This window comes from Pollicipes pollicipes, unplaced genomic scaffold, assembly GCF_011947565.3.
Source record: "Pollicipes pollicipes isolate AB1234 unplaced genomic scaffold, Ppol_2.1 Scaffold_3087;HRSCAF=3621_pilon_pilon_pilon, whole genome shotgun sequence".
NCBI classification, from domain to species: domain Eukaryota; kingdom Metazoa; phylum Arthropoda; class Thecostraca; order Pollicipedomorpha; family Pollicipedidae; genus Pollicipes; species Pollicipes pollicipes.
The window spans coordinates 42,831,336-42,971,662 of NW_023596225.1; the positions used below are offsets into that span (position 1 = coordinate 42,831,336).

Consider the following 140,327-nt stretch of genomic DNA (forward strand, 5'->3'; position numbering starts at 1 on the left):
GCCTTCCTGGGGCACATTAATGAGCTTGAAGCAGATCACCCGGCGCCAGGACTACCAAATTACGTAAGCTTAACTGTTTCATATTTATCTTGTTCGTTACGAAGCAAACCCGCGTGCAATAAAGAGGAATTATGCATTTGGATTGGTCCTTTACATAGCTTTAGTAAGCGTGTGCTCCCTATTTTAGGCATGGTTTCCTACTTGTGCTTTTCGGTAGTAAGAAGTACAATGCATGTACATTTCGGTAATGAAGGAAGAAGTACAATGAAGTGAAGCAATGCTCACCAAACGCGCACCAGGTTGATTTACATAAAACAACACATTCATCTGCCACTGAGGAAATGAACAGGCGGTTGGGGTCTGAATTACCAAGCTCCGAATTCGTTCGAGGTTAAGTTCGTTCGAAGGTCAGTTTGTTCGAGGTTAAGTTCGTTCGAGGGTCAGTTTGTTCGAGGGTCAGCATCGGTCTCCTGGTGGTCGAGGTGGCATTGGACTCTGGCGGAATTTTTAAAGGCCAACGGGGCAGAATTAAGTGTCGCAGATGATTGCATAAGCGAAAGCTGTTTTTTTTCATTGGTGTTTTCGGGCGAAAGCTGTGACATCTCTTACTGGCAAGCATGATATCATTCGTTTTCGGCAAGATTCACAGTTTTCGCTGCAGCAATTACGCAAGTTTGTGCTTCAGTATGCCTACAGTATTTAAATGAAATTTACAATTAAGCATTTCAAATAAAATAGAATATGGCATATGCTTTGACAGTCCTAGGTAATAATGTTACGGTAATTTCTACCAAACTATCTGCTGTGTGTGGTTTGGGTGTAACAAATTCAACTGAGAGCAACGCCTTTAGCAGGCATATTCCTCAATAGATCCTGACTGGGCAGAGATGGGAATCATGACGGCGGAGGCATCAGGTCAGGAGTCAGCAGCAGGTCTCCGACAAGACCAGCAACCCTTGACGCCGTAATCGGCAATCAGAACACCACCAGGGATGACGCTTTGGCACGTGGCTCCAGCACATGGCTCCGGCACATGGCTCCGGCACATGGCCCTGGCACATAGCTTTGGTACATGGCTCCGGCACATAGCTTTGGCACATGGCTCCGGCACATGACTCCGGCTCATGGCTTCGGCACATGGCTCGGCATATATCTTTGGCACATGGCTCCGGCACATGGCTCTGGCACATAGCTTTGGCACATGGCTCCAGCACATAGCTCCGGCGCATACCTCCGGCACACAGCTTTGGCACACGGCTCCAACACATGGTTCCGGCACATGGCTCGGCAGAAAGCCTTGGCACATGGCCCCGGCACATGGCCCACTTCATACGCGCGAAGCACGCCAATGTTTGTCCGGTTAATAAACTACAATGCGCGATCCGTCAGCAGCCGCAGGAAGCCACGCTTCCTAAGGACGGCTTTCACTTACCAGACAGCTGAGAGGACAGGCAGCAACAGATGGTTGCGGCTGGACGCGAGTGCGACCGGCGCTTTCGCCGACTCAGCGTTGTTAGCTCAGTGGTGTTGTATAATCCACAACAGCTTTCGCCTTTCCTGCTCTGTGTAACATCATGTCGTACAGGGACAGGGACAGGGACAGGCTGGGACTTCGTACAGGGACCCGCTGGACGTGCGATCTGAGCCGAAGGGTTTTCCGAGCGTCACACTGAGGTGTGGGTTTGACCGAAAGGCACTTAGGTTCAGCCTAAGCACTCCATCGGGACAATATTTATGAGCTGCGGACAAAAATACAGATAGAAAAGTTTGCGTGGCAATTTTCCTACGATAAGGTTGCCACTAGAGACGCAACTTTCTCCAAAATATCAGCCCGCAGCCCAGCCCGCCCGCTTAGCTAGTGATCCAGTCCGCAAAAGCCCGCTATGCTATAAGGTTGATCCACCAATAACCCGCAAGCACCAATGTGTGAAAATGAGCGTTTTATTATTTTACCTCAGTTTTAGACCTAAGCATTTAAGCATGCAAAAATGGCATGTAAGTGTCATGTTAAGTATAACATGGTTTGGCTAACACCAGTGATGCTGCTCAGGGGGCAACCTGCGTAATGGAATTTATAATGCACCGAAGCAAATATTAAACTCTTTGATAACATTTTTCCGGTCTTCCACCAAAACGCTCCAAGGATTTTACCCTTCTACCTCATCTCAATAGACCAAAGGCGATCTCTTCTAAAACTGCATGCTTCAGCTGATCACTTTGCACTGACAGAGTACAAAATTCCGGATGTCTCCAGTCGTTAGAAGTGTCAAGTCATTACAATGTACGGGAGATCAGTCATCATTTGACGGTACCACAATTGCCACAATGCCAGATATATCAGTGAAGAAGCCTTCTATATGTTGTTTGCTATTCTTAAATGGATACATCATGCGACCACACTACATTAAAACCCTATGGTAGCTTTGAAACGACCCACATTTTTCTCTCATCACTGTCCACGCTCCATCCCACAACGATCGCTGCACGGTTTGTGCAATGCAGCGTGAAAGGCCCGTGAAAGCAAGCATGGCAACGATAATTTATTCACAAAAATTGGTGTCTTCAGTGATATTTTTGACCTTAAGCTATATCAACTAAAACTGTTACATGTTGTTGCATGTTATTGTTGCAGTGGACAGCCGCAATTGCACTGGTCAGGCCAAATGTAATGACTGGCCAAGTCTTCATGACATCAGCTTAAACGCTTCACCAGCCAGCGAATGCCAGCAAATAATCCTGAATCGATGCGAGAAGTAGAAATGATCCCCGGATGGAAGAGACCAGATGTTGAAACAGCATATCAAAAACACGATCACTGCAGGTCACTCGCCGTATTTTTATTGTTACCCGTTTATTCCTCAACATGACAGCGTCCCCACTGACGGCTCCCCTGAAGCCCGCTGGGGAGCCACCGACGCCCCCCTGAAGCCCACTGGGGCGCCACTGACGCCTCCCCTGAAGCCCGCTGGGGCGCCACTGACGCCTCCCCTGAAGCCCGCTGGGGAGCCACCGACGCCTCCCCTGAAGCCCGCTGGGGCGCCACTGACGCCTCCCCTGAAGCCCGCTGGGGAGCCACCGACGCCTCCCCTGAAGCCCGCTGGGGCGCCACTGACGCCTCCCCTGAAGCCCGCTGGGGCGCCACTGACGCCTCCCCTGAAGCCCGCTGGGGAGCCACCGACGCCTCCCCTGAAGCCCGCTGGGGCGCCACTGACGCCTCCCCTGAAGCCCGCTGGGGCGCCACTGACGCCTCCCCTGAAGCCCGCTGGGGCGCCACCGACGCCTCCCCTGAAGCCCGCTGGGGAGCCACTGACGCCTCCCCTGAAGCCCGCTGGGGCGCCACTGACGCCAGCTGACGGCAGCGGCGGGAGCCACTGACGCCTCCCCTGAAGCCCGCTGGGGCGCCACTGATGCCTCCCCTGAAGCCCACTGGGGAGCCACCGACGCCTCCCCTGAAGCCCGCTGGGGCGCCACTGACGCCAGCTGACGGCAGCGGCGGGAGCCAGCTCGCCTGTGAAACACGGCGGCAGAGGCGTAAAGACCAGACTCCAGAGAGAAGAATGTACACGTCGCACACCAGGCTTGGTGGACCAGCTTTCATTAAGACCCTGCTTGCACCTTTCTCAACATTACCCGAGCCTGTCACCTTTAAATTTTACTCAAAAACAGCTAGAAATTACACAGACGAGTCTATGTCCTAGACCTTATCCCTCGACGCTTCAGCGAAATCTGAGGGCTGAGGTGTGCCATTTGGTACTCGGGTGGTCGATCTGTATGGAAACGTTCCCCATAGCATCATTACCCATACAAATTTGCTACCGTATGATCAATGCACACGAACTTTTGCGGTTCCTTTTGTTGTTCGTACTTTTGTAAACTAACTTCATACGTTACGGGCCTTCGCCTACATACAATTGCTTCCGAATATTTACGTATATTTTTATGCATGCTATCTTTCCCAAACAAAATTTCGTCCTGACAACTTATTTCAACGCAAATATTTTACATGCGTTCTTTATGCCCCCATGCAAGCACTTCCTTACCAGCCTCTGCATACGAATTTTTGCCTATGTACTTCTGGCATACGGATTTCATGCATCGCCTACATTTGCTTACGAACTTGTAGGCACGTACTTCATGCATGCGTACTTTTCCATGGCAGCTTTTGCCCTAAGACCAATATTTAAGGTCCAATCTAGCCAAGAGGTACGGGAATGTATGCCTGTTTATGATGCCTTCTATATGTTTGTGTCTGGGATGAATGTGATGACCAGGTGTTAACGCTATAACCTCATTTTGTTTCGTCTTTTATTCATCGATTAAAAGTTCATTCCGCGCTAATCAGCGGCCTGTCAGGCAATGGCTGCTATGGACATGCTGCTGTCAAAGTTTGGTTATATATTTCAGGTATCGGTCCTCCTTGCAGGCTCTTTTCGAAGCTAACAAAATTAATGGTCTTCTGGACGTCACGAGGGAGGAAATCGCTGTCTGTCCACCGCCAATCAATATTTCATAGCCTCACTGCCGGTAAAAGCTGATTAACTTGAACGGAATCCCTGAGGGTCTAAAGTGGGCCAAATCATTTATCAGCGCAACGGCGCGAGTTTCAGATGACACTTTGATAGCCCAGGTCCCGTGCCGAAAGCGACGAAGATGGCTGAGAGGAGTCGCTGAATGGGCGAATAGAGACACAAGGAAGATAAAGATACCGGTGAATGACACAAGCGTTTTACCATTGGGCAGAAGAATGGAAGTATGACAACAGCGTCGCCTGTATTGCGGCGTAGTGTTCGCCAATCACACCAGAACGCTGCGGGTCTGTGAAGCTCAATCCTTGTAACGCAGACAAGCGGACACTGGACACACAGGAGCACGAGATAGGCGTGGGAATCGGGGGACGGGAATACAGATGAACCATGAGCTTGCGTCTTTTAAGAGTGTTTATCATTCGCCCTATGGAGATGCACGGAAAGAGTCAACTTAAAAATTGCATCCCAGCTTCCACTGTCTTTCTGAGATCTTTCTACGTTTGGGGAACACAGTCCAGTTTTTAAAAAGCACAGTGATGGTCTTGTGCCAGCATGCAAAACTGCACAGCTTTGTAATTCATGGCAATTTAGTTGCCTTTGCCTGGCCTTCCCTCTCCAGATTGTTCACCCTTTACCTTGCAAAATTCTGGTTTAAATGTGCAGTTGGTTAAAAGAAGCCAGTAATTTCCTAAGCAGTGATCTCGGTAATAGCGTTAAGACGTAGGAAGTTATACCCCCACGGGACAACAGATATATCAACATTCCCGTGCGATGTCTGTGGTACGCAAGCCTGCCGGTTTGTTTTCGCCCCCGTCTAGAAACTGTGAAGTGAGACGGCTTCATGTTCTGAAGATCAAAGCCTTTGAAGCTGAGCCGTGACCATGCCAGATGAATTGCAGTGGTTTGTGGGCGGGGCCTAATGGGAATAACACGAACTGTGTGTGGAGCGAAGCCACCCGCCCAGGCAGCTCCTGTATCGCAACAGGAGTGGAGACGCTGTGACGTCATCGATACCCGTCCTCAGCCCGGGTCACAGGACCGGGCGCGTTGGGGCTCGGCGAGCTCGCCGGATGAACCTTGTGTTACTGACGTGGACAAACTATTATGGCAGTCTCGCTGTTCCATTTTTCTGTGGTTCGCGCCGCTCAGTACCCAATTTTCGTCTCCGCCCGCAGGAAACGCGTAAAGCTTAACGGGGTAAAGCCTGAACCCAGGACTTACGACCCAATAAAGGGGTGCGATGATGCCATGGCACCGTCCAAACCGATGGGGCTTGCTTGGTCGCGTACATTCAAGAAATGCACGATGAGGATGTCATGATACAAGCTACAAAATGGCATGCACATGCCCACAACTATTTAAGGTAGGCTTAACAGTGTAAACAAGCAAGCAAGGAAGCAACAAGTAAAAACGGGAAGTATGTCTTCGAAAAGTAAGCATCTAACATATTTCTGGTAAGCCTTCCACCATGATATTCTTGAGTGGACACATAAAAAATTATCCTAACGCTGATGAGGGTTAATCTATGCAAACACCCAGTTCATCAACGCTTCGGTAGATGCCCCAACCCTTAACCAACTTTGCAAGCATCTCTTAGAAGATGCCAGCGGGCAATTCCTATATAAAACAACGTTGTTGCACTTTCATCAGTGTCTGAATCAACCCTGCTGATTGGCCGAAGCTCTGAACTGCTCGGCGCAAGAGCTTATACGAGCTTCAGCCGCGGCAAGTCTCTGACTCACCGCTCTGCCCAGCGCCGCAGACTGTCGCGACCTGCACCTGGCAGACTGCGAGGTCCGATTACCTATCAGCAGCTCTTACCTATCATCAGCTCTCGTCGACAGACTACAGACCGCGCGCACGCCGGTCGACGACGTGCGCGTGACCGGACAGTGGCCATGACTGGAGCCGCCCGCCCGATGGGTGAGTGTCTGGTGTTCCAGCACCGGCAGAGTGACACCGATGGGTGAGCGTCTGGTGTCCCAGCGCTGGCAGGGTGGCACCGATGGGTGAGTGTCTGGCATCCCAGAGCCGACAGGGTGGCACCGATGGGTGAGCGTCTGGTGTCCCAGCACCGGTGGAGTGGCACCGATGGGTGAACGTCTGGTGCCCCAGCACCGGCAGAGTGGCACCAATGGGTGAGCGTCTGGTATCCCAGCACCGGCAGAGTGGCACCGATGGGTGAGCGTATGGTGTCCCAGCACCGGCAGAGTGGCACCGATGGGTGAGTGGCTGATGTCCCAGCACCGGCAGAGTGGCACCAATGGGTGAGCGCCTGGTGTCCCAGCACCGGCAAAGTGGCACCAATGGGTGAGCGCCTGGTGTCCCAGCACCGGCAAAGTGGCGCCAATGGGTGAGCGTCTGGTGTCCCAGCGCCGGCAGAATGGCACCGATGGGTGAACGTCTGGTGTCCCAGCACCGGCAGAGTGGCACCAATGGGTGAGCGTCCTGGTGTCCCAGCGCCGGCAGAGCGGCACCGATGGGTGAGTGGGCTGGTGTTCCAGCGCCGGCAGAGCAGGCAGCGATGGGTGAGCGTCTGGTGTCCCAGCGCCGGCAGAGCGGCAGCGATGGGTGAGTGTCTGGTGTCCCCAGCGCCGGCAGAGCCTCCGCTTGTCACGTCGCCGCGGGCTTTCGGCGCTGCGGTCCTGGCACCTTCCACATTCGTGGATGACACCGCCACCGACGGCCGGATATTACTTCCGAAACGAGGCCGACGGCGGCGGGGCGCTGGCTGGGCCGACGTCTCCATCCTGAGCTCTCTCATACGTGGGCACGGGCCCTATCACAGATATGTCCCAGACCCAGACCCAGACCCAGACCCAAACCCAGACCTGCTCCCGCTCCTGGGCCCACATTCCAGGCCCGCTCACATTTTGACTTGGTGAACCTTCAGTGTCTAAGTTTTATTGCAACCAGGCTCTGGACTCTCTCGCAGGACGGAGTAGATCCTCTTTTTAAATTGCCGTCCTGCCTGACATGCACACACTTGGCGCGGATAAGCTTCGGCGCATTGCATGAGCCAAGAGTGAATGCATCGAAAATGCAGGCTGACGTTTTGGCCAACATTCGACAATCTAGCGTGTTTTTTTCTCAACCAGTCTAGTGTTTTCGTGAACCAGTCTAGTGTTTTTCCCAAAGCTAATAAAGTTTTTTTCTTCTAAACCAGTCTAGTGTCTTTGTAGTGTAACACTGGGCCATAAGGCACCCACACCTCAGGGTGCGTGAAGACGGATGACGTTTCAAGCCTCGCATTTGCGATACAACGCAGCGACGTTTCGGTTAACGCAGATATTTGGAGCGACTAAGGATTGGTTGGCACCGCGTGCCGCGGCTAAGTTTGCTTGATCCATGTACATTTGACGTGGCGATTGTCTACCAGGGCTACCTATTTGCTACATCCAATCCTGCATATGCTTGACCTACTCACGAAGGTGAGTCTCCTCTGCAGCACTTCGTAATGTTTATGATGTCCTGTACCCACGACACATTTACAATACGTCCTACAACAAAACCACCGATTCGCGAATGAATTTCGTCTGTCGGCTGCATCGCTGCAGGCACTGAATGGTGTCATTCACCGCTGGGCCGAGTGAGCTCAGCCTCATCGATTCATCTCGGACGGAGCATGAAGGTGGCCTCCATCGGTCTCCGACGATCCCGTGACCTGTCAGCCGTGACAGGAAACGGGGTGGATGGGTCTTGGAGCACGGGAGGCAGCTCCTCTCGGCCGCTTTTGTGCCTGGTTCCGAAGCGAATAGCAGCGGTGTATGTTCACTGATGAGAGGAAACATTGGAAACATTGGAGGAGAGAGAAGAGCAGACATGCAGGGACGGTGAAGTGACCATAATTTCTGAGCTGTGAAACGCTGTAGAGGAGACCAGGAACAAATGCACCATTGTTTTGCCTTTGGGGGCGTAGTACCGAGGTTTTCAGAAATTGAGAAGAAGAATGTGTCAAAACAACGAAGATAAAAAATTAGAAGGTTAATGTGTTGAGGTAAACTGTAATCCATTTTCTAAATTCTGGCATCACTCATTTTCATTAACCTCCTCATCGCTTGCTGCACTTCGCGAATAAAAATATATCCCAATGTTGCAAAATGCCACGTTTGCGGAGGAAGTTGAACCAACCCATGTGGTGTATTGCACCAAGACAGGTAGGGCTAAGTGATTTGCAAGACATTTGGAAACAGTGAACAACCAGAAGCCTCAAAACAGGCCACTTAAGTTATCGGAATCATTCGAGTCATGATGTTGGCACAAGAGGTAGGGCTCATCGGAAGCACACTCCGCGAGATCCCACCACTGGCGCCGAACCCCAGGGGCAATCACAGGACACCAAGGCGGCCACAGGGCTCCGGGGGGGGCTACTGGGCCCCGTGACGGCCACAGGGCTCCGGGGCGGCTACAGGGCCCCGTGACGGCCACAGGGCCCCGTGACGGCCACAGGGCCCCGGACGGTCACAGGGCCCCGGGGCAGCGACAGGGCCCGGAACAGCGGCAGGGCCCCGGACGGTCACAGGGCCCGGGACTGCCACAGGATCCCGGGACGGCTACTAGGCCCCGGGATGGCTACAGGGCCCCAGGATAGCTACAGGGCCCCGGAGCAATCACACGTCTCCGAGGCAATCGCAGGACCCTGACCTACAGAACCCGACACAGCCGCACGGCTTAATGTGCATGTGCATGACGTCATGCATGGCTCCGCCACGACCAAAGGGTTTTGAGACAGCCGTAAAATCTATCGACGTTCTAATGAGTTGTTGTGTGTGCCCTTCCCCCCCCCCCCCCTCTCCAAATTGCTGACGCCCGAAAAATTGCTGTGACGCGTCGCTCGGGGCGTTGCACCGCTCGCCGTTTTGCGCTATCACGATGGCGCGAACCGGCCGGCCGGCAGCACAGCTTGTCGGTGGCTTGGAATACTGTGACAGTCACATAGCTTCGGGCGCGTTCCACCGCAACCATGTTTTCCGCCGTCGGCCTCTAGTGAGCTAGGTGTGGCACAATTATTATAACGACATCCGCCATCAGCGTTTTGCGATCTGTCAGATGAGCATACAAATGAAAAATCGGTTGCAACCATGTTGTGACAGAGAAGCCTAAAGCATATATTTCTATGTTTTACAAAATATCACAAGCGAAAACTGAGTGTCAACCTGAAGGGGCTTTTCAAATCCAAGTTCACATGGTGCCTGTCTTCTCCCCCCCCCTGGCTCCGCCCCTGACCCAGCGCCTTCGTTAAGATGTTTGACGGGTCAGAAGCTGAGCATGTTGCGCCGCGCATGGCAAGACGCATCGCTCGGTCTTCCTTGCTCGGCCGGATTGATGCATGCGCCACACACACAAACACAATGCTCTTCGAGTCACCTGTGCTCCCGCGGGACTCCAACAAGCCGTTACAAGATGCCCGTTCTCAACCACGTGGGTAAACAACGGATTAGGCTTGAGGATTACCATAACATGTAACTCAATTTAACTGTGCAGTTCTGGCCGCAGAAAACTGGCTGTGTGGAGGAGCCGGAAATAATAGCAATATACGATTCGCAAGTGCCTAACGGGCTCGCGGACTACCTGCTGGTTTTCGAGCCTATCGAAAGTAAAGCATTTAACGCGTGATGCATTTATCACCAGTCGCTTCTATCCATGTTATGCTCAGTGATAAATAATCATTAAAATGAATCACATTTTCTCACGTCTATATTTGATACCTGACATGCACCTCACGGCGCACTCATATCAAGGCACGGGAACAGGGAGAGAGGTGTCTTGCTGGCCCTCCGGCCAGCGATCAGAATAGCTTTTAGACTGAATGCACCCTTCCTCTTTTTTGACAGGGCTTTAATCTAAAGGATTTACATCAAAGTCCAGCTTTTTATCACGGAAGTCTTAGAAATCCAAGTGAGTTGGGGTTCCTTCACAAAATTTACAACAAATTTAAGCTATGTTTTGTTTGCCTTCATTTCACTTCCTTTCCGCTAAGTTTATCTTGTTTTGTCAGTTTGAGACCGAACCTCATTTTCGTAAAGTTTGCTTCTTTGTGAGTCTCCATCAACATTATCGTAACATTTAAATTGTCAAGTATTGCCTTTTGGACCCAGCTGGTCTACTACATTGATGAACAGTGTGCTTGAAGTGAATCTGAATGCGAGAAGCGAAAATGGTGCAGTCACCGCAGTAATAACGCAGAGTAGTCGCAAAAGCTGGCTCCAGATGCGGCATACCGTGGACGGAAGTATTTCATGACCGTCAGCTCATGACCAACTTCGGTGTAACGAAACTGCAGCCGCTTCAAGATTTCGAGCATTTTCGGCATCGCTCTTCTCTGCTATTTTTTGTGATCGCTAAGGCTGATGATATTGGGTGGGCGATACGGATGCTATAGTATGATAGCTAAATGTACGCAGGTGTAAATGAAAAAGCGATATGATGCAATATATATGTAAACGATAATAATGATACCATGAATGCGAAATGCTATTAAAACAAAGGGAAATAGAGAGGCTACCTCTTAGCATATCCGAGTCTTGCACCAAAATAGATGGTGTTGTGAACATTTCTTATTTCTATGACAAATAAACCTTCCACCTGATTTGAATATGAAGTGTCTAAGTCTAGGGAGAAATCGAAAAAGTCATCTTAGCTTTGCTTGCCCCTCCTCAAATTCCTGCTCGAGAGCATTCCCTCGCCCCTGCTTCAAGTCTTCCCGTCTTCTGCTTAAGATCAAAGTGCAGTTAGCTGATGAGCGTCTTTGAATCCCCTGACGGATCCTGCTTGCAGTTGCCACGCCCCGTCCACATTTTTTTTTGAAGCAAGCAGATGTTTAAAGTAATCTCGGTGTTTACTGGCATGCGCCAAATTCAATGTCTGGCAGTGAATGCCTGTCTGATGAGTGTCCGCTATCTGCAGTACGAAGAATAGTTCAGGGAAGTCTGGGATCGCTAGGGAGGCATAGGTAGCGCCACCGGTGTTCTTCCTGCACAGCTTTGCTTCATTTGTGACCGTCAGGTGGCCACAAAATGGTCCGCCGGCTTCCGTGGACATGCAAGAGCTTCTCTTAGAGGTGTTTGTGTACGTTTGGGTCCCCCGTGCACCCCAATGACTTCAGGTTTCAATAGCGAACTTAAGGCAATGTTTGAAAGAAGGGTAAGACCTGGAGGCTTGGACAGAATGCAAGATGAACCATGCTGCACAGCTGTCTTTTCTGGAAGTTGTAAGTCGCTGCAGGGGCGGATCTAGCCTGGAGTCAATTTTTTTTTGGGGGGGGGGGGGCAACCGTTCATCGCCAGCTGGCTGGTGTGGGATCCAAGGTCCGGTGCATGATGCCTCTCGCGAGTACAGTGGTGCATGGCGCAAGCATGCGTTTTGTTTTGATATTCAAATCGCTGCCAACTTTTCTTAATGAGTTCTTTTTCCGAAACGGAAAGAAATGCTTGATACCGCACCATCAAAGTTAAAACGGACGGTAAGTAGACGAAACTTTTATAAAGTTCTGGGAGTGTTTTTGGGGGGGGGCAGAGCATACTCTCAGAGCTTTTTGGGGGGGCCATGGCCTCGTGCCGCCCCCCCCCCCCCCAGGATCCGCCCATGCCTCGCTGTAGCGACAGGCAACTCTTCATTTAATCTGCTCCGTTGTTTTGAATGCTACATCGGATCTTAAAATCACGAAATCTAAGGCTGCGTAGCATTTCCGACACAACGTGTTTCTTAGCTTTTTCCCGGTGATTGAGGTGACCTTGAGCCTCAGTCCGTCCCCGCCCACGTGATCTGGGACCGCCCGCGGCAGCTGGCGGGGGCGGTCCCATGGGATTTTGAATTGAATTGAATTTTCCATTGAATTTTGAATTTGAATTCATTGTCCCATTGAATTTTCACATCTGCTAAAAAAGGCATTCGTATGAGCAGAAGACAAGGATCATATTTTGGTAAAGTCCACGAGGGCGCAAAGGGAACCCAAAAATGCCTGTTTCTGGAGACCCCGAGCCTCTTATTTGCAGTCCTTTTTGGATAATTTTCCGTTGATCGACTTCTTTTACGAGAAGGGGACTCAGTCAGGCGTTGGGACTCAAGGCTGCTGCAAAGAGACACCTACAAATGTCAACCTTTGTTGGGAACCAATGAGTTTGGGAATATATTCTGATGTTCCGCTTTACATAAGATAATATGAAAAGATGCAATGCGGTATTTTTGTCTCGCATACCAAACCTTTCACACCATTTTGTCCTCTTTCGCTTCTGCATTGCGACCTCCCTCTGTGGTTTACAGAAAGAACAGCGGAAGCAGAGGGGATGCAAGCATACTTATGGCACGTTTTGTAAAGTGTCGAGACCTGCCAAAATCTAGTGCGCATGGATGAAAAACGTATGCTCATATGGCTCCCATCCGTTAACTTGTGTGGATTGCTGTATGTCAATAAATTGTCAAATGTCAAATGTCAAAAAAAGCTTACCGAAGTACCCGTCTTGCCCTGTCGCCAGCCTTTTGAGCGGCCCCTGATGACTCCGGTTGTTTGTGCCGGAAAAAGGTTCCTTCGAAGTCGGCCTCACGCTTTTGCCTTTGTTCAGGTGATTGTTAGTGAGATTGCCAGCCTGGCACCGAGCCATCGTGTGTTTTTGCTCGCTGTGTCCAACTAGTCAGCAACGGTCGGGGACTTCCGGCGAAGGCGACCGTCAACATTCAACGGCATTGGATACGGCCATAACAAATGTGTCATCCACTGTATTCCCAGCGCAGAAGAAACGATACTAGAGCCATCTCGTGGCAAGTGACATTGACAACGGTCTTCGATCGGTGTTATGTTCCTAAGGGCATTGGTACCCGTGTCTCTCCAAACAGCGATCATTGCCCAAGGATTGAACTTTCACAAATGTAGAGGGGCTGTCGCCCCAAGCGCCAGTCTCATGCGCTAACAGAAAATTAGACGATTTTTTTAGAAGCAAGCTTCATTTGCGCCCGCTCATTGAAAGCTAAGCTTGCAAAAAGTTTGCCCACGGCTGATTGTGAGAGCAAATGTTTTCGTCCCTTCTCAATGTTTCCAGCAGCGTCTTTGCTCGCGCTGCACGCAAGTTCCCCTCACGCCATCAGCGTGATCGTGCGCGGCTCTGCGGGCCACCACCTGTCACCAAACGGAGCAGTCTTCCGCATCGGCCGCCGGCCGCCGCCGCCTGACCCGAGCCCGCAAGACCGCCGCCTGGGAAGGCCGCAGGGTCACGTTTCCCGCGGCGGCCGACACCGGGGGCGTCTATTTCTGTCGTGGCCCGGTCCGGCCGCCCCTGGGGCCATTTGGACGGCCGGACGACGGCAGACGCCACGCACCGTCGCCGTCGCCGTCGCCCCCGGCCGCTCAGGTCACCGGTCACCCCGGCCAGTGAGGTCACCGGTCAGCCGCCGAGCACGTGGACATGGCCGACTGCGAGACCATCCTCTGTGATAACTGGTGAGTCGATGGGGAGCGATTCGGTTTGGGTTGTGGTGGGTTTGGATCGACAATTGAGATGGGTTGGCTGACAGTGTCCTCTGGCGGCAAAAACGTCCAGGATACGTAATCTCAGAAGACACGGCAAAATGCTTGTCCTATCCATCATGCTCAGACAGATCTTATGTCGGGGTCGTTTGTCCTCTATCTGGCTGGCAGCTTGCACCTCGAAATGTTTTGTGGGTTTCCTATTGGAGAGGCCTTAACAGCTGGCATGAAGCATCAGCCTAAGTCCAGGGTATCAGCAGGAAGTCAGCTGCTGACGCCGACGCCAGCCGCTGACTTCGACAGGCCTGAGCACAAAGCCTGGTTGACACGCTGGCTCGGCGACGCGGGGGCGTTGTGCGTGTGCCAGCTCGGAAGATGGCCGGCGGCCAATGAGCGGCACGCGGAGCCAGAGTCGCCCGCCGCGCTCACCGCCGGTCCCATTAGTCGTGCTCCGCTGCACTGGTTCCGTCTCTTTGCGCGTGCCTGCCGTCGGCAATCGTTCACCTTCCCTCAGCAATTGGCGCCCCTTCCAGTGAGGAAGGTGCGCCAAACAACATCCGGTTAGAAAAGCCAGTTGTGCCCGTTTGTGCGTGTGATCGTTAGCTGGCTCATGTTTGGTGGGGATCTCATGTCGTTTCACATCTTCCCGGTGGATGTGTCGGGATATGGAAAACTAATTCTTCATTTACAAATTCTTACGACTTTGTCAATTTGTTGATACATCTATTCTGGCATTACCGTTGCGATGAAACTAACATGTGTCTTCGAAAAGAAGCGGATATTGTGCTTTTTTATCCATGCATAACTGTCTGCGATAAAACATTTACACCCAAATGACAGGTGTGTCAATTGCGATGCCATTTTATGTTGATTGTATGCTGACATTTCAGGCATAGATTATGAGTGCCATGTTCCCCGGTACAGCGCTGTCTACGCTATTATCATCGGAGCTATAGTAGACTTATGTGGTCTGTGCCAGCCAAACAGCAGGAGCATGCCTGCCCGTTTGCCACCCAGTCTTAGGCACAATCGTACTCGCAAACTTTATCAGCTTTCCTGCGATTTTTTTTCGGAGTTTTCATTCGTTTCCCGCCTTCCAGCCATGTGCATACACCAAAGCCTTCAATAGTGGCCAGAACTTGCTGGCGTACCTTAGTTCGCAATACGAGCATCGCGGGCACATGCAGCACCATAGCGTTTGCGCAATCGCTATCTCCTCACTACCAAGGTCGCTGCTCCCAAAAAGACCAAGTCTTCACTGTTTGCGACGGCTTGAGTGCTCTTATGATGCCATATTTTTCTGACATGGTAGTGTTCAATGTAGCTCCTCACATTAAATGAACACATCTTCTCGCATATATTAATGGTCATGGCATTGCTGGACACGACGCAAGCCCGGCTAGCTCCAGCACTGGACTAAGCCATCTAAACAGCCATTATCCATCACAAGCACAGCAGGATCTGTCCAGTTCAGGATAGACTTTAATATCCAGCAGAAAGTTTGCTGCGGACGCAAGCGTAAGTCGTTGAGCGCAGGAGGGCCGAGAAAACCGCTCGTTACTTGTGCAGTAAATCTTTGTTGTGAACAGTGCAACCGATGGTGGGAGTTGTAAGTGTTAGGTAACTTGTCATTTCTCCCTTTTCCCTGTTTTCCTCGCGATTCCTTGAATACTTTAATGTAGCCTGAATGACAACGTTTTCGGGATGTCCTGACAAGTCAGCGGGAATTTCGCGAGTACAGGAGTCTGATGATTCGATTGTTTAACACATGTGCCGCTTACATCAGCCGCTGTGGCTCGCAGCGGACTTTGACCTTCCCTGACCAGAGCGACTTTTTGACCGACGACATCAGGTCACGTAGTGGCGTAACTGTGGTGCGGTCACCAGACTTGGGCGGTGCCGGGGACCTGGTCCGCCCGCGCCTGTAACACCCGCCACAGACCCGAAAAACCCGGCCCGCCGGCCCTGTCTGCCCTCTGACCTGTCTCACCGGTCCCGGCCCAGCCGCTCACTCCCACGCCCGGTACTCCGGCCATCGCAGCCCACCATACCCGACCGCGGCTCGCTCGCCAGCACGCTCCGGCGAACGGGCCGCACTCAGTCCGGACGCGGCCCGCTGACGCCGCGCGCTGCTGATCCCGTTCGGCGGCGCTCAGGCTGCCGATAGAGGTCGGCAATTTCGCCCGGCAGAAGCGCTGAATGGCGACGGCGGCGGCGGCGACGGGCCGAAAATACCGTCCGCAGCCGCGGGGCATCGGTCGGTGCAGTCTCGTCGCTGCCGGGCCGGGCCGGGCCGCTGCCAACTGAGCTTACGCCGCCGCGTGGAGAGCCACGCCCTCCCAAGCCTCCCGGGCGCTGCCCGCCCGTGGTGGCGAGCCACGCCCTCCCAGGGGCACTGCCCGGCCGCCGTATCGGCAGTGGCGGACTTGATCGCATCGCGGTGAGATCCGAGCCGCCTGCCGCCAGGTGCGCTCCTCTGGCCACTGTTGCTAGCAGGAACAGGTGGCGCCAGTGTTGACTCTGAGGTCTCGCAGACGGCCGCTACACGGCGGGAAAAGCGGCCGGAGATGCGCCGCTGCAGGATGGGGATTCGCGATACTGATCACTCGAACGTTTGAAATTGTGGATGACTTCAAAACATCGCCTGGTCTGATATAAGATGACAGCCGTGCTGCGCTCACTCAAGTGTGGGCTATCAATGGAATATTTACTAATTGAAATGTGTAATGAGAAAGTAGCACACTTTCCCTCACCCGCATACTAGCAAATGACGTTGGCGCTGAACAAGAGCATGAGGTCATCCTTTGCGTTGTCATCGGCGAGCACTATGCCTAAGCCAGGGCGCCAGTGAGAAGTCGGCGCGGCCGTAACGCGCTCGTGGTCAGCACTGTGGCCGGTGCGTCATTGCGTGCCCTGCCAACGGCGTCACCCGAGGATTGTCGTCTGTCCGAGGGCGACTATTTCGCCTTGGCCTCAGCACGCGTCATCGCACTGACCCCGAACAGAGGCGCTGCGCAGGCCGTGACGTCGTCGCGAGGTCCCGGAGTGCCCCAGCTGACAGGCTGTGCGTGAGAACCGCAGGGAGAGATGTCCTGTTGGTTGCGGTCCCAAGCCACAGCCGCCGCCGGTCACGCCCTAAGCCACAGCCACCCGAACAGCTGACTCGCTGGCGCAGCGCCCGGGGCGATGGCGGAGGGGGCGGGGGAGGGGGCCGCCCGTCAGCCGAGTGGAGCAGGTCGTCTGGGTCGGAGACGCGCCCCTCACCCCATCCAACCGTCAAGGTCCGACGGGGCCCGGACGCGGCCACTGCCGACCTGGGGTCGTCCATCTCCAGCTGGCGTTTCTGGGTCAGGCCGGGTCATGTCATGGTCTTCTCAGCGACCGTGATAGGCACCCTGGCAGAAAGTGAAGGCGAATGCCTGTGTTGGCCAAGACGCCAATAGCCTGTTGACGCTGTAGGTGCTCTGAAATGCTCGTGGCTTGTTCCATGATCAACTGATGTTGAATCATACCTTGCTGACTCGGTTACCTACGCTGGGTGCAGACCGCCATGAATCATCGTCTAAAACCGAATGTTCGGCGGCACCAGCAGTCAATATTTCGTCGATATCCACCGTCTGTGGCATCACATTACCGGGCGAGACGGTATCCACCGCCCATACAAATGCCCCACATACTGAGCATCGTTCCTCACAGATGACCCTCTCTCTCTCTCTCAGCCCGCCTGGCCGTCCTCTGTCTCAGCCAAACGAGCAACATCCGCGCCGCATCGCCTCCGAACTGTGCGATCGTTAACCCAGCAGCAGAGGCCAGGCCCTAATTTCGACGCCGTGCGACTTTATGTTGGGCCTCGTCCAGCCGCGTAGGCCACGTCCTTTGTCACCCGTTGTCACCCTTTGCAGCGCGAGGCCGGGGCCGCCACCCCGTGCCGACCCCCGCCTCCGTCGGAGCGTGCCGGCCATGAGGTCCTTCTGGGGACCTCTTTGTCCACAACACATGCCGATTTACAGCGCTCGTTCACCACCCCGCCGAGCCTCCCGAGCGTCAGCCGAGCCTCCCGCCCGCTAGCAATTCCGCGGACGCGACGCAAAACCGGCGCAGCGGCGGCCCGTGGGCAGGCGTCTTTGGCAGCGCGCGCCGGCTGCGCAGGCTCGGCCGCCGGCTGCGCAGGCTCGGCTGACGTGCCGCGCCGTTGCAGCGGCCGCGAGATCGGCGCTGCCAACCACACCGTGCACGTCAGCCACTGCCGGCGCCACCTCGGCGTCTGCCCCGAGTGCGGCGAGACGGTGCCGCGCGCCCGCATGGACGAGCACCGCGCCAGCGAGCACCGCCGCGTCGACTGCCGCCTCTGCGGCCAGCAGGTGTTCTCCGGGCTGATGGACGTGCATCAGGTGGGTCGGGAGGCGTCAGCCGCTGCCGAGGGGAACGGGGATGCACGTTATGGTGCTGTGCGGATGCTGGTGCGAGTTGTGGCAACGAAGATGATAGCCTTTGTCGTCGCTGGGTTCGGGGTTCGAAAGCTACGCTACGCAGTGAGTGGGTAGCGCAGAATGTATCCGCGAAACCGACCAAAAACCAAGAATACCGAAACCAACGTTTTCATTTCGCATCCTACTTTTCCATGCGTCATGGTCGTACCACCCACAAGGGAACATATCAGCATCGGTCGTCTGCGTGTACGGCGAAGGAGGGTAACGTGTCGTGCGCTGCTGGTGGCTGGTGACCTATGGTAATTCTGATAACCTATGATGACTTATGGTGACCTTTGGTGATCTGACGGTTGTGACCCGGCTTCTGTCGTCTGCGACAGGAGGAGTCGTGCTCAGGCCGGGCCGTCACCTGTCCCTACTGCGAGCTGAGCATGCCGTTCTCGTCGCTGGAGGAGCACGAGAGCTACTGTGGCGCGCGCACCGAACCCTGCCCCACCTGCGACGCGCGCGTCATGTACAAACACTGGCCGCTGCACGTGCAGTCGGGTCACACGCTGACCCGACCTGAGCGGCCGCGCACTCCGCCCAAAGGTACGGCCGCGCGCGCCGCCCGCCGCGGCGGCGCGCTCCGTTTGGTGTAACGCTTCCGCCAGTTATGCGCTAGGTCGGGTGCGCTAGACGCCTGGTCTTCTGCGCTCTGTTTGTGGAAGTGTGTGAAGTTGATCAGCTTCGCGGGGCGGGGCGGGGAGGGGGTGGTCGGGCTGGGAGTGTTGCAAAGTTGATGCGGTGTTGCATGGCTTGCAGCCGGGGGTGACAAGTGGGCCGGCACTCGGCGAGCGAGTCTGCGCCAGGAGACGACGCCCGGCAAGTCCTTCGGAGATCACGTCTCACTCGACGACAAAATCGCTTCATACGTCAGAAAGCCCGTCGATGAAATAGTAGAAGATACGATGGAAAGCTGGAGAAAGCGGAAAGAGCTCAGGAAATTCGAGGGTCAGCGACTTTCCGTGCCTTCTACGCACTGATGCATTGTGCTTTGCTCGGTGGGAGCTCGCCAATTGTAGCGCTGCCCTCGTCAGCTTCTTTCCGAATGCGTTCTGACATAGAACTCGGAACGTGTTCATGTGGCACTCAGGTGTTTGTGGGACACTGAGGAATGCTAAGATTATAGCAAACGACGCCAGTAATTTCAACGTCACTTTGCAGTGTCTTGACAATCGGCAAAAAAACGAACAACCGAAACATAAGAAGGCGTACTTGACTTTCGACGAACCATGAGATGAGTTTGCGCAAAAAATATTACATAGCCTATGACGGCTGATTTCTCCATGTCAAAAAAGTGAAACTGCTGGAAAAATATATACCATGCAGGGATAAAGTAGCGTTAAAAAACATCGCGACACGTCAATATGTTTGTCGCATTGCGTTCTGGCCTCGAATCCGTTGGTAATGCCCGATTAAAGCTGCTGCATAACCGAACCACATTTCTGCAGAATGCCCGGCTGGATCGAGCTTGTGTGTGAAGAACAGTTTAACGTCGGTCCATGTAGCCTTGGCTCATTTCAGTCACTACAGTCAACCCTCCCTGCATGCACGCCCGCACCCACACCCTCCCTGTATGGACGCCCGCGCCTGCACCCTCACTGCGCTCGCGCGCCTGCGCCTGCACTGCACGCACGAATAAAACGTGCGCACGCTAATGTTGGCTGTCGGAGCTCTTTGATCTATTCGCCCTTGGTTGCTGTGATTGCATGCTGGGATCTAGGTCGCAGCGCTCACCATCTATGAGGCCGCATCAACCGGGTTGGCTGCATTTGCATTGAGAACCCACTGAGTCATCCAAACACCTTTGGAGCGCCCTCCTGCCTTTCCCTGGATCTGACAGTGCAGTGCCATCTGTAATTTCGAGCCCATGCACATTGCCTGTTACTCCATGGTCTTAATGGAGGAGTACCAGGCGCCCAATGCTAAGACTTTACGATGCTGACGACACAATTCCTTTAGTATGTTGGTTGAGGATCTCCGTGACTCGCAAACTCCAGTTATGAACAGTGTCGTATAAGCGTAACTCGGGCAAACGATAAACTGCAGTTGTCACTTTCCCATACTTCCGTCGGTTGCTGTCAAGCTCCACACCTGCTCCCGATCGACCAACTGCTGGGCACGCTCAACTGGTCGGGATAGCGGACCAGTGACAAGTTTTTGTCAGGACTAGTGCCATGACATGGAAAGTGGACTGCCCTGAATCAATAATCTAGACAGTACTTTTCATCACACCGAAGCTATGCCCAAACGGCAAAAACACGCGCCTGCTGTCCGCTTACTACATATCTGACATGCCGATGGCTCCCATGGATGCCGTAACTATTGTATTATTTGTTTGAATTTGTATGCTGATACCACGGGTAGCATTACTTAATACTTATGTAATCCATGTATCATTATTTAATGACTTGAATACTGACTGACGTACCGCAACATAACTTCCAACTGTTCGACGGGTGTGATCGTGTCCATTGGCCCTGATTTGGACCGCCCACTGCACGTAGAGCTGTCCGTGGTGGAGCACCCAGCCCGCTCGAGCGCTGAAAAGCGACCTGGTTCCAAAAGGGATGCCCTCTTCTCGAACCCTCTTACCTCGCTTCTCATATTGCCCGGCAATGTACCGCTTCGCAATGTACCCTCGTCGCTGCCCACGATATAGTCAGGTGCGTGCGGTTCAAAAATCCGTCCGTGGAACCGTCCAGTTCCGTCCGCCCGTCCAGCTCTCGACATGACGTCATGACGACGTGACGTCACGTTACAGATGATTGCTTCGAGCAAGCCATGCTGATGGCCATTGAGCTATCCAAGGCCTCGGCGGAGGACGAGCCAGGCAAGCCCGTGCCTTGCCGGCGCTGCGGACGCCGATTCCCGGCGGAGGAGGTCACGCGGCACCAGGTCAGTCGCAGCAGGTCAACCGTGACTTTGGAGGTCACGCGCTACCAGGCCAGCCGCGGCGGGTCACCCGGGACTCTCGAGGCCACGCGTCACCAGGTCAGTAGCGGCGGGTCACCTGTGACTCTCGAGGCCATGCGTCACCAGGCCAGTCGCGGCGGGTCAACCGGGACTCTCGAGGTCATGCGCCACCAGGTCAGTCACAGCGGGCTAACCGTGACCAGCTCCGGCTCCGGCGGTCATGCTTCACCCACGCGCCGTCGCCGTCGAGCACGGCTGATTGCATGCGAAGTGCGTCGTCTCGCGCCGTTGTATCGGTGCGCGGTGGCGGTACATAATCGCGCCACACGAAGAGACCTTGAACTCGGGCCAAACGTCCGAACGAGATTGGGCAGCTGAGGCCAGATTGTGCCAGATCGGAACGGTAAAAAGCTCGCATCTCAGCCCGCGGCTGAAAGGGGACAGCTTATGCGCCATCTGCTCGATCAAGTGGCGACAGTGATTAGCCCAAACATGTTTGCAACCACACCGAATCATAAGCTATGAAAACCTCACATAATACAGTCTGGTGTATCCTCAGAAAGCCATCATGCCTTGTTGGTAAATTGCGGATTCGTTCTGTGAACTCTAGAAACTCTGCCAACATCGTCGGATGCCTCTGTTAGACAATCGACACCCGTTCTCCGTCGCCACCTCCCACTGTTTGACCCCGCACGTGTCCGGCGCAGGACTCGTGCAGCGACGAGCGGCGGGGTTGCTGGCCGGAGGGCCGGCTGCCGGCGGCGCCGGCCAAGTCGGCGCTGCGCCGCCCGTCAGCTGAGGGCCTCCGCAGCCCGTCGCCGCCGCGCTGGGTGGCCCGGCCGGTGGAGGCCGACCGGCCGCCAGACGACGACGCCGTCACGCTGCCCTGCGAGTTCTGCGAGAGCGCCTTCCTGGACGCCGACCTGCTACGACACCAGGTTAGATCGCAACGAGCTCAGGGTTGGCGTGAGGAGAACCTGGAGTTGACGTAGTGGGGACGGGGCGGTAAAAATAAGGCAGGTCGTGGTCAGCGTGGCGCTCAACTCAAGGTCAGGGGTCGGCATTGGAAGGTCAGGGTGGTTAGTGTGCGCTCGGGTGAAGGTCAGGAGTCAGGATGTCAGGATGTCAGAATGCGTTTGGCCGAGGAGCAGATATGTTAGGGGTTATCATGGAGGGTAACGTTGCGTGGTGAGGGAGGTCATGGAAAGGAAAGATCAGTGACCGAAAGGTCAGTATGAAGAAATCAAAGGAGAAGTCGCTAGACAGGTCAGGATGAAAAGGTCAGGTTTGCCACGGGGTCAGAGTTACGCGCAGTTCAGCGGCGGGGGACAGAGAAGGAGTTAATTGGACGCCCACCGGAGGGTCAGAGGTTGTGGCGGAGACATGAAGAAGCTGGTTTGTGTGGCTGGGCGGCCCGAAGCGGCCTGGGACATAGAACGCGCTGGCTGGCTGTGGCCGCGCACCGGCTCGTTCATCACACAGCGCGGTCCCCGCCTCAGCCCGCGATGTCGTTAACTGGCAAGAACCGCTCGGCGGTCCATACGCGTCACCAGCGTCAGCTGCATTCCTCTCTGAAAAGTTGTTTCCAGCGAACTTGTTACCGTTGTTTATGTTTCTGTTCGTACCTGCCTTATATATAAGCCATACATATATAGTTTCGTTACGGAATAGCAGTGACGATAAATTGTCTCGGGCCACGCTAACGCCACTGAATCTCAGCACGGAATAGCTGTTGGTCTAACCACAGCAATTTCCCAACTCATGCGCATATGGCTTCTGGCTCCAAGCGAGTTTCACGTCTCGGTGAGAGACTGGCACTCAATTCGCTCCGCTGGGAACGGAAACGCCCGGCCGGCAGCCAAGCTAAAACGGGCCGATGACGTGACGCCTTTGCCCAAACAAAATTGTTAAATATAGCGCAGACCTACAGCCGAGGCCGTCGCGTCTCCAAGAGACGTCGAGGGAACTTGGGCAACGGTGCGAGACGTCTGAGCTGATATTGTCAACACCGTTCAAACTTTCCTCAACCCCCTGTTCGATTCTGCCTTCTTCGCTGCGGCATGACTCACAATCCAAGCGAGATGAATGAAAGCTTACTGCGTTGCGTCGACCAGGTTTTTATTCAAGAAGATTAATCGCATGAGAGCTCAAAATGATTGCCGCCGTAAGGGGATGTTTGTTTCATCACAAAGCTCCCAAGATAAACAAACTCGAGTGCTCGCGGGAGGGCAAAACTCTGATAAACGGTCGATGTGTTCGCGCTCAATGGGCCTGTTGCCAAGTGCCAGGACCGCGACTAGGCCAAGTCTCGGTTGAGCGATCGCTTTAGGTCCCTCAACGGCTGCTGTTCAAGCGTCATGGTCTTGTCGGCTTGGGCTTGCAGCTCCAAGCTCAAAATCGAGCCGGTTTCGCTCCTCCGCACTTCCGTTCATCACCCGGGCGTGCTTCAGCTGCGCTGCGAGAAGAACCCGCACCGGCTGGACCTGCCGGCGTCGCGGGCACCCCTGCCGCGCCTCCGCCGCCCCTCCCCCCTGGATGGCGGGGACGGCGGCCGAGTCAGCCCGCCTCCCGGGCGGCGCCAGTCGGAGGCGGACGGCCTGACCTCGAGCTGGCGCGGCCGGACGGCCGGCGACCTGGACGCCAGCGACAGGGTGCCGCGCCGCTGGTCCCTGCTCGACGACAGCGACGCGCCGCCCAAGACGCCGCATCGCAAGTCCAAGCACAAGAAGAAGGTCAACTTTCTCGGCCAGGACGAATTCATTCACCCTGAGCCAGGTGGGCTTCGCCGGGAGCGTCAGGGATTTTGATGGCCCGCGTTGGTCGCGTCTTGGTCGATGGATGCGACCGCTTCTGTCATCCATGCGTCTTTGAATACTCGTTGACGTGCCGGCGTCGATGACCTGTACTTACTTGATTAACCGAAGGGCGACCAATGGTAGCTACGCTCCGGCTGTTCGAACATTTGATCAAATTCATACGCTTGGTTGAATGAACACAAGGACATGTGGACGCCCGTAGTATATCCTGTACACGTACGTGCGTGCCGCACAGTGCACGTGCGGCAAAATAGACTACCAAGGCTGATTCAGCACCATGATCTTTCCAATGGTTATATCGATAGATTGAAGAATTTAATTGTTGTCAAGCTGTTTTCCCCGTCCACGATAAGAGTTTTGCATTGGCTGAAATTCACACGTTGTGGTTTGTTTCAGAGTACGTTGGCGAAGTCGTGGAAGGCGAGAAGAAGAAGAAGAAACACAAGGTGCGATGCTTGAATTCGATAACCCTTGCAGAGAGGAACTTGCAACGTTGGCAGCAGAGCTTCGTAAAATTCCTTCAGAGGCCGACCGAATTTTTTTTTTGCAGCGTTTCTTCACCAGCGAAAGCACGTGGGAATGACTTCGGATCTCTGTAGTTTGTTTGTTGTTGTTTTAGCTATTTTCGTTGGCAGAACATCTGAATCCGACCCCCTTCCTGGGGCCGAATAAACTTGAAGCTGTGGAGCCTTCAAAGACATAACGAACTAACTGCATAACACGCTAAAAGCTGACCAACTAGGTCTTGGTTATGGTTTCGCAATCAGGGGGCGCCAAGTCGTAGTTAAGTTTGCACAGGGTTTGCTTTCGCTGCCAGCTAATTTCACTGCCGTGCAGCACGCCCATACCTGCTAGCCATGTGTCCTGGCTTTACTATTTTGCTATTTTTTGACAGTTTTATTGAGGTATCCGTCTTTGGCGACTTCACCGCTGAGTAACACGCCTGAAACGTCAAATGTCTTGGACATGCCTCCTTGGACAAATCGCCGGCAAATCGCATATTCTTTTACACTAATCTATGGCGTCTTTGTGGAAATCACTTTATGAGGTTTTCAGAAGATTCTAATTCACCATTAAGATTTAAATCAAGCGTGACTGAGGTGACGCTTCAGGAGCCAGTCTCCCTCAAGTGGAAGCACGGCTCATGGCCAGGGGTTTTCGCTTAGCTGTTCTAAGCAAATAGAATTGTCGCACAACGAAACGCAAGTAGGCCTGTCGCTGCAAGTCAGCAACTTCATGATCGGGAGCCGTCATAGTGTCGATTTCCTAGCCTCTCCAAATGGCTTAATATCGGTTTGCGGTCGATGAACAGGCACAAATACCGGCAGCGGTCAAAAGAAGTGGCCATGTTGACGTATCGTGCGGTCACTGGGGGCTGCTCGCTGACCATGTGGGTGGGATTCAGTTAGGTATAGGGCCATGCGTCGGACATGGTTTGCCATGCCGGCGTTCTGTGCAGCGTCCTATATCCGAGAAATGGACTCGAGTATAAATATATATATATATATATATATATATATATATATATATATATATATATATGCATATATTCGAAAAATGAGGGCGTTGCTCTGTTTGCGGCCGGTTACTGACGAACAGGTAGGCGGGACAGATGTGAGACCTGTTAGCGAGCTGTGGCCAGTATGTTCGTCCGCACCGTGCTGTCTGTTCCACGTCTTCCTTCGCTCTGGTCCCTGAGGCCTTACTTCAGTCCTAACTAACGCCTGAAATCGGGCGGATCCGAGATGTGTGCACGTGGGCGCGTGACCGTGTGCACAAATCGACAGCATTTGTCTACGCGCTCGCCCGTTTTGCCTTCCGCCAGAACATGTTGACCTCGTCTGGCTGCGACGTCGTGTCACTGGATACCGATCCCGAGTTTGACCTTGGTCCTTCAGCATTTTCGTGGATGGAAAATTTTCTGTTTCCTGTCTTAGTTGAACGGTCATGTGAAATAGTGCCTAGCCTGCGACGTTGCAGGAGTCCGCTGCCTGGTTTAACGGTTTTACTTTATGTGGTTTAAGGCTATGTCGTACGTTTAAAAAATTGCGCTACTTGTTAATGACAAATTCATGACGATGTGACCGGTGAGTGACAAGATATAATGAAGACAACGACGCTGAACGCCAGGTCGGGCCTGACTATTCAGACTACAAAACGTCTGGGCGGTAGCCTGGGCTGCCGTCTGGGCTGGTCCCCTTCACACCCTCCAGGCTCGATGCAGAATCCGTCGCGGATTTCGCGCTCTTCAGCTGATGCAGACTCCAGATACCACTTTTAAACTATTTTTACCCGCGCTCTGCGAGTCCGCGGGCTTCAAAGTGGTGCCCCTGGTCTACAGCAGCTGACGGTTGCAGGGTCGGTTGTGAACTCTGAAGCCAGTCCACCAGCGTTGCCTGCAATAACACCTCTCGTGTCAGGGGATTATGTTCACCCGTGAGGTACTTTCGGTGTAAAAATTATGACGTTTTTAACGATGATTGTTAAAGCCGTGGCTTCCAATCACAGCAAAGTTTGCCACGATGGAAAAATGTGTGCCGGAGCGGGCGGGAATGAACGGGAGTCTCCGTACCAGCACGCTACGCTGTTTCGGCTGAACTGGACAGAGGCTATACTGACGCGTGATCTTACGTAACGGCAAGGCTTCTTGCAATTTGCCGCATTTCTGCTGAGTGATATCTTTGATCCAGCTCAAACTCGCAGGAGTTCAGTCGTTTGGGGAAGCCTTTGGGCCAGACACGGTGTCATATTTGAGCCATCCTCTTTCCTGGCTTTGCCTTCTGACAACACATTCCTAGTTTTGTGATATCCACGAATCATCCCTCCCCGCATCTGCCCGCCGCACGTGCCGTCAACACCGCCCGCGGCCCCTGCGGATCAAGTCATGACCATGGCGGTGCGTATTCACCAAGGTATCAGCCCTACCCGGCTCGCCGGGCCGGGCCGCCGCGGTGTGTATCCACCGAACTATCGGACGTGCGCCGCACTCACAGCAGCGGCTAAAAACGTTAGCCTGGAGGGCATTTGCCGAACTTCGCCTTCAAAAACTGAAGCGAGTTTCTCTATGCTTTACTCTTTTGAATATATCGAAGGCAAAATAAGGCTTCAAAGCTGATTTTTAGAGAAATGGAAAAATAAGGATTTTACGCTGATGGCACTGGCACACGTCACGGCCATCACTTTTGGGGCGTGAATTGCGTTACTTCCAGATGACCGGACGTTACTGTATGTCACGTGACTGGCAGTTACTTAACGTCAATAAATTATGTCGTCAAAATGGAACGAACTGAAAGATTGCGTCTCAGTCGCATCTAATTGAGATCTGTGAGTCCAAAAGCGCATGGCTTCTTGTATTATTCGTTGTCGTATTGGCTTAGTTCCATATCATTTCCGAAAGATCATCTTTTCACAGAGATCATCTTTTCATTAACTGCTGAACCATAACTTCATTCGAAATCGTATTTTCAGAAGCGATCACGGTGCCCTTGATAACATAACTAGCTGGTTCCCGTCTAAACATGCTAAATGATAGGGAACAATATGCATTTTAGCCCAAATATTTTCAAAACACAAACCAATCCTCATGCAACTGGAGTTTAATTCTAACGCACTGCAGTTTTATAGTCGCCACTAAGGTCACTCAAAATGACCCACACAATCATTCAACAAATGTCAAGACAAAAAACATCACTCAAAATCGAAATACATCTCAAAATTTCTCTTAAAACATGCATTGCTTGGCGCTGACACCGTCGGCACATGGGGGGGGGGGGGGGGGGGGGGGTAAGGGTGCGTTGGTTGCAACTTCTTCTAAAATTATGATATTCCACAAACCTAATGTGCACCATCTTCATCACCACGGCACCGGTTAACCTTTCGTCTTTGCCTTGCAGAAGCGATCGTCGAAGAAGCACCGCGCCCCGGAGCCACCCGGCGAGCCGGCCAGCCCTCTGCTCACGTACGACTACTGACCTGACCTGCCTGCCGCGCCGGCGCCTGTGTCCCTGCGTCTCGAAGGCGTGCTGGTGGATAGGAGGCGTGCTGGTCGACCGGAGGTGTGCTGACGGACCGGAGGCGTGCCTGGCGGACCGGAGGCGTGTTGGTAGACCTGAGGCGTGCTGACGGACCAGAGGCGTGCTGACGGACCGGAGGCGTGCTGGAGGCGTGCTGGTGACCCGAGGACGTACCGATGCCCCCGCGCGCCCCGCCTCGTCCCAGCGGGGTCCCAGACTCCGAGCGTCCCACCCGAAGACTTTGGATTGTTTGAACTCGTGGCTAGATCTCGAAGGTTGTCTGGTAATGTCCGTAGGTGTGCTTCTGCGTCATTTGGGACGTTCGTGCAGTGTTTAGCTTGTAAAATTCGGCTAAAACGTGGGCGTGATAATTGTAAGTTGGATCGGCTGGTTGCTTTTTTACTGATGTGCCACGTGTGTTGGTGTAAAAACAATTGTCACTAGTCGAGACCATGAACGCCACTTTTAACAGCTTGACAATATAGCGTGTTTTTGTGACGTACTTGCGTTATCCGACCTCTATCAGCAGTATATTTTGCTTTGTTTGGTGGCAAAAGATCTTAACTTGCCATCCCAACCTCTGAGCCCATATCTGTTTGATCTCCCTTCGCATTGCATCCAAAAATAGCTAGCTCTCTTTGTCTGTTGACTGATCATTAGTTGCCACCTAGGTCTAGGTAGCGTACTAACGAAATATGTATGGAAGCGTCAGGGGCTGCCAGAGAGATGGGTTTTTACAGAATGAACTTCCGGGTAACACTTAATCTATCACCTGTTCTAGCCTCTTCTCTGCCATTAAATTCTCATATGAGTGGCATCCCTGCTCCTGATCGCTCATTTTTCCCAGGCAAGTTTTTTACGTCCGTTACATGGTATGATATCGTCAGCGAACGTCGCTGTGGCAGAAGCGACACATGTCGTTCGGCATTCAAGTGCGTGTTGATGTGAATACTGTCACTTCCCGGACCTGCAGAAGGCTGTGTGCCTTCACTTCATAGCCTGTATTGCTGAATGGGATGACGTATCAAATTTGTGCGATGACTGGAGCACAAACAATTAAAGTATCATAACTTCAGGCATTATGTCTTGTTGTTTGTATTAATACAGTGTACCCTGGAATGTGTGCAGGATACTATCGATTGGTATGGACACATGGATGTATCAATATGAACATAAGAGCAAGAGATGGCGTTCGTAGCAGTGATAGTTCAAATCTTGCTTTGAATCCGGTTCGACGGAACAAAGACCATTGCTTTTGTAGCTGATGCCGTTGTGTTGTTTGATTCTTGATTGTGTGATGTGGAGACCTCTGATATCCGCTTTTATTTACCGAATGCCTTTCTACTTATCCGTTGTGTGAGAGCTCTATTCTGCTCGTGACGCGACATTAGTAGCCCAGGCGCACAGGCAGATCGGGTAGATGGTACGCTCAGAAGCGGATTCTCCCATTTTGTAAACATCTGCCTTTTCCACCTAGTGCACCGCTTTTGCGACTGCCCAGGTTTATTCGTTCAATCTTTGGACCGACTCCTGCGAGGCATCGACCCCCGCGAGCCGGCCATCTGCCTGCTAACGGGTCCTGCGCGCCGATCAGCTGACAGCGTGATGACGTCATGACCGGGCCCCCAGATGACCGGACACGCACCGCTTGCCCCCGTGGTCTGATTGGAGGAGTAAGCGAGCTGCTCATCGACAGTTCATTGACTGATCGTCGATCTGATCTGGTGGCCAGCGTCGCTCGATACAAGCGTCGCATCGGCTGGTTGTGCTGCCGACTCGCTCGAGGGTTGGGTCTCAGACCAGTTGCGTCATTTTATTAAGAGACGCCGGACGGGTTTGCTGCCTCCGTCGGAGCTTTCGACCTTCGTCACTGCCGAGAAGTCGTGTATGTGTTGTCCATTGTCTCCCTTTTCAGCATGGCCCTAGTCGCAATACAACTATTTGTCCGTGATGCTTATTTCTGCTGGTGTTCTCACCTGACGCATGATAGGCGGCCAGACGTGAGTCGCACCCTGACAATATATCGGCGAAAAATCTCATCAAATCACGTGTGCATCCACCGTCACCATTTTGCACGAAATGATTCAAATGTTCATTCAAAGCTGTTTCATTTCAAGGTTCTTTAGTTCCAAACGTGCGTCTGATTGAAAGCGTAATATTGATACTTCTGATCGCAATGCGCACTTGGGTCCTTTCGCAAACAGAAGCAAGGGTGACAAACTGTCTACCACACGTGCTACCCATCAGCGCGACGAAACTTGACGCTCCGCTTGGACCACCAAGCCAACCCCATGCAATCCATCTTGGAACGTAGCCCACCTTTCTGTGTGGTCGGTCCAGACGGCAGGTGGTAAAGGAAGGCGCGGCGCCTCCGATTCGCCGTCTGAGCATGAAACGCGGCGCCTTCCGCATCATCATATTCATGATGATGATCAGCTTGGTGATCACCGACACCCCAGCTTTCGGCAGCACTCCTCGTTACCACACGGGCGATAGCAGATAGGGCATCTGAACGGCAGGGTGCGCGCTATGGTGAAATTTCTGTCGACTCTCTGCACAGGCTGCTGGAAATCGAAGCAGCGTCGGCCGACGCGCAGGCAGATGCAAAAGCCCCGCTTCAGGTGCCACAGGTGGCAGCACCGGCGGCGCATGCAGGCGCTCCTCACGATCAGCACTCCGACCGGATCAGAAGAGGGGCGGACGGCTGAGGACCCCGAGGGGTTAACGCCTTTGACTGAGGTCGAGCCGGAGAACTCAGTGGTTGCCGTGGAGTTGGACGGGCCCGCAACGGCGGTGGAGCACGAGAAGTTGGTAGCTGCGGCGGATCCTGAGGGCGTGGCGGCGGTGACTGACGTGGAGCGGGCAGCGATAGGGTAAGATCTCGGAGGGGGAGAGAGCAGCGGCGGAGTCGGAACCCGAGTGACGAGAGGCGGCGGCGGTGGGCACGGAGGAGACTTTATTTTTTATTGATGCGGAGGGGGCAGCAAAATTGTAGAATCTTGGAGGTGGGAGAGCAGCGGCGGAGTCGGAACCCGAGTGACGAGAGGCGGCGGCGGTGGGCACGGATGGGACTTTCCCTTCTTGGCTTGTGGCTTGGCTGCAGGGAGAATGGACAACTTGTATCGCCTCCTTCACGACCTGAAACCAGTCCATGTTGTAGGAAGGAAGTCAAGGTCCCCCACAGCTTTTTGTTTAGCATGCAGAGTATGACAAATGAAGTGCAATCAAGGACGCGGGAAGTAAGAGGTCCAGGCGGGTTGGCTTCCGACTTTTTGGGAAATCAACATGGGCTCTATGGATTTTGACTAGAAACAAATAATCAAAAATGGCCATCCTCACACCTGCCCAGCTTGAGCTGACTTCAACTGACCCCGAGTATGATATCGTCTCAATATGTATTCGTGTGCTTAGCCGGTCTGCTGTCATTAATGCAAGCTTTGTAATATACAAACGCGAATAAACATTTAATCAGTTTCTGGTGCGCTTGCTCGGTTGCTCGCATTGCATCCTTTTTGGTTTTCCATCAGTCATAAATCAGTTTACCTTTGGTCATTTGCATCAGTTTAAGCTAGCCGGCGTTTTAATGACATTCGTTGCCCAATCTCAAAGCAATGAAAGAATTGGGCGGCAAATATTCGAATGTGGTGAGATAGGGGCACACTCCACGAGATGCAACCAAGGATGAACCATCAATTAACAAATTATCCATTCCAATATCAGGTCAAATTACAGCACGCATGCAAACACACGCACATCACTTTTGCAGCCAGGTTAACATTATGGCAAGTTTAAGACATCGAATCGCCCTGCTGGCATTGGGTGACTGAACAGGTCCAAGCATGACTTAAGCTGTTTGTTTAAGTCAGATATTCTTTCTCTGATGAGGATGGTTTCGAGAACTTATAAGCAGCGTTTGTTTGGACATGATTGGGTCAGTGTCTTTTCAGCGAGGTCAGAGTGTAGTAGTTTTTTGTCGTGGGTTTTGTTCATATGCGGGCTTGGCGCTCCCTCCTGCAGGTGCATAGTTGTGCGCCGTAATAGAGTCGTCGTAGTCATTCCAGAATAGGTCGAGTTGTGGAGCCGGCAGCCTCCGTATGGATGCGCTATATTGGTGCGTTTTATTTGGTTTTTGTCTGCTGTCAGGCTGTTTATCATACCGCGGCTATTAGTTGTCCAATTGTGGTAGATGGTGTCTTATTCCAATGTATTCATCAGTGGGCATGATATTGTCCGGGTGATGCACTGCAAAACGTTTTCGTCCACCGTATATGACGGGGTATTTCATTTCGATAAAAAATTTGATGGGTCCGTTTCTTGTCGGGCGGTTTCTGTTTTTTTCATTCAAGGCGGATTTAATATCTTGGTCAACTCATATCATAATCTCTTGGTTAACTCGAACGGTACAAGCGATGGCTTGTGAATAACGGCCATTCGAACAGCGCAGTCGACCATGAGACTAGACCCACTTTTAATCGACGAAACTTGAAGCCACTGGACGAGAAACCGGCCAATCAACTTGTTGAAATCAAATGCCCCCGTCACATAAGGCGGACGGAAAAGTGTTGTGGAATATCGTCCGGACAACTATGGCACCGGCTGATGAAGATGGTGAGAAAGACTCACCATATGTTACAGCTATGGCACCGACTGACGAAGATGGTGTGAAAAACTCACCATCTGTTACAACTATAGAGCCGACTGACGAAGATGGTGAGAAAAACTCACCATCTGTTACAACTAAAGCACCGACCGACGAAGATGGTGAAAAGGACCCACCATCTGTTACAACTATAGCACCGACTGCCGAAGATGTTGAGAAAGACTCACCATCTTTTACAACTGTAGCACCGACTGACGAAGGTGTTGAGAAAGACTCACCATCTTCCACAACTGTAGCACCGACTGACGAAGATGGCGAGAAAGACTCACATGAAGATTAACAGTCTTGCCATAAACAACAGCCTGACAGCAAAATAAACCAACTGAAACGAATTGATACAGCGCATGAATTTAAATGTCTGTATGAAGGCTACCGATCCCGCAACTCGGCCCATATCAGGATGACCACGGCATCTCTGTTTCGACGCGTGACAATACACCCGCGGGAGGGAGCGCCAGACCATCATATGCCCAAAGCCCACAACAAAAAACTTCTACGCGCTGACCTACCTGAAAGCACATCGACCCTAAAATCACATCCAAAAGACACCGTTTCCAGGTAACAAATTATTTCACCACCACAAGTTCGGATTATGGAAATATAACGTCACTATGGCAGCTTGAAGGTTTGCATGGACCGGTACACCACAGAGGCTATTCCATTGATACAGAATCAGATAAGGCCAACGAGTGTCAGTGAACTTAAGATGTTGAATCTTCCTTGAATGACTCCAATTGCCCATTTGTGACGAATCTGTCCGCACCAATCACTTACATGTTTGCGACCTATCAAAGGGAGTGTCCCACTTTTGGTACTTCGAAAACATATTCTTGTGAAACCTTAAGACTAGTTACGTCCTATAATAGCACTGGGTAGTAGCACTTGAGCGCTGTCAATACGTACCGAGGATATCAATTCTAATGATTTCCCAGTCCAAATTATGATGTCCACACTTTGTAACACCACGTCACTTCTTGCCTGCAGTCGCGACCACTGTCGTCATGGCAATTGCCGTGCGCACCTTTGCTGATGCAAATGAATCACTTGAAACTCACTGGGTTTTTTGAACTCGCACAAATCACTCGAAAACTATGCAAAAAATATGATGCATGCCAAGGACAGCTATGACTACCAATGCATCCGATGAACTACTAGGGAACTCGGGTGAGAACGTTCTTGTGCCATCATGAAATAAAAATTCCTGCGACTTAATCCTTGCTTGCAGTATATCTTGCCGAATGAAAATAAGCTAGATTACCTTGACATGGATATTACCCGTCCCACACACTGTACACTGGAGACCGTAAGCCAGTTGAACATAATCCTTTGCTTGGCTTTAACCCAGAAGTAAGCGCCAGCCCATATGTGCCTCTCGGCTCTGTGAGATGTTCGTCAAGCTAGCATCGTATTCGTATTCGAATTCAGCGTCAAATTCAGATTTCCAACGTAACTCTCGTCAGGTCAAACCCGTTGAGTTATTCACGATTCTGCGATCCTCCTTTCTCTATGTCACTTATTGGGCCTCCGGTTGTTGGAGGCATTCGATTTTCATCAAAATGTAAGATGAATAAAAAACATTCATTTCGTTCTTTAACGTGTTTCCACGGGCAGGTTGACAGGCACAAAGCTGTCCCTCAAGCAATCACCAGCTGTTTTTTTTCAACGTTTTTTCCATTACGGGATGGAATTGGACAGTGGTATCTTTCACCTTGCCATTCACGCGTAATATAAATTCGTTTGGGGGCGCCGCCTGGTTGAAAAATCGCTGTGCTGTGTTAACCGTTAGCAGAATACCATCGGTTTACACTTTTTCTGTGCGCTTTTTCGCTTGCTTTGAGCATTCTTGTGATAAAAACTCTATAGGGCCTCAAGTTCAGTTCCTGCTTTAGGGTATCGTGCAGATGTGGCGAGGCGTGCCCAGGTCTTGGCTTTTCCATCTCACCGATTTTTTTCAAACTTTGCCGATCTGCTTCCCTGATTTTCTCCATCTGCTCAGCATGCCGCTCTGTTCGCTTTTGTTTGCCTCTCTGTTTGCTTCTGGTTGCCGCTCGCTTCTTCCGTTTCACCGCACTTGTTACACGCGGGTTTTGACACCAGCTATACATACGTTGACAAGGGGAAACACTTCCCCAAACTTGCGACGAAATCATCTCTGAGCGATTGGGAAAGATTGGCAATGATCGTGCCAAAAGGGACAATGCTATGTTAACTCGTCAGTTATTCCATGCATGATGAAGAATCAGGGCTCCTCTTCAGGAGCTGATCTGGATAAAAGTAAAATACCCAATTTTACGCGTCACAAAATTGTTTGCCTTTATACCTTTGTTATGCGCCCCACTTAAATATCTATGATGTTGCATTTCCAACTAAAGCCATGTTAACGTTGCTTCAGCATGTATGGACGTATTTATGCCTGACTGTTGCATCAAATATCACGGTTCAAACACGTACATTTATCCACATCGGCGACATCTTCTGCCAAAGCTGTTAGCAAACCCAAAAATATCATACCTGGAACACACCGTGCACAGGAACAGTAAGGCGAGCTGTGAAAGTCTTCCGAAAGAGAAACACGTGACCTCGATCATAGTCCTTCCGACCTTCCTATTTGACGCTTTGCTCCCGCCTGACAGCGGTGTCCCGAACGCATTACACACTCACCTCAGCGCGTGGCGCGGTCGGCTCACCCGCGCCAGACCGATGCAGCCCCACACTGTGACCTGCGGCGATCAGAGGCAGCGCCAGCTCCAGCGCCAGCACCAGCAGCACTCGACCAGCACCAGGCGCCATGTCGCAGCCCCAGACGGAAGCCGACGCGGCGGCTGTGTCGTCCCGCGGACTGTTACTGCGAGCGTCGCTGCTGATTGAACTTTTGGCCGCTGCTGCTCCATGACATTTGTGTGTTCCTGTGCCCATGTCAGGTGAACGCCAACGTTAGTGACGGACGGACTTCCCGGCGCTGACTGTCACATGTGGCACGTGTCAGGGACGGCATTACCGCTCCCACGCAAGGGAAAACGCTGTGATCGCCTGTCAACAGAGGCAACATCGGTTCCAGCGGCAGCACCAGATCCGGAGGCAATACCAGATCCGGCGGCGGCACCAGAGCCAGAGGCAGCACTGGATCCACCGGCACCATCGGCTCCAGCGGCAGAACCAGATTCAGTGGCAGCATCAGGCTCCAGCGGCAGCACCAGATCTAGTGGCAGCACCAGATCCAGGAGCAGCACCAGAGCCAGCGGCAGCACTGGATCCAGCGGCAGCACCACTCGGCCGGCACCAGGCACCATCCCGCAGCGGACCGTCGGTTGGAGACGCCTTCTGTTCCGTCATGTGCACGAGTACAGCTTACTGTCATGAGGTTAGGTTACCCAATGGCAGTCACAATGCATTTCGTTAAGACGCCGTACAGTTTTTGTTTGGTAAGCAGGACGAACGCGACACATGTCAGCTACCTAGACATTTGTTTGTAGCTGACAGGTGTATTTGTGTGAGAAGGTGCTTGTGTGACAACCTGTTTGCGTGATTTCATCCTCATGTATATACATTCAGCAATTTCACAGCTTTAAGTGTTGCCCGTGACCATGGAAACCGCCTATTTGGCTTGTCTTTCTCAATAAATGGACAGACGGAAGCATGCCGTACCTCTCTGCTGATCCCTTGGCATATTCAGACTCACCATGCGTTCGTCGTTTTCATTCGTAGTGAATTGGTAACCTGAAGCATGGCTCTTTCATTACGCAAGAAATACATTCATGCTGTTCGCTTTCATGGCTTTTGAGGTGCGTTTTTGCAAACACTACCAATGGCCCAAATTTGTTAGCACCAATCGTTCCCAACAAGCTCGAACTGGTACGATGGTACGATCTTGGGTACTCTCTTATAGGGCTGAACGGGAAAATAACTACACCCACCGTGGTAATACACCAAAATGGTTGTCTAGATAAGACAGCAGTGAAGGTCTCATTCCTCAGAAGAAAAAACAGGAAAATGGAGACAGAGACAAGTTTCATGATCCTCCTGGTTTTTCTAAGAGTAATGATGCTATTACTACTGTGTTATGCTTGTTTATAATGATTCCCACAAATCCATTTAAAAACTTGCGTGCAGATGGTTATCTCCCAATTTTCATTCTTTTTTCTCAAAGTTGGGAGCTGCAGAACCCAAGATTGAATAGAAAGCTATGCTCCTCGATTTAATGTTGTTTACCATGCACATAGTATTCTACGATGTTAAAGGTTTCAGTTTGTGAACGGATCGTTACGAACAGAGCCTCATGAAATTCATGGCGTGCTGGAAAAAATACACTTTGAAAAAACACAGCTGCTTCACTGTTTAAAGCAAATTGCGCTTGAATCTGAGTGGTGTATGACTTGACTCTGCAGCCATCCAAATTTATGGCTGTGTCAGGGTGAACTCGAGTCTTTGAAACTTATCTGTGGTTGTAAACGTGGTGGAAATTGAATTAACCGAATGGCCGACGGGTTGACTCAGAAAAGACTGCAGCTGGAATGTTATAGTCTAGTATTACAGGGTTATTTTTCAGTGATCAGTGCAAATTGACTTTGCATAGCATTCCTTGCTGGCTTATCTATATGCACCTTGATAGCAAGCATATGCATGCACTTGCTAGTTTATGTATATGCACATATATGTCTCGACGTCTCGAGGTGTGTATGTGCACCAAAATGAGGACGGACAAGTAAAGCTGTACTCTTGTTAGGGCGCAAAAGCCCTATTTAGGCTTTTATGAAGGCTCGAGAAAGGAAATCTCCGAAATGTTCTCACGGGGATCAATTCGATCGGTTCGGTTTTAAAATAGTCGCAACTATATCTCTTTAAAGTTGGAGTCAACTTAAGCTTTCGCTGAACTGTTTGGAGTTGTTAGAGTTATTATCAACCCCGTGTGTTGTGAGCCAGGTTGGGAATCGATTCCGATGAATAGAAATCTGATATACCTTTGGTCAAGTATTCCTAGCAATTTTTCAATTACTTGGGCCTCATGAGGTGGTGGGGACGGGGACAGGAGGCCACAGACATGGTGTGATCGAGGCTTCAAAGAGGTGTAAAGCTTCACCCATACTTGTTCTACCTAAAAGTGAGAAGCTGCACGTCCCTGGAGCATCCAGAGCTAACCAACATGCTGTGTGCACGCCCCGGGGTGCAAAGCAGGTCCTACAACCACGCCTCCTTTACCTCTTCTACCCATAGCAAGCACTACGTGTCCTTTCCTCCCAAAGCATCTCGTAATCTATGCACCTTCTTGCCATGGAGCCTCAATGGACTGCTAGGAACTAGGTCAAAAACAGTTCCTGGGTCTCAGGCGTCTTCATTGTGTCAGGTCGAGTATCTTTGGCACGCTGCCAGCTGATCAGCTAATATCTTGTGGCAGTCGGGCCACACACTGTGCTAGGTCGAGTCTCTGGCACGCTGCCAGCTGACCTCTCGTGACAGTCGGGTCACCACCGTGCACGTTCAATGACTTACAACCGGTACTACTGGATTGGCGATTCGTCGCTCATTTGCTCTCGACACTCAACTGTGTTTGTCCCACATAAGGGATAGTTTATTCACAGCGGCTTGCGTCGTAGCGATACAGAGAGAGATTACACCAAATCCAACCTCATATTTCCCCTCTGCATTATAAACCGTAGCTCAAAGGCAAACAGAACATATACACTTATAGGGCTATCGCCATCGTTTAAGAAACTTCTTAGTCACAACAAATAAGTGCTTGGAACTTAAATACCTGCTCATATGCCGCTCAAAAACTAATAAGCGCGTTCTATGGCAAATATACTAACATGACACTTATAGAGTAGAAGTAAAAGCAGCGATCAAATACCTTTATTTGATCTTAACGTCAGTCAAAGACGCAATAAATTGCTTCTTCAAGACCTTGTGACGTTGATGTTTGTTGGTTGCGACTCACGCGGTTGTGAATGGGCGCGGGATTGCGCTTTGTATCCACAAACACCCAGTATTCCTATTTATTAACAAGCCGTGCTTAGAACTAACAAACATGCCAGCTTGCCTTGGCAAACATGAATAACGTATTTAAGTAACATCACTAGCGATTACTAGCCATCCAGTGTTAGTCCTGTCTTTCACAATATACCTATCCCAGGGATGTGAGCAAATATAAATAAGAAATAAAAATGGTTCGTGCTGCGCAATAGCACATAATGATATTCACATCTGAACCATGAACGTGATGACGTTTTACGCGTCGTCTGCACGCCAGGATTTCGAGAGCAGGTCGAAAGCTACTTTTCACAGTCTGTCACACTATTCTGTAGACAATTAGCCATCCACTGGAATGAGTTCTGCTCGTTATGAAATGAAACGTCATTTTACCCTTTGAAGAATGCGAGCAATTCATCAACGCAGGCAGCAAAGGGCTGAGCACTGGCAACACTTGAGCGGGCTTCGGCTTGTGGGCAAAGCGTGGTCCAACAATGCCTCAGTGGAGGTTGCCAACTGTGCGTTGGCCCATTCCCTTAACAACAACCGCAACAGCCGACTCAGTATCAGTGGCTGTTTGGTACTTCCGAAGTAGACCAGTGCAAAAACATTAAACATGTACTTACGACGCAGTCGTGTTGCCATGACGCTGCACACACTACACTCCCGACAGGATCACCCGGGCCAGCGATGTGTGCTTTCCTGAGATACACCACGGCGCAGGCTATCACGTAGGTGCCTTAAGGAGGCGGTGGTGAACCATCAGTAATATGAGTTACGATAACCATACACAGAATCCAGAAAACTATGTTCGCTATGTGCGCTTCCATGCCCCAAGGCGGTTGCTGCTTGATCGCCGTGCCCTACCTCCTCAACACCTCCTGCGTCAGCTGAAACCTGGAGGAGGTGCTCGACGTGATCACCCGCCGCGTGAACTGCACTCTCCACCTCCTGAACACCTCCTGCGTCTGCCGAACCCCGGAGCATGTGTTCCACGTGGTCACCCGCCGCGTGAACTGTACTCTCCACCTCCTGAACACCTCCGGCGTTTACCGAAGCCTGGAGCATGTGTTCCACGTGGCCACCCGCCGCGTGAACTGCACTCTCCACCTCCTGAACACCTCCGGCGTTTACCGAAGCCTGGAGCATGTGTTCCACGTGGCCACCCGCCGCGTGAACTGCACTCTCCACCTCCAGACTTCCATCTAGCCCGTCGGCCCGCAGCAGTCCCTCGAGCTGCTCGGCGTCGGCGTCGGCATCGCTGAGCAGCCCGTGCGAGACATTCAGGCCGGCGCCGTCTGGGCCCAGACCAAGAGCCTCCAGACCCTGCAGCAGCGCCTCCTCATCGCCAAACGTGTACGCCTCCCCGTCCCCGTGGTGCACCACGTGGTCCTCCACGTGGTCGGCGTGCAGCGTGAAGTCGTAGAGCTTGCCGCCGTGCACGTGCAGCGCGTGTCGCTCCACGTAGGCCGCCGGGTCCACACCCATGTGTACGGCGTGCCAGTACGCCTTGATCAGGTCGGCCGCCTTCTCGGCGATCATGATGGTCGGCGCGTTGGTGTTGCCCGAGGTGATGGTGGGCATGACGGAGGCGTCCACCACGCGGAGGCCGGCAATGCCGTACACCCTGCCGGAGAGGAGGGTGGTCGGCGGCGGGCCGCGGTGCTGGCCGGGGGCAGGGGAAAGGCCAACTAAAGCGAGGAGCTGTCACTGTTACCGGACAGTCACGAAGCTGCGTTTTTATCAATGTGCTGGGTGAGAGTTAAACCTGGTGACTTATGGGCGCCGAGACGACGCATGCACTCGCAGGTTTTTAGACGCAGCCTATCGTCTAATGACAACTCAGTGATTGCCGAATGACCACGGTATCATGCAAGGCATAACTCATGAGCATGCGGCAGCGAACGACTGTTCTTGTGAGACAACACGACCCACGGTGTCACTCTAACTCACGAAGCATCGGCGATTCGAGTGACTAGACTAGCGCGCTGTGGCCGTACCTATGCGCGATAATCGAACACGACAACGGTGTGGATGCCCGCAGGTGTTATCACCCGGAGTTGGACGATCAGACCCCAAAAGGCTGGGCGCGCGGGATGGCAAAACTAATTTTGACCAGCTCGTGGCCATGCAGTATTACAAAGCTAAAACTTGTTTTCCAATCATGGGACGGGCTGGCTCCGTTTTTTCTGTATCTAATTTTTCTTCCTATCTATTTTCTATTTCTTTCTATTCCCTTTCCCTCACATTGTCCGTCCCGGTGGCTCAGTTGGTTAGAGCGCCTGCCTCCCGATTCACCCACCCGTGGCGGGGTGGGTTCGAGTCGCTTTATGCGCTCGTTATTTGCCCTTGACAGATATGGCCTGCGGCTGGTGGCACCGGTCGCGCTAAAGGTCAGTTGACGTCAGAGGGCAGGACGGACCGTGCTGAGCATTGCGGCACGTTAAGCTCTCCCCACTAAATTCTGCCGTTGCCTGGAATTGCGCGATCGGATGGTAGGGGTCAGTGCTCACACAACAAGCACTGCTTAGCGTGAGCGCTGATCCCAGAAATCCATCCATTCAAAGGGTTGGGATCAAATTTTAAAAAAATATATCTAAGGTTGTCGCAGAAGCCGTCAGCACTGTATGCAGCTAGCTACCCCTGTGAGTCCGCCGTCGTTGAAAAGAACAACACCCAACTCGCCACTTCCCCGACCTTCTCCTTCCCTACCTGCTCCACTGCCCACCTGGCGGACCATGCACCTGAGACAGATATCCACCAAGACGCAGCGATCCGGCCCCTACCCCACGTCACTCACCGCCCAACGCGCCACGCACCTGAGCTGGTTATCCACCACGGCGTAGTGGTCGTCCGGCGGACCCATGGCGCACGTGCTCGTCTCGTGGTAGATGGTCTCGGTGAAGACGCGCGCGCGACAGTCCCACCACTCGGGGCCGCCGGCCGGGTGGCGGTGGCAGAACGGGTTCGGCTGGGTGTTGGGGCGCGCGCCGATGCGCAGGAACGGCGGCGTCGTGCCGATCCTCTCTGCCAGGCGGCCGCCCTCGCGCAGCACCGCCAGGTCGTGTGGGTCGTCGAACAGGTTGAGGAAAATGTCCGGGTGCTGGAACGGGTTGCGCGAGCGCAGGAGGACGCGACCGCGGCTGCGCGGCCGCAGGTTGATGGGCACGATACGGAAGCCCGACTCGAACTTGTTCGGCTTGAAGCGCTTCCACAGCTGGGGGCGGCGGGTGAGACGTGACGGCGGACGCCGCGGGGCCAGGTGGGATGATCGGGGCGAACGTACGGACACCGGCAGGCCAGCACGCGCGCGGCGAAGGGCTATCACCGTCGTGGTCGGCCGGCGGGCGAGGGTGGTCGTGAGGCTCCATAGGAAAATGAATCATCGGTAATCAAATAAGCAGCCTGTCGAGCGTGTTAGCGGTAGCACTACCGATAACTCGCCTGCATGTATCCAAATCAAGCTCTGAAACCTCCACAACGTGAGACTTTAACTTAAAGCTCCAGTACGATCGCTATAGCAGGTGGCGTTGAGCCCAAGATCCCAAATCGCTCTATTTTTTGGTAAGTGAGTGGATTAGTTTGATACCTTCCTTCTCAGTCCGCTTGCTTGTATTGCTGCTGCGGTACGTCTAGTCGCCCTCACCTTGTCGGAGATGCCCAGGATGTGGCGGTAGAAGCCCCCGCCGTCAGTAGCCACGTTGACGGGGTAAAAGTGAAATTGCACGTCAGGCCAGTCGACGCCGTAGCTGATGTTGTTATAGCGTGTGCTGACGAACCCGGTGCCTTCGATCAACAAGATCGTCGTCAGTGGGCCTGAGGGCACACACACAGCTCATGCCAGCAGCGAACATGATGGCTGGTAGGCGTTCGTGAAAGCACGCGGCATTCTCCGTAGATTTACCATGCAATGCGGTACAAACCACGCTGGCAGATTGTTCTGAGATGCCGTGGTGTGACAAATAGGATAGAAGCAGAAGCATGTACAACGACAGATAAGAAGCTGGATATGTTGTATTACAGGTTGTATTTTCCGATGTCTCTCTTGACCTTAGTGCGATTGCCATGATTTAAAGACCGTCGCCGAGTTCAATACACAACAATAAACAAAAGTAGGTAAATTGAATGCGTCTTCCACTATGCTTTGAGCACAGTTTTGCATATAAAATGACAACGCTCAAAAAATATGACGGCCTTCTTGGTAATCACAATAGAGCGAAGTGTTTCTTTCAATTGCATTTACATCGGGTTTGCCCACCAGCGGCCAACGTATCACCTTCGTGACTAAATCGCAGTGGGTAAAACTCGCGTGACAGCTCCGAATGACGTGTTTCAATAAGAATACGTTGTTGGCCGGAGCACGACAACAAAAAACTTTGCCTCAAACGTGACGACTCACAGTGAAGCTTGTCTGAGTGTTTCCTTGGCTTGGCGCGAGCTTCCCCCATCCAGGGTTGGAGAGGTAAATAAGTGTCAAAACATAAGCGTTGTATTGGCTTAACGCGTGGGACGAGGCACTTTTTGGTCACTGTTGATATCTAACATCGCCATTACAACCCGTAGAGGTCAGTAAGTCATCGGTGAGTTCAGCAGAGCATCGGCTGCAGACTAGCCTGTTTGTGTGGCTGCCATGGGACATACGCTAAGGTAGGCGAAAGAGGCGGCCATGCTTCAAACACCGTGGTCCGCAGTGATGTAACACGTAGTAGCAGTGCTAACAGTGGCAACGCTCACAGTAACAGTCATGTAACACCAAGCGTAAAACCGTATTTTTGCGCGGGTCGAGTTTAGCAGTTAAAAAAGCAACAGTGTTGGCCCTCCCATATCCTGAGTATCAGCCAAAGTCGTGCTCCGTGTTTTTTTTTTTAAACAAACGTTAGAACTCTCAGGTCGGGTCAGTCACCAGCAAGTCTCAAGTTATCAAGATTTATATGATCATGGTATGGGGCTGATCATGGTATGGGGCTTTGAGCACAGTTTTGCATATAAAATGACAACGCTCAAAAAATATGACGGCCTTCTTGGTCAAACGATGTTATCTGTTCGTAAAACGATGTTATCAAACGATGTTAAGTCAAACGATGTTATCTGCTCGTAACTGTTGCACGTAAGCGCTACAACCATACACCCTTTCGATTGCTAGCGCTCCTCAAAAGAAGAAAATGGCTGTTGATGAAACCAATATGCTCGGGCACAAAGAACTTTATTGGCTCGGTTTCTTGAATCACCCGCATGATAAAAGACGCACCTGATATCTCCTGGCTTGCCTTCCACCATACACGGCGTTCCCTTGTGAATGTTTAATGGCGGCTATCGAAAGTGGATTTACTGTGGCAGATTACTGCACACAAAACAAAAGCGGATCAAGCTGGCGCCGTAAACGTCTTCCGTGAGAGCGCACGGTGCCGTTCTGTTGATGAGCTCAGCAGTCCACAATGTGCGACCAGGTGCAGAGACTGCTGGTAGAAAAGTGTGCTTCGATCACTGAAGATTGGATAACCATTAGGGTAACCAATAAAGGGTAACCGAGGTTTCAGGCTAGCCGCGGCAGCAGCGGAACGGAAGAGTAATCCATGTGGGCGAAAAACCCAGGTACCAGCGCAGTGGCACACCAGACGTACCCGTCCGAGCACAACAGCCTACCTGTTCTGTATTTTATGTAGTCCTTGATTGCCTGAACGTTGATAAGGGTTTCCAATGTGAGGCCACGTTTTTTCTCTGTTATGAAATCCAGTCCGCCAAGGCCGAAGTGACTTTGCATGTTTTCTCCCACGCCCCGCAGTTCATGGATGCAGGGGATCTGTCAGCGAATGATTGTGTATGTCATTTCATTGCTGCGCACAACACAAATCACAGAGCTAACAACAAACGATCCATAAAACATGCCTCAGAAAACGTAAGGGTTATCATGATTTTGCAACAAAACAAGGGGCTAGACGGAACACAATAACACGGTATGTGCAGACAAATAAAAAAAAGATGAGTGAGCGAAATAAGATGGAAGAAAGGCATACCGAACAAAACAGCAGAGAAAAGGAAAGGGAGAGAGAAGTGGGGTGAGAGAAAACGGAAGAAAGGGGAGGCAAAAAAGATGGAGGAAGCAGACAGAGAGGAAGGTAAACAGAGGGGAGAGGGGAATGATCAATGAATGGAAAGAGGAGAAGAGAGGGAGAAAGGAAAAGAGGGGAAAAGAGAGCGAGGGATGGGAGACATGCATGATATATGACGAAGGAAAAACAATGGAATCCCTCAGGATATTTAGCACGAACAAACATATGATCCACAGCAGCTCTTACCCCAAACTTCTTGAGCTCGTCACAAGGTCCTATCCCAGATAGCTTCAGTAGTTGGGGCGACTGGAAGGCGCCAGCACTCAGTATCACCTCCTTTCTGGCCCACACCACGTGACGCTTCTTCTTCTTGAAGAACACCACGCCCTTGGCGCGCTTGGTGTGTGGGTCGATGATAATACGCGTCACGTGCGCGTGCACCAAGATGTTGAAGTTGTGTCGGTGTGAGGCGGGGTGCAGGAAGGCACGAGACGTCGACCACCGTTCGCCGTACTTAGCCGTCGTCTGATGATACATGAACCCTGTCGACACAGACGTGAGGCGGTGGTCGTGTGGTGGCGAAACGCTTGGAGCATGAACTTGACGGAGACAGGCTCGTGGATCTGTGAGTGAGCGTGTCACTGATTACTCCTACAGGCAGGGGCCATTCATGCGTCGTATTGTGTGCGCTCATGCCAGTCACGTTCTTCACTTCCGAATCGGTTGTAGCAGGCATAGCAAGGTGCCAGTAAGAGATGCTGGCGGATTAAAGGGGTGTCAGAACCCTGTTCAGGACGGCAAAAAGTGGGACTTCCACCTTGTATGTATAGTTTTGGATCATTGACCATATCTTGAGAAGTCCTTGCTCCTCTTCCAATATTTGGTGATGTACTCGCCCTCGCCAAAAGCGCGAATCTTGCTCACAGTCTGCACAACTCACGAAAGCAAGACTGGCGACGCCAGAAAAGGCCACACAGAGGCACCCCACTCACGGGTCTGCCGGAGACAACCCCACACAGAGGCGCCCCACTCACGGGTCTGCCGGAGGCAAGGCCACACAAAGGCGCAGCACCCACGGGTCTGCCGGAGACAAGGCTACACAGAGGCGCAGCACTCACGGGTCTGCCGGAGACAAAGCTACACAGAGGCACAGCACTCGCGGGTCTGCCGGAGACAAGGCCACACAGAGGCGCAGCACTCACGGGTCTGCCGGAGACAAAACCACACGGAGGCGCAGCACTCACGGGTCTGCCGGAGACAAGGCCACACAGAGGCGCAGCACTCACGGGTCTGCCAGAGACAAGGCCACACAGAGACGCCCCACTCACGGGTCTGCCGGAGACAAGGCCACACAGAGACGCCCCACTCACGGGTCTGCCAGAGACAAGGCCACACAGAGGCGCAGCACTCACGGGTCTGCCGGTCGCCGTTGACGTCTCCGACCTCGAGGCCGAGGTACTTGGCCGCCCGTATCCAGAGTGGCCCCAGATCGGAGACGTACCGGGGTGAGGAAACCGGCAGGTAGCCGCCCTTGCCATGGTAAGCTGAGGCAGACAGTACCTCGCTGACGCCCCTGATGCACGTTCAAGCCTAGCACGCTGTCTGGCGGCTTCCTCCGTGTGTTGCACCTCTGAGCGGTGTGATTGAAAACGTTTGACTTATGCAGATCTGGCTGAGTTGTGCACCGAGATCAAACCGATCAAAGACCAGACGTGAAATCGATATCATGAGTGAAACGCAGAAAACGCAAACAGAAAATGTCATGAATTAAACGAGAGAAACCGCCAAGGCTTTCTCGAATCAATGGAATGGACAACATCCGAAGTCACAGTAAGCTTTTTCGCTCTCTCGGACACACATGCCTGGTACGCTGTCTGGCGGCTTCCTCCGTGTTGTCGCACCTGCCGTACACCGACCTGCATACCGACATCCGCTGGCTTAATGAAAAGCATAGCGAAAAGTAAGCGCCATAGTAACCCGTGCAGTAATCAGCACTGCCGTCTGCACTGCGTCTGCGGACTGCCGGTGCCTGACGACCTGCCGGACCGCTGGAGGGTGACCTGACCTCGTGCAGCATCGGTGCCACTCACGGCTCCGACTGATCTCGGGGTCGCTGTTGTCCTCGGAGCGGATGAAGTAGGGCAGCACGTCCCGGAACCCCCAGCCCGGATTTCCCAGCCGCTCCCACAGGTCGAAGTCGTTCCGGTTGCCCCGAACGTACACCATGCCGTTGATGGCCGAGGATCCTCCGAGCATCTTGCCGCGGGTCAGCAAGCACTTCTGCGAAACGGCCCGACAGGCGCTGGTCACACGATCTCAGTCGCGCGTCGGATATGGGTGCATACATACACACACACACACACACACACACACACACACCACACACACACACACACACACACACACACACACACACACACACACACACACACACACACACACACAACACACACACACACACACACACACACACACACACACACACACACACACACACACACACACACACACACACACACACACACACACACACACACACACACACACACACACACACACACACACACACACATGTACATATATATATATATATATATATATATATATATATCTATATATGCACACATGCATACATAAATATTTACATGCATCATACATGAGTGCATTCATCGCCTAGGGAGCAGGCAGAGGCGCACGCAACATTCGCGGTTGGGGATAGCGAGTTAAATGACATCTGCAGATTCAGGGGATTTATGCTTAACGCGAAACACTCGTTGGCTTGAGTGTTGAGGCCGGGGACGTTCGTCAGGACCCCGTGTGATCTCAGCTTTGAGGCAGGAGTGGAACATTGAAACTGAAGCCGGCGACCAGGCCTTTCAAATATGAGATGCTTGTGTTTTGTGTTTGCCGATTTCGGACTCATTTGTGACCGTAAACAGGTAGAAGCGTCCAGCATCTTTAATGTGCAAGCGAGTCGATTCCGGTGGATCGGATCTAGCTCGTCCATGATATCTTCGTCTTGCCAGTGCCCGCTGTTAAATTGACGGTTGGTTATTTCCGGCACAAAAACTGGCAACACAGCCAGGAGTCTGCGACTTACCCCATCTGCATCAACTTTGCAAACTGAGTTTTAATGTTTATTATACGTAGACTAAAGCTGCCAAGTTCTTACACAATGGTCCGTGTCCAGAGTCGCAACATTTGATTCACATGCTACTTATTTCGGCTGTTTGGCGGCCACCTCAACCCATGCAATTGGCAAGTGACGTTAGTGCCTCCTTCTATGATGTGGACCAATGTCCAGTGGGGCGATTTATCACAGCATTGCTCTTCCCAAAACCGCAGTGAGCCGTAAGCTTGTCTGCCTAAGAGGAGGTGGGTTCAAGGATCGGGCAGAAGATCAGTTGCCGATGGTAGCGTTTAGTACTTAACAGCCTTATGGTGCTACGTGGAAAGAACCGACTTAACAATCAACTTAGCACCCTCACGCACCAACTAGGCAGACGTTTTGTCGCCACTGCGCCTTCGATTGAGTTTTTCAGGGCCTTAAAAATGGCCAGTCGTTGCCACCTAACTCTTAGCATGATCACCTTGTGTGAATCTCACCGTCGCCTCAAACAGTCCGCAACCCTCACCCCAGTCACGTGAGCCGACGCACACGAGCGCACCTGGTCCTCCATCCCCACACAGTATCCGTCGTCGCGGACGTTCTTGAAGCGCCAGTCGTAGCGCTTGTCGTTGATGACCAGGGTGGTAAGGACAGGCCACTCGGTGTAGGCCGTGCCGGCGCCGCCGGCCTCGAGCAACAGCACAGAGCTGTGGGGCTCCTCCGAGAGCCGAGAGGCTACCACGGAGCCCGCCGAGCCGCCGCCGACTGCCGAGGCCGCACCACGGTTAACAGAGGTCATGCGTGGAGGGCGGCAGGCTGCCAATGCCCGAGGGCGTGGCCAGGTCAGCCGAGGCCGTCGTCTGCCCAGCAGAGGTCACCGACGGGAATGCAGAAAGGTCACCGACTCTCGATGTTATGTCTGGGTCAGTGGAAGTCATGGACTAGCCCAACAGAGGTCATTGACTGACTATGCGAGCCAGGTGCAGGCAGAGTTCTCGACGCATTTGGAATGAATACAGGCCGTCATAGCAGTACTTGACGTTCAGTCTCAGATGGACATCATCTAGGAGGCCGAACCCCACCAGATGTCACTGTCACTCAAAGGTCAACAAAGCCGTTCCACGGGCAGATACTCTTACAGGTGTTACAGTGAGCACCACAGTTACGTCAGTCCTTGGCCAACTAGGGGCGAAGAACGCTATTTCTGTGTCAAGCGATGATGGTTCGGCAACGCCGAAGCAACCAGGATATGCTCATAGAGCCGTTGCGACCGGCGTTCAGCACACGAGATAGGCCGCACTGAGTTTCGGTAAAACGCAGAGGAGGTGAGTGCGCAATGTCAACTCATGGAAGCGATATCTGTAAGTGAGCAGTCACCGTACAGTTGCCATGGTTACAATTTCACAATTGGCGAGGCATCAACCATTGCGTTCATGTTGTTTGTTATTGATAGCAATGCCAATGCGATTTTTCCGCGGTGTGTAACAATCAAACAAAAACACTTACTGACAATGAAGTCGTACTGATCATGCAGTGGTTTGTCATACACAATCAAGTTGGGGTTGTCAATAGGGGCGAACATGGCCGACATCACGAACATCTTGATGATGGCTCGAACTTTTTTGTTCAAATAGACATTGAGTCCACCCATTTTGCTTGATCTCTATGTCGCAGAGTGACGCTCAGTCGATGTTCGCGCCTCACACCGGGACGTCAGTCTTCGTGCACCGAGTCCTCGTGCCCCTCTGGGGTTGTACCCGCGCACGATGGTCGTTGTCTCCACTTGGCTACATCACGCGAACGCAGCCAAGAAAGTCCAGCTGAAAAAATAGGGTGAGTTTGACATCGGTTTTAAGCAATTAATTTGTTGTGTTGAACAAGACGCAGTCAGTCAAACGTACCCTGATGTCTGCTGTGACGTTGCAAAAACTTTGTTTTTGCTTCCTCATAACACATATACTTTTCCTTTGCAATGTGCGCAAGGTTAAGAATACACTGTTCAGTGGACTTAAACTTTTAAAGTCGTTAATGCGTTTATGGATCCGTCAAAGTTGAGGAGACATGACGTGCTAAAATGAACTTAACATTAATTTTTTTCCATTAAGCACAACTCATTGATCCCAAGAGATGTGCATGGCCGTTTCTACAGGATGTCTTACGACGCAATGAGTTGGACCCATTCAGAGCAGCTTGGGCCGCAAACAGACGGAGCAGATGGACTGCAACGTTGTCGACGCCAGCCAGGCCTAGCGAGTGCGAAGCTTTATCTGCCACGTGAAACGCTTCTCTCAAAGTTCCAGCCCTTAATGACTGCCGCCAAACTGTCATTGCACCGACACCCGGGCTCCAAAGTTTCTGACATGTTCGACGGTGGTGTGCGGGAATGGCATTGGCGTCGGTGGTAGACTTTTAGGCGCCCAATTGGACTGTTTGGCGCTGTATGAGGAAAAAAGCCCTCGGACGAAAGTTCACCCTGATGTGGTGCCGGTTTTGGCGTCATACGGGGCGGAATCGTAAAAATATGCGTTGTATCCCAAAGAACCACTGTTTTGAATGACAGCAACCGTCTATAGCACGCGCCCGGGTGGCCGGCTAGATACCCTTCGCTCGGGTGGGGGGGGGGGGGGGCAATTTGACCCCCTGAGATCTCGGAAACCAAGAAAGCTAGAGACACTAAATTTACAGGGTGTGTTGACGTGTACGTGAACTGACTTAGGTTAAAGTTTGAACTTCTTAGGCCATGACCTTCAGGTTAAACAAGGTCAAGAAATGTCAACTTCCAGGTTGGTAGCCAAAGTGCCCCCAGAACCTAAGCACCCGTTTCTAAGCAAAAGGTCACAAGCCCATTCGAAGTCAGTGACCTTGTTGGACATTTTCAAGGTTATGGTGGTCAAGGTTTTCAAGGCAGTATGTTCCTAAAACAAAATGTCGACCCGGGTCACCTTAGATCAATGACCTGTTTTGACCTCTAAGAAGTCAGTGGAAGATGTATAATGCCGTTCCTGCTGTCAATAAATCTGAAATGGATACCAGAAATGATCCCACAAAGCAACCCCTAGAGTAACAAATCAGGCTGGTTTTGACCTTGATCTGACCTTCATTCCTGACCTAAGGTCAACATGATTTGCTCATTCAATATTTGCGGTGCCCAATAAAACATCTTAGAGATGCATGGCTTTGTCAAACACTCCGTTGTTGTATCAGATTGAACGATCCCCTGGAAATTGCCCTAGCTAAAACCATGGCCTGACTTGACCTGCCATAGGTCAGCCACCATACAAGGTAAATCTCAATTTTTATGTCAAAAGATATGCTATTTAATTGTCTAAAGCTATGCAAAATTTGCCGCGGCTACGCCACGCCGTTCGGAAAGCATTCTGGAAAAACCTTCGGGGGCCAATTTGACCCCCCTCCAACCAAGCGCGCGTTAAAGTACCGTACACAGCACCACTTTAACACATACCTGTTGCATTTGTCACATTCGTCTGGGTTATGAGATAAGAAAGACATTTGTCGGCGCTCACCTTGGACTTTGGCGCCGTAAACGTCCAGAATACCTTTATGCTTGCATTAAAACAAATTTTATTTTCGCTTCGGGTACAAATTAGTTGGCATTAGCTTGCCTAAAGTATATCGACTCATGCTGTCCTTATGCTAGATACCTTGAACTATTACGACGCATTCATATGCTCTCATACTTTTGTAGCACGGCATTTTCAGTTTTCGAATTCCACGTTTTGCGAAAAGACCCATCAGGATCATACGACTTTCACTTGCCCTTACAAAACACCTTCAGTTTTAGGTTTCGGTACCAAAGAGCGCACGGACAACCATGAATCTTTCAACAAGTGAAAGAGGAGTTTGACAGCATATCAGTTCAGGGCAGTTACGTGCACTTTGTGATGAGAATAGACCAGAATTTGATATTTTCCATTTCATGAAAGAGATTCGTCCAGTCTGAGCGCCAATCGTTCTTCTCGTCATCGTAAGGCGCCATTGAGGTGGGTCAAGGTGCCATTATGCTATCTGATGCTGATCGTCCGCTGACAGCGCCTTCAAAGAGCTACACGCCGTCTGTGGATAGCATCCGAAGGTATGCTGTTAGAGTAAATAAACGCACCTCAAACAGCACGCGGATACCCATGAAAGCTTAGCATTAAAAATAGGATACCAAGAGCATGCCAAGACGGGCTTTCGATTGTCGAAATGTGTCAGAAATGGGTTTTTGCATTTGCAGGAGCGCGTTAAGCGCCAATATGAGCGCCATTGAGGGGATTTACTCTATGCGTCTCACAATGCCATTACGTAGTCTTAGGCGCCGTCCTGTTGGCTGCGCACTCTCAGAGTATTCAGAAGACATAAGGCTGGTATTGCATGGGGAGAAATCGTGATTGCGGCTTCTTTATACTTTTTTGGACATTCTGGGCTCAGATCTTCTTTCAAATACATTCTCTTTGGGCATTCCAGACTAAGATCTTCTCTCATATTTATTCATTGCGGACATTCTAACCACTGTAATGGTTTATTGATTCTAGATTGTTCCAATAAGAGTTGTTTTTTTCATAAAAGTACAGGTTGCAGCATCGTTTCACCCGCCCATGCACCACATATGCTGCTGTGATATTAGCGTAAGAACAGGGGTGTCATTTCCTTTTCAAGGGGGCTCCAACCCCGCCCCAAGCCTTGAGCGGAAAGTGTGTGTGTGGGGGGGGGGGGGGAATCCGGGGTTATCCTGAAACTCTTACCTCCAAAAGGACCCTCTCTTACGTCCAAATATCCACTGTTTGCGAAATATTGGGTCTAAAAACAGGGTTGCGGGGTCTTGACTTTGAATGAGGGCCCTCCCGTGCCCAGAGGCTATTTACGCCTCTTCAGTGGCGTAACCAGGATTAGGCCCAAGGGAGGGGGCCATATCGGGTCACCAGGGGTCCTCCAGTCAAGAGACTCCTTATCACTTCGTCGCTGCGTTTCTCTGTCAAGTGTGTTTCTCCGAGAGTCTTGACATCCGAACAACTCTTTCCCAAGGTCCTGAGGTCTTAAGACACCTCCGGTGGAAAATATGCAATAGAAATGAGGCCATTATTTGTGTATCCGGGGGAACGCTTTTGCCTCGGGATTCTATTTTGGTGGCTCGGGCCGTTTTTATGTTTCAGAAGCCCAGTGCGCGTCTTAAATTGACAAAATTTAGCGGGGGGGGGGGGGGGGGGGGGGTCCCGCGACCTCCAGGAAGGGGAAGCGGGGAGGCATGGCTTCACCCTCCCCCCCCTCACTGGCCACGCCATTGTGCCTCTTCAAGTTTAAACCCCAAAAATCACTTGAAGGCCTCTCCGGAGTCAACACGAGCATGAGTAGCCGTGAAATAGGGGGGATGCAGGAATTATTCAAAAATGGAGATGATAAAATATGAGTGCTTGCGGGGAGCTCAGTCTCATGGACGGGACAATCCAAGACATCGGGCCATATGGAAGACTTTCAGGCTGTGCGCCTGCTCCGAGCATGGAAAACTTGATGTATTCTCTTTACTGGTTTGCCTATCTGTCAAACATCTGAGAAACGGTGCCGGAGGGTCGGTAGACCACCTGAAAATGATTGCATTGGAACAAATCCCATTACAAGAAGAATGATCTGCCTTTGTCGGGGCATGTTGAACTACGTTGCCACATACAGCGCCAAAGCAAGGTGCCAAAGCTTTCAGGACTCCTTAAATTAACTTAACAGCGCCATTGCAAGGTATGAGGAATTTCCAGTTTCGGTAGATGTCCATCTACGACGCCAAAAAGTGACACATCAAGTTTCTGGGGATGGGATTTTTTTTTCTTCGGAGCAGCTTGCAGGCCATAGTCTTGCTTAGATTTCAAATAAATCAACATGACGGTAATTCTGTATACGTGTCTCACCAAATCCATACATATCGTTTGCAAGAATATGCTGCCTTCATTTAGAAAAAAGCACAAATTGCCGATGCCAATATTGCCGTCTGGGGAGCCAACGTCCAGTTCATTTAACTTGTTATCACTCCGTTGATCTTTTCTGGCGCACAATGGTAAAATCCCCGTTCCAAGCAGGACTTCCCGAGCTTCCGGCTCAAAGCTGTCATGAACGGAGACAGAAGGAGAGACGGAAACAGAGACAGACGGAGACGGAGGCAGTGGTGAATAGACATCGGAGGTGGAGGCGTTGGGAGCCTGGAAGAGATTGGGGAAGCGAGGAGACTGGGAGAGAAAGAGAGAGAGAGAGAGAGAGAGAGAGAGAGAGAGAGAGAGAGAGAGAGATAGAGAGAGAGAGAGAGAGAGAGGAGAGAGAGAGAGAGAGAGAGAGAGAGAGAGAAGAGAGAGAGAGAGAGAGAGAGAGAGAGAGAGAGAGAGAGAGAGAGGAGAGAGAGGAGAGAGAGAGAGAGAGGAGAGAGAGAGAGAGAGGAGAGAGAAGAGAGAGAGAGAGAGAGATAGAGAGAGAGGAGTAGAGAGAGAGAGAGAAGAGAGAGAGAGAGGAGATAGAGAGAGAGAGCGAGAGAGAGAGAGAGAGGAGAGAGAGATAACGAGAGAGAGAGAGAGAGAGAGAGAGAGAGAGAGAGAGAGAGAGAGAGAGAAGAGAGAGAGAGAGAGAGAGGAGAGAGAGAGATAGAGAGAGAGAGAAGAGAGAGAAGAGAGAGAGAGAGAGAGAGAGAGAGAAGAGAGAGAGAGAAGAGAGAGAGAAGATAGAGAGAGAGAGGAGAGAGAGAGAAGAGAGAGAGAGAGAGAATAGAATAGAGAGAGAGAGAGAGAGAGAGAAGAGAAGAGAGAGAAGAAGAGAGAGAGAGAGAGCGGGAACCAAGTTCGATGAAATCAGAAATGTCGCAGAGCATACGACACCTTTCAGGTTTTGCAACACATGAATTTATCTTTCAAAGAACCACGATTACTCGTCGTTCATCTTTTGAACAATAGACATTGCGGCATCTAGCACATTGCTTCATCAATGTTTAGCAAATTGACAAACGAGCCCATGTTGCGCCAATCCTCACTGTTTACAGCCTTCGGTGAGAGGGCATGAGCAAAACACGGCCATAATAGATGCTACGCTGCTTGCGATAGTCTCTCACATATTGGGTCACATAGAAATTTATACAGGGTGACCAAATCGCGGTGTAGGAGGCTGTTTCAGGTAATGAGGCGCCGCCTCATTGCTGTAGAGACTCTGTTGTTTATTGGGGTTGTCATATTGTGCCTCGAGCTCTCATTTCCATGCCTCGAGAGCCTGCTGTGATGTTCTAGAGACTTTACAGACATCTTAAACTGCCAAAAAAAGAAGTGTGACCCTGGGCCTCAAGGGAACCCGCGGGGGAGAACCCCCGTGCTCTTCCCCGCCACCTCCAGCGGGGGAGAGTATGGCTCCCTCACCCTGGTTACGCCACTGATTTACATATAGTGTGTAATGGAACGCTGTTATGTCGGCTAGGCAGATAAATAACATCATTTGCAGTCACTTGGCGGCGTGGGCCAAGTTAGCTGAACTTGATCAACCAAAAGTAGACCCTTACTCCCCCTAGCTGTCATCCTGCGTCTACCAGTGGCACAAAGAACGCTTACATTTATTGCGTGAAATTCTGTTTGGGTGCCGGAGTCCATGCTTATTTTTGAACGTTGTTAAGTTTCACGAGGTTTAAAAAATGAAATATTTCATTTTCATGACGCTTCCCGACCCCGAGCTCACCATTGCCAACATGTTCAAAAGTACCCGTGGGAAGAAACTGTTCATGTTTCGGCGGTTATCTCCATGCCCATGAAAAGCAAAGCCAGTTGCTATATTTTAAAATATAAGTGAAACTGTCCCGCAAAGATCTTAAGCTGGATTCACTACGTGATAACACAGCCCAATGCAAAGAAGGCTTTTTGCTTCCAGACCTTTACAGCCAGGCCACTCAATTGAATCAAGGAATAACAAATTCAGCACGGCCAACATTCAGCGAGCTAAAAGTGGTCGGGCACTGTCAGGTCCAGGGTAGTGTATTTTGTCAAAAATTGCTGCATGATCACTCCAAAATGACGCAAAGCTGTTCATTCTCTTAGTATGACGGCATCATGACGGGATATCGCCCGGACTACATTGCTTTGAAATGCCACCAAAGCTCGCTGTGGCGAGCGAGGTCAAGGCGAACTTAGTTTTACTTAAATTCTGATGAAATTTTCACACTGGGTGACCTGGCTAGATCCGGCTAAGCTGTCACGCTTTCTAGAACTAATATATTTTCAACCGCTGAATGGGAGTTCACACAGTTCGCACTGACGAGCTCGACTCCTTAGAAATTATGTTGTGTGAAATTTTAGGTAAACTGTCTAATCTGTCAGGGCTTACCTGCAGCGTTGCCGTGACACTGCGATTTCGCCTTCTCCAATCGATTAACATGGAACGTATGAATTTTCCGCTTGCATTAAAGCAGAAGAACACAGACTGTGACCTTGTCCACATTTCAACGAGCACGCATAGCAGCAACGCAAAGCAAACATCTGCTGATGAGAAAAGGAACCACCGCATACAAAAAAGTGTGCAGCGGTGTGTGCAGATATCAACACAGACGCTCTCGTACGCAAACTATCGACCCAAACTTTCGGGGCGTTGTTAAAGGGAGTGTTCCACATTTATATGGGATTTTCAACTGAAACAGCCATCTTGAAGACCCTTCGGTCCGTTCACAATCCTGCCCTTCTTTAGGCATAAGCCACTTCAGTTTCTGAGCTATCCGCCGCGAATATGGGGAAAGCTATAAACGGAAGGGTATTTCAAAGTTACCTTAACATTATGACGTCATAATAACGCCATCCAAACTCTGCCATTCCATGAGCCATGCTGCGATTAAGGCCAATACAAATAACATTGTTGGGGCATTTATGTCTGGCGTTTGTGAGCGCGGTTTCCATATATAACGGCCGTCAACCGGCTCTCAACCATTGTTGTGCAAGGTACGATGACGAAATGAAATCGTGACGCATTGAGAAGCATATTAACTAAACCGTGAAATGTGCTGTCTGGAACAGTCTTTTCCACTTGAAAAGTATACCAATAGTTATAAGTGAGTTTGTTTCATCACCTTTGAGTTTTGCTGCAACGTCTTCAAATGTGAAATATTCCCTTTAAAGAAACAACCTTTACATTCCATGCGTTCGGCTAACAAGGATCATCTAGTCGCTCGAACCTCGCACTCACTTCCGTCGTTGTAACTGTATTGGCGTTGGGCTTCATTAAAGTACAGCCTGATTCTAACATGCGATATGGCGAGCAACGGTTCCGTGTTACACAGTTTCTCAGCAGCTCAGGGCATTGCGCTGTCTAGAGCAGTCGTTTTCACTTCAAAAAGCGTACCAATAGTTATAAGTGCGCTTGTTTCATGATATCTGATGCTTGCTTCAATATTCTCAGCTATAAAACATTTCCTTTAAGGATGGGTGTCAGATATCAGCAGCCAGAGCATGTGAGCACGGGAAACAAATGCACGGTGTATGCTAGCGTACCGGCCACATCTTGACGGAATTCAGAACTGCCCGGCCCGTAGATTTGCCCATGATCGACCGAGAAGCAACCAATGTCAGCTTTTTGAAACCGGTCTTATACACGAGACACGGAGTCTTAAAACAAAAAAAGATTGGACCCTGAAAAATAGACAGGCGTGTTGTGGACTGTCACCCTTGTTGACCGGACCAATATCCCCCCGAAAAATGTACTTTAGTTTGCGACTTGTGGACATGATTGCAAACATCTTAAAGCATCGCAAATACATCGATGACCCCGACTTAAGTTGCCGCATCTGAGCCCGTATATAGCCAAGCCTATGCCGTATAGCCAAGGCTGCATACATCCGAAGCATTGAGTTGCCTCGGCAGGACCTGGTCGGCATCATAGTTAGCCATTATTTCAAGCACGTAATTTGTGGATAGACGTGCGAGTTCTGCATCAGTAGACATCCAGTCTTAAATTTTCATGACAAACCGATTTTCCACGGCGTTGACGAAAACTGTTGAAAATGATAGTCCAATGTGTCTTGGTTTTCTAGCTTTGTTTGCGACGTCACGTACACAGCAATTTACGACTTCCACAAAAATTACCGTTACCGTCTAGCTTTTCCTATGACGCAGAATGCTTCTTTCCGCTTCTACGCTGCTTGAAGAATTATGGAAGACAAAAAGAACGTTATGGCCGGTCAGCTTCGGCTTAGTCAGTTGTTTATGATAACCTGCCATTTCAAATTTGTCGACAAAATACCAATAGTAACAGCATTCAACTTGGATAAGTCAGTTTTTAGCCTTATTGCTCGAAAAAAACAGGAGAATGATGTGTAGAGATCTCATGTGATGTTCTCATGTGATGATCTCATATCTCATAATAATGTGTAGATATAAATAGATGGGTTGATATCTCAGCAGCCTTCCTTTATCGAAACAATAGCAGAAGAAAATAAATAACAATAGCAAACTTCTGCCATTGTTTTGATAAGGGCGTGTTGCCGAAATATCGACCGATCTATTGCTCAGTTCTCCTGTATTTTGCCGAGGAATAAGGCTATTGCTCCCGTCTTATAGATGTGAATAATGTTTCTCGCAAATGCATTGAACAGCTTACGTAACATGCAACTTGACGAAAGCGATCGGAGTTATATATTCCAAACGTTAAGCCGTTGGCAAGCGTTCATGTATGAAGAACTTTGCTGGCCTTTAGACCTGGCCTTAAGCCGGCGGGTCGTTAAATCTGAAGACACGCCCGGAAACCATTCCATGGTTACACCGATGGCGACGAGTGTTTGAAATAATGGACATTGCACATAAGAGCTTTTCTCTAGAGGAAATCGTTTTCAGGAATAAAGGTGTTCGAAGGGTAGGACTATTCTGTTCATGAGCTTGCTTACGGCTTGAAATGTTTCATAGCTATTCATTTAATAGTGATCAATTGTCAGATTTCCTAACGACAGAAGGGCGGCATAATCAATGTAAGTAAGTAAAACTTGAGCGTTATGCCCGAAGAGCATAGCGTCGTTTTAAAGCTGATTGATACAGCCCAGCTCCTGTTGTGTTTACCGCAACAAGTTGTGTTTTTATATTGGGTTTTGATTGATATTTTCAAGCGCAGGAGTGCATCTGTCACCAACTATGCAGCCTAAGAAATATGAGGCCTATGAATAAACGAATCATTGCTGCATAATCTTCAGCCGGTGTGCCTATACAAACTGGCAAAATGTATTTTTTTTAATTTGAACTGTTGTGCACAGCCAAAACATGCCATGGCTTTTGCAGCATCCAACGAGCGAGGTGATAGCACGCGTTAAGAGCACATAACGCCGATGCCGTGACCGCTATCAGCAGTTTGATGATACCATAATGTCAACCGAGTAGAACACGTTGCCTTTTGAGACCCAAACGAATAGGGCCTACCGGTGCGTTTGAGAAGCCTCCCCCATGTGTTGAGCGCGCAGAGGGCATGTCATGCTAAGCGGTCTCTCTCAAATTCACGAATGCTTTAGCTGGTATACTGGCTGGGTTTGGACCGGTTGACCTTAATCAACGAGATGGAGGGCCTAACAGCACTTGCCTTTTTGGTAGCTGTGGCAAAAATATTTGGAATTTCTTAACATTTCGGTTAAATATCGGTCTAGATATGCTGGGCCATGTGCGCAAATAACGTGCACGGTCATTGTCTCTTTGTTTATCATATAGCGTGATGCAGGCTTCGGAAAAGACAGCTTCAGTTGTGTCCCAGTCCATAATTGACGTACTTATGTCAGACAGCGATGAGATCGCTTAATGACCTGTGGGTGGCACACTCACCGCCACGACTTTAGGGTCACCTGCAAGGCGCTACGTTCATTTCTGTCACACAGTTAGTTCTATGCCTCAGCCTGCCCTGGTTTCCACCATCTATTATAAGTCTTCCTCAGCCCCCGTCCTCAACAGCGTCCAAAAATGGACGGATCCACGGCGTGCCCACTGTGGCGCATGACAGCCTTCACACACTGGCCGACACTTTGCCGATACGCTTGGTCATGTTCGCCCTCTTCATTATTAGTAAGTCCCATGTCGTCACGACACCTGATCGTCGAGATCTGGACCCGATTCTCCCCCCGTTCTTCAGACTTTCCGATTGAGAGCTATCACGATCCCAATGTTGCGTGGTGTAGTGAGATCACGCTGGGTCATTTGCAGAAATGCGTAGCGTGATTGAACAATTTGCATTTAGATGTCTTCAAGCCTGTTACAACTCAGCTTTCAAAAAGTTGTGCTACTTGCCGCTGAAAGCTCAACGACGCTGTGACTGAAGTTTTCATGGCTTGCCCAACTGTGTTCGAGAGCCGATGACGTCCACTTTACTTGGAAATGGAGCTCACGGAGGTTAGATGTGAATAGCTCGACGATGACATTCCTCCTGGTACTGAACATTGTGGCCCGTGACGCGGCATGATTTCAATGTTACTCTGGCGTCATGCATGCCTGAATTCGTTGAAATAGCCTGCCCGGAAAAGTTTGCACGTCTTTCCGGTCATGTAGCTTAGAAACTAGAGTTTTAGGCCTCAAGAGGGGCGGGGCAGTGAAGTGCACCCAATGATCTCCGAAATGGCCGGTTCAGTTGAAAACCCCATCGAAATGTGGAACACTCCCTTTGGAATAAATGGTTGAAAGATAATCATTCCCTGAAAAGCGTAGATAGCCAGGCTGGGCCGGTGAAGCTATAGCACTTTTGGCTGGTTGCCGTTAAGACTCGCCACAACCTCACTCGTGGCAAGTATTAGCGCTAATCTTAGGTGTCTAAATGCACTGATGGGTTGGTTTTGGCAGTGTCGAGCCGCACCGTTCTCACGTTGCGCATGCATTTTCATGCGAGCCTTTTCGATGGCCAACAGCAGCGGGCGCTGTGACTTACCTTAGAAACCGGGGGCGTTCATCCCTGCCCAGACCGCCCCCCGTTCCAGACAGCCGGCCACTACCCAATCGTCACACTCCCTTCACAGCTTCGTGCAATTCGCGGTGTTTACCCCGACCGAATCCAAGCTTCCAGTCCACTAGTACAGTAGCTTGCTCACGACACAAGGCGTCTTGCAGCACGTGCGTTGGCCAACCTTTCGCTGTCATGTGACCAGGACTGGGCGCTCTAGCCTTCCCTGAGGCCTTTTATTGCTTACGGGGCAGTGGCCGGCCGGGCTGGTGAAAGGGTCTCCTGGCAACGGCACATTTGCGCTGCTGTCCGCCATGGCTGTTAATTACCAGATGCCTGACCATTGCATGCTATTTATTACGCATAATCCGTTTTCATCATGACGTTTTCGCATTATAATGTGTTTGCATTATAACGTTTTAAGGGTATAACTTTTTTTAACTTTTCAATACATTACGCGTAACGTTCAATCTCTCAAGAAGTTGGGTTGGCTTGTACCCCCCCCCCCCCCCCCCGGTTGCAGGGCCCATACTCTCACGTATGATGTCTGCATCATAACCTGCCTTGTAAGGTACTACCAATCTGTTAACGCATATGATATCGCATTGTAGTCCGCACCCTGCGGCGTAATGCCTCTGGGTGCGGACAGGGTACCGTACCGCGGGGTACCGTGGTCGCAGTAGTGCTGCACTGTTCGAATCATTGCGTCTATGAACCTTTTTAAAAGAATAGGGTACCTTTGGGCTTTTAAAGAAAATGTATATGCATATACTCCAATATCTTTTACAAAGCAGAAACCAACGAATCCCAAATCGAACCCACAAATCCACAACTTGAAGCAAACAAATGCAAAATTCATGAACAATTAGTCAAAAAATATGTGTTGCTTTATTTCAGAACTGCAAGCATATTCAGGAATCCCACAAGCATGGCTTACGATGTGGCAGAGCCGTTTTAATGGGCTTTGCTGATGAGCATGTTTTAAGGTTTGATCGCCTACATTTTTACGTTGTCCAATCCCAATGATAAATACGTAGCAGGTATTTTCTATTCCTCTGCACTGAAGAACTGGATGTATCCCAAGCTGACGACGAAGCCGCTCGCTCTTTTTTGTAAATATCGCATGGAGCACACAAGTATGTACCTACGCATGGAAGATCTGAATACACATATACGTCTAGATCTAGTGCCACAACCATATGTAGATCTAATACCACAATAATAGTTGGGTCTCCGGTGAGTAATGCGAAGCCTCTGGGCAAAATGGCACTGATCGCCGACTTGTCGGCTAAAACAATGTGCCATGTCGTAATAAAAAGTTCGTCTTGCCCTCCACAACCTCGCTCGAGCGACGGTGCCCGCCCTTCCTGATTGGGCGACAGGCAGGCGACGCCATGTAGCATTAACAGCTGAGCGTATCGCCAACCCCAACAATAACAAAGACAGCTGCAGCGACCCATCTGTGCTCCGGAGCTTCTTGCGCTGAGAGCGCACCCGGCGCTCCGTCCATTCGCCAATCGCTTTCGGCGGTGCACTGAAGCATTGCCACCGATGTTTGGCATCCGGTAGCGCGGCGTGCCGCGCCGCTCGGCGACCCGTCCTCGGCCATCCGTGAGGACCCGTCGACGATGGCCGGGATGCCGCCCGTCGCGACGTCTGCGTTGGCGCATGACGAGTGCCGCGTGACGTCATGGTGCACTCCACCAACCGGGCGCCATGCCATGATCGTGAGCGTCTTGGAGTGGATGCTTTCAGAATGTGGTCGACAATGACGTAAAAAGCGGAGGAGAAATGATCGATGCATAAGTAGTAGCCTGCAGTCATGGCGCCTTCCCTGAAACAGAATAAAATAGGACAGAATGCAGCTGCCGAAAGGAGAAACTTCATAAAGGGAGCTTCAACCAAAGCAGCAGTCGCCACCACCGCCACCGCCTGGCAACGAAGTTTAGCCTTTAAGATGTAGTTACGGAAGCAGCCCTATGCCTATGCCCTGCTCCTTTGGTGTATTGTATGATGTCGGAACTATGGACAGTGGCGAAATGGTGCCGCCGAGTACATAGATATGAGCTAAGGTTAATCTAAGGTTTTCCTGGCCAGGACGGATAATGGGTTCTGCTTTTCTTTAAACATCAACCTGCTTGACCTTATTAGAAATTTTTTATCTCGAAAATTTCAGCACCACACGACAAAAGGGACTCATCCGTTTTTAACTGCATCAGTGAAAGGCAGATTGGAATTGGCATCTGCCCACCAGGCTCCCGCGTGGCTGAACCCCGTTCATCAAGCGTCGCGGCACATGCAAGTCGGTAAAGCGAATTGCCCGTAAGTGTTTGCAATCAGCTCTTGATAGAGCTATCAGGAGCTCTCGGATCGGGCTTTCAATGGCCTCCAGTCGTGAACCGTTTGCTGTTACTCCATACAGAGAACGCACAAAACTAAGCGGATGTGCCCCAACGTCGCCGGGGTCCATACTGCGCCAAGGCCGTCGGTGGCTGCTGTGCCTCTCGTTTGTCGCTCGTTGTCCCTCGTTTGTCGTTTTCCGAGTTTTACCTTGCAACGTGGATGTAATATGACTTGAATCGCACGAGAATCGATGCACATAGATTGCTTTAAAAATATTGGTTATGAAATTGAACTCATTTGAACTCTTTCTGTCAGAACATTTCGCATGATATCTGCTGGTACTCGGTCATCTCGCCCGGTCCCTTCGTGATGATTCCCACTTCAGTATTGATGTGCGCACTCGCGTGTTCTGCTACTCAGCTATCGTTCTTAGAGAAATTGCCATTGAACGGCACGTGCTTAGTTGCATCACACCCTTCTAAGCATTCTAGTCTGGCATACGCCGGACTTGTAGCATGGCAGCACCCGTTAACCCAGTGCTTCACAACAAGCGCCTTAGATTCGTGGTGACGAACACGAATTAACCCGCTTTGACCGTTGTCTTGCCCAGCAGGGTTATTTATTGATTGCAAATGCATGACACGACACTGCCAATCAATGGAGCTGTATAACGATGGTGCGAAAATTATTGTTTCTCTCCAGGGTGATTCCGTTTCAGCCGCTATGATGGAGATCCCTCGAAATTTTGGACGGAATTCAAATTGACGCCTACAGCGTTGCGTGGGAAGCTGCGTCTCGAACTCTGACCACATTCTCCAGCTCAAAACTCATGACGGGCTGGTCGCCTGCATGAGCCCCATTGATATAAACAATGCATCGCCCGGTCATTATAATCGCAAGCATGCCAATCAGCGAGCGCTCCGTGAAACGGGCGGTCACCGCGCTAGCAGCGTAGCTGCCGCGGACACTAAAGCAGCATCCAATTCCTGATTGGCCGCTGCGTTCTGCTGCGCGCGTCACGGTGTGACTGTCTGCTTGGCCCGGGGAGTGCCACCGGCGTACTCTGAGAGCGTGCCTGTAACACTGGCTGCAGCTCGTGACGTGACGTGACGGCCACCTCCCGATGCGCCAGCTGGATGACGACACACCGAGGGACCGCGGCGCGAAGCTCCGCTGCTTTGCATGCACAGACACTGACGAGGCACGCTCACAGTGATAACGGCGTCCAGAGCTAGCTAAAGGCATCATCACCATGCTGATCGTTACGTGAGGTGCGTAGCGTCTACCACATCAGCGACTGCGTCATGTGTGGGAATCAAATCCGTGGCATGGTTGTCGACACTGAGACTTCTTGTCTGGCTGAATGCCTGGCTGTGACTGTCACTGCCACGACGACCGCGATTGCGCCAGCTGGCTTTCACTGGTGGCGCTCCTGCCATGCGCGCTTGCGATAGTTTCGGAGAGAAATGATGATAAAGTTAAGAGCGCCGATACATCGATCTTGGGAACGGCGTGAAGCTGGGGACAAGCTCACCAACCTTCTAGAAATTGCACATGACTGGAAGAAAGCACCACAAAGTGCTATCGAAGCCCAAGTTTGGGAGCACTTTGGATGTCCCGTACCAACAGCACATTAAGTGTACTTCGACATGTGTTGCATTGCCAGAGCAATGGTCTTGTGATTGGCTTCAAAAAGTAAGCAGCGAGGCGACAGAAAACTTGCTTAATCTGAGCAAAAACAACAGAACTGTGAACATCAGCAGTAAGAACGCTTTGAGCGCACAGCTTTAACCCGTTCGTTCTTTCCGTTCATCCATTCGCTAAGACCAAATGAGCTGCATTTGAAGCTTGCGAAAGTCTGTTTTCTTCATCGTGAAATAAGGACTCTTCTAAGAATCTCAAATACTTTCCACCAAAGTGATGGTTGAACGAGAGCACCCATGCAGACAACAGACTGGCAGTTTTTGTTCTTCGGCCGTCCTCGGATCGTGGTGTTAGAGTATGCATTAAAGATGAGGGCATAATTTTTTCCTTGTTATTTCTCAACCGCAGTGCTTTTGGCCGTATTTGAATCTAGCAATTGCTCCTCACTTCAGCTTTCCAAAATGCAACCAAAAAGGTCTTCTGCAAATAAAAACTGGTTGCATATTTTTGGGAGTAAAATTGGAATAAACTTACGCATAAGAATCTTCGTTTGAATGGCGTGTTTCCAGCAGCTGCCGTCTCTTATAAAGCAGCATCCATGTAATATATAATGGCAAGTTCCACAACGCGACCGGCTGCCCGTATTTAAATGGCTGGCAGTCTGCTCGTTGTCCTCTCGAGTCTGGGCATGGGAGGCATCATGTCTTCCCGTTTCGCAGCAGGCTGTCAGCGCGCCACCGTCCACAGGACTGTGAGCATGCCGTCGCTCACGGAACCGTCGACATTCCGCCGCCCACAGGGCTGTGAGCATGCCGTCGCTCACGGAACCGTCGACATTCCGCCGCCCACAGGGCTGTGAGCATGCCGTCGCTCACGGAACCGTCGACATTCCGCCGCCCACAGGGCTGTCAGCGTGCCACCGTCCACAGGACTGTGAGCACGCCGTCGCTCACGGAACCGTCGACATTCCGCCGCCCACAGGGCTGTCAACGTGCCACCGTCCACAGGACTGTGAGCATGCCGTCGCTCACGGAACCGTCGACATTCCGCCGCCCACAGGGCTGTCAGCGTGCCACCGTCCACAGGACTGTGAGCATGCCGTCGCTCACGGAACCGTCGACATTCCGCCGCCCACAGGGCTGTCAGCGTGCCACTGTTCACAGGACTGTCAGCATGCCGCCGCTCACAGATTTCGGGATGCTACCGCCCACAGGACCGCCCGCCTGCAGCGCGGCGCCGGTGCCACCCAAACCGCGTGTCAAGGCCCAAAAAGCTGCCCCGCTCCCGCATGTCCACACCGACGAACAGTACAGGGAGACCCGTCTAAAAACTCGCCCCAGTAACGGCCACGTGACCTCCCGTGGCACGCGGTCCTCGCCTGCTCGGTCGGACGCAAGTAAGCTCAGCGGACAAGCTCACCCGTCGATATGGGAAAGTATTAGAGACGTGTTCATGATCTGCATACCCAGCGGACGACATTGCTCGCGTGCCTCCCCGCCGAGTTACCTTCCGGTTGCGCACACACACTTGCAACAATGACATTGCGTAATTACCAACAGGAAAGAAGTGAGTGGCCCTTATAGCCTCCGCTTTTTGCCGGGATTTCTTTATCGAGTGGCGCCGGCGGTTGCCTCTGGCGCCCGTGCTGGTATCGATATCGCCATACACAGACAGTCTAGCACTCCGTTTGGGTGGTCGCGCTTACATGCTGATGGGAAGGGTGGAACAAAAAGGCAATATCAGCTTTTTAGATCTCAAAATGTCTTGCACGCTCATGTTAAACGTAAAAACCACGTCCAGAATGTTATTAAACATATTCTGAATAGATTGCTCAGAGCATTTTCTAATAAGAAAAAAACAGATCACTAACCTTTGAAATCAGGCGCCTTTGCGCTGAAGAGCCTATCGAGTAATATCACTGCGTTGTCTCGTCCCGCAATGAGCAGCATCATCGCACGCTGTCGTCGCCTTCAACAGATGAATCAAGCGGCGCAGGATTTCGACAATCGCTGATGCGTGGGCGCACTCTGTGCCTGAACCAGCCAGGGCCGTGCTGATTAAGGGGGAATGCGAATGGGAATGAAGAATGCCATTCGCGCTAGCGCTGGCATCGGCGCCTCAGCCAGTACGTACAGGCGCAGCATTCTGCTCGCAAGTGTTGCACACCGTGCTCGACGGATAGCCCCAGGCTCCGTGGTAAACAACCGCCACGTGTCATCAACGGATCCTGCCTGGACTTCCCTGCACATGGCAAACGTGAGCTGCTGATCTTTGCTCGCCCTTTTTGAACTTGTTTCGGAACTGGAGGCACTTACTAGTCCCGACGCCAGTCCAAACTGAGCTAAAAAGGCAGTGCGGTAAAATGCCCTACCTGGTCCAACAAATTGGTTCTTGGAAGAACGTCGGATCAGTCGTCTCAGCATCCACATCCTTGAATACATGGCTGGTCGTCGGTGTATTGATGCGGATGCCGTATGCGGCTTGCTGGAGCCGATGTACCACACCCAGTCCGATTCGTCTGGGCACACCGCCATTGCAGCCGGTATTTACAGCGACACCGTCAGATCCCACCATCGGTTACCCACCGGTGTGCTCAGCTACGGCCAGCGAGTGGCGAGGCTGTGTGACGCGTATTCGTACGGTCGGATGTGTGTCGCCGATGTATGTGACCCTACCCTCACTGCTTTAACTGGATCGCTTCCTATGTGAAATGCAGTCAGATTTCACTATTGGCAGTCTCCTGCTGTCTGATGGGCACGTGGTCATTTTCCAGTCGCACCCGTACACTGCAGCCACTGACCGCACAGCAAACCGACGCTTGGATGGCGAGGACGATAACTGCAGCGGCGTCTTCTTACAATGGTGACATTACAGAGACTTTAACGCATGAGTGCGCTGAAATATTGTTGTGGACGTGCCGTGCACCCCAACTAGACGTGCAAACGTTCTGTGGTCATCGTGAACCTGATCGACGTCGCCACGAGGTTGACGCGGCTGAACAGCCGCCCCGGCTCGGCCGCTGACACCGGCAGTGCGGCGAGCATTCGCATGAGCTTGTGAATGTTGGGAAGCAGGAGGTCCGGGCTTTTGTGTGTTGTCTGTATCACATATTTAACAGCTACTTCCTACCTTTCCACATTTCCAGCCAAATGCGCTCAGCCTCAACGGCTGGTACGGGGTCCAGAAACCGTGCATGCCGCATCATGGTCAGCTTCATTGCTGTCCAGTTCTTCATTCTTGACGGATACAAGCTACAGAGTTTGAGTGGCGGCTGCTGCGGCTGCCCGAGGCAGGCGTGAATCTGGATGAGGATGCTGTCTTGCAAGGGGATAAAGCAGCTTATCTTAAAGTACTCTGCACCATCCCGGCAATCGGCCGCGTTGAACCGGTACACCGATCTTGGCACACAGCGGGGAGGAGTGATATCGATCCCCAGGGCCCGAACTGCGTCACCTGCCTTGTCCATCATGAACCCAAACTTCTCCTCTGGCTTTTCTCTGCATCCCTGCAGCAGCCTGACGCAGACATCGATATGTTCTGTAGCCTCTGAAACGTCCGAGCCCTTGGCCTGGAGATCACGGGCGACTGGTTACACTACACAGGGCACAGCTTCAAGCGCATGCAGTGTCACCAGAAATTCTGAAAAGGCGATTGTAAGCATCCGTCTCTTGGCCTGATGGCAGCAACAAGCAGATGCGCGTCACTGTCTCGAGGTTAAACACTGCCCCCTTCTGGTCCGTGTCGGTCACCCCTTGACACCACCGCAGTAAGAGGGCGCCTTCGGTGCCCTAGAGCGGTTTCGGTGCTCCTCTAGGGGCGCCTCTACTTTTCGATCGGGGGTAAACGTGCCATAAGTTCCTCCCCTGGATCCGCTCCTGCGCGTTATATACGCAATAAAGCTGCCACATGCAAAATGATGCGTGTACTAATTGTTTTTCTTGTCTTAAGGTTTAACCACATCGTGCATAATAGTTGCTAAGACGTGGGTCAGCCGCCTGGACTGGGTTCTGTATGGACCGAGCATGGGCAAACTGAGCCATGCTGGGTCTATGCAGGTTACAACTGGGCTGATATTTGGGCTCCATCAGGATGCAGAAAACTTGGCCTTGGCTCCGATGAAAATCACAAAAGACGTAATTTAAGGTTTAGGAACTAATCCAAATTGCCATGGAAGTGATAACAGCGACATAGCGGCGGCAAACTTCTAAATAATCGAACACATGATGTGCTGACGTGCTATATTCTAATAAAGTTAACAAAATTATGGCGTTTATGCTCGGGTTAAAATATTTCATTTAGACATGAAACGAACGCTAGAAAGTGTGACGCGTGTGAATGAACGGACAATGCCCTTATTCCTGGTCACAGACACGGGCTTAACATCGCAACACTTACCCCCACAGGGATGGTGGAGTGAAAATATGTCTTGTCACAAAACCTTCATAGGGTTCAGCACGTGTGCGTTAGTACGCGTACACGTAAAATTATGACTTAAAATATTCATTGAACGAGACATGATTGCCGGTAGACCATCTACAAGCCCCCCGGCAGTCACTCGGTAACAATGTGACCGCCGTTATCTGGGAGTTCTGCTTCCGGCCTCGAAAACGGGATGTCGATCCTTAAAAAGTGCGCCGCAAACCATTTGTTCCCGATGACTGTAATGTATCTGCAATGTAGACGATACTGTCATGTATCGTTTTATCTTTTTGGATATCCAAAACACCAGGGGAGAGCAAATCAACACACTAGGTTTCACAAAAAGATGTTCGTCTTTCAAGGTCAAAGGTACCTCACACTGACAGTGGATCGGTCTTAAAGTAGCTTACGTTATAGAACGCAATAACCTCATTTGCACTTCCTTGAAGCTAGTGCTTGCAACTGATCAAAGGCAACAAAAAAGTTGCATTCTGTTACTTAGGGGTCGTCTGTGAAAGCTGAAGAAAAAATATATGAATGGCGTTTTATATACCTACTGTACATGCAATCCGCGGATCTAAAGCACCTAGGTAAAACCAATCAGAGTACTGGGTGTTGCACTGTTATGAGTCTTACAGGACCGACCATGCGAGCCCACACTACACGTCGTTCACATAAGGCACAGCTAGGGTTATATAATATAATTGCTTTGGTGCAGATTTATTGGTCAAGTTTGTATATCCTGTCTCTTAAGCGATTTCATAAAATGGAGTAACCAAAATGAGCTCTTTTGGTGCACGGTTGGCACTCCCTCATTGAAATTGGTGCCTCTCTGAAAATGATGCCCGAAATGAAATTCTTGGATTCGCCTCCGCTGACATGTGGGAAGCCCATTTGGACCCCAGAATAGGCCTGGGTACCAGCCCACCTCCAGCCCACATTAGCGTGAGTCCAGCTTGCCCGCATATGGCCCACATGGTTCTCATCAAGGCAAACATTCTCTATTTGAACATTTCTTCTTGACGTGATGAATTCCAACGGGATAGTGCAAGACACGAGCATTACTGGCGCGTGCAAGGATTGGCAGCTGTGGGCGCCCCTTTTGGGACCGAGACGGAGCCCACATAAGACCCCCACCTGTACACCAAGTCCACTTAAACCAGTTGCTCCACATTCAGGCCATGAGCATCCGACCTGGGAATGCTGGCTGGGTTACCAATTGACACGCCATAGTCGATAACATGTCATGCAAATGGTGGCCTTGGGTCAGGTCAAAGGTCACCAAAACGCTCAAAGCCATCCAACATTGGCTGCAGATGTTGTGCGTAGAGCACTTACACTAAACAATTCACTTCATACAAATTTACATTCGCCTAAACGGTGGAGTACCGTACCGCTCGACCGTACCGCTCGACCGTACCCGGCACGCTGCAGTGCGAGGGGAATGTGAATCAAGACAGAGCTGAGGTGTTGCCGTTGGGGAAAACACATCAGACATCATGAAACGATTCGCCAACTGAAAAAAACATTAAGTGATGAAACTGCCTCTGTCGCTGTAAAGAAATAACTTAAGCGTTAGAAAATGATTGTAGGTACAGCTGTTGGACTTGACATGACCAATTCGTAACAAATTCATGCATCGCACAAGGTACGGTGCCATCTAGCTAGGTCGGAGGCAGACGTATTTACAGCCGCGCCGCCTATAATGCTGATGGCGCTGGCTACGATGGTGACGCCGCCTACAGTAGCGGCAACGCCTCTAGGTGGCGTTGCCTACACAGGCAACCCTATGAGCTGAACTTTTGAGACCAGTCGGCAAATAACCCTCGCCAATCGATGCGGCATGGGTGACACTCGATGCCCTTTCCTTTTCAAAGCATGATAAGCTAGGGTCATGATAAAGGTCATTAGAATCGCCCAAAACTACAAAAAACTATGCTACGTTTTTATATTTATGGTGAGCTTTGACCCAACCCAAATTCGCTATGATCTAATAAAGCCAGGTTATCGATCATGGTGCATTGACTGGGAAAGGTTTTACGCCAATCAGTCACAAAGGCTTGGAGTATTGAGTTGTCTGCAGCAAATTTTGATAGTTTTGGGCGTTCAAGAGTCTTAAGTAACTTTTGACCTGACCCGAGGCCACTTTTTCACCAAAGATAGGTAATTAACAATGCCGCATTGATTAGTGAAGGTTTTATGCCGATCGGCTCAATAAGCTTGGAGTACGGTGTTGTAGGTGGCCTTTTCTAGTTTTTGTTTTTAGGTGACTTATGACCTGACTCAAGGTCATATTTTTTAAAGGATAGTTTTTGACCGGGCGTCATCGAATGTGGAAAATTTCGTGTCGATTGGCGCTACAGCCTTGGAGCACGGGGCTGTTAGTAGGTTTTGTCTGCAGTTTAGTCCCTCCCATTCTGTTATCCTTGGGCTGTTTGTAAATATTGACATCGAGCATGCCTGAGCCCGGAGAGCCCGTGGTTGCATGGCGGGGGCCGGGCCTGTATCCCTCTTTAATAGTCGGGTGCCGACAATGTACAGCTTGTTTCCTCTGAACATGCTAATTATAAAGGGATTGGATTAATCGGGTTAGTCAAGCATTTGCATAGCTGACTAGATGGGAAGAAATAACCTCCCGATCCATGTGACAGGTGTCTGTCCTTTTCCTTGAACGTTTTGTTTGCACTGGAACAGTTCTGCAGAAATTGGGACATGGTATATGCCTTATGGAAAGTAAGCATCCACTTGTTTTTGAATATGGCAATGTCTTATGCTTTGGTGCCAGACTGCAAAAATGCATGTTTTGCTGAACATGGCTGGTGTAATGGTGACATCCCAGCAATAATTTCATGCACATGTGCACTGTAAGTTGAGCACTCAGAAATTGTGTGCAGTCACCATGAAATTAAGTACACAGACAGCCAATGGCTTGAAGCTATAATATTGTAAATGCCATTTTGAAGTAAAAATGTACAAAAACATTTCTGCACCTTTCAGTTGTAAAGTTCATGAAATTAGCCTGGCTGGACTTCAGTCCATGCAAGTGCAAGTTTTAGTATATTTGCATTATGTAGGCTTTTGCTGCAATGATTTTGTTTTGTTTTGTGTGAAGACTGGCTGTGGTGCAAGGTGTTGCCAGTTGTAGTCGGGTGTCATGTAATATCCCCTGTTCTGTTTTAATCATCAGTTTTATTAAGCATGCCCTCAAACTAAGAGCTTGTGTTCACATGCAGATATGGGAAATAACTGTTCACTCAGCATCAGAGATATGCCCAGAGCCCCAAATAGACACAAGGACCTGATCCCAGGATTCCATAAGCATCAAACCCAATGGGATCCTGTATCCACCCTTGGGATCCAGGCACATTGCTGCCTGGAGTGGGTTGAGTCTGTTTTCCACATCATAAGGACATGTCATGGATCTTATGTAGACTTTGCACCCCATTTCTGTCCCATCTGCCTGATGTGGTAATGAACACATTGAGTTTGTTGCTACATCTTCTGGTAAGCTGTTCCATACTGGTGCCACTCAGTGTAAGTTCAGCATTGCTGCCATCATGATGTGTTCTTTAGTGGCTATCTATTCATCTGATTTAAATGGAGTTTCATGGAAATTCTACTTCTGATAATGAAAAGTTAAAGTAGTGATGCATCTTTGTGAGGAAGGAGTTAAATAACATATGTTAGGGCTTAGCAGGACAATGCCCAGCAATGTATGGATTTGGTATTCTTTAAGTATTGTGGTGATTGAGGAACCCCAAGCTGAGGGCAGTGTGTCTGCAACTGCATCGTGCCTCGGTGTGTGCTGGAGCCCCACGCTCGCCACATTCAGATCACGGCCTACCCAGAACGAGGCAGCTGTGTTCCTCGGCCTACCCAGAACGAGGCAGCTGTGCTCCTCGCGCTGTGACCGACGTCCGGTCATGACTCACGCCCGCCAGCACACGTGCCCAGTGAGGTTGCACGCTTTTTCTGCTGCCCGTCTGTGGTTGGGACGGCGCCACCACTCAGGCAGCGGCGCCAGGTCTGTGGCGGCTGTAACGCTCCATCCCGCGTCCACGACCCCGAACAGAACGGCATGCCGACTTGCGGCGCGTCTAAGAGCGCCGGCGGTGTTTGCAGTTGGCGCTGTAAATGGCCGACCCTGGGCGCTATCTCGCCCGGACCACACGGTCGAATGACTGCCCGCTCTAGCTGTGTCAGGTCATGTGCGCCGTTATCAGCCGCCCCCACCGGGCCAAACGGCGGTCGCCGTCCGACGCTATCGATTGTGGGTTCTGTCGCCGCCGCTCGCAGGCGCTGCGCTGCGTCACTCGCAGCTGGCGCGCCGGGCGAGGGTCACGCCGTGCGTCACACGTGTGTGATCGGCGGCGCGCGCGGCCGGTGTCGGTGCAGCCGCCCGTCGACGGGAAAGGTATGGAGGTTGGCAGTGGATGGCGCTGCTGCGTAGATGGTATCGCGCAACTTAGGTACGCCTGCTTAGAATTAAGAGATAATTAAGCATCAGGCCTGCCTATAATTACGGGGAAAATTAAGCATCGAGCCACATTTCGATCAAATCAAGCGCTTAGACCGAAATGTTTTGCCTGTCGGCCACGTCAGGTCACTGAGCTAACATCATGTGCTGTTGGCTCAGCAAAACGGAAATGCAGATCACGCGTCCCATTACGCTGCGTAAGCACTTTTTGCACACTCCCGCATTTTTGTTGGTTCTTTCATAGGTTTATGACATGTAACCGGGCGGGTGATGTGTGTGTGCGTGCGTGCGTGCGTGCGCGCGTGCGTGCATAGGTGCGTGTGAAAGAAGTCGTTCGCTCGCTCATCTCCATCCCTTGAGGAGGGGGGGAGGGGGCTTACTGGATCCCCTTCGTACGCTCGAACGGCGCTTCGAGGCTTGCCTAACGCACACAGCTCGAGCCATAGGCGTGCAATATCTACAGACTATGTTTATGGTGATTCCAGAGGTGTTCAGGGCTTCTGGATCGGCCAAGAGGCACTCCGGTCTTAAAGGAAGGCTCTATGTATGTCAGAGCGGGCTAAATGCGATCAGATGAGGGGGTTTGGGGACCTAAGCGTAAACGTGCGGCTCCTCTTGACAAGCTTTTGTCCCCCGTTCCCGACGAAACTTGACCACGTGCCTGTATGGATGGTGTCAGACAGCGATCCAGCGGTTGATTTCGGGGTTCGTTTGAGGTCGAGTTGGCACAAAATCCCAAGCTTCCTTGCCATCCCATAGGAAGACAATGATAAACAGTTGACCTCTAAGAAGAAAGTCGTGACGTGGCGATCGGAACAGTTTGACACCGTGTACGCCAGAAGCTGTGTAGGTCTCTGAAAATGTGGGAATATTTGACCGCAGATGAACCATGACCGCGGGGCTGCTGCGGTGAAACCGCCAGGCAAGGCATCCCTTGGAACTTGGACATTTGATGGCAGGATGCGTAGGTGGACGCCTGGCGGGAACACCGCCACCGCTCCGGCTTTCTGTTCTATTTTTAATTTGACCGATCAGTGTTGGCTTTGCCGGGGCCTACGCTGACCTTCGCTCCGTCCTGTCAAAAGTGTCTGTCACTTCAGCTGGTGGGGTCAGTTCTTGAACTACGGTTTGAAACTCTTCCATAACTACCTTGGAATGTTTTTTTTCTCTGTCATCATTCGCCCCTCTCCTTTTCCCTTGCCGTGCTTTCCCAATCGTCTTCCCTCTCGAGTCAAAGAAAGCCTTTTCACATCACTGATGCAACCTGTCCACTGCGAAGAACAGAGTCATGGCCTGGTCCACACTCCCGCCGGTTGCCGGGGGGGGGGGGGGGGGGGGCGGGAGGGAGCTTGCCTTGTCTCACCTCAAGTGGCGATGAGTGCGCCCTTCACCGGCGCGCGGAGGCGTACCCTCTCATCTGGCCGGGCTCTGCGCCGCCCCTGCGCGGCCCGTCTTCCCGCGACCTGACGCCAGTGCGACGCCGCAGGGACGATGTCGTGTGTCGGTACCCCTGCTGACCTCCGCAGCTGACCTCCGCGGCGGATCGGCTCGTCGCCGGCTGTACCCGGGGCCATGACCTCACCCCGGACGCAGGTCGGCCTCCTGCTGTGGAAGAACCTCACCATCCGCAGACGGAAGCCGGTGGGTGGCGCGTGCGCCGACACGCGGGCGTTTATAGGTATGGCCTGTGCGATGTTGCTGTCACGGGCCACGTTCGGAGTACGTCGATGAATAGCCTTAGGAATTGTTATTGTCTCTTACGGGTACATCAGTCCGCGTACTGCGCGTGTTCACGGCCTCATCGTTACATGTTAGGCATGGGACACCCGTGTGTCCGTCCCACCCCGGGTGGTTCGAGATGAGTGCGCGCGCGTGTTATCGGTCGGGCAGCGCGTCACTGGGACCGAGATTGAAACCGGTGACGTCATCACTAAGCCCCATGCGATAGGCAGGACACACACACACGATATTGGGAACACATGCGACATGCAGTAGCCGAATTCAAGGCATGCGGCTGTTGGGATAGCAGCGAACATTGATGCTGCGCACGGTGGTGACGTCATTGTACGGTTAGGAGCCGCAGTGTGGTGAACATGGGTCATTGTGTGTCGTAACCCTGCCTCAGCAGAAGGCATTGCGTCTGTAAGTGTTGAGAAGGTTTTCTCTGGCTGGTTTCGCGCACATGGTTAGCGCGTGCAGCCGAGCTAGCCTAGTGCTTACGTGTTCTGTGGATCGATCACGGGTGCAGGGTGTAGTCATCGCCGTTTGAGTCGCCGTTGCAGTGAACGTATATGTGTCGGCGGACCGTGGTCCGGTGCCGTGAGGCGGGCGTGGCGTTTCGTTTCGTTCGCCCGCTCGCGCCGTGCCCAGCCGCCCGCTGACCGAGCCAGCGGCCGGCGCTTGACGCTGGTGCTGGCGCAGGCGCTGCTGGTGACGGAGCTGGTGCTGCCGCTGCTGCTGCTTACCGTGCTCTGCTGGGTGCGGCACCGGCAGCCGCCGCAACCACTGCCGGAGAGTGAGTAGGGGCGACCGGCTGGACATGGGGGGGGGGGGGGGGGGGGGAGGCTTGTGGGTGCACTGACGCCAGGGTCCCGCTCTCCGTGGCCAAACGCTGTCCACTGGGGTGACAACCTTTGGCGTCATAGGGTCATGCAAGGCTGTGAAGAACGTGCGTAAACCCGAACACGAGCAAAAATAATTATGTAGGTCAGCCCAAGGAACTGTAGAGTGCAGCAATGGCTCGTTTGAGTGTAGTTAGACTGGACTAGATTGAACACTTGGGTAAGCTGTGTGGTTAAAAGGATCCTCGTCGATCTCGCCGTCCGCGCGCGGTCCAGAGCTGGCCATTTGCCCAACACACACGACCGTGAAGGTACGCTGGCCGCTCCCAGGCATTGCCACGTAAACAACGGCGTGATCCGCATTTGCTCACCTATTTGCCGGGGCAGGGATGATCGGCAGTGGCGTTACAGGTAAGTCAAGCAACCGTAGATCCAGTGAGCGCGCTCGAAACCGGAGACGTTCAATCGCCAGTGAAGCGCGGAGCCGTGGGGTCGCCCAGCGCCCGGCTCCGGTCCGGCCAGCCACGTCAGGCACTGCGGCAACCACCCACTGAGAGGCGCGCAGGGCCAGGCGGAGGCACGGACCCGGGGCGGTGGGGTTCCTCCGCATGAAGACGCGAGCTCTGACAACGGTGGCGCAGCACCGCAGCGACAGCGGGGTACGCACGCCGAAACACCGCTCCTGGGGCGGGCTCGCGTCGTGCCGGGGCGCCGGCTCACCGTGTCCAGCGCCGCGCTGACGTATCGGTTCTGTGGTGATGCGATGCCGCCTGAAATGCAGCTCCCGATTCCAATGGAGCAGTAAGAGCGGTGGCGGCCTGGTCGCTGCGCTAGCATCTAGTCATCAGGTAGATGTGTACTGAAATGAATGCAAGGCTTTCGACCCGGCTCATTTTGTCGCGGTTTAAAGCCCACAACAAGCCGTGGCGCCCAGCGTGGCGTGCATTGTGGGGCACAGACGGCGGGTGGCGGGAGTAGGTGGCGCTCCGGTCAGGACTGCACCAGGCGCGGGTCGAGTGGCCGGGGTCAAGCGCCGGGGCGGGGCGGGCCGAGCCACGGCCGCTCACGCGTCATCCACGGACAGCTCGACACCAGCGCGGACTCGACAGTGGGGGCCGATAACTTCACATGCTGCAGCTGCTTCTGCTGACTTTGTAGGCCTTCGAGTTGTTTCTGTACTCGCAGTGTCTTGTGCAGACCTGGTTTTAAACGGTGCAGCGTTGAGCTCCCCGACGGGCTGGAGATTGCGCCAGTTTGTTTGACCAGTTGACAACGCTAGGGTCTGCCGACTCCAATTACACTCTACTCTCCTTGTTCAGGCTAGCCCCGCAGCCCCGCGTCATGCTTCATGAGACATCAGACATGAGACATCAAGTGTTTTTCGGAGCTTTATTCAAGCTTATGACGTTTTCGACATGCCTGGCATCAGTCGATGGGCATTGTTTTTTATGCAAGCTGGAAACGTACCTTTAAACGGAAACGGACCATAGAACTCGCTTTATGACGTGAAACACGGCGGCACCGGTGTTCCAACGCTCGCGTTTGCCGCTGAATTATCTTGCGAACGCCGTGGTGAGAGTAGCGACAGTGAGATACGCGAGCTGGGTGAGGTGCCGCGGTGCGCGGCGGTCGATGACCGTGCCCGCCGCCGCGCCCTAGGCAGCGTCAAGTCCAATACGCGACACCACACAGTGCGACATTCCCATACGCGACACGACGCAGTGCGACAGTTCGACATGCGACACGACACAGTGCGACGGCCCGGTACGCGACACGCCATAGTGCGACAGTCCGACACCCGCAGGAGTCACGGATACGCTGTCCAGACGAAAGGTAACGCTTCATGTGCCTGTGTGGTGGTTTGTCAAAATGATGGAGTTAGTAACAGTGAGGTTTCTTTTGCCAGCCAGGTCAGAAAGGCTTTGCCGTCCACGGTGTTGAAAGGAATAATGTAATTTACTATGAATTATTCACATGCGATTGTTATCATAGTGTTGCAAACATCATTGCAATGAGCTGTGAATAAGTCACATGCAATGCATTCAGGATGCATTACTGATGTCACTTGCATTTCGCGTGGGCTTGGATAACCGTCATAAGTCTTTTAAATCTTTACAGCTAGCTACGTGGCGCGTGCCCTGCCCTCTGCTGGTCTGATACCCGTATTAGAATCTCTCTTCTGCACCACTGGAGGACAGCCAGATGGATTCGGCTTCAACACATACCCTAATTCATCGTAAGAATCACGCCGTGAATGGTTGCCAGCGCACATGTCGGTGGAGCGCACACACTGAGTTTGTTCCTGCGTGCTCTCTATGCTATGCTCAGCACCATTCCTGGCCGACGTCCGAGTACATGCACCCTTGCCGAGAATGTTGCAGCGTGACGCAGTCTGGATCAGTTCGGAATGAGCGTGATGTCAATGGCGTGATTGGGGCGCCTGTTGCCGGTAATGGTGACCTGATCGCGTAATGACGGAGCGGCGCGTAAGGCGCCGATCGTCGCGTGCTTCAAGCTGTGGCCGCGGCAGACCGGGTGGATGCGCGCCTTATCCGTTCTGAGGCCTGGGTCGTGTCGGCAGCACACGGGCCGTGCTCGAGTTTATGGAGGATGCGGCCGGCCGGTGGCCGCCGACGGGGCCGGCCGGGGCACCGGCCTCCCCTCCGGCAGACGTCTGCGACGACGCACTCGGACCCAGACAGGTGAGAGCTAAAAATCGCCGGGGTTCGGTCGCCTGTGTCGGCAAAGATTGCCGTTTTCCAACGTCTGCTGGCGCGTGCAACGCTGCTGTGATCTGTTGTGAGGCCCTAGACCATGCATGCCTTTTGCTTGTCGTCATAGATGGTACCTGTTCCCGGGCTTCCTTCCGTTACGTAGCTCGTGACCGGCCGCCCACCGGGCAGTATGGCAGCTGGCTGCCCACCCGTTGCCCTGGCGGTCCGGCCGTGTGTTGTGCCTCAGACTGTCTGTCGGGCAGTATGGCAGCCGGCTGTCCACCTGCTACTCTGACGACCTGGCCGTGTGGTGTGCTTCAGACTGTGTTGGGCAGTATGGCAGCTCGCTGCCCACCTGCTGCTCTGACGACCTGGCCGTGTGTTGTGTTTCAGAACCGGACGCAGGCAGCCAGCGCCATTCTGCTCTGGGTGGCCGTTCAGGAGCTGGTCTGCGGGCAGACGCCCGACCTGCCGCCGCAGAGTACGTACCGGGGACTCGGGCGCCAAGTGCCGTTCTGCTCTATCGCTTCAATAGTGGTGTCTTCACCTGCCGCTCCGAGCACTTAGTGGTGTCTACTTTACGCCTTAGACGACATGGTGGTGTGTGGACAGGCTGCCCCAGAGAACTAAGCGTTGTTTCCATTTGCCCCCCCCCCCCCCCCCCATCCCCCGCCCGCCCCGAGTACGTAGTGATGCTCTTGCCTTCCGGCCTGTCCTGTCTGGCGATATCTGAGCGTGTGATCCCAGTGTACGGCAATACGGCTCCTGGCGCAATTGTTTCCGGTGCGATGGTCCGCATGCAGTAGATCCTGTCGTCTCCATCGGCGGACCCTGGTGACCTATGGGCCCTGATGACATCTCACTGGAATCTTTAAGCGTGCTATTAGCCTGCCCCGGTGTGGTGCTCCCCAGCATGGAACTCGAACTCGCTCCCAGCGGAACGTGTCTGCCCTGGCCCGAAGAGTTAGTGCGTAAAAATGGCGCCACCCTGATCCACGCCTCCCGCTCTCACGGATTGTGGCTCACCACTCCTCTCTTGCTCCGTCTTTTCTGGATAGCGCTGAGGGCGCTGCGAACTGTGGAGTCATGCAAAGATCTCTGTCTCGTGGTGTTTTCCAGCAGAGGCTTCACTGCCACCGCATAAATCTTAGATCTGGTTTGGATGGCGACGCCAAGGCCCTACGTTCCATCGTTTTCATCACCGCGTTTTTTCCCCCTTTGGCCGCTAACATGTTACTTGTTTCAGTGAACACTACGGCGGATTTCGTGGAGTACCTCGGCTTGGACGACAGTCACAAAGGACGGCTAGCGATCCTGTTCCACATGCTGTCTCGAAACCCTCGCGTGCTGTTCTCGCCCAACACCACCCAGGCGTGGCGGATCGTCGCCAAGGTAACCACCGGCACGTCGTCGCCGTGACAGCGTGACGTGTGTGAGTCCACACGCACAGAGTCGTTACAAAATTGACCTTGATGGGAGACGGGGAAAAGTTGAAGGATGAGATCGAGATCGAGATCGAGCGCACAGAGATCGATGTTGAGCACACCGAGATCGAGGTCGAGCACACAGAGATCGTTTATTTCGCAAACTATGCGGGTAGTTGACAAAGTCCTTGATAGCACTGATCGGCCAGGGAATTCGAAAGCACTTAGGCGGTTTGAAGGCCTAGGAACTTTGCAAACTAACATATTTGGGTGCACGCTGCGACCAGGAGCGCCACCAGGGCACGAAACCAGAGGGGCTCGGCCTGGAGTCGGAGCCTCCAGACTGATGCGCGGGAGAGACGACCGCTAAGTTGCGAAATCCAAGCGTCGACACAATGGACTCACGGCTGCCGCCAGATTAGCGGACTGGACTCGGGCCGATGTGGGACCCCGGGACTCCAGCTAGGGTGGTCACGCTGCGATCGACGCCGGTGTCGGAAGGGCGGCGGTTGATGCCGGGGATTGGCGCGAGCGTTGAACCCGTCGGGCGTGCAAAGTTCAGCCGATGGCAGCCGATGCGCGTACGACCGTCTGTGCTGTGCCTGTGGCCAGACAGAAATGTGCGCCTGCAGATGTGTGATGCGATGTTGACGGATAAGATGTGGGCTCTAGTGACCGTCAGTACCACCTGAATATGGTATGAATTTGAACTGCACAAAATGACACGCTTTTGTGTCACGAGTATATTGCTTAAAATGCTCTGCGGCTATTTTCGCGTGACGTAGCTTGGGTTTTGTTTGGTAGTGTTCTGCTGTGCCCGGTCAGTTTAAGGTTACGACTTCAGAGAACCCTCTGTAGGTGTCTGCGAACGGTGTGATGAGGTTTCACGGGCGTATGGAGCACTGTCGACTCGGCTGCTGTCTTCCAGGTTAGCGTATAGTTGGTGACAAGACATGACCGCCTTGTGACGTCTTAGTGTATGGACAATGGGGCCAGGAAGTCGAGAGACCAATCGCGATGGCATGTTGGCACAAGACACAATTTGCCGCGGCGTTATGGTCTTACTATGGTGGTGTTCGCCGCAGGTGAACGAGACGGTGGAGTACCTGGACGGGCTGACGAAGCTGGCCCGGCAGATCCTGAGCCTGCCCCAACCGCTGCCGGACACGCTGCCGGTGGGTGCTCAGTCCGACCTCATGTTCAGTGCTCAGTCTGGCTGAGTTTCGTGCGACCGCAAACAATACAGGAGCTGCTTCACGGCCGCCCGGGGCGCTGAACACGCGCAAACCCAGTGCGCCACCACCTGGACATACGCATGCCACCCAGGGTGGAGGATGCTGACAACGTCGGTGTGGCCGGGTCACCGGAAGGGACAGACTGGAATACAGAAGTGATAACAGCGTTGTGTTGATTTCAGTGAGAGTCGGCGAGGCTGGAGCCGCGCCTTCCACGCCACGCGGTCCCCTCTTGACATGACCCCCACCGGCGGAGGTGCAATATGCCGCCTGTTTGCCATGCGATAGCGCGTCCGGCCGCGTTTGCCTTTGCTTCAAAACGGCTGGCTTCGACGTAGTATGTTTGCTGTCGCAAAGTTGATTCCTGTAGCATATCCTCGTAATGGGCTTTCACAGGCAGATACTCCGCAGAGGTGTTTCCGCCCATCCTTGCTGGATACCGGTGGAGCGCATATGGCACTGGCTCTCTGTTCCCCGCCATATCCTGCGCTGGCAGCGGATCCGGACCCTCATATCGCGCCAGGTCTGGGGATAGCAGGTGATAATGATCTCCCATCACCGTCAGGTCTCGGGCTGGCAGGCGTCAATGATTCCATACCTCTCCCGTCACCGCCAGATCTCGGGCTGGCAGGTGTCACTGATCCCATACCTCTCCCGTCACCGCTAGATCTCGGGCTGGCAGGTGTCACTGATCCCATACCTTTCCCGTCACCGCCAGATCTCAGGCTGGCAAGTGATACTGATCTCATACCACTCTCTGCTGTCAGGTCTGGGCTGGCAGGTGATACTGATCCCGTACATCTCCCTGCCGGCAGGTCCCGGGCTGGCAGGTGTCACTGATCCCATACCTCTCCTTGCTGTCAGGTCCCAGGCTGGCAGGTGTCACCGATCCCACACCTCTCCCGTCACCGCCAGATCTCGGGCTGGCAAGTGATACTGACCCCATGCCTCTCCCTGCCGCCAGGTCCCAGGCTGGCAGGTGACGCTGGTCTCCTGCGCCTGGCTCGAGCTGATGGCCGGCGCCCAGCTGGACCTGTTCCGGCCGTACCCCACGGAGGCAGCGGCCGTCGACTACTTCCTGGACGGCGCCGCCGCCGACAACGTCTCGGTGCTGGCCGGTAAGTGCCGCCCCGTGAACAACCGCCCGTCTATGTCGTCGCAGGGTTTTCATCTTTCGGTGCTGGAGCAGCCGGCTGTCAGTCACCAGTGGACTATAATCGTAGTGTATCTCACGTGGTAGTTGTAAAAAGTATTGTGTGGCAAAGTCTTGCTCACTGCGGCCGCAGGTTCAATGAGTTGGCTTAGATGGTAGGTCCTCCCGGGATGCACTTGCTGGCTCGCCATCGAAGTGACAGCTTGCTTGTCAGGGAATCGTCTTAGAACGGCCCGTCTGGATCCATGGGCCGGTCGAATCACGCGTTGTTGGCATCGCGACTGATGATAGTAGGCTCCAGCGTGGCTGCGTCTCACATTCCGACGAGTTTGTGTTTGCCAGGAGATAGATAGCGATCGAGAAAGAGAGATAGCGATAGAGACAGCCGCCGCTCTGAGGCGGCAGGCGCGACTGGTCGGGTCGCCGTTACAAACCACGCAGCAGCTGACAACTCTAGCCCCGGTGCACCGAGTGACGCCCCGCCGCCGCTGCCGCCGACAGTGCTGGCGCTGGACCTGCCATCTGACGGCCGCCTGCCGAACCACCTGATCTACAAGATTCGCCAGAACGCGACGTTGGTGGCCAACACGGTGTTGGTGCGCGACCGGGCCTGGCTGCCGGGCCCGCGCAACTGGGACTACAACTACTATGAGTTCGGCTTCTCCTGGCTCCAGGTGCGGCTGACGGAGGTGGCTCCGCAGGACCGACGGAGTTGGCTCCTCGGGGCCGCCGGTCTGGTGGCGGCCCCCCCCCCCCCTCTCCGTGTACCCCGTGTTTGACGGCCGCGTGCCGCCTGAACGTCCGTCTCATGGCGCCTGCGTCAGCGGTGGCCCGCGCGCCGGCGCCGGGCTGCCGTGGCGACCCTCGGGCCAACACGACTCGGCTCAGCTGGGTGGGCGCGACGCTGGCCTGCCCTAGGTCCGCCGTTGCCGCCGCTCTGCGCGAACTGAGCGGCACCTGCGCCGTCCGTCCGGCAGGACCTGGTGGAGCGGGCGGTGGCGGCGCTGCACGCCGGCCGGACGGTGCTGGAGCCGGCCAGTGCCATCCACGAGATGCCCTACCCGTGCTACGTGCAGGACCGGTTCCTCTTCGACCTGGAGACGGTGGTGCCGCTGTGCTTGACTCTCGGCTGGGTGTGCGGCGTGGCGCTGCAGGTGCAGCAGCTGGTGCAGGAGCGTGACGATCGGCTGCGAGAGGTCAGTCGGCCGCCGTCGCCGCCGCCGGCTGCTGGAGAAGGCATGGTCCACCAGCTGCGGATGGGCATTTGATGCACGTGGACGTTGTGTGAGCTAGTTGTTATCTGCTCCCTTTCACCTTGACCTAGTTGTGTATTTGCTTTCTGCGCAACCGGGCCGACATAAGCTAGAGTTTGATCCACCCCGCTTTATGAAACTGCACACATTCTACGCGACGCTTGCTCTGACGGACGATAGTCCGCCGTGCTGGCCTCTGCTGAGCTCCGACCTGACGTTGACCCCGGTCAGGTGATGCTGACCCTGGGCGTCAGCCTGCCGGCCATCCGAGCCTCGTGGGTGCTGACCTCGCTGCTGCTGACCACGCCGTCGGCGGTGGCGGCCGCGCTGGTGCTCTGCTACGGCGGCATCCTCCGCTACAGTTCGGTCTCACTCGTGCTCTGCCTGCTGCTGCTGTTCGTCATCGACAACACCGCGCTGGCGTGAGCAAAGAAACACCGTGGGCGGGCGTCAGTCTCAGCGGCCATGTTTGGGCTCTGTAGGACGTCACTGCAATAATCCAGCGGCGCTAAACACTAGATCCAGTGTTTGGCACCACTAAATTGTTGCCGGTGTTTTGTCTGGTCCCGTTAGATTTTTAAGGCGAATGGGTCATACCAAAGTAATAGATGGGTCGCACCAGGGTAATGGATGGGTTATACTAGGGCAATGGACGGGTCGTACAGCATCAGCCTGATCTGAATCAGACACGTGCTTGGACCAGGGTGTGTAGTGATGAGTGCCACTCGCGTGGGTCTTATTCAGGTAGTGCTACCATTCCCACAGTTCATGTCTGTGATCGCATTACCGCATTTTTCGATCTGTCCTGACTGTGCTTGGGAGTTGAGAATGCGATCTCAGTCCATCGACCTCAGATGACCTGATCCTGGTGACCTCATGTGACCCGAACGTCAGTCGTCGCGCCTCACGGCCGGATGTCACATAACGACCTTGCCGCCGTCGGCAGGCACCTGCTGAGCGCGCTCTCCATGGGCCGGGCGCGCACGGCAGCCTCATCATCGGTGATTCTCTACTTCCTGACGTATGTGCCGTACGTGTACGTGTCGGTGGTGGAGAACACGGCCATGCTGCCAGTCTCATCGCCCGTCAAAGTGCTGACGGTGAGAGCTCGTGGAGGGTGGCGGGTGCCGAGGGGGGTCGCTGTGTCGACACCGGCTGGGCGTAAGCACGGACCTCGACGGTAGCGGGCTGGAGCGTGGCGAGCAGGTGTACGGTGCAGTGCGACGGAGTCCACTGGGCTGTGGAGAGGGGGTACCGCCCTCGGCTTGTGCTGTGGCTCCATGGCAGTGTTCGCTGGAGCGCGTCGAGCAGGTGTACGGTGCAGTGCGACGGAGTCCACTGGGCTGTGGAGAGGGGGTACCGCCCTCGGCTTGTGCTGTGGCTCCATGGCAGTGTTCGCTGGAGCGCGTCGAGCGGGTGTACGGTGCAGTGCGACGGAGTCCACTGGGCCGTGGGGAGGGGGTGCCGCCCTCGGCTCGTGCTGTGCCTTCATGGCAGTGTTCGCTGTTACATGTCTGCGTGGGTGTCGCCGCCTTTGGATGGGGCCTTGCCGCCGCCGCGCCGCAGGAGGTCGTCCTCTTGCTCTCTTGTTTCGGTCCTCCTCGTGTTATTCTGTAAGGTTCGCTGCTGCTCGTTTGTGTCGCTTGTCGTTGGCCGCTCCAGCGCCGTCATTGTGTGCTTCCATTTTCAGTGTCTGATGTCGCCATCTGCGTTCAACCTGGCCTTCAAGTACATCGGGTTCTACGAGCAGCAGGGCACGGGCGTGGACTGGAGTTCGTGGACCGTCTCGCCGGTGGAGAACGACAGCTTCAACATGGCCATCACCATGCTCATCATGCTGCTGGACCCACTGCTGTACGCCGTCCTCGTCTGGTACATCGAGAACGTTTTCCCAGGTGGGAGCTGCAGTCTGGCATGAGGCTTCCTAAGCGTTCTGCCCACAACTCAGCATGCCGTTTCAGCGTGGGCTGGTAGTCAGTTCCTAGGAATTAATCTGATTTCCTGGTCGACAATATGTTGCTGTCCTGGGGGTGGTTTGTGTGTTCCAAGGGGCCCTGCTGGTACCCTGGACTCGTGATATCACGTGCTGCTTCCGACGGCGGCGTGCCTCAGCCCCCGTCGCGCCCGCTTGGCACCACTCGCCGGCGGCCGGCGTGTCCGGTGTCCCGGACCTGACCGGACCTCCGATGCCCGTCACCAGGTGACGTGGGCGTGCCACAGCCCTGGTACTTCCTCCTCTCGCCTGGCTACTGGCGGCCGACACCGACCAAGCCTGGCAGCGGCGAGTGGGACACCGCCGACGCCGACGGTACGTCCTGTGAACGGTCGTGCGCACTTGACGGCCCCCGGGAACACGGCACGTGTGGGGAGCGCGCGGCGGCTCTCTGTCGGGGGCGGCGCTGAGCTGTGTGCCGAGTTGCGTGATCATCTGGTAGACTATTGACTGTTGGTTGCTGGTGTGGTACCACGGGATCGCGGCACGACACGCGCTGTTCTGTGATTGATGATGTCGGTAACGAGGAGATCGGGGCTTTGAGCCTCGCTACCTCCAGCACGTGGTCTTCCCCCCCCCCCCCCCCTTCAAATAGCGTGAGCACCGGCGAGCTGCCGGAACGGATCGAGACGCCGTCACGACCGGCCTGACCTCGTCGTGTGACGCCCGTGACGGCGACGGCGTCGGCGTGACGTCGGCACCACCGGACCCCGCGACGCCGCCCCACTGACCCGCCTCTCTGGCGTCGGCAGGCGGTCTGCTGAACGAGCCGGAGCCGACGAAGCTGCCGCTGGCTGTGGAGCTGTGCGCCCTCACCAAGCGGTTCCCTGGCCAGCGGCGGCCGGCCGTGGACCGGCTCAGTCTGCGCCTGTATGAGGGTCAGGTTACGGCCCTGCTCGGTCACAACGGCGCCGGCAAGACCACCACGCTGTGAGTGAGCCTGGGGGCGGGGGCGGGGGCGGCACCGGGCCGTCGCCGCTGGTGAAGGTCAAGACTGGCGCCTAGTCAGAGGCGCTGGGAATCCTTGAGCTGGGGAGCGCTGACCAAACATGGGGAGAGTTTAGGTTTGGAGTGGGTTCGGTTGATTACTATACGGTTGGTCGACTGATTAGTGAAGGTGGTGGACTGGTGGAAGGTGGTAGTGGTGTGTGGTGAGTGTGGCTAAAGCTGTGATGCTGGCAGGCTGTGGCAGGAATACAACACTCCGGGCTCTGATTATGGAGAATATTCGCGTTAACCATCTGATCCCACTCCATCTCGGTGCGCTCCACTCTGTCCCCTCTGCCCCAGCTCGATCCTGTCGGGCCTGCTGCCCGCCTGCTCCGGCTCCGTCTCCGTGTACGGCTGCGACACGCGTCGCCGGCTGGCGGCCGCGCGCCGCTCGCTCGGCTTCTGCCCGCAGCAGGACGTGCTGTTCGACGGCCTGACGCCGGCCGAGCACGTCTGGTTCTACGGCCGCATGCGCGGCGCCGGCCACCGAGAGGCGCTCCTGCAGGCCTTCAGGTGAGCGGCGGCCGGCCGGTGGGCAGGCCCGGCCCGGCTGTGGGTCCGGGAGCGATGACCGGCGGGGGCAGGCCGGGCCCGGCTGTGGGTCCGGGAGCGGTGACCGGCGGGGCGGGCCGGGCCCGGCTGTTTGTCCGGGGGCGATGACCGGCGGGGGCAGGCCGGGCCCGGCTGTGGGTCCGGGAGCGGTGGCCGGCGGCGGCGGGCCGGGCCCGGCTGTGGGTCCGTGAGGGGTGGCCGGCGGGGGCGGGCCGGGCCCGGCTGTGGGTCCGGGAGCGGTGGCCGGCGGGGGCGGGCCGGGCCCGGCTGTGGGTCCGGGAGCGGTGGCCGGCGGGGGCGTGGCGGTGCCGACTGTGGGTCCGTGAGGGGTGTGCTGCTGCTGGGCCCCGCTGCGAGGTCCTCTGGACTGGCAGCGAGGCAGACCTGATGGGATCACAGCGGCAAGGACACCGCTGGTTGGTGATGTTGTGTTCATGTGTCTTTGACAAAAATGTCTGAAAGTAGACGCCAGTCTGAAATCCCCGGCTGCGCCCATCGGATGACAATGTGAGGGAATCCCCCCTACATCGGCTCTGCTATCTTGGCGTGGCGTCGCGTTCGCTGACAGAGCTGTGAAAAAGGTGGTGACTGCGTTGGCGCCGTTCTCAGCGTCCTGGCCGACGTGAACCTGCTGCCGAAGCGAGACTGCGACGTGCGCCTGCTCTCCGGTGGCCAGCGCCGCAAGCTCTCGGTGGCGATCGCCTTCCTAGGTGGCAGCAGATGCATCGTGCTGGACGAGCCGACGGCCGGCGTCGACCCGCACTCGCGGCGCGCCATCTGGAGTTTGATCGCCAAGTACAAGCCAGGTGAGCCGCGCCCCTCCCGCGCGGTGTGATGCGGGCCGTGTACTCTCCGGATGCGTCTGCGTATCTATCTGCAGATATGGGGCCACCTTTTATACGCGTCCCAGCACGCTTCTGTGTGCTGGCACATCTCGATGGCGATGGCGATGGCGATGGCGATGACGGTGGGCTTGGTCAGGATCGGGATCCCGATCATCTTTTCGCCCCTGGGAGGTTGGCTGAATCTACCATTTCGGTTATGCATGGACTCTGTTAAACGGACTCGACAGACTCCAATCAAATGTCGGATGACATTTAATTCATTCTGCTGTACAGCAGTCATCAACTGATTCAGATGTTTGAACGGTATCAGGAACGTTTCCAATTAGGGACGGCAGGTGAGCAGGCGTTTCATGTCAGTGTCGCGCCGGCCGTCTGGGAGCACGCGTGCGCTTTTGAGCTCTGTTGGCGAGCCGGTGATCGGGAGGAGTCGTGTGCGTCACGGTCCCGCCGTGAAGACGGGTTTCAGGCCGCTGCGAAGGCGCGACCCGACGTGCGACGCCTTTGACACATGCAGCAGCCAGCTGGTCTCCAGTTTGTGAGGTACCTGGCGGGGTCGAACACCTTTGACCTGGCCTGTTTGCTCGTCACCTCTCGCTCGGCTTTGTACTGGCGTGCGTGGGAGCTGTCGGCGCTGGCCCGAGCCAGCCGCGACCTCAGCTGTCGCGCCGCGCGCCGCCTGGTTCCGACAGGCGGGCTGTCGCTCTGTGCGCTTGACCTTCCACTTGGCGTTAGTGCATTGGACGGGCGCTGCTAAATGGCATGACTTTCACCGCCGTCGTTCTGGGACGGAAGCCACGTCCGCGGCGAGGTCGCTGCTGATGGCTGGCCGGTGGGCTGGAGCTGCGGCACGTATGCTGCGAGTTCAGAAGCTACTGAAAATGGCTGTGCTCGCGCACAGAGCTTCGTGTGCACACTGCATATACAGCAAGCTAGCATCCCCGCCCCGTCGGATGCATTCTAAAGCAGCGGGTTAAGGATGATACGAATAACAGCAGCAGTCAGTCCAGTGAGTATCACACTCAGCCGCCTCCAGCCTGCACTGACGTGTAGTAACCCCGTCGGGCCCACATGGGCAGCCCGCTTCCGTCCAAATGGGAAGCGCATGGTGACTGTGGCGATCTGACCGACCAGCCGCCGGTGACCTGTCCTGTCGCGGGCATGGTTCGGGAGGGGGAGGGCTGCACGTGACGGCGGGAACCCGGCCGATCGGAGGCTGTGGTGGGCCGGCGACGGACGGCGGTGTGCACCGTGGTGAATGTCCTACAGACCTTGTCGTACATGACAATGTCGATAGTGCCGTACTCATAGGCTTTCGAGGAAGGCTGGCAATCAAAATTGGGAAGAGACTGCTCTTGATATTTCGCGTGCGTGCCGTGGTAGCACGATGAAGGCTGGATGCCACGCAGCTGTAGCTCGCGGGCTTAGCTGTCGCGGATTGAGGCCATTTTAACACGTCGCACACGAGGCTTGGAGTGGGTATGACGGCGTTTGACGTGCCTTTAGTCGAAACCTGGCATGCGGTCGGCGCTCGTAGAGATGTCGCCCCTTTTTAAATATTACCTGTGTAGTAAGTCTGCTCTACGCCTCATCGACCTCGATATAGCCACGCCGTAGTAGCAATGCTCCCAGGCACCTGTTATTCATGACTTGCGCGGACAAAAACGTTCACGCAAGTTATTTGTTGGCCTTTGTAACTTGATATACGCCCGTGATAAAGCGTCTATGCATCGGCAAAAGACCCCTGGCAGTGCACCTTTGGAGCCAGACGTGTAACTTACGTCGGAGCACGGTCCGTGCCGGCCTCTGAGCAGCAGTGACGGGTGGTGCGGTCGCTGCCCACCGCGCCGTGTGTTGGTCCTCGGCTCGGCCGAGCCGGCCCGCGGGGTCTTGGGTGGGCGCGGTGGTGGGCGCGATCGGACGAGCGCGTGGTTTGGGGCATTGCCGTTCTCGCCCAAGGGTGGGCGCCTGAGGCGTGTGGCGCACGTGTGGGCAACCCGTCGACAGGGTGGTGGAGTGAGGGCGCGTGTTCTCGCTGGCGGCAGGTGTTCTAGCCTTTGCCACACTTTGTATTCGCACGAATCGAGCGTACGGACTTCGGAGGAAGGCTCTAAGTTTCGAGTTTGCGCCAGTTCATCGCGGATTTCATGAAAGTAAAAAATAAATATTAATTATCGGTGTTACTATCAGAAATGAGCCAACAAGCCGTTGGCCACTGCTCAGGCCTGCTCAACAACCGCTGGCCGCAGGTTGCAGGTAAGATAGTCTGCACCAGTCGCCTATCTTAAGCCCACAATGATGCTCGAGCAACCGGCATGACCGCGGTACAGCAGCGGCACGACCGTCCCGCCCCAACCGCGCCACCACGGCTGGAATAGGTGCAGGCGACAGAGGGTGGCGGGAACGAGATGATGACAGCACGGAGTTCGTATTTTAGACAGGCCGAAATGCATTGAAGGGGAATATGTTAGGCATCATTTAGTTGAAAAATGGAGTTTGTATATTAGACAAGCCGAAAGGCATTGAAGGGAATAATGTCAAGAATTATTTTGTTGGAAAATCTTCTGCTAGCCGAGCGTACCAAAAAGCGGTTGTGTCGTCAAATGCTTCTGAACTATCCGGCTGAGGCAACATGATACTAGTTTCATTCTATGCGCGCAACATCACGACTGATGTCTGTGAGCCAACCGCTGTTAAGTGTCATGAACCAAAAGGCGTCAGATGTCAGATGGCGAAGGAATCCTCATTACAACATTCTGTCCAGCATTTTCGACTGCCCCGGCATGTAGCCCGCGTGGCCTAATGGATAAGGCGTCGGTCTCCTAAACCGAAGATTGCGGGTTCGAGTCCCGCCGTGGGTACGTTTTCCACCCCTGTGCTTGTTTTGTGCCCTTCTTTATTTATCACACGGCTTTTTGGGTTTTGCTTGCGGCTTGCGCCATTGAATATATGCTTTAAATTGGAAAGCTGGATTTTGGTATAGGGGATCGCTGTTTTTTTAAATTGCTGACCTTTCAGCGGAGGCAGTTTCTCATTCTTTCAGTCTGATGCGGCAGCAGAGTGAAGACGAAGTCACAGATCTCTGAGATAGGTTATTAAGCAACGCAACAATATGATTTATGATTGCAATAAATTCCAATGACCTGAATTCAGGTATGGAGGTCAAACCGAGACCTAAACAAAGCTGGTTTTTGAATCGACGCCTGCTGTATTGGGTAGTTTCCGGGCTCGCTTCGAATTCGTTAATAAAAGGACCCGCAATAGACATCTTCCATGAATAACTCACAGGCCAGAGTGGGGCACTGACCTAAAATTACCGGGGTCAATATTTTGTCTCCATGAACATACCGCCTAACGTAATCCTTGACGCTCGCATGTTGGATGGGGTTGCATGAGGAGGTCGGGACATTTTGGACACCAGTCCGGAATTTAACATTTTTTTACCTTAGTTGACCCGAAGGTCATGACGTAGGAATATCAAATTTTGGCACAACCGTGTTTAAATACGGGATAATCTGTCTCTCCGAACAGTATCATAACAGTATTAGAATAGTAAGAGTATAGAATAGTATTGGAATCCCCCCAAGTATCGAATTTGGTATTTCTAGCTCTCTTGGTTGGTTAGATCTCAGTGGTTAAAATAACACTGGTGAAACCTCAGAAACATTTACGTCAAATGATAATACTGGGTAGTGCGGCTGCATCAATGACGTCACTTTATATACTTTCGGAGGGGGGAGGGGCGAGGCTGAGCCCTCGTAATGTTGATATATATATATATATATATATATGTATATAATATGATATACGCATATATACATGAATGAGTCATACAACTCACGAGTCATAAGGCAACCAGCCAAAACTGAATCGGATTTCTGATTTGGCAGTTAACGTGAGTCGTGGGTCAAAAATGAACCTGTCGAGAGTTTGGATGGCCGGCCGGGCCGGCCAGTCAGCACACAGTTATTGTCAAAGGGGTCGAGTACACATCAACTGCAGCAAACCGTGTTAGTCTGGAGCGGGCCCGACTGCCCGGTGTGGATACCAGTCTGCTGATGACATGTCCGGGCGCGTTTGTGATCCCTGGCGCATTGTGCTAGCGCTGCGTCGCCTGAGCTGTTCAAGTCTCCCGGCGGTGCCCGTCCCCTCCCTGCCAGGGAAGGGGCAGGCCCTGAGCCGTTCAGATCTCCCGGCGGTGCCCGTCCTCTCCCTGCCAGGGAAGGGGCAGGCCCTGAGCCGTTCAGATCTCCCGGCGGCGCCCGTCCCCTCCCTGCCAGGGAAGGGGCAGGCCCTGGGCCGTTCAGATCTCCCGGCGGTGCCCGTCCTCTCCCTGCCAGGGAAGGGGCAGGCCCTGAGCCGTTCAGATCTCCCGGCGGTGCCCGTCCCCTCCCTGCCAGGGAAGGGGCAGGCCCTGAGCCGTTCAGATCTCCCGGCGGTGCCCGTCTCCTCCCTGCCAGGGAAGGGGCAGGCCCTGGGCCGATCAGATCTCCCGGCGGTGCCCGTCCTCTCCCTGCCAGGGAAGGGGCAGGCCCTGAGCCGTTCAGATCTCCCGGCGGTGCCCGTCCCCTCCCTGCCAGGGAAGGGGCAGGCCCTGAGCCGTTCAGATCTCCCGGCGGCGCCCGTCCCCTCCCTGCCAGGGAAGGGGCAGGCCCTGAGCCGTTCAGATCTGCCGGCGGTGCCCGTCCCCTCCCTGCCAGGGAAGGGGCAGGCCCTGAGCCGTTCAGATCTGCCGGCGGTGCCCGTCCCCTCCCTGCCAGGGAAGGGGCAGGCCCTGGGCCGTTCAGATCTCCCGGCGGTGCCCGTCCCCTCCCTGCCAGGGAAGGGGCAGGCCCTGGGCCGATCAGATCTCCCGGCGGTGCCCGTCTCCTCCCTGCCAGGGAGAGAGAGAGAGAGAGAGAGAGAGAGAGAGAGAGAGAGAGAGAGAGAGAGAGAGAGAGAGATAGAGAGAGAGAGAGAGAAGAGAGAGAGAGAGAGAGAGAAGAGGAGAGAGAGAGAGAGAGAGAGAGAGAGAGAGGAGAAGAGAGAGAGAGAGAGAGAGAATATAGAGAGCAGAGAGATATAGAAGAGAGAGAGAGAGAGATGAGAAGCGAAGAGCGAGACGGATAGAGATAGAGAAGATAGAAGAGCTAGAATGCGAAGGAGCGGTAAGAGATGGAGCTATATGTATCTAGATCTTCTATCTAGATATAGCGAGAGAGGAGTCGATAGATGAGCAGATAGCAGATAGAGATAGATAGATGCTTGAGTAGAGAGGAGCGAGAGAGTTGAGAGAGAGAGAGAGAGAGAGAGAGGCAGGCGACGCTATGTAGCTTCACGTGCTGAGGACGTCGTAAATCCCCTATGCACCACGACCGCTGAGCCGTCCAACTCCAGACCGGTGCCCGCCGACCCCCTCCCCCAGGTCGGACGATCTTGTTCTGCACGCACCACATGGAGGAGGCGGACGTGCTGGGGAATCGGATTGCCATCCTGTCGGCGGGCAAGGTGAGCAGCGGCCAGCTGACGGCCGCTGGGTGACGTCACACCCCGCCTGCTCGCGCCGCCGGCGTCTCTCGGCGGTGTGGCGAGCCGTGCTCTCACGCTTCACGCCCACACGCGTGAACGTGCCGGCCGCGTGACGAAACACGGTCGGCCGCACCGCTGCTCTCTGGTGGCTCCGAGACGACCCCTGGTCAGACATCGCTGGACCTGGTCCAGGACAGATGTCATTAGCGGAGGTCAGCAGAGCAAACCGTTCCCGTTTGCGACATTGTATCATGACGCTTAAGCAGTGTGCTCTGATGACATAGGCACCGACTGACAGCCACGGAACGCTGCAACCTGAGCAACAGTATGAACCGCGGCTGTCCTTCCTTTTCCTACCTGCGAAGCATGGCACCAGGCGCCTCGCGAGATACATATGCCAATGGTAAATGCAATCATGATCATTGTATCTTTTATCAGTTAAGTATTGTTGATCCTAATCTTGATTATTGAATTATTGGTGCAATCTTGATTTATGTGCTTGATTAATACTGATCAAGAGCGACGCTGGGATGCATCGAGGCGGCTACCCATGTGGCTCTGGTCTAAACAATCACGTCAATAGGCAGCGACGTCCTCCATGGTAACACGGCTGGGCGTGGTGCCCGTCGCCCGTCGCCGCAGGTCAAGTGTGTCGGCTCTCCGATGTTCCTGCGTCGCCAGCTGGGCGCCGGGTACCACTTGCACGTGGTGCGGACGGCGGCGGACCCGTCTGAGGACGGTCAGGCCAGGTGAGGGCCGCGGCGCGGCGCCGCCGCTCGGCTGCCCGGCTGGTGCGGGCAGGGCTGCGGCTGACGGACGCGTGAGGTCACCTGACCTGACCTGAGGTCACCGGGTCACCTGCCGTCGGAGGCTGTAGTGCAGGCGCAGGTCGGCTGATGACCGGATCTGTCATTTCGTTCGCGTCTGCCCCCCTCCGCAGCCAGCTGTCATGGTGGCGTGTGTGTACCCTCAGGCTTCACAGCACCGAGGAGGGCTCATGGCCCAAACGGCTGCTGATCCTTTGCTTCCGTGAAAATTACGCAACACTTTATACATTATACAGGCCACAGTCATCAGGCCGAGAGTCGTGTGTTTAATCTGCATGTCATCTGTGGACCTGCGCCGGGCAGGCCGCGGCCGGTCACTGACACTCCCGCTCTCCCCCGACAGCGGCGGCGGTCTGGGCGGCGTGACCAGCCTCCTGCAAGCGCACGTGCCGTCGGCGCAGCTGCTCGGCTCTTCGGCGCACGAGCTACACTTCTTCCTCCCGGTGGCCGAGCTGACGGCCGGCGTGCTGCCGCGCCTGCTGGAGGCGCTGCAGCAGCGCAGGGAGGAGCTGGCCGTCGCCAGCTTTGGCCTGCAGACCACCTCCATGGAGGAGGTGTTTATGCGCGTCACCAGAAACGGCCAGGGTGAGTGGGGCAGGCTGAAGACGAGGCACCAGGGCTTGGGGGAGTCGAGGGGGATGGGCGAATGGTGTTTAGAATGTCGTGTGTGTGCATGTCCTTTGACACTGGTTGCTCGCGTCGTAAATCAAAGTGAACTTTAATCACGTTTTGAAGGAAATATTGAGAAAGTTCTTCGGACTGAATGGAGATGACGTCATATTGTTTTTCGTCGAACAGTGTTGCTGAGATCAAAGCATGAGGAAGAGGAAGCCTGGACGCAGGACGCACGCACGCGCACCCGCACACCTGTGCCTCCCCTCTGCCTCAGACGATTGCCCCGTCCCGACCCCGACCTCGGACACGCACTCCGAGCTGGCCGACGTCGTCGCCGCCCCGTCTGACGTCACCGCCGCCCCGTCTGACGTCACCGCCGCCCCGTCTGACGTCACCACCGCCCCTTCTGACGTCACCGGCGCCCCGTCTGACGTCGCGACGGCCTGGAGTGACGTTACGCCCGAGTCGTGGGAGCGGCTGCGTGGCCGGCGGCTGCTGTGGCAGCAGTTCCTGGCCGTGTTGTCTGAAGCGGTTTTACTGCTCGCGTCGCAGCTGGACCCTGCTGATCAGCCAGGTCAGGATGGCCGGGATCGGCCGGGTCAGGGTGACCGGGATCGGCCAGGTCAGGGTGGCTGGCGTTGGCCAGGTCAGGGTGGCTGGGATCGGCCAGGTCAGGGTGGCTGGCGTTGGCCAGGTCAGGATGGCCGGGATCGGCCAGGTCAGGTTGGCTGGGATCGGCCAGGCCAGGGTGGCCGGGATCGGCCAGGTCAGGTTGGCTGGGATCGGCCAGGTCGGGAGAGGTCAGGTCGGCCAGGACGAGGGTGATAAAAGCTGTGTACATTTTGTTAGAGAAGAAAGGGCTGGGGTCTTCCAAGAACAAACGCACGGGTGGAACTCAGCACCGCCTCCACGCGGCAGAGCGTTGGTGGTGTCTGGTCCAGTTGAATCATTTCTGACACCGCCTGGTGCCGGTTAACGCCGACCCTGTACATGGTATCTCGGATGATCACGTTCTCGTGGGATCGCGCTCAGATGATCACACTACACCTGACCACATCACTATCGTAAAATCATCTGATGCGGAAGCCGATCGCCGGTCATGAATGTGACGGCCCCGTCGCGGCTCGGTGACCCCCCCCCCCCCCCTCACCAGGTGCTGCTGCCGGCCATCTTCACGTTCCTGGCTATGTCGCTGGCGGTGGTGACACCCAACGTCTCGGACAAGCCGCCGCTGGTGATGGCGCCCACGCAGTACTTCAACTACACCTCGCCGCAAGAGAACGTCGTGCCGGTAGCCAACAACTGGCTGGACGTCCTGAACCCAGGGTCAGTAGCGCGGGCGGCAGGGTGCTGTGGGAAGCTAGGTCAGTTTGTTGGGAAGTATGGGGCTCGATGTAGGTGGTCGGCTTGGTGAGTTTGAGAGAGGTTTGCGAGTTACGGGAACGTGATTCCCCCACCCCCATCCCACCCCTTACCTTACCCCCACGTACGTGCACAGAGATAAGAGAGGACGATTTGCGCGAAATGCAGCACACCACGGTGAAGCATGGACTTGTCAGCATGTGGAGCAGTTAGCATATGATACGGTCGTCCAGTCTTTTGGCGCGCTTCGCATCTGCTTTTCAGAATTTTCAGCGGTCACGTGTCCGTGTTTGCGCTCATTGCTGCCTGCTGGGAGGCACGTTCGCTCGCACTGTCCTGTGCGCTTGCCCTTAGAGCTGCCCGAGTGTAGCGGAGCTGGGGGCGAGTGCGTGACGGAACTGCCCGGTGGTGGTGTGCACCGGAGCGGTGCTGTGAACGCCGGGTGCGGTCGAGATGTGGCAGTCCGGACTCGTGGGGCATCCGCCTCTCCCGTCCTGGTCCGGAGCGCGCATGCCATGACTATCGCGCGCGAGACCAGACCCGGCGAAGGGGTGCCAGGCGGGCTGGCGGCGCAGCGGTCTGGTCACTCGGCAGTAGGACCGTGGGCCCAGGTGTGTGACGCGCCTGTCCGTTGGCATGGCCAGGTTCAGCCGGGATGCGCCGTCACCGGCGGTGGAGGCCACCCTGGAGCTGGCCTCCGGCCTGGGCGCCACCTGCGTGCGGCGGGACCCACACAACGCCAGCGCCGGCTTCGACCCGCTCTGCGACACCGTCAGACACCGGGGTCAGTCGGGCTGAGGGGAGGTCAGACACCGGGGTCAGTCGGGCGGAGGGGAGATCAGGGTCAGGGGGCGGAGGGGAGATGAGGCACCGGGGTCAGTTGGGCTGAGGGGAGGTCAGGTACCGGGGTCAGCGGGCGGAGGGGAGATCAGGCACCGGGGTCAGGGGGCGAAGGGGAGGTCAGGCGCCGGGGTCAGTTGGGCTCAGGGGAGGTCAGGCACCGGGGTCAGTCGGGCGGAGGGGAGATCAGGCACCGGGGTCAGGGGGCGGAGGGAAGGTCAGACACCGCGGTCAGTTGGGCTGAGGGGAGGTCAGGCACCGGGGTCAGGGGGCGGAGGGGAGGTCAGGCACCGGGGTCAGTTGGGCTGAGGGGAGTTCAGGCACCGGGGTCAGCGGGCGGAGGGGAGGGGGTCAGACACCGGGGTCAGTCGAGCGGGGGGAGGGAAGGTATCAGGCACCGGGGTCAGGAGGCGAAGGGGGGGTCAGGCACCGGTGTCAGCGGGCAGAGGGGAAGGGGTCAGACACCGGGGTCAGTCGAGTGGGGGGAGAGAAGGTGTCAGACACCGGGGTCAGTCGGGCGCACGGAAGATCAAGCACCGGAGTCAGTCGGGTGGAGGGAGAAGAGGGGATCAGGTACCGGGGTCAATCGGACGCAGGGAAGGTCAGGCACCGGGGTTAGTCGGGCGGAGGGGAGGGGAGGGGTCAGACACCGGGGTCAGTCGGGCGGAGCGGAGGGAGGTATGTCAGACACCGGAGTCAGCTAGGGTTGTGGAAAGGTCAGATGTCTGGGGCCGCTGGGAGCTAAGTTATCTGTTGTGCGGGAGGGCCCATGTATGCCGCAGGGGTGTCGGAGATCTTGCGGTGCGGACCGGCCCCACTGTGCGGCCGGCAGCGCCTGTGCCCCCAGACTTGACTCCGACACTGGCATGTGCTGGTCTTCCTGTAGTTCGGGGACGAGCGTTTGTTGTCACATGATTATCATCCCGTCAACTGTGAACGGTTACGTATCGAGCTACCGGACTCTCCCGGTGGGCGCGCTCTGCTGTGTTCCACGCTTCCGGTCGGTATGGTGTACGCCCGGTGATAGTATTTCAAGCGTCTTCTCCAGTCTCGCGGGTGGAGGCTGTGGCCCCTGAGGCTGCGCCGCTCCGGCTGATGGCGGGCGCCGGCCGGCTGACCACGCTACCGCCGGACCCGCACAGGCGAGTTGGCCCGTCTGTCGACTAACGTGTCCGCGTTCTCACGGATACGGCGCCACGCCGTGTGTGGGCCGCTCGCGCTTATTGTGCACTGTGACGCCGACGGCATGCCTGTTTAACGGCTGCAACAGTGTCGAACGCTGGCAATAACCGTCACATGTTAACCGGCGGCTGTTTACCTCCGCGTGACTGCTCTGTTCAGCGTTAATTCCGTGTACGATGTTTCCTCCCTCTTGTCTTCACCGTATATCCCAAGATCGCTCGATATTTCGCTTTGTTTCTGTGCGTTGATGGCGAACACTATCAGGAATATTTCTGTCGGTTGCCTGCTATTTAGACAGGTTAGCGCGTCGCGAGCCAGCGCCCCGTGTCGCGTCTGGTCCTGGACTGGTTGCTCGCGCGCCTTCCACTCCATGGCTGACGAGCACAATTGAAAAGGCTGGCACTGCTGAAGCAGCGGGACGTGCCCACAACCCCGAGGGTCGCCGTAAACAAGTCCAAACTCACCCCGACTGAACCAAAGCACGCGTCGACCCTCGACGCCCGTCACGGCCGGTGTCCAGTGCCGGCCGCTCTGACCAGCGCCGGGTGCCGCTCCGCCTGCCAGGCTGTTCCCAGCGTGCTCGTGCCGGCCGGACGGGGCGGGCCAGGCGTGCGCGCCGGGCGGTTATCGTCTGCCGCTCTCCCGGTCCGTGGTCACTGGCGACCTGCTGCAGAACGTCAGCGGTCAGCCGGAGAGCGAGTTCTACCGCGCCACCACCGACATCTACAGGTGGGTCGGACCGCCGCCCCCGGCGGGGCACCGGGCACTGGGAGTCACCCGGCTTGTGGCGGGCCGGATGGACTGTCGGGAGCCGTCAAGCAGACCGACGAACTGTGCAGTCGTGAACTGCTGGTACCGGGCAGGGGTGGACTGCTGCAAGGGTGGACTTCTGGCACCGGGCCGGGGTGGACTGCTGCAAGGGTGGACTTCTGGCACCGGGCGGGGGTGGACTGCTGCAAGGGTTGACTGCTGCAGGGGTGGACTGCTGGCACCGGGCAGGGGTGGACTGCTGCGAGGGTGGACTGCTGGCACCGGGCGGGGGTGGACTGCTGCAATGGTTGACTGCTGCAAGGGTGGACTTCTGGCACCGGGCAGGGGTGGACTGCTGCAAGAGTGGACTGCTGGCACCGGGCGGGGGTGGACTGCTGCAAGGGTTGACTGCTGCAGGGGTGGACTGCTGGCACCGGGCGGGGGTGGGCTGCTGCTGGCACCGGGCAGGGGTGGACTGCTGCAAGGGTGGACTGCTGGCGCCGGGCGGGGGTGGACTGCTGCAAGGGTTGACTGCTGCAGGGTTGGACTGCTGACACCGGGCAGGGGTGGACTTCTGGCACCGGACGGGGATGGACTGCTGCAGGGGTGGACTTCTGGCGCCGGGCGGGGGTGGACTGCTCGCACCGAGCAGGGGCTCCAAAGCTGGCAGCAGTTGGGACCGGCCGTGCAGGCGCGGCTGCCTGACCGCTGATGGCTGGGTGTTGAACGAGACAGGGGAGCCGGTAGCTCGCACTGGGTCACTGAGCTCTGCAGGGGAGGCCACGGGCCTGGTTGAGCGGGAACTCAGGCTGCGGTGGTTGGCGTTACGGTGTGTCGTGTCGTGCGCAGCGGCGTCAGACCGCGGATAGGCAAGCGCGCTGCCGGGCCCCATCTGTCCTTGCGGAGCTACGTGTCGGCAGCGGAGTCGGGTGCGTCTGGCCGTGTGCCAAAGAGAACATCGTGCGTGCTCACTCTCAGTACGCACTAGGTGTGCTGCCCCCAGTCGAAAGCCCCCCCGTGAGGCACTACCTTTCCGTGGTGGGGGGGGGGGGGGGGATTTCGTGTCCCAATGATCCTGCGGGCGGTTGGGGAGGCTTGTAAAGCGCCCCTTCCGGCCAAAGAGGAGGGGCCAGACGAAACGCGCCTCCCGCAAGGGCTCTGACTCGTTCAGAGTAGGGATTAGCAACCCCTCGGCCCCAGCTTCTCAGTCTTATCTGGGTCTCGCCGTACCCCGTTGGGTCCGCAGGTAGTGATGAAGGGATCCTGGTCACTGAGGGAGTTTCCCTATGGGTCAGTCGGGGCAGCTTACCAACACGTGGCTTTGGCCCGAATTTGTGATCCTGCGGATGCCTCGTGAAGTCTCCACACGAGGAAATCGGCTGGTCAGGCGTCGTGTTTTCGTGACACTGGCTTGGAGGCAAGCAGGTCATGTGACGGGTGTTGAGGGGGGAGCTGCCGGGTGCAGTGTCTGCCCCTTGACATCATTAAGGGGCCGTACCTCGGTTTGTCACCAGGGTGCCTGGTTAGCACCTGCGAACCTGAGGCACTGGCGCCCGCAGACACGTGCCCGGTGGATCTCGCAGCAACTCTTTTGGCACACTGGCCTGCGTATAGCGTGCTGTTAGCCCTGGCGGCTCCTCTCTTAGAAGTGGACCGTCCCCGTGTTGGGCTCCGTGGTGGGCGGGGAATCAGGGCGCCGAATATAAACACATACTTATGGATACTTTATCATCAACCAACCCCCCAAACCTCGACCGTCGTCCACTACCCCAGTTTCTGGTCGTAAGATCCGCCAGAGAAGATGACCAATGAAGGACAGTACCGCTCCGACTAAACCCACTTCAACGCCAACAAGCATTTTCCAAGATCGGGACGCCCAAGGATGTCTTTTCGTATGCGGACGGAGGCATAGAAGTGCATCTGACAGACGACCGCGAAATCCAGCGCATGCTTAAAACGACCACACTTATGTACAAAGTGCGAGGACAGGGAGAGGTTAGGGTGCCCGTATCGGTGCACCCTCACCCCTCTAAGAACTACTCTAAGGGTGTGATTACTTGCCGGGACCTTCGCGGCGTGAGTGATGGGGATGTTGCTGAGGGCTTGTGTGAGGAAGGGGTGACGGCAGTGAGACGTATCAAGAGGAGAGAGAGAGGAGAGCTGACCGATACTGACTCAATTATTCTGACGTCTTGCTCTGCGAGAGTTCCAGATAGGGTCCGCGTGGGATATCAGTCGGTTCCTGTTAGGGTCTATGTACCCGACCCAGTCCGATGCTACCGATGCCAGACGTATGGTCACTTCACGGACAAGTGCTGGAAAGAAGTTGGATGCGGAAGGTGTGCGGAAATAGGTCACCAACACTGAGTGTAAATCAGAAACCGTGAAATGCGTCAACTGTGGTCAGGGTCACGTGGCGTCATATCGCAGCTGTCAGTCCTTCTTGTCAGCGAAAACTGTCCTGAACATCAAAGTGAAGGAAGGAGTCTCGTTTCGGGAGGCCCAACGCCGACACAACGATGCGACCACCACAAGGACATACAAAGACGCCCTTACCAATCCGGCAAGAAATTTAGTCCAGGTAACACCCGCAGCCAACGAGGTACTGAAACTGAGTGGACTTGATGATTTCAAAGGCATGACTGTAGGCGAGTTTGTACAGCTGATACTAAGCACACTTGTATCAACTGGCTCTGCTGTTCCGTCGTACCGGAGGTCGGAACCTCCGAAAAAAATCCACCTGCGGCATTGGCCGCCGCTAGAGAAGCTCAGCCTATGGGGCTGGAACCCCCTGGCGGAGCTACCAGAGAGCCCGGGGCTGGGTCGCGACCCGGGAACGAGGGATGGACCACGGTCCAGCGAGGTCGTGGACTTCGCCCCCCATCATCGCACCCCGGCCCAGCCAGTGCTTACGACACGCCCTCTCGGGCTCCATCTCCCCCTCCATCCATACCAGCTACGACGGGATTTGTCGTCGCTGGCACAGGGGCGCTACGAGAGTTGGGCCCCTCTGGCTCCCCAGCTAGTGGCCCTGCCGGAAGCGCCGGTCCCCCCGGCTCACGAGAACCGGACAAGGTTCGGCATCCTCCAGTCGTCGCTCCCTCCCGGAACCGCCCCTCTGAAACTGTTGTTCGTCCGGGTTCTCTGGACCTTGGCCCTGCAGGGCGCGCCGCCAGGTCGGCGTCTGCACAGCGGACGGGGGGCCGGCTCTCGCTGTCGACTCCGCCCCACTCACCGGGAGGGTCAATGGGTCCGCCTCCCATCCCTCCACCTGGGGACGGGGTTTCGGGTCGGCCTACCCTGCCGTCCCCGGTGGCGGGTCGTGCAACGAAGCGTGCCCCTCCTTGGCCGACGTCGCCTACGGAGGGTGGAAGTCCCAAAGCCCGGCCAAGGGTCCGGCTTACCTCCACTGAAGTAGAGCGTCGCCAGGGAGATTTGTTTAGTGCAAAGCCCTAGGTGAACGCTTAAAGCAGATGTAAGCTGTACCGATGGATCTTAACCGTACACCCCACATACAAGCATACCTAGCATGCCAGTGACGTTTTTACATGGAACATGCGTGGCTTGAGGGCCAACATGTCGGACCTACACACACTCTTATCTTCTCGTAACCCGGTTGTGGCATGCTTACAAGAAACAAAGGTATCTGATGACGCCCAAATTAACGTCAAATGTTACAGCATCTTTCGGAAAGACGTGAGAACTGACACGATCGCCCATGGTGGGGTGGCGGTTTTAGTTCATCACAGTATACCGTGCTCTCCTGTAAGTCTTAACACTGACCTTCAAGCTGTTGCTGTCGTCGTCGACCTTGGGTCGCTGAGGCTGACTGTCTGTTCTATCTACCTCCCTCCTGCTGAGGAAGTACCGGATTCGACACTACAGTCCATCTTCGATCAGCTTCCATCGCCGTTCTTGTTGCTAGGTGACTTCAACTCCCATGGCCCTTTGTGGGGCTGCAGTCACACAAGCCGCCGAGGCCGACATCTTGAGCGTTTGCTGAATACAAATAATCTTTGTGTTGTTAACACCGGCCGGCATACCCATATATCTCTGCCGTCCAGCACTACTTCAGCGATAGATCTTTCTATCTGCTCCTCGTCCCTTTTCTGTCGGTTGTCTTGGTTCGTTGAGAGCACTACATATGGGAGCGACCATTTACCAATATGGCTTGGGATGAATGCTGGACACCCAGGCAGGAGGCCTTCCTACTGGGACCTTCGGCGTGCTAACTGGCAAAAGTTTACTGATGAGTGCCATATTAGAGTGCAGCCGACCGAGGACGACAATACAATGTCTCTTGCACAACAAGTGACATCCACAATTGTCGACACTGCTAGGTCTTGCATTCCCTTGACATCACCTGAGCCGCGCAGGATCCCTGTTCCCTGGTGGTCAGAGGACTGCAAGGCGGCAATTCTCAAGCGGAAGCGGGCGTTCAGGGTTTTTAAGCGTTCTGCAACGACCAACAACCTCATCGCTTTTAAAAAGGCCAGAGCATTTGCGAAACGCACAATACGTGAGGCGAAGCGTACATCATGGAGGGAATATATAAATGGTTTAAATCGTCACACCCCACTGAGTGCAGTGTGGCAGCGAGTTAGTCGCATTTCCGGTAGGAGCGTCTCCACTGCAGTTCCGGTGTTGAAAATTGCGGGAATCACGATATTGAACACACAGGAAGTTTCCAACAAAATAGGTCTCGCATTTGCAGAAAGGTGCCGACATGGAACAGACGACCCACGCTTTATTCGTTACAAGGAACGAAGTGAGAAGACGGCAATCAATTTTAGAATTCCTGACTCAGAGATTTATGAGTACAACCAACCGTTCACTGTCATGAAGCTCTGCACTGCTCTTAAGAGAGCTAAGAGTGTGTCGCCTGGATTGGATAAAGTCCACAATGATATGTTGAATCGCCTAAAGAAGGAGTCCCTCCATGCCTTACTCTCACTTTTCAACTACATATGGTTGCAAGATGACTTCCCGGAGTCGTGGCGGGAGGCCATTATAGTCCCGATACGGAAGCCCGGAAAGGATGGTTCCGATCCACTGCACTACCGCCCAATTTCGCTGACTTCATCCCTATGCAAATTGCTAGAGAGGATGGTGAATGATCGTCTCATGTGGTACCTTGAAGCCCACGATTGTCTTTCCAAAGTGCAATGCGGGTTTCGGAAGAACCGATGCACTGTTGACCACCTAACGATCTTAGACACAGCTATACGACATTCTTTTAAACAAAGACGTCACACGATAGCAGCCTTCTTTGACACTGAGCGGGCTTATGATACCACCTGGCGCTATGGCATTCTAAGCAAAGTACACAAGTGTGGACTCCGAGGTCACATGGCACTCTTCATTGAAAACTTTTTACGTCGTCGATTCTTCCGTGTCCGAGTGGGTGGCATGCTATCTGATCGCTATGAACAAGAGAACGGTGTTCCTCAAGGGAGCGTGCTTAGCGTAACCCTATTTGCGCTGATGATCGATGATATCGCCGACTGTCTGCCGCCTACCATCAGTCGGTCACTGTTTGTGGACGACTTTGCCATCTGGTGTGCGGCATCCACAACGACGTCTGCTGAGAGGCAGCTTCAGTTATGCCTGATTCGACCATCTGAGTGGAGCCTTAAGAATGGCTTCAAATTTTCGACCACCAAGACTAAGTGCACGCACTTCTGCTCACGGATTAGAGGCTGTAGAGACCCGGAGTTGCGACTGTATAATGCCACTATCCCAGTTTGTAACGACATTTGTTTCCTGGGCCTCACGTTTGACCGTCGGCTCACGTTTAAGCAACACTTTAAGATGGTTAAGACTAAGTGTCTCAAGCGCGTGAACCTCATGAAAGTAATGTGTCGTATGACGTTTGGAGCCGATAGAAGCACCCTGTTGAACCTTTATAGGGCTCTAATTCGATCAGTCATCGATTATGCTAGTCCTGTCTACGATAGTGCTCCTACATCTTCAAAGCAGGTTTTGGACACAATCCACCATACATGTGTTGGTATAGCCACTGGGGCGTTTCGTACGACCCGAACAAGAAACTTGCTGGTGGAAGCGAATGAACCGCCCTTGCCTCTTAGGAGACAACGATTTACTTTAAATTACGCTACAAAGGTTTCACAATTTCCGGATCACCCAGCCTTTAAGTTCATTTTCTCTCAGACGTTGATTCGTTCTTTCTTGGGGGGGCGGCCCACGTCAGCGCGGCCGATGTGCCTGCGCGTCCGGGACTGCCTGGACGAGGCGGATATTACGCTGGATGACATTGCCCCGCACACTCTTCGGGACCCAGCTCCGTGGAGACGTCTGAGTATTAAGTATGATTTGAAACTCTGTCAGCATCTTAAAAATGGCACTGCACCATGAGAGTTCCTCACGTACTCGTTGGAACAGATCTCACAATACGTGAACTCATTACAAATATTTACCGATGGGTCCAAGGGCTCAACAGGAACGGGTTGCGCATTTGTTTGCGGTGACCATACCGTAGGTCTATGCCTCCCGCAGCACATGTCAGTTTTTTCCTCAGAACTGTTTGCCATTTTAGCAGCGCTTCAGTACGTTGCTTGTCGTCCTGAAAGGGATATAGTGATTTTGACCGACTCGCGTAGTGCACTTTTATCATTAGACCCGACGGCGATGTCGCGTGACCACTCATTTTTAACTCGCTCAATTTGGGAGGAATTGGAATGGCTGGACAGCACTTCCTGTCGTATCACATTTATGTGGATCCCCAGTCACATAGGAATAATGGGGAATGAAAAAGCCGACGCCGCAGCGAAAGCTGCGGCGTGTGAGAGAAACCCAATACCAATGTATGTACCCGCTCGAGATCTGAAGTCAGTCATTTCCAAATACGTCCGCAATGCGTGGCAGCACATGTTCGACCAACACCTCCACGCTTTCAGGGAAATCAAGCCCCAACTGGGTGATTGGGAATCCTCCCATCGCCGAAGCCGCTTCCAGGAAGTCGCCCTTTGTCGGCTTCGGTTGGGTCATACATACGCCACACACTCGTTTTACTTGACGCGTAGGGATGTGCCACGTTGTAATAGATGCGGGGACCGGTTGTCTGTTGAACATGTGCTCGTCTCATGTCGGCGCCTTGAGACGGAGAGGCGACGATTTTTTCCTCCAGCGCCCCTTCATCGGTTACTCGGTCGAGACCCATGTGGTGAACTTGGAGATATACTCGCATTTTTAGCACACATTGGCTTTGACGTTATTTTCACTCACCCCTCAGTGTAAGTGCGCCAGTGAGGCTACCTGTTATCAGTTGACAACATAATTATCGCGTCGTCGCAGAGGTAGATAACCGTCATCGAGTGGGCGCAAAATGGCCCTGATGCCGACGCGCCCTTAAAACCCAAATCACCACCACACCACCACCCCCAGTCGAAAGAATGCGACGGTTTGGTGCTGGGTCGGCGTGTCTTTGCTGACCTGTCCCCGGACGAGTGGCAGCGTGGTACGGCTGTGAGGCGGTCCCTCACTGCTGCCCTCCTGGCTGCGGCCGGGCAAACGGCACCGACGCCGCGTCAGCTCTGCCCTTCTCCCCTGACCGGCGTGGACCCCGCCGCCGCCCTCCCGTCTGACCTCTGACCCGCGGCGGGCAGGCTGCGCCGGTACGGCGGCCTCAGCCTGGGCCTGGTGCACGCGGCCACGCCGCCCGAGTTTGGCCGGCATCTGTCGCCGGCCGCCCGCCGCACCGCCGTTCGTCGCCGGGCCAAGGCCTGGTTCAACCACAAGGGCCTGCACGCCGTGCCCGCCTACGTCAACGCGCTCAACAACGCCGTGCTGCGGGCTAACCTGCCGCCGGCCGCCGGGGACCCGGCCGCCTACGGTCAGTGCCGGGCCGCGCGGCCGTTGTGTTGTCTCGGGGTTTTCCTGCGTCGTGCTTTTCAGTTGTGGGTTTTTTGCAGTTTCGTTGTGCGAAGGTGACGACTCAGGTGTGCGCTGGTGCCAATAGCCTAAATGTGATGGGTAACCCCATGTCCTGGTAGTGACGCCTGTGACCTTCTGTTCGTCGGCTGTCACTCAGCGAGAGGCCCACTCGGTACTAATTTTGCGCCCAGACTTTTACAGCTCGTAATGTCACCATATCCCACGTCCCTCGATGCGCTTTGCGCTGGCACAAGCACGACTGCCAACTTTCTCGAGTTCATGCACAGTGATAATGTGCATGAACTCGAACATGCACATGTGTTCTGTTTCATCTCGTGCGTGACAGTTTGTGCCCTGTGTCCTTTTCGACCCCCACGTTCGCCTTCCCACTGCGTGCCTCGCCCGTCTGTTCCCTGTCCCGCAGCCCCCACCTATTGTCATTGTAACGCCCCACCTCTGAGACCCGTTCTTCATCTTTCTAGACGAAATCTGAGACTCCAGGAGTGATGTGCGCAACAAGTGACGCCTCGTTCCCTTGGCGTAGCGCGCGATGCCCTAACCGTCCTCCATCCGTGCTGTGTCCCCCTGTCGCTTGTGTAACGTGCCTCCGCTGTCGCTCCAGACGTGACGTGTGTAACGTCCCTCTGCTGTCTCTCCAGACGCGCCGTGTGTAACGTCCCTCTGCTGTCCCTCCAGACGCGCCGTGTGTAATGTCCGTTCGCTGTCGCTCCAGACGCGCCGTGTGTAACGTCCCCCTGCTGTCGCTCCAGGGGTGACGTGTGTAATGTCCCTCTGCTGTCGTTCCAGACGCGCCGTGTGTAATGTCCCTCCGTTGTCGCTCCAGACGCGCCGTGTGTAATGTCCCTTTGCCGTCTCTCCAGACGCGCCGTGTGTAACGTTCGTTCGCTGTCGCTTCCGACGCGTCGTGTGTAATGTCCCTCTGCTGTCGCTCCAGGGGTGACGTGTGTGAACCACCCGCTGCCCCGGACCGGCGCATTCACACTGGAGGAGGAGATCCGCCAGGGCACCGACATTCTGATCGCGCTGTTCGTGCTGGTGGCGCTGAGCTTCGTGCCGGCCTCGCTGGTGCTGGCGCTGGTCACAGAGCAGCGCCAGCGCAGCAAACACTTGCAAGCGGCTGTGCGGCCTCGATCGGACCGTTTACTGGCTGGCCAACTACTGCTGGGATCTGGTGAGTCGCCAGTCGCCAGCAAATGCCGCTAAGGCGTAGCGAGCCACTGTGTGCTGCGGAGTGTCCTGCGGACGTGAGTCACGAGGTCCTGCTGACTGCTATTGGGACCTGGTGAGTCATTAGGCTCTGCCAACCATCATTAGAACCGGTTGAGTCATTGCCTGCTGGCAGCAGTGAATAGCTACTTTGAGAGATGGGTGAAATCCCTTGATTACCGCGGTAACCGCCTGTGTTATATCGGCATCGGCCGCGCGCTGGTCCCTCTCCGGTGCGCCAGCAGCGCTTTGTGTCGCGCTTAGTCGTCTGATACCTGACTCACCGCGCCCGGCCGGGCACGCTCTCCGGCTGCCTCGGCCGCCGCCTGCCGCCGGGGCCGTCTGGTGCGAGACCTCCACAGGGTGGGGCCCCGCTCAGCCGTGTGTCAGAGAGCGTGGCGCGACACGTGCCCCCCCCCCCCCCCCCCCCCACTGGCGCTGCCTGAAGGTCCGGGGGGTGGGGGAGGGGGTCTGGCGGGAGCGCGTGTCAGTGACAGGTCGGCCTCGTGGTTCTCTGACGGCTGTGTTCCGGGCTGGCGAGCGAGGGGCCGTCACAGAGCGGCAGAGTGACGTGCGCCTCTGGTCTTTGGCAACCGGTTCGGCAAATGCTGGGGGGTGGGGAGGGGGGGGGAAGCTAGCGGGGGTGTGCGGGAGGGGAGGGAGGTTGCGCCGCCGGTCGCCAGACCCTCCCCTGACACGTGTCGGTTGTCAGCTGACCTGGGATCATACCTGGGGTCCAGTTGTTGTCTCCTCTGACCTCGGTACGTCCCCGTGCGTGCTCGTCAGGTCAACTGCAGCGTGCCGTCGGCCGCCTGCCTGCTGATTATAGCGGCCTTCAACGATCCGGCCTACACGTCCGGTTCGAACCTGGCGGCCGTCACGCTGCTCGTCTTCTTCTACGGGTCAGTGTGGCGAGCGAGCGAGGTCAGCCACTGGACCCCGGTCTGGTGCTGGCCCAGTCTGAGATGTCCACACTGGTCTCGGGCTGCTCCTTTTAAAGCTGCGTAGTCTAACGGCGAGGGCTTTGGAACGCTAGCTCAATGCCTTACGCATGTCGCGTGGAGCACGCGGAGGGTAATTGTGAATACCGTGATTCAGATAAGGCGTTTAATTGATAGCCCACTGCGCCACATCGCATGTCTTGGATGACTTGTTATTAATCCATATGGCAAGAGGTTGTGACAAACTGAACGGAAAATGTAATTCCCGGCCGAGGACGGCACTGGGTGCGGTGTCCCTAACTTAAGCACTAAACGCGCTCTGCGCACACACGTCAGGAGGAACGGGAACGGCCCTGAAGACATGTTAGCCTCTAACATTGGTCTCAGAATTTGGACAGGTCGAGCCGCTGTATGCGCGGCGATCTGCAGCTAACCACCGGGTTCAGGCCATGGAAGTTGATGGGCTTGATGAAGGCCAGCGGCTGGACGGCGTCAAAGCCACGTCCCACGTTGTCGCACAGCAAGCGAGCCCAGCTGGCCTTGCGTATCTCGCGCAGCTGAGCGGTGGTGAAGCTGCCCCGCTGGCCGGCCTGGTCGTAGAAGAAACGGTCGCCATAGCGGGCGCGCAGGAACTGGTCGGTGATCAGACAGCGCGCCGTGGGGCCGACTAGCGCACCGGGCGCCGGCCGCTCCGTGTTGATGCCGACAAACAGGTCGATGTCGCGCCAGTGGTGATAGCTGCGCTTCAGACGCGCCACGTCCTGGGCCGTCAGCAGCGTCAGCAGATGGGACCAGTCGGAGATTTGGATGTTGTGACAGCGGGCCGCCACCGTGGCGTAGGTGGGGATGCCGTGGTCGCGACCCCGGTGAATGTTGAGCGCCATCAGGTCCAGGCCGACGGGGCCCACTTTGAACAGGTTGCCGTGGATGGCTCGCTCGAACCTGCGGTCGTACGTCTGTGGCTGCTGGCGCGTGAGGCCACGCGCCATCTCCGCGAAGACTTTGGACACCACCAGCGAGTCCGGCTGGAAGAAGTTGTCGGTGAGCTGGAGCCGGCGGTTGATGGAGCCGATCCTGGAGACCAGATCGATCACGCCCTGCACCATCGAGTGCAGCCGGAAGCCGGCCGCCGAGAACTCATTGCTGACGTCGGGGTTGAGGGACGGGACGTAGGCGTTCGGCTGGTAGCCGGTCAGACCGACCGAGTGCGCGTACGCGAAACCGACGATGCTTGGCAGCCACTCGTGGTAGGCGATGTGCTGCCACTGGCCGATCACGATCCGGCGCGCCTCCTGGTATAGAGTCTCGTCGGTCCATCTGTGGTGTTTCGCCAGCTCACGCGCCACGCGGTTGTGCTCGCGCACAAACACCGTGTGGAACAGCGTGAGCAGCGTGTTCTCGTTGACGCGCTCGTCTCCGGCGATGAAGCAGACGCGGCCGGTGCAGTTGGTGGCCGGCTGGGGTATCTCGCGCGGCAGCAGGTTGCCGGCGCTCGTCTTCAACAGGCCGGCCTTGAAGGCCCGCAGCTCGTGGGCCTTCTCGTCCGTGGTGCCGTACACCTGCGAGCAGTCCATCCAGCCGGTGAGCTCGTTGATCTGCGTGGCTGGCCGCGGCCGACACAGCGGGTCGGGCGCCGGGATGCTGCGCACGAAGTTCATGCAGCGGATCTTGTACTGTTTGTAGAAGGGGTCGGAGGCGGGCACGGAGATGGGCAGACACTGCGGATGCTTGAGGCTGGCCGGCAGCTCGAGGCCATTGTTGTCACAGCACTCGATCGGCGACAGTTTGCCGTCGGGTCCCTCGCGCTGGAAGATGGGCGAGATGGACAGGTCGTGGTCCATGAACTGGCCGAAAGTCACCACGGACATGGTGAAGATCGGCGCCGGGTTGTTGTCCACGTTGAACACCGCCGCGCTGACCTTTCGGGACGACTTGAGCGGGCCGCCGGCCGCCGACAGGCTGCGGGCCGCGAACACGCCGTCGTCGTACGTGCTGTCGAAGAGGCGCCGCAGCCCGCGGAAGTGGCTGCCCCATCGCGGTTGACCCAGGTTATTGCACTGGCCGTTGATGGTGCGGTACTTGGCCGAGGAGGAGCAGCTGATGGCCGGCTCCGGAGTGCAGTCGGGGACGCGCTGCGTTTGGGGGGCGGGCGTCGTAAACGGCCGGAACACGTCTTGGAAGTTGAACCGGTTTGTTTGACCGTCGTTGAGGAAAAAGCTGCGGCTGCGAGGTGGGCGGGCGCTGGGGCTGACGCCGGCCGCTGTCGGTGCGCGCCTCGCCCTGGCCTGTACCTGCTGCAGCGCCCGCAGCGCGGCGCCGCCTCGCCGCTGAGAGCGCGAGGAGGTGCGCGCGTTCAGGAAATTGACGCGTGTCGTGCCGCTAGCCGGCGTGCGGGCGGCCGGCGCCGGCGCCACCGTCGAGAATGACACGCGCGGCCCCGCGGCGGCGGCGGCGGGCCGCGTCCCGTCGGGCCTGAAGAACGTCGGCCGGGAAGCCGCCGCCGCCGCGCTGGGCCGGATCGGGCCCGTGTCGGCCGTGTCCAGGTCGAACGCCTGCAGGAAGCGGCGCGCACCCTCCGGCAGCGAGGCCCCGTCCAGCGCCGAGCGGCCCGACCCCACGTTAGCCGGGAGCAGTGTCTGGCTGTGCAGCGACGGCGCCGAGAACGAGAACGCCGACCGGGCGCCGTTGGCGGAGCCCGGAGGCGCGAGGAAGGGACAGCAGACGCCCGGCCCACCGGACGGCAGCCTGCAGTGCCGCGGCCGCGAGGCCAGCGCCCCCGGGCAGGAGACGGGGTCTACGCAGCGGCAGGACGCCGCGCGGCCGACGGCGCACAGCGCCGCCGTCAGGCAGAGCAGCCAGCGCGCCATAGCTGAGCGGGGGACGGAGGCGGGCGGCAGGGCGGGCTCCTGGAGCTGCTCGCAGCTCGTGGCTCGCCGGTTGGCGGCGGACTGGCCGGTCCCGGTTGGTCGCCATGACACGTCACCTGCGGTGTGTGGGCGGCGGCTGGTCAGAGGTGGCAGCTCGGCCGCTGGCAGCGTGTTTTGACATTTGGGACTCAAAGGCCGATGAACAAAAGCGGGCCGGCGCGTGACTGCTTTGTCGGTAGACGTCAGTTGAGCGCAAGGCCTGCTTGTTCTCGACAGTTTGGGCTCTCGGCAGCATTGTAGGCCGTGCTGTGCCAGCACAGTCACTTACGTCAGAGAGATGCAGTGGATTGCATCAGCATACTAGTGCATCAGGAAACAATAACGCCGTGCTTTAACGCCCCGCCAAAAAGCGTATTGCCTGTTGCACGCCATGACTTAACACGGCATCGATGGCACAAGCCCTGACCGAGGTTCTCATCTGCTTTCAAAGCTGTCAACATTGCCTGCCGTGTTTGGCTGGTTGGGCCGGCGCCAGCCTGTACCTCTGACCTGGTGTGTGACCGAACCCCCGCCCCAGGTGGTCGATGACGCCTCTGATGTACCCGGCGTCGTTCCTGTTCCGCGAGCCGGGCTCGGCCTACATCGCCGTGGTTATGTTCAACCTGTTCCTGGGCGCCGCCGCGCTGCTCACCACCTCCTTGTTCGAGAGTATCGAGGACCAGCAGGTCAGAAGGGTCACAAGGGTCACAGTGGCCACATCGGCGGGTCAGGTTGTGGCTCTGGTGATGGGGAAGGCAGCGGCGCCTCTCGTGTGGGCTAGACTGAGGGACGCGTGGGAAGGACGGGGCCAGACCTTGTTTCCTTTGTCGACTGAGAAGGCTGGGAGGGTGCTCAGATCCGTCCCCTTAAATGCATTTTTGGGCCTCGCGGCTGAGAGGCCCGGCAGTGCTCGGGCTCGGTCGGCGGATGCAAGTGCCAGCCTCTGAGAGTGGGGAGTGTAGGATTAGGCTCAGTTGTAGTGGAGCGATGTATCGTTATCCGTGTGAAGATGTCACTTCAAGTAAGCTTGCCCGGCTCAGACACTGCAGTTTGATGTGTCTGTGTTTTGGAGTTCCTATGTGCTCGTCTTTTTGAACCTGCATTTGCTGAACGTGATTGATTGGTGGAATACACTGGCACTGCTTGTACAGGTTTGCACATTTCTATCGCGCAGTTTGCTGGGTTACGGGCCAGAGCACTGGCTAGACAGGATTGTGGAGATGTCTGGCCGCACAGTACATCAATCTGACAACGTGGACAGCATGACTTAAGGGTTGGTGGGTAATCTACTGCGGGCCATTCAGTTGCGTTTCATTGCGATTGGGGCCAAGGACGTGCCAATCAGCAGAATATCAGCGCCGTGCGCTGGGACCAGCCGGACCAGCACCGCCAGCCAGCGGCGCTGGGTGCTGATGACACGGGCCGCCCTGACGTATGACTGCCTGTGTCCTCTTCAGGCGGTCAATGCGATGAAGTCCGTCTTCCTGGTGCTGCCGAACTACTGTCTAGGTCGTGGCCTGCTCGAGATTGCCTACAATCAATACCATAACGACTTCCTGGTGAAGACAGGTACTTTGTTGTTATTGCTGTGTGCATGGTGCATTTTGTGCGCTGTGCAAGGCTTATTTTCTGGCAAGCTCGGTCTACGTGGAGTCGTATTTTTGCGTAAGCGTGCCCGACTGTCGCCATGCCTTACCCTCAAGTGGTTACATCACGCAGTCCAGTATGAGCAACTTTTTAGCTCAGAGACGCCCCGCTGCGATGCTGGTTGGCCGTGCGCGGGTGGTGCTCGCGTCGCGCCCGTGTCCTGCCCGTCCGCCCGCCGGCCGCCTGGGCCGGCGTCCTGACCTCCTCTTCTTCCCCCGCCGTCCAGGCAAGACGGCTCGGATCTTGTCGCCGCTCTCCATGGGGCTGTCGCTGCGTTACGTGACAGCCATGGCTGTGACGGCGGCCGTGGGCGTGGCCGTGACGCTGCTGCTGGAGCTGCGGCCGCTGCGCTGGCGCCGCCGCAGGTAGGCGCTCCGACCGGCGGCTGAGGAGCGGCCAGCGGCGGCCGCCGCTCCCACCGGCCGGGTGTGTCAGCGGCGGCCGCTGTGCTGGCGCCGCCGCAGGTAGGCGCTCCGACCGACGGCTGAGGAGCGGCCAGCGGCGGCCGCCGCTCCCACCGGCCGGGTGTGTCAGCTGGGGCCGCTGTATTGGCGCCGCCGCAGGTAGGCGCTCCGACCGACGGCTGAGGACCGGCCAGTGGCGGCCGCCGCTCCCACCGGCCGGGCGTGCCAGCGGCGGCACAGACAACTGTGTCATCTCGCTGGTCAAGCAGTTCAGGGATATGTTGGGGATGTTGTCCGGACGTTATCTTTCTGTTGGCGCTTCTCTTACTTGACCCATTTGGCTTTCAATGCAGCTGTTATTAAGGGTAGTGCCCCAAGTGTCAGCTGACATAAAACGGACACATCGAACGTTAGACAGACTCCCACCTGAAAGCAGGCTGATCGCGGTGACCTGGATACATTGCATATTGAACATCAGCCGGCGTCGGCCGTCCGTCTGTCCCGCTGTCTTCGCATGGCACACCGTGACCCGCGTCCGTCTCCACCGCCAGAGGGCTGTCGTCGCCGCCGGCCGAGGAGCCGCTGGAGCCGGAGGACCGGGACGTGGCGGCCGAGCGGCGGTCGTGTTGTCGGTGGCGCCGCCGACGGCGACCGTGCTGAAGCTCGACCGCTGACCAAGGTGTACCGCGGCGCCGGCACAGCCGTGGACCAGCTCTGCTTCGGCGTCGCCCCGGGCGAGGTGGGAGGACGGGCAGCGGGCGGTCGCCGGCACAGCCGTGGACCAGCTCTGCTTCGGCGTCGCCCCGGGCGAGGTGGGGGGACGGGCAGCGGGCGGTCGCCGGCCGGCCGTGGTCAGGCGTTCGCGTGGATGTTTGCCCAAGATCAGTGTGGCGAACACGTGTCGCTTCTGCTCCTCTTTACGGAGGCTCGCAGATGGAGGTGTTGTTTGCCTCACGGCAGTTTTGGCGAAGACGAAGTTAGATAGGGAGAGCATGTGCAGGGATTTCGACGTATTAAGTTGGTGGCACGCTTCGCAGTTTTCATGTATCACTCGGGCTGTCACCAGCAGAGCTTGGCCAGGATTTCATTGAGGCAGGGGTCCGGAGCTCGGTGAATACGCACCACGCCTATTTCTAGTTTCTATCGGAATCCCGCTGTGGTGAAAAACGAAAAACCGGGTCCAAGGTGCCTCTTCCCCGAAACCCCTCCCCCTTTGGCTGTTGCTCTGGTAGCCAGGATTCAGTGCTTAGTGGTAACTGGTAAAGTTTAGAACAGGGTTATGCCATCGGATCTTTGGATGGAAAATTTGGTGACTCAGGTGGAGGCCAAACCGGGCTCTGGGCCTGCAAACTATAACGAAGTATTTGGACGCCAGACCGTTAAATCAGTAAGCACTTTGGCCGCCCCCAGGGGAGAGAAATGAGGGGTAGGGGTAGACGGGTGCAGGCATTGAACCCGGTCGCAGTGCCCGCCCCATCTGTACTGGGGTTGGAAATGGGGGATGGGCTTGGAGAGGTCGCCACCCTCCGTCCCAACCTCGGACGAGCTTATAAGTGAGTGAATGCTGTTGCATGGTCGAAATTTATGAAAATTATAGTTCCTTTCATCTCCACCTTCTGCCATCTTTGGCAGCATTTCCACGTCCTGTTACTTCTGTATCACTGGTTTGTATTGCCGTAGCGAAGCTGTAAATACTTCAGTTGTTACCAACCCGTGTGACAGGTAGCGCTGCCGTTGCAGTGTTTCGGGCTGCTGGGCGTCAACGGCGCGGGAAAAACGTCCACCTTCCGTATGCTGACGGGTGACAAGTCGGTGACGTCTGGCGACGCATTGGTTAAGCTACAGTGCGGCGATCACTCGCGAGATGTCAGCCTTCGCCAGGAGCTGGACACGGCGCTGAGCGAGATGGGCTACTGTCCGCAGCACGACGCGCTCCATGGAGAGATGACCGTCTCTGAACACCTCACCGTCTACGCCATGTGGGTAACAGAGGCCGCACCGTGACGAGGATGAAAGTCGACCTGTCGCGATGTCCATGAATGTTGGCATTCTCTCAGGTTCTAAGAAAAGCTTTCTGTGTTTTTGCTCTAGATCAGTCTCCTTGCCCCTGTTGTGCTAGGCGTGTGCATTCCATGCGGCAAGGCCTTGGTATAAAAATGCGAAGGCTTATGGTCTTCCGTCACTCGTCCAGAAGTCAACACTGACCCTGATCCAATGCCCCTGCTACTAGCCCTTCCTCGATGGATCCCGCCCCTGGATGTCTGGCCTGACCCGTGACCTGCTGTGACCGTCGGCAGGATCCGCGGCGTGCCCCCAGCCCGGCTGCGGTTGGAGGTGGACCGCCTGCTCCGGCAGCTGGGCCTGGTCGTGTACGCCCGGCGGCCGGCCGCCGTCCTCAGCGGCGGCAACAAGCGCAAGCTGTCCACGGCCCTGGCTCTGGTGGGCGCGCCGCGGCTGGTGCTGCTGGTCAGTGGCGGAGGCTGCCCTCCGGTCGGCCCGTCCAGCGATCGGCAAACGCGGCGTTGGTATTCATTGCGCCCTGAAGTCCGCGGTCGTCATCGTCTTCGTCATCACGTCATCCAGGCGTGGCGATACGTCCAGCTTCAGCCTGCAGTCCTTACGTGACTGGCGGCCGGCGTGTTTGACGATATCTCCGTGTCACCATGTCCAGAAGTCCGCCGCTCCTGGTGGCTGCTGCGGATGACCCCGTCCAGCGCTCGTTTTGCCGCGCCTCCATCCCACGTGATGCTGCGCGTCGCGTGACCCGGTGTCGCCGCCTCCGCAGGACGAGCCGACCACGGGCATGGACCCGGCGTCGCGTCGCTACCTCTGGGAGCTGGTGCGCCGGCTGGTGGCGGCCGGCCGCTCCGTGCTGCTCACCTCCCACAGCATGGAGGAGTGTGAGGCCCTCTGTACCCGGCTGGCCGTCATGGTGAACGGCCGACTGCGCTGCCTCGGCAGTCCGCAGCACCTGCGCAACAGGTCAGACACTGGGACGGCGGGACAGGTCAGACACTGGGACGGCGGGACAGGTCAGACACTGGGACGGCGGGACAGGTCGCACTCTGAGGCGGCAGGACAGGTCAGATACTGGGGCGGCGGGACAGGTCAGACACTGGGACGGCGGGACAGGTCAGACACTGGGACGGCGGGACAGGTCAGACACTGGGACGGCGGGACAGGTCAGACACTGGGACGGCGGGACAGGTCAGACACTGGGACGGCGGGACAGGTCAGACACTGAGGCGGCGGGACAGGTCAGACACTGGGGTGGCGGGACAGGTCAGACACTGGGACGGCGGGACAGGTCAGACACTGGGGCAGCAGGACAGGCTAGACACTGGGGCGGTGGGACAGGTCAGACACTGGGGCAGCAGGACAGGCTAGACACTGGGGCGGCGGGACAGGTCAGGCACTGGGGCGGCGGGACAGGCTAGACACTGGGGCGGCGGGACAGGTCAGACACTGGGGCGGCGGGACAGGTCAGACACTGGGGCGGTGAGACAGGTCAGACACTGAGGCGGTGAGACAGGTCAGACACTGACGCGGCGGGACAGGTCAGACACTGACGCGGCGGGACAGGTCGCACTCTGAGGCGGCGGGACAGGTCAGACACGGGGGCGGCGGGACAGGTCAGACACTGAGGCGGTGAGATGTCTGGGTTTAGGTCAGACCGCGGTGACAGGGTCTCGGTGACGGGTCATGCCGATGAAAGTCAGCCAGTGGCACTTAAAGAAGTGTCGAGGGCAAGCACGGGCGCCGGAGCAGAATCCTGAGAGTTCACTGAGCTCGATGAGCTGAAATGCAAATCAACGCCTTGCGGTCTTACGAATTGGCGCAGTTGATCACCTCGCGTTGGTATTGTTGTTGGCATGTTGTGCCATAAGCGGTCAGGGGCGCTGACACCAGTTGTCAGAGAGCATATGCTCGGCAGTCCGTGGTCCGAATTCCCGCCCCATCGCCAGGGGACCCCGCTCGGTGCCGTGTCGCTCTGTCGGACGTGACACCCGGCGCCGGCCCCCTCCAGGTTCGGCGACGGCTACACGGTCACGATCCGCAGCGGCGAGGCTGACCCGGACGCCGTCGACCGGCGCGTCAAGGCCTGTCTGCCGTTCTCGCGGCTCAAGGTGGGTGGTCCGCCGCCCTCGCGAGACATGGCGACGACCGGCCGGCTCCTGCGCCGATGTTTGTCCCCTCAGCTGGATGTTCGGACCCTGGTGTTCGCTTAGCTGAAGTGATGAGAGCGTGAGCAGTTTTACACACACACACAATTAGAGTGTGAGCAGTTTTACGTGCGGGTGCACTAACAGCTCAGTTTATCGCTGACAAAGTGACGGGTGACGTCACTGTCACGGCCTGACACCCGTGCTGACCGGCCAAGGACGGTCGCCCGGCCAGCCTAGACCAGCCTAGAAGCACCGCCCCCGCCGCCTGATCGTCCCGTCCCCACCGCCTGGCCAGCCTAGAAGCACCGCCCCCGCGGCCTGATCGTCCCGTCCCCACCGCCCGGCCAGCCTAGAAGCACCGCCCTCGCCGACTGACATCATCCCGTTCCCACCGCCCGGCCAGCCTAGAACCACCGCCCTCACCGACTGATCGTCCCGTTCCCACCGCTCGGCTGGCCGCTGTGTTGACCGCGCCGCCGCCGCGCGCCGTCAGGAGTGCCATCTGAACGTGTGGACGTACGAGCTGGGCTCTGACGCGGCGCCACTCGGCGAGGTGCTGCGCCGGCTGGAGCGGCTGGCCGCCCAGCTGCGCATTGACGACTACTACGTCTCGCAGAACACGCTCGACAGCGTGAGTCAGCGCGTCGCGGCGCGCCGGCCGCGGCGTGAGGTGGCGGGTGACGGGGGGGGGGGGGGGGGAGGGGGGGCGGGTGTCGCGGGCGGCGGACCCGGCCGCCCCACGGACGTCTCGAGGCCGCCGACGCGCCGGTGGCGGCCGTGTGAGGCAGCACGACGGCGCGATCTGCGCCGTCGTGCCGGCAGAACCTGACCTGCGGTAGCGGGGATGTTTGCGGCTCCGGTTGGTGTGTGCTCTTGCGTCGTGCCGGCAGAACCTGACCTGCGGTAGCGGGGATGTTTGCGGCTCTAGTTGGTGCGTGCTCTTACGTCGTGCCGGTCATGCCCGCCCGCTGATGGCGTTTCACGGCGCCGTGGTGCCACTGTCTTCTCACGGACGGTGTCATGTCCCTCCGCCCGCCCTGCCGCCGCTGACCCCGCCTCGGCGGCCACCGTCAGGTGTTCGTCAGTCTGGCCCGACACCAGAGCGAGTGTCCAGGCCCGGAGGAGAGGCTGGTGGCGCCCGGTGAGCCTCTCGATGACCGGGTCGTCTGCAAAGACCTCGAGCCGCCGCCCGCCCCGAGACTGCTGACAGTCCGACTGTGACGTCACAAGGGCTCCGGGAAGGTCTTTGGGTGACGTCACTGGATAAGAAGACGGACAAACGTCAACCAGCGGTCTGAGACCGTTTGTTGGGTCGCCGAGCAGCCAGTCTATGGCGCCACAATGCAGTGGCCTTTTTCGTAGCATGTTAGGAGTAGCCTGGGGCCTGTCAACATATGGTGCTGGCATCGCCTCCTTAGACTGGCAAACGCGTATGGGCTTCGCTACACGCTTTACGGTTGTGATGTTTTCGTCATATCTATCGAACGGTTCAACCAAAGTGACGGGCTTTACTTTCTTGCTGTTTGGTGTCGGTGCGTCTCGAATATCAATATAGGCATTTGAGAACAGAGTCGTTGCAAAAAACGCCCGGTGTGCCACACGTCTGTCTGTGTGGGGATACGGCTGGATATGTTGAGGTCGCTCACCGCGGGCATCAGAGCAGCGGGCGGGCGGCGCGTGACGGCGCCGGCTCCCCGCGTGCGGCGCTGCGAGGCCTGCGTGGCCGGCCGGTCCCGAGGGCCGCCGCCCACCGGACTGGCCGGCTCCTGTCGAGAATGTCTCATTCGTGGGGGTAGGAGGGCGGCGCACTGAGCGGTACGGCGGTGTCTTCTCTTTGCAGTGACTTAGACTGCAACACTCTAGATAGGGGCCATCACACGCGTCACATGATCCTTCACGCTTCGATTCATTGTCAGGGACCAGTTATACATAATGATATCGATTTATTTGGTCTGTGCGTGTGCATGCATGGGATGTAAGTCGTATGCATTACGCCTATATACATATATGTATATAAATATATTGTGCAATGCATATATATATATATATATATATATATATATATATATATATATATATATATGCATACATATATATACATATATATATATATATATATATATATATATATATACATATATATATATATATATACATATATATATATATATATATATATATATATATATATATATATATATATATATATATAGTTTGTCACTATTGTATTGACTATTGTTATGCTCGTTTACACCGCAGGTCTTCCTGCTCTCCATTGTAACAATACGTGCTCCCGTCAGTCGTCTCTGTTGCTTAATCATCGTGAATACATGGCTGTCCGACTGGATGCGTTTCGTCACGTTCCGGCCTGCGGTGACGCTCGATGTGTGCTCCTTGCCCCCCCCCCCCCCTCCCCTCCCCCTCGCTGTCCCGCATCTCACGCGCGGCGGGGGATGGCTGTACATGCGGGCGCGGTGTGACGAGTAGTTTGCACGCCTACGTGACTGCAGAGGAACGCGCAGGTCTTCCACGCATCAGTCATGCCGTTGAGCCGAGCATCGCGTGAAGCGCTCGGTCCTCTCCATGCGCGCATTCTGCGTGCGCTTCCATGCGGCTGCCCGGCGCTGACGTGGCTTCCCCTGGCTGGATTGATAGTGCCCCCCCCCCCCCCCCCTTCCCGCGGGTCCGCCCCCTGAGCGCAGCTCGTCTCATGGCGCTGTACGGCCGACGCGACGGACAGAGCCCACCCCGCCTGCCCTCGCGCCATCGTAGGGTCGCGACAGGTGATGTCATGGTCGGTACGCTGGCCGACGCCTCCGAAATGTCGAGCGCGCTTGTCAGCAGGGCGAGGAGACTCAGACAGGTCGACAGACTCGGACAAGCTGGTGCTGGGCTCTGGCTGAGCGAAGGGCTCATGGTTCGTGAGCTGCGCTTCGGCAGGTCGTCAGGGCACTGATGCAACGGATACGTTAATATACAATCCATTGTTTCGTTTTTTTTCATCGTCGTTTCATTGACTGAGCTCAGTTGATAAAAGTGACCGTTATTTCGAAGCAGTGTTACAAACGACGCGATGTGAAATCACGCACGATGCGTAGCGTGGACTTGGCACGAGTGCACACGTTTTATGCGTGATCTTCAGGTACAGCTTCACGTGAATGCACCGCTCGTGAGCTATATTTGCGCTTTCAGGTGCACGTAATGGCATCCGCATGTCAAAACGGGGATTTGATCTTTACTTGTGTGGTCGAAGCCCCCATTTCCATCGCAGCCCGTGGTTGCATAGCAGGACAATGGTCACGATCTGCGCCACACACTGTCAGGCCTCTGCTTATATACACAGACGGTGTGACAGTCTTAGTCACGGACAGTGGCAAACGTCCGAACAAACAGCGCCGCGTTTCTGTCAAACCCAACCAAATCCTTGAGAGGTCCTCCGCAGAGCCGTCGGTCAGCGAGCCTGCCCAGGACTGCGCAGAGCCCCAGCCTTCACTCAAAATGTCACTGGTCGTTTGGGGAGGGGCTATTCGCATCCGCCTGCCCAAATGCCAGCGTGCCCACACGGCCGGAGCCGGCCGGCGCGCTCACAGGAGCTGCGGCTGCTCCGCCAGTGACAGCGGCGGCGGCGGCGCTCATCATGCGGCGCTGGCTGCTATGCTTTGCCGCGCTGGTGGCGCTGTGCGCCGCCGGCCGCGCGGCGCCCTGCCGCTGCGTCGAGCCCGTCTCCTGCCCGGAGGCGGTGGTCTCGCAGCTGGAGGCGTCGGCCTCGGAGCGGCGGGTCTGCCGCCTGCCGTCCGTCGGGCGGGGCGTCTGCTGTCCGGACCACTCCTCCGACGCCACGCCTTCCTTCACGCTGCCCGGGCGGCGGCAGCGGCGGCGGCGCGGCGGCGCGGCGCCCCAGAGGCGCGCCACCACTGGCGCTCGGCGCCAAGAGAGCAGGCTGCTCAGCAGCTCCCAGCTGCCGCCTGGCGCGCGCGTCTTCCTCAGCCGGTTTGCGCTCGACTACGGCGACGGCGTGGCGAAGCGCCTCCTAATCGGTGAGCGCCGCCGACTGCCCATCTTCAGCACCGAGGCACTCGTGCCAAGGTCGCGCAGCACCGTGCGCAGCCGCCGCCGCCGGCCGGTCATCCGCCCTCTATCCTCGACGTTCCTGCGGGCGGCAGGCGTGCTGAGACCGCGGCCTCGCCGGAGCCCGCGTGCGAGCGGCAGCACACATCTGTTCCACCTCAACTCGCGCACCTCTTCTGCGGCGCAGAGCACGGCGCATCAGGCGCTGCGGGCCCTGCAGCAGCTCCAGCTGCGCCGTAAGACTGCCCACCGTCGCGTCAAGCGCCAGGTCTCATCGCGGCCCCACTGCGAAGTCGAGGACATCCGAAGGCCACTGCGGACTCACGACACGGCCCCACGGTCGCCGCGCTCGCCCACGAGGCTCCCAAGGCCGCTAATGACGGGACGGAGAGTGAAACGGGAAGCTCAAAGATCACGACGAAGGAGACGAAGGTCACGGCGAAGGAGACGGAGGTCACGGCGAAGGAGACGGAGGTCACGGCGAAGGAAACGGAAGTCACGACGACGGAGACGGAGGTCACGGCGAAGGAGACAAACGTCACGGAGAAGGAAATGGAAGCCGGGGCGAAATTCAAATAGAACTTCAAGGAGGCGGCGGCGCAGATCGCCACGCCCGCAGCGGGTCACACAGCGGCGCAGGTCACTGATTGCCGGCCGTGGACCGTTCACCTTCTGCAAGCCGCAGAGCCCACGGAGACCTTCTCCGACGCGGCTCAGCCGTCTGGAGAGGCGCCCGGCGCAGCGCGTGCCCAACTGTACTCCGGAGCCGGCGATCCGCTGCACCACCTCGGCCAAGTACCGCACCATCAACGGCCAGTGCAACAACCTGCGCCATCCGCGCTGGGGCAGTCACTTCCGCGGGCTGCGGCGCCTCTTCGACAGCACGTACGACGACGGCGTGTTCGTAGCCCGCAGCAAGTCGGCGGCCGGCGGCCTGCTCGAGACGTCGCGAAAGATCAGTGCGGCTACACTTAGATCTGATAGCGACGCCGGCGCCGGGCACTACACCATGTCCGTGGTGACTTTCGGCCAGTTCATGGACCACGACCTGTCCATCTCGCCCCACTTTCAGCTTCAGAATCCAAACGGTACCCTGTCACCGATCGAGTGCTGCGACAAGAAAGGCCTCGAAATGCCGGCCAGCCTCAAGCATCCGCAGTGTCTTCCCATCTCCGTGCCCGCCTCCGACCCCTTCTACAAAAAGTACAAGATCCGCTGCATGAACTTCGTGCGCAGCATCCCGGCGCCCGACCCGCTGTGTCGGCCGCGGCCAGCCACGCAGATCAACGAGCTCACCGGCTGGATGGACTGCTCGCAGGTGTACGGCACCACGGACGAGAAGGCCCACGAGCTGCGGGCCTTCAAGGCCGGCCTGTTGAAGACGAGCACCGGCAATATGCTGCCGCGCGAGATACCCCAGCCGGCCACCAACTGCACCGGCCGCGTCTGCTTCATCGCCGGAGACGAGCGCGTTAACGAGAACACGCTGCTCACGCTGTTCCACACGGTGTTTGTGCGCGAGCACAACCGCGTGGCGCGTGAGCTGGCGAAACACCACAGATGGACCGACGAGACTCTGTACCAGGAGGCGCGCCGGATCGTGATCGGCCAGTGGCAGCACATCGCCTACCACGAGTGGCTGCCAAGCATCGTCGGTTTCGCGTACGCGCACTCGGTCGGTCTGACTGGGTTCCGGCCGCGCGCTTACGTGCCGTTCCTCAACCCCGACGTCAGCAATGAGTTCTCTACGGCCGGCTTCCGACTGCACTCGATGGTGCGGGGCGTAATCGAGCTGGTCTCCAAAATCGGCTCCATCAGGAAGAGGCTCAAGCTGCAGGAGAACTTCTTCCGCCCGGACTCGCTGGTGGTGTCCAACGTGTTCACGGAGATGGCACGTGGCCTCACGCGCCAGCAGCCACAAACGTTCGGTCCAACCTTCGCGAAGGCCGTCCACGGCAATCTGTTCAAAGTGGACGCCGTCGGCCTGGACCTCATGGCGCTCAACATCCAGCGGGGTCGCGACCACGGCATCCCCACCTACGCCACGGTGGCGGCCCGCTGTCACGGCCTTCGAATATCCGGCTGGTCCGACCTGCTGTCGCTCATGACGGCGGCGGATACGGCCCGTCTGAAACGCAGCTACCGCCACTGGCGCGACATCGACCTATTTGTCGGCATCAACACGGAGCGGCCGGCGCCCGGCGCGCTGGTCGGCCCCACGACGCGCTGTCTGATCACCGACCAGTTCCTGCGCGCCCGCTATGGTGACCGCTTCTTCTACGACCAGGCCGGCCAGCGGGGCAGCTTCACCACCGCTCAGCTGCGCGAGATACGCAAGGCCAGCTGGGCCCGCTTGCTGTGCGACAACGTGGGACGTGGCTTTGACGCCGTCCAGCCACTGGCCTTCATCAAGCCCATCAATTTCCTCGGCCTGAACCCGGTGGTCAGCTGCAACTCTCGGCGCATACAGCGGCTCGACCTGTCCAAGTTCTGAGGTGGCGCGTGGCGCATGACTGTCGAGTCACGTGGCACTGTCGTCATGGCGCGACGGCTGCACGGGCATGAGTTGCCACGGTTTGTGTGCTTTGCTTTTAAAGGTTGGTAATCGAGATGTGCGTACAGATCTTCGCCTCTGCGCATGCATACTGCTTACACACCAGCTCATCGGCACGGGATCTGTTGGTTGGTTGCGTTTCCGGCGGCCTTCACCACGAGACGAGTTGTTTCGAGAAATACGGGCGCTAACCAGGCAACATTCGCCAGCAAACCTACAAAACTTCCAGTTATTGACCCTTCGTTCAAAACATTGTCGAGCTCCTTTCCCCGAATGGGAGCAACAGTTCTTTTAGGAACGGGCAATTAATTCCATTCACCGGCAAGGCAACCGAAGATCGAAACGCGCGTGACGTCGACTATCTAATAACATTGGAAGCCTCCTTTTGGAGCCAAAACCAAATCTCGGGACATGATTACAAAATCTTTATTGACAATACATTAAAACGAACATTGTAACTACTGAACCTCCCACAGGCGAGCTCGTGACATGATTACAAAATATTTATTGACAATACATTAAAACGAACATTCAAACATACTGAACATCCCACAGGCGAGAACACTAACACGGCGCCAACACTACAGGTACACAATAGGAGTAAAATACGCCAGCGCTGCCCAATGCCTCTCGTTCCGGACAGCGCGGTAAAAGCCCATGTCGTCCACACCCACACAATGGCCCTCAGCACGCCGCCGTGCCAGCGTGCCGTCCCCAGGACCATCCCAGCGGCCTCAGGCGTCGGCCGGACCAGGGAGAGCACACGCGGGGTCAGCTCCGCGCGTGACGCGTCAGACACGGCGTGAGATTACAGTACGGCTGCCTCCCCTCGCGGCCCTCGGCACAGTCAGCTCCGGCGCGGGGCCAGCCAGACACTGCACCGACGATGCGGCTGCGCGGTAGTTGCCCCCGCTCCCGGGCGGCGGCGGGGATGGCAAGCAGAGTAGCTAGGTTGCTGACTTGTCGGCGGCTGAGACCAGCTGTGTGACGCGAGGAAGCCGGCGACCCCTGCGGAGCTCTCCAGCACGCGGGCGCGCGCCCTTAAAGCTGAGTGGATTACAGAGCCCGGCGGCTATGTACAGAGCCACTGACGTGAGACATGGATGCTCGCTGCGCTGCATTGCCGCCCGCGGCCAGCGGAGCCGTGGTCCGAGCCGCGGACGGCGAAAGACTGAGTTCGGCGCCACCTCTGCGAGGTGGCCGCCACAGATGACACCGGGGGGATTCTGCGTTACCTATCCAGAGCTTCTCGGTCGACCACCTTGTGTTTCCTACCCGGAGCATCCCGCGCCCACCGGCGCACCCTCCGGCGACGCCTCTCGCTCTCGCACGCTTCTCTATTGCACGACTACACGCCCACCTCGCCGGCCATGGAGCTCACCACCAGCGGCTGCCCCTCCCTCCCTCGGTGCTCCATGTGAAGCCCAGCGCGCCGGCCCGACTCCCGCGCCGGACCAGTCTGCGGCTCGCTCCTCCCCGGAGCGCGCTCGACCGGGCAGCACGAGGTCAGCGGCGGGTGGCGGCGGTGGCGGCGGTGGCGGCCGGCGCGGCGCCGTCCGCCGTGGTGGCGGGTCCGGACGGCGCCCACTCGCGGCGCTGCCGGTCCGGGGAGCGCTGCTGCCGGTCCGGAGAGCGGCGCGAGCGCCGGTCGGCCATCTCGGACTGTTGACGCCACATGCCGGCGTACATGCCGTTCTTCTCCATCAGCTCGTCGTGCCTGCGGAGCAGCAGCACGCGGTCAGTGGCCGCGCGGTCCCGAGCGGAAGAAAAGCGACACAGCACCCAGGCGGGCGGGGGACTCACGGTCTGATGCAGGCTCACCTCACGGCTTATGGAGGCGAGGGGGCACAGGGGTGTTGGTGACCATACACGAACGTGTGCAAGTCACCGTCCGCAGTGCAGGTCAAACGGAGCGCTGGTGCAAATGTTGAACATGAGAGACAGTTGGGCAGCGCAAGTCTAATGTCACGCCAGTGTGCCCCGTGATTACTGTTCCACCACGGACAAAAACGTGGAGACAGCTGATGCGAAGTCGTCCAGGTGTCACAGAACAGGTGAACAGCTTTTTACTTAGTTAGTCCGAACGTTTTGAATGGACATATTTCTGAGATCAGACCCCAGGCTAAGCCATGCTTGTTGCATGAGTCTTGATCCCCGCCGTCAAACCGTAAAATTTCAGGTAAACGGTAGAATTCCATAGGAAAAGCTTACCATGCCGCAATGCTCGGCACTATCCGTCCCGATTTGTGACGTCACTTGACCTTTGGCTCAGCAGCTGCTACCGGCCCCCGTTAATCCCAACCAAGAACACAGCGGATGCCTAAAGCATCTCGAACCCCACCCAGCCACGGGTGGGTGAATCGGAAGGCAGGCGCCCGAGAAGGCACTGGCAAATGCCTAACGTATCAACAATAGGCCGAATGCTGACGATCCACCATCTTCACCTGCCCGGCAGCGCAGGACCACCACCATTCCCGCCTAACACTACACTTATGCTGTTTACGCGGCCGAGGGGAGGCCCTATTTAGGCCGGACGGTATACTCCGACGGTGGGCTAGAGACGGAGGAGCGCAGCGGGAGAGGCGCGCTAGCAGGGACAGCGCACATGGATGCGGTGGGGGCGGTGGACGCAGCACAATGATGTAGACGCCGAGACGGAGAAACAGAAACATCAACCATTGAAACATGTAACGACACACCGGTATCTGGACACGCCCTCGCAACTCGGGCTACAAATCGCTCCCTGGCCGGATGATCCTCTGATGAGCAAAGTGCTCTGAGCCGGCGCGCGCTTCGAACGGCGCACGGATGTTTACATGGATCCGAAAGTTTGGACCAAGGTCGAGTCCCAGCGTAACTCGAACCACGGCTGCCCATATCAACCGGGTTATTGGCCCCACTTCTCTGTCGCCGCCGACTGATCTGCTTCTATTCCCCGCTTAGCAATCCCACACCCCTGGACAAACCCCTCGCTTTTCCACCCGCCTGGCCCGCCAGCCTAGTGCCGCCCCTCAGTCAGCCTCACCTGCCGCGGCCCCTCAGCCTCACTTGCCGCGGCCCCTCAGCCTCACCTACCGCGGTCCCTCAGCCTCACCTGCCGCAGTGCCCCAGCCTCACCTGCCGCGGCCCTTCAGCCTCACCTGCCACGGCCCTTCAACCTCACCTGCCGCAGTCCCTCAGCCTCACCTGCCGCGGCCCTTCAGCCCCACCTGCCGCAGTCCCTCAGCCTCACCTGCCGCAGTCCCTCAGCCTCACCTGCCGCGGCCCTTCAGCCTCACCTGCCGCAGTCCCTCAGCCTCACCTACCGCAGTCCCTCAGCCTCACCTGCCGCGGCCCTTCAGCCTCACCTGCCGCAGTCCCTCAGCCTCACCTGCCGCAGTCCCTCAGCCTCACCTGCCGCGGTCCCTCAGCCTTACCTGCCGCAGTCCCTCAGCCTCACCTGCCGCGGTCCTTCAGCCTCACCTGCCACAGTCCCTCAGCCTCACCTGCCGCAGTCCCTCAGCCTCACCTGCCGCGGCCCCTCAGCCTCACCAGCCGCAGTCCCTCAGCCTCACCTGCCGCGGCCCCTCAGCCTCACTTGCCGCGGCCCCTCAGTCTCACCTGCCGCAGTCACTCGGCCTCACCTGCCGCAGTGCCCCAGCCCCACCTGCCGCAGTCCCTCAGCCTCACCTACCGCAGTCCCTCAGCCTCACCTGCCGCGGCCCCTCAGCCTCACCTGCCGCAGTACCACAGCCTCACCTGCCACGGCCCTCATCCTCACCTGCCGCGGCCCCTCAGCCTCACCTGCCGCGCTCGATGATGCGCCCCTCCTTGAGCACCAGGATCTGGTCGGCGTGTGCGATGGTCGACAGTCGATGGGCGACGATCAGGGTGGTGCGACCGGCCGACACGCGCTGCAGCGAGTCCTGTGACGCAGCGGCGACGGGGTCAGTGGCCGACGCCTGCACCAACGGACGGACGGGCACGCCGGCGCCAGGGGAACGGCACAGGCGCAGACGAGGTCGGGAGTCCACACCCGCGCGGACCGAAAGACGGGCGCACCCGGGGCCAGGGGAACGGAACAGGCGCGGATGAGATCAGGGAGCCGACCGGAACAACTGGAGTACGGGGTCAGGATCGCCACTGGAGGGCAGTAGGCAGGCCAGGGACTGTTTCTTCGGAAAACCAAACACGAAATAAAGACGCCATTGAAGCAGGACCAGCGCGTCGGGGATTATCCACTAAGTCAACGAGATGCAGGACATGGACGACATGAACACGGGACCAACACAGCATGAATTGTCCTTGGAAAGACATTCCCAGAGCCAGCGATGACAACAACAGGGCCACTTAGCCAGGGGCCCGCCTGGAGAGACCGAGCATACTTCAGCCGGGATAAGCGCCAGGTAACGTTGCAAAGTCACTGCCAAACGAACGATGCAAAGTTAGTGTAGAAGACCATGCCGCACAGCCGAGAACGGCATGATCCGTCTCCCTGAAGCATCCTGTCCATTCCTCCGAGCCCGACTCCCCACTCCCTGGCCGTCTCCACCCCTGACCTGGATGTTCCGCTCGGTCCGAGTGTCCAGCGCACTGGTGGCCTCGTCCAGCAGGATGAACTTGGGCGCCTTGAGGAGGGTGCGCGCGATGGCGACGCGCTGCTTCTCGCCGCCGGAGAGCTTCAGACCGCGCTCGCCCACCTGCTCATACGGGGCAGGACACACTGGGTCAGCACAGGCTACACGCGGGAACACCACGTGCAGCCTCCCTCCCTCCCTCCCTCCCTGCCAGACAGCGTCCCGACCTCGCTCCCACGCTCACGTCCATGTCGACGCACACCGCGGTCAACGCTAGCCACGCAAAGCCCTAAATAAGTACGACAGCGACAGGGCGGCACAGGGACCAGGCGTGAACGCCGGTGATCGAGTCACTCGGTGCGTACTGTCACGGCGACAGCAGGTGGCAGACATCACGTCCCGCGGGACGGCCAGTGACTCAGTGCATCAACATCATCATTATCATCAACAGCATCCCCAGCACATCGGCCCCAGCGTTTCGCCGTGCCGTGGCGGCGCTCGTCCAGCCAGGCCGAACCTCAGCGTCCCGCGCCGGTCCAGCCGCACTCACCAGAGTGTCGTACCCGTCCGGAAACGACACGATCTTGTCGTGCATGTCGGCGGCGCGCGCCGCCTCCTCCACTGCCTCCTCCGTGGCCGACATGCGAGCGTAGCGGATGTTGTACCTGTCGGCGGCGGCACGCGCTCAGCGCCGCCGACATCATGGGGCGGGGCAGGAGCCGACATTATGAGGCGGGACAGGAGCCGACATCATGGGAAGGGGCAGGAGCCGACATCATGGGACGGGGCAGGAACTGTTTGACTGATATGGAGATAAGACCGCTGAACTGTGAGATGCGAACTCACAACACCTGCACAACGCCAGGGTACATCTGCATTACTAGGTAATTTCCGACGCCTTAACAGACGCTGCAAGATGACATAAAATGTGATTTCATTGTTTGAATTACTTCACTAAAATAAAATAAGTCAGTTTTCCAGCGTCTGTTAAGACGCCTAACATTACTTAAAAGGACCCCATTCCCGCTGTTGGTATGTGTATGTGTGACGTGCTGCCTCCTCTAGCTTATTAGCCTACGTTTGTACCACTTAATTAACACAGCATCTGTTGTGTAGCATTGATCAAAAGCCTTGGCCGTGGCCGAGTGGGGAAACAATACGTGGAAAACAACTGACATAATTGAAACAAGGCCATTTACACCCAACCCATAACCGTTCGTCGCGCATGGTGACACAGGCCGTAAATCACAATCCTGATTAGGGTACACCCGCGTCCCGGACCAAGAGGCCCTGCCAGTCCGGCGTCTCACCTGATCGTGACCTGACTAAGGTACACCGTGTCCCAGACCCAGAGGCCCTGCCAGCCCGGCGTCTCACCTGATCGTGTCGTTGAAGAGCACGGTGTCCTGCGGTACGACGCCGATCGCGCGCCGCACCGTGCGCTGCTGCACCCACTTCAGGTCCTGGTTGTCCAGCATGATGCGGCCGTCGGTCACGTCGAAGAAGCGGAACAACAGCCTGATGACGGTCGACTTGCCGCCGCCCGACGGTCCCACCTGGCCCAGCGCACGGTGAAGTAAGCGACGGTCGGGTCAGGTCAGGTCAGGTCATGTCAGGTCAGGTCAGGTCAGGTCAGGCCAGCGGCCTAGCCGAGCTTACCCCGCCAAAGAAGGGCCAAAGAAGGTCACAGGACGCCCTTTCCGCCAATGGGCCCCTCTTTGAACTAAGGGGACCCTAATTTTCACTCGGAGGGCCTTTTAAGGCTTGGGAACCCATTTGGATGCTGCAGGCCCACATTCGACATTTTAGGAGCTATATGGGCGCCATAAATTGCCATGACGTACTGGACCTTTGGCACCAGGAGTGATCGCCACCCTCACTGGAGGGGACGGTCCCCAATCTCCCCTTGGGTCGGGCACGGCAGATCAAGCCCCGGGACGGCAGGTCAGACCCCGGGACGGCAGGTCGGGTCGGCTGGGAGCGGCAGAGCCAGGCGTCGGTGCCGCCGGCTCCGCTCTCCGGCTACCACAGTTTCAGCTGACGGCGGCGGCCGCCGGACGGCTTGGAGGAGGAGCGGCTGAGCGGGACGGAGCCGCGCAGGCCGTCCCCCCAGCGCGCAGCCATGCACGACTGGCGCCAGCATACAGCACCATCACCGCTCACAACTCTCCTAGATGAAGACGCGCGACAAAGCCAGAGCATAGGGTCTGCCCTCATCAGCGCCCCCCGTGCTCTCCGTCCTTCAACAGCGCCCACATGCTCCCCGTCCCATATCAGCGCCCCCGCTCCTCCAGCCCCTCACCCACGCCCCTCACCAGGGCGACGGTGGCGCCAGGCTCGACGCAGAACGACACGCCGCGCAGTATCGGCTTCTCCGGCTGGTAGTGGAAGGAGACGTTACGGAACTCAAGGCGACCTTCGCGCACGGTCAGCGGCGGCACGCCCGGCAGGTCGCTGATCTCCTCCTCCTCCTTCAGCAGGTCCAGCATGTTCTCCATGTCGATGAAGTTCTGCTGGATCATCCTGCGGCGGACGGCGCCGGGGCGTGATGCTGGCTGGGCCGACAGCTGACCGCGACTGACGTACACAGCCGTGCTATCCAGGCGCGCTGGTCCCTCGCAGTTGGGAATTGGCATTCTAACTCAAAACCAGCGCACGGCAGAATACCAGTCGCTTCCGCCCCTTTGGCCCGGGTATCCCGCAGGGGCCGTGGCGGGATATAGCGCTGCGAGGCCCGAAGAGTGACGGCGACCGAGGTCGACAGCCCGCAGAGTCGTGTTCTCCACCGGTTGAAAAGCTGCGCAACGAACAGCAGCACAGCTGTCACGTCAAGAAACCGAAGCAATGCCCGTGCGGCAGGTGATCAGACTTCGTCCGCGCCACTGCAGGGAAATTACCGCACCCCACGCCGAGCTGGCTCGTCGCGGCAACGCGATAATCCCGTCCCACCACACCACGAGACCATGACGAACAGCGCTGCCATCGTCCCACCGGCGGCACGGCCACCAGGCCCGCCTCCGCCACGCACCGGTAGTAGGTGCCGAACCAGTTGAGCGGCGCGTACAGCTGCACGATGTAGGTGGAGAAGAGCACGTAGTCGCCGACGGTGAGGGTGCCGTTGTCGGCGACGAAGTAGGCGCAGAGTAGCGAGCCGGCCAGCAGGCCGCCGTTGATCACTACGTTCTGCACCACGTTCAGCAGGTTCAGCGACGCCAGTGACTTCCAGTCCACCCGCTGAGGAGGAGCAAACGATGTTAGACGCCATCGGCCCGCGGCGGCCGAAGCGTACCCGGTCGGACTGCAGCCGGTCGGACTGCAGCCGGTCGGACTGCAGCCGGTCGGACTGCAGCCGATCGGACTGCCGCCGGTCGGGCTGCAGCCGGTCGGACTGCAGCCGGTCGGACTGCCGCCGGTCGGACTGCCGCCAGTCGGACTGCAGCCGGTCGGACTGCAGCCGATCGGACTGCAGCCGGTCGGACTGCAGCCGGTTGGACTGACGCCGGTCGGACTGCAGCCGGTAGGACTGCAGCCGATCGGACTGACGCCGGTCGGACTGCAGCCGGTAGGACTGCAGCCGGTCTCCGGCGGAGGGCCGGAGGAGGCAAGAGGCCAGCAAGGGCTTTCGCCGCTCGTCGGGACGGGACGATCAGCACACAAACAGCATAAAACTGTCCGGATCTTCTTGTGATCGCGGCCAGACAAAGCCCGCATCATAGGCTTCCCTCACAGCGTAACAGCGAAGGGCTCTGATACGTCGCTGACTCCACCCGAACACCGCCCTCTCAGCAGGCCAGTTTGGCTCTTAGCAAACCCCGACGCGACACTCTCTCGGACGTCTCCAAGCTGCTGACACCCGCCGAAGGAGTCTGAGGAGGCCAGCGTCCGTCGCCGACCCCGGCCTCACCAGCGCCCAGCGCCGCCCACCCGACTTGCCTGGCGCTCCAGTATGGCGTCTCGGTACCGGTTGACCTCGTATTCCTCGGCGTCGTAGTACTTGACAGTCTCGTAGTTTAGCAGCGAGTCCACGCCCTTGGTGCGCTGTGCGTTGTCCAGCAGGTTGCTCTGGCGCCGGTACTTGGTGCGCCATTCCGTGATAACGGCCGTCGACACTGGTGGCAGGCCCACGAACTTGTGGTTGCAGAGTGGCCGGCAGGCGTCCCCAGAATCGCGACGGCGCAAAGGACCCACCGCAGCTGTCAAGGATCCTGCTCGGGCTGAGTGATCGCTCGAGCACAGTCTGACAGCCCATTAAACAAGCGTCATGAACAGTGCCATTGCTTCGTTTGGAAAGCCTCATCATTTACATTTCAATATCTCCAGCTTTCTCCGGACCACCGGTCACTGAGCCCAATCTGACAGCCCATTAAACAAGCGTCATGAACAGTGTCGTTGTTTGTTGGGTAAGCCTCATCATTTACAGTTCAATATCGCCAGCTTTCTCCGAACCGGTGGTCGCTAAACGCGCGGCAAACAGACACTTGACAATCCCACTGAGCCAGTAAGAGCAAAGTTCATCCCGCCCGGCAGTGTAGAAGCGCACCCATATAGAGCAGCATCGTGATGAAGACGATGAGGCCGAACCAGGCGTTGAAGGCGGCGCTGAAGAACGTGATGGCGATGGTGATGTCGGCCACGGTGGGCAGGATCTGGAAGACCAGATAGCTGAGCAGCGAGTTGATGGATGAGGTGCCTCGGTCCATGACGCGCAGCACCTCGCCCGTCTTGCGGCTCAGGTGCCAGCGCAGGCTCAGCTGGTGCAGGTGCGCGAACAGGTCCACCTGTGGACACAGGACGCACCAGTCAGCCAGCGCAGCGGCGCGCCCTCCACTGTTCCAGCCCACGAATCAGACACCCGCCAACAACACGCTTCCTTCACAGCGGTGAAAGGGAATAGTAAGCTCGAGATACACGCGTCAGGCCATGCACTACCCGCCAGTGCCTCTGACGTGATCACGGCCACATGCATGCCCATGACGGGTGATGTGATAGCCGCTGACGCCGGCAGCACGGGCGTCCGCCCCAGCCGCCGCGCCCCGTCCGTCCCAGTGTGAGGCTCTTACCTGGACCTCGCGCTCGGTGTACTGCAGCACCTTGATCCAGAGCAGGCCGCGCAGGTTGTTGAGGGCGCCCATGCTGCCGACGCCGCCACCCTGGAGGAACTTGAGACCGACGTACACCAGAATGTCTTGCCAGAGGAAGACGGGCCGCGGGTGACCGGCCGTCTCCGTCAGGCCGTCCACTGCCCGACACCAGAGGGCGTCATATTACCCGGAGATCGGATCACGCGGGAGGGCGTCAGATGACACCACGTGGGAGCGGCCCGCACGGGAGAGCGTTAGATTGCACGGCGGTCCGAGCACGCAAAAAGCGTTGCATTACACGGAAAAGCGTCCGACCACCCGCGGGAGCGTCAGGCCACGAGGAAGGCCACTAGACCAAGGAAGACCACCAGACCAGAGGCACCTATCCCGGCGGCAGTCCACATGGCAATCTGAACACAGACGCTGTACACTTGTGCATCGTAAAGCGGCGCTGGTGGTCACAGACCGAACGCCGGGTAGATCAGCACGTCAAAAAGCCTCAAAAGTCCGATGCATCACGCCCTAGAGTTGTGTCAATCTTTCCCAAACCCGCCTGAACGACTGACGACGCTCGCTGCCTGACTGATAAACACGCAGTTGTGCTGTAGTTCAGCACTCGCCGAGCCTGGTAGGTATGTAAGAGGAAGAGCAATGCTCGCTGCGCATTTGCGGAAGATAGGTGTCCGGTGATTCCCACTTACAACAGCAGCACTAACCACTCCATTTGGTCATGTCTGTCAGTTGTATACCGATTTGAGCGTTACCCACACGCCAATATCTGGAAATTCACCACAGCTAAGCGCAGCTCTGGGTGCTGCCTTCGCGCGGGAGCTGCATCTACCGACGCGTAAATGAACCAGCGACGCTCCTCGATCTACACCTGTTGCAGCACCGAGTAGCATCTGCTTGGCAATAACGGAGCAGCATATACTATGTGTTCGCAGTAGTATAATACTCCTACTCAAGCATCAGGCAGCAATACTCAAGGCCAGGAGAGCGGCAATTACCGATGAACTTGTTGTAGGTGCATCTACCGCCTCTCACGAACTACTCGCAGGTGTCTTTACCCCCACCACTCACCGATGTACTTGTAGTAGAGCGGCACGTAGACGTTTATGACGCGCGTGCCGACGAGAAGCGCCATGCAGAAGATGACGATCAGCTGGAGACCCACGTCACGGCGCGGCCAGATGAACGGCAGCAGACGAGCCAGCTTCCCGCACGTACCGCGCCACGCGCTGCCCTCTGCCGCCACAAACGCAGCCTCGCCGGGCTGTCGCCGGGCGGCGCCACCGGCGGCGCGCGGCTGCCGGGCGGAGTGAGAGAGCGGCTAACGGTGCGACGCTGACGTCACAGCTGTGCGCTGCCATCGGCACCGCCATGTGAGACGAGGTCGCATTGCCCTGGACATTGCTGGACTTTCATGTGCGCGGTGGCCGTTGGCCACTGCAAGCCGACGTAAACGCCGTGCGGCCTAACTCCAAACACGCGAGAGGCGGCTGACAGCCCGCCAACTGTATAGCGCGTTCAGTACAGCCTTTCGCCAACGAGCCAATTTGTCAGCTGCTGGAATACATGGCTGGCTCACTGCGAGAAAGACCGCCGGCCTCAATTCCCGTGCTCAAGCATCGTCAGTCTTTACATCATGTATATGCATACTGCATGTTTGCGTGTCGCCAGCGTGTTAAGACCACATTTTCTGAGAGACTGTCAATTTTACAGCGCGTCTCGAACGCCTACGACGTCGCTGACCTTCTTGAAAACCTTCTGCTTTCCTGACTTGGCTATCCCGTAGTTCAACTTCCGCTGTCAACGCAAGGCTTATATAGCTGTGATCACGCGCATAATTACAACGACTGCTCCTAGTCGCTGAGTTAGGCACGCTCGCGGCGCGTGTCCTCAAAGCAACTCACGTTGTTCTGGCCCTGCACATTGCGCTGGTATGGGATGTAGTCCTCGACCCACGCGATGCCGGGAGCCCTGAAGCCGACCAGGAAGAGGAAGAGACAGCCGGACAGCCGGATGGCGTACAGGGTCACCTCCACGTAGTCAGACGTGCTGGAACACGCGGAGATGCATGCTGTGTACTTAGAACAGCGGTCGCAGTGGAACACTCCAGTCCAGGGCAGGCTGACCCAGCGATTCCCTGCCGTTGCTGGTCTGCGCCCTTCGTTTTCGCGGCTTGCGCAACGGCCACCAGAACGACAGCGATTGTATCAAAACCGGCTCGGCAGCCGCCGGCGCGGCGGGAGTTCGGGCATCGCATGCAGCCTAACACCGCACGCATTTCCGACGCGTGTGGTTCGACCACGGCATGAGCCAGCTGCCACACGTGCATTTTTTAAGCCCTGGTTTGGTTCCGTTTCGACAGACGCGGCCAGACCGAGTCTACTCACCGCGTGACGACCTCCAGCACGCTGGAGCGTCATCTCGCGCAGCACACGCCCATACACTTAACCCGGGGACTTCTGACGGGCCTGGTCACGGCAGTCACAGGGGACCGACTGCTCGCCTCCAACGGACCAACCTGTTGAGTTTGGGCCACCAGTCTGTGCTGCGCACGGATTGACCTGCTGAGTCTGAACCATCAGTCTGTGCTGCACATGGATTGACCTGCTCAGTTTGAACCACCAGTCTGCGCTGCACACGAACTGACCTGCTGAGTTTGAGCCACCAGTCCGCGCTGCACACGGACTGACCTGCTGAGTTTGAGCCACCAGTCTGCGCTGCACAGGGACTGACCTGCTGAGTTTGAACCACCAGTCTGCGCTGCACACGGACTGACCTGCTGAGTTTGAGCGACCAGCCTGCGCTGTGCACGGACTGACCTGCTGAGTTTGAGCCACCAGTCTGCGCTGCACACGGACTGACCTGCTGAGTTTGAACCACCAGTCTGCGCTGCACACGGACTGACCTGCTGAGTTTGAACCACCAGTCTGCGCTGCGCACGTTGACGGCCATGACGGCCTGTCCGGCCAGCAGCAGTGTCCAGGAGAGCAGTAGCGGCAGACCGTGGCCGCGTACCGGCACCGTAGGCAGCATAAAGCCGCGCTCCAGCATGATCAACCGCAGCGACAGCAGCCATGTCATGCTGCCCAGAACGGCCGACAGCACCTGGAAGCCGGCCAGCCGGCCGCCGTACAGCACCAGCAGCTGCAGCAACAGCCGCAGCAGCGCCAGCAGCGCCAGCAGCAGCGTCACCGCCACCTGCGGCCGGCGTAGGACGGTGAGGAAGGGCGGCGACGCGCTGACGGAGCGCCACGGACCCGTCACGGCCGGCCGCAGCAGCGCGGGGGCCCGTTGCCAACACGTGGGGACGTCTTGGTGGCACGCGGGGCCAGTCGTCGTCACACCATCACAAACCAGACATTGTCATGGGGACAGAGGACCAGGTGGTCGTCGTCAGATCGCGAGCAGCCGCCGTCACGCAGGCGATGACATCGTCGCGGAGAAGCTTGTCACCGTCGCAGGGACGCGAAACCATCACACAATGACCTGTCGTCTCTACACAGGAACCCAAAAATACAATATTACAACTGCACACATTGATAGGGGGATGTGTGCCCTTCACTTTATCATAAAATCCTCATAAAATGTGTCAAAACCTCTCTGGCATGCTCAGCACCTGACCTGCAGCTTAAACAGCCAGGACTTGGGTCGGCTGTAGTGCTCCAGCGCCGTGGCATGACGACGGTAGAAGATGATCTCAAAGGAGCCAAGGAGCACCAGCACACCAGCTGGCACCGATGTGCAGATGGTCTCCAGGAAGCACTGTGACACACCATGGTCGTGCCATATGTTCCAGGCAGTGGTGTTTGGAGGACAGTATGGCAGCATAGCTGCCCCTCTGGAACAAGAACAAAACAGCATAAGTACTGATGCAATGGGTGACTGCCATAGAGTGTATGGACAAACTGTACCCCATGGCCTTACCTGCTGTTTAAATGCCCAGGCCTGCCTGATAACTTCAAAAAATAATCCATAAAGTATTTGTTTACAGCTGTTTGTAGTGTATTTACCCATGGCAACTAAATGAGGTTAGAAAACAAAAAGTTTGGTTTTCTCAAGCATAGCAATGACTCCTAAATGTGTTGACAATACTTAGCCATAAATCTACCCAAGTTTGTTTAACCTTGGAAGGCATGCCAACAAGATTTACATGTCCAGGCAGGATTTACATGCCTTTGATCTGGTTTTCCAATGCTTTCTTCTGCTTAAGCTTGTTTAGTCATGACCATAAGCACAGCTTTGAATGCAAAGATCTGACAACATAACCCATGTTTGTATGACAAAGTATGCTGGCACATCATAGTATATTGAGGGTTGATTATTATCCATTTAACAGCCCCACTCACAACAAACATATACACTAGGAATGGTACTGAATGAGTCAAAACAAAAAATCCTCATGAAATTCTTCATGGAACAAGTTTATTTAGGTTGTCAGAACAATGCAGTCTACCAATTAAACAGATACTTACACCACAGCTCATCAACTGGTGCAGAAAGTGTCTATTATCCATGCTAATTGCTAAAAGCTGCTGGTATGGAACCAGGTACACCCATTTACTGACCATAGGTGGCTTGCATAGCCATCAGAAACATACATTATAATGACTGTTTTAGGCAAGAAAAGGAGAATGGAGACAACTAACCCATGCCACCGCATTGTCATGTCCTTTTCCAACAAGTAGTGGAATATACACTTTGTACACAAAGGGAAATCCCAGAAGTTCTGGTTTTTGCTCTTCCAAGTAAGGAAGAAATGAATTCAAAGATTTGGAAATCTTCTCAGCATTTGCCTTGATGAACATGATTATTTAAAATAAGCCCTAATATGATGCACAAACAAGAAAAGAAAATGTAACATGATGGCCAAACTTCAACAGAGGTAAAACCTTCATAATTTCCATACAGAACACCTCTGGGACATATCATCCAATCATTGCCATTACCAGGGATGGCGCCATGGATTTTGAGTGGGACACCTGGCTTCCAAGAGGACCTCCTGGACAGAATGGGGCCTCCTCAAATGGGCACCTCCTAAGCAGTGTTACATTCAGGGGGGGGGGGGGAAGAGTGCTGAGGGCAAGTATATCTCTTTTAAACTGTTGAATTTATTACATCTACATAAATCCAAGTAAATCATATCCAAGTAAAAGACCTCCTGTTCAATAAATCAGATATGCTGAATATGGAGAGTGACCCTGAGCCAGAACAGGGCCTCCTAGTTGGTATTGGGAATCCCAAACCAGCTAAGGGCCTTTCTGAACACAATATTGGGCCTTGTTATCTAGACAATAGGCTATCTTATTAATAAAAA

At 55.6% G+C, this 140,327-nt stretch overlaps 6 protein-coding genes, 1 long non-coding RNA gene and 1 other non-coding gene across 8 annotated transcripts in view; 5 read left to right on the forward strand and 3 right to left on the reverse strand.

The window, feature by feature from the left end:
• The first annotated feature begins 13,821 nt into the window (after positions 1 to 13,821).
• On the forward strand, positions 13,822 to 28,161 carry LOC119090202 (TRAF-type zinc finger domain-containing protein 1). Its single transcript, XM_037212991.1, has 10 exons — positions 13,822 to 13,959; positions 18,185 to 18,377; positions 18,797 to 19,007; positions 19,221 to 19,409; positions 21,223 to 21,356; positions 22,082 to 22,121; positions 22,239 to 22,362; positions 24,058 to 24,149; positions 24,587 to 24,636; positions 28,084 to 28,161. Exons 1-10 carry the CDS (start codon positions 13,925 to 13,927, stop codon positions 28,159 to 28,161), a joined length of 1,146 nt encoding a protein of 381 aa, XP_037068886.1. The 5' UTR covers positions 13,822 to 13,924.
• An 11,529-nt stretch (positions 28,162 to 39,690) lies between these two features.
• LOC119090203 (glucose dehydrogenase [FAD, quinone]-like) lies at positions 39,691 to 54,149 on the reverse strand. Its single transcript, XM_037212992.1, has 11 exons — positions 54,003 to 54,149; positions 49,493 to 49,649; positions 48,538 to 48,751; positions 46,968 to 47,179; positions 46,290 to 46,421; positions 45,124 to 45,419; positions 44,471 to 44,627; positions 42,474 to 42,643; positions 41,647 to 42,044; positions 39,962 to 40,454; positions 39,691 to 39,795 (listed from the first exon to the last, which is right to left on the reverse strand). Exons 1-11 carry the CDS (start codon positions 54,147 to 54,149, stop codon positions 39,691 to 39,693), a joined length of 2,481 nt encoding a protein of 826 aa, XP_037068887.1.
• A 17,613-nt stretch (positions 54,150 to 71,762) lies between these two features.
• On the forward strand, positions 71,763 to 76,220 carry LOC119114799 (uncharacterized). The gene is made up of 3 exons (XR_005096075.1): positions 71,763 to 72,016; positions 75,247 to 75,401; positions 76,182 to 76,220. It is a non-coding gene; the product is annotated as an uncharacterized LOC119114799 (long non-coding RNA).
• Positions 76,221 to 76,242: 22 nt separating this feature from the next.
• LOC119090204 (ATP-binding cassette sub-family A member 2) lies at positions 76,243 to 120,096 on the forward strand. The gene is made up of 38 exons (XM_037212993.1): positions 76,243 to 76,275; positions 78,440 to 78,557; positions 78,903 to 79,023; positions 79,429 to 79,516; positions 80,282 to 80,427; positions 81,545 to 81,634; positions 82,659 to 82,812; positions 83,349 to 83,521; positions 83,825 to 84,043; positions 84,332 to 84,522; positions 85,047 to 85,200; positions 85,791 to 85,995; positions 86,301 to 86,408; positions 86,846 to 87,023; positions 87,384 to 87,596; positions 88,245 to 88,441; positions 93,882 to 93,964; positions 94,628 to 94,734; positions 95,156 to 95,397; positions 95,702 to 95,757; positions 96,581 to 96,753; positions 97,434 to 97,573; positions 99,387 to 99,540; positions 107,187 to 107,413; positions 108,410 to 108,525; positions 109,468 to 109,583; positions 111,005 to 111,203; positions 111,390 to 111,508; positions 113,067 to 113,214; positions 113,986 to 114,097; positions 115,242 to 115,269; positions 115,343 to 115,391; positions 116,320 to 116,558; positions 116,877 to 117,045; positions 117,365 to 117,561; positions 118,607 to 118,706; positions 119,239 to 119,376; positions 119,820 to 120,096. Exons 3-38 carry the CDS (start codon positions 78,925 to 78,927, stop codon positions 119,964 to 119,966), a joined length of 5,274 nt encoding a protein of 1,757 aa, XP_037068888.1. The 5' UTR covers positions 76,243 to 76,275; positions 78,440 to 78,557; positions 78,903 to 78,924; the 3' UTR covers positions 119,967 to 120,096.
• On the forward strand, positions 91,266 to 91,338 carry TRNAR-CCU (transfer RNA arginine (anticodon CCU)). The gene has a single exon. It is a non-coding gene; the product is annotated as a tRNA-Arg (tRNA).
• On the reverse strand, positions 109,782 to 112,557 carry LOC119114800 (peroxidase-like). The gene has a single exon (XM_037238830.1). It carries the CDS (start codon positions 112,487 to 112,489, stop codon positions 110,006 to 110,008), a length of 2,484 nt encoding a protein of 827 aa, XP_037094725.1. The 5' UTR covers positions 112,490 to 112,557; the 3' UTR covers positions 109,782 to 110,005.
• A 2,505-nt stretch (positions 120,097 to 122,601) lies between the features above and the next one.
• LOC119089525 (peroxidase) lies at positions 122,602 to 125,822 on the forward strand. Its single transcript, XM_037212261.1, has one exon. The coding sequence runs from the start codon at positions 123,190 to 123,192 to the stop codon at positions 125,305 to 125,307; it is 2,118 nt and encodes a 705-aa protein (XP_037068156.1). The 5' UTR covers positions 122,602 to 123,189; the 3' UTR covers positions 125,308 to 125,822.
• A 353-nt stretch (positions 125,823 to 126,175) lies between these two features.
• Positions 126,176 to 140,327, reverse strand: part of LOC119090205 (ATP-binding cassette sub-family B member 6, mitochondrial) — a 14,852-nt gene continuing 700 nt past the window's right edge. Inside the window, exons 2-16 of the mRNA XM_037212994.1 lie at positions 138,635 to 138,851; positions 137,919 to 138,211; positions 136,918 to 137,062; positions 136,085 to 136,310; positions 134,984 to 135,162; positions 134,464 to 134,701; positions 133,857 to 134,032; positions 132,952 to 133,157; positions 132,239 to 132,446; positions 131,301 to 131,479; positions 130,474 to 130,588; positions 129,906 to 130,046; positions 129,151 to 129,272; positions 126,945 to 127,084; positions 126,176 to 126,195 (exon numbers count right to left, since the gene is read on the reverse strand). Of these exons, the coding sequence (XP_037068889.1) occupies positions 126,176 to 126,195; positions 126,945 to 127,084; positions 129,151 to 129,272; positions 129,906 to 130,046; positions 130,474 to 130,588; positions 131,301 to 131,479; positions 132,239 to 132,446; positions 132,952 to 133,157; positions 133,857 to 134,032; positions 134,464 to 134,701; positions 134,984 to 135,162; positions 136,085 to 136,310; positions 136,918 to 137,062; positions 137,919 to 138,211; positions 138,635 to 138,841 (2,595 nt within the window). The 5' untranslated portion in view covers positions 138,842 to 138,851. The remainder of the gene's footprint in view (positions 126,196 to 126,944; positions 127,085 to 129,150; positions 129,273 to 129,905; positions 130,047 to 130,473; positions 130,589 to 131,300; positions 131,480 to 132,238; positions 132,447 to 132,951; positions 133,158 to 133,856; positions 134,033 to 134,463; positions 134,702 to 134,983; positions 135,163 to 136,084; positions 136,311 to 136,917; positions 137,063 to 137,918; positions 138,212 to 138,634; positions 138,852 to 140,327) is intronic.

What these genes read in the sequence shown, in the direction of transcription:
- LOC119090203 (XM_037212992.1), bottom strand. Translation starts at nt 54,149, where the DNA reads ATGTCTATTCACCACTGCCTCCGTCTCCGTCTGTCTCTGTTTCCGTCT. An exon ending in TCAGTACGACTTCATTGTCA is followed by an intron (nt 48,752 to 49,492) that starts GTAAGTGTTTTT and finishes CGGCCTCGGCAG; the next exon opens with TCGGCGGCGGCTCGGCGGGC. An exon ending in CAACGGCGACCGGCAGACCC is followed by an intron (nt 45,420 to 46,289) that starts GTGAGTGCTGCG and finishes CTGTGTCGACAG; the next exon opens with GGTTCATGTATCATCAGACG.
- LOC119090204 (XM_037212993.1), top strand. Translation starts at nt 78,925, where the DNA reads ATGGAGGATGCGGCCGGCCGGTGGCCGCCGACGGGGCCGGCCGGGGCA. An exon ending in CCATCCTGTCGGCGGGCAAG is followed by an intron (nt 93,965 to 94,627) that starts GTGAGCAGCGGC and finishes CCGTCGCCGCAG; the next exon opens with GTCAAGTGTGTCGGCTCTCC. An exon ending in ATGGTGAAGATCGGCGCCGG is followed by an intron (nt 111,509 to 113,066) that starts GTTGTTGTCCAC and finishes CCCCCGCCCCAG; the next exon opens with GTGGTCGATGACGCCTCTGA.
- LOC119114800 (XM_037238830.1), bottom strand. Translation starts at nt 112,489, where the DNA reads ATGGCGCGCTGGCTGCTCTGCCTGACGGCGGCGCTGTGCGCCGTCGGC.
- LOC119090202 (XM_037212991.1), top strand. Translation starts at nt 13,925, where the DNA reads ATGGCCGACTGCGAGACCATCCTCTGTGATAACTG. An exon ending in GAGGAGAACCTGGAGTTGAC is followed by an intron (nt 22,363 to 24,057) that starts GTAGTGGGGACG and finishes GCTCGACGACAG; the next exon opens with CGACGCGCCGCCCAAGACGC. An exon ending in AGAAGAAGAAGAAACACAAG is followed by an intron (nt 24,637 to 28,083) that starts GTGCGATGCTTG and finishes TTTGCCTTGCAG; the next exon opens with AAGCGATCGTCGAAGAAGCA.
- LOC119089525 (XM_037212261.1), top strand. Translation starts at nt 123,190, where the DNA reads ATGACGGGACGGAGAGTGAAACGGGAAGCTCAAAGATCACGACGAAGG.